This window comes from Magallana gigas, chromosome 6 (genome assembly GCF_963853765.1).
Source record: "Magallana gigas chromosome 6, xbMagGiga1.1, whole genome shotgun sequence".
Classification (NCBI taxonomy): Eukaryota; Metazoa; Mollusca; class Bivalvia; order Ostreida; family Ostreidae; genus Magallana; species Magallana gigas.
This window is the reverse complement of record NC_088858.1, coordinates 51,643,221-51,787,399: the sequence shown is the minus strand read 5'-3', so window position 1 is coordinate 51,787,399 and position 144,179 is coordinate 51,643,221. Positions and strand designations below refer to the sequence as shown.

The 144,179-nt window shown below is 33.0% G+C and overlaps 6 protein-coding genes and 4 long non-coding RNA genes across 11 annotated transcripts; 3 read left to right on the top strand and 7 right to left on the bottom strand.

Annotated features, from left to right (window-relative positions):
• Positions 1-9,065: 9,065 nt before the first annotated feature.
• LOC109618681 (protein toll) lies at positions 9,066-11,945 on the bottom strand. Its single transcript, XM_020066983.3, has one exon. It carries the CDS (start codon positions 11,917-11,919, stop codon positions 9,778-9,780), a length of 2,142 nt encoding a protein of 713 aa, XP_019922542.3. The 5' UTR covers positions 11,920-11,945; the 3' UTR covers positions 9,066-9,777.
• A 2,878-nt stretch (positions 11,946-14,823) lies between these two features.
• LOC136276323 (uncharacterized) lies at positions 14,824-15,985 on the top strand. The gene is made up of 3 exons (XR_010714819.1): positions 14,824-15,170; positions 15,357-15,472; positions 15,892-15,985. It is a non-coding gene; the product is annotated as an uncharacterized lncRNA (long non-coding RNA).
• A 24,290-nt stretch (positions 15,986-40,275) lies between these two features.
• LOC105327652 (allene oxide synthase-lipoxygenase protein) lies at positions 40,276-53,272 on the bottom strand. Its single transcript, XM_034467242.2, has 15 exons — positions 52,718-53,272; positions 52,035-52,079; positions 50,867-50,995; positions 50,650-50,747; positions 50,142-50,274; positions 49,917-50,012; positions 49,731-49,827; positions 43,937-44,054; positions 43,273-43,365; positions 43,024-43,084; positions 42,804-42,915; positions 42,261-42,352; positions 41,977-42,153; positions 41,580-41,743; positions 40,276-41,037 (listed from the first exon to the last, which is right to left on the bottom strand). Exons 1-15 carry the CDS (start codon positions 53,177-53,179, stop codon positions 40,923-40,925), a joined length of 1,992 nt encoding a protein of 663 aa, XP_034323133.2. The 5' UTR covers positions 53,180-53,272; the 3' UTR covers positions 40,276-40,922.
• Positions 53,273-81,055: 27,783 nt separating this feature from the next.
• On the bottom strand, positions 81,056-88,121 carry LOC136276180 (uncharacterized). Its single transcript, XR_010714607.1, has 2 exons — positions 82,516-88,121; positions 81,056-82,112 (listed from the first exon to the last, which is right to left on the bottom strand). It is a non-coding gene; the product is annotated as an uncharacterized lncRNA (long non-coding RNA).
• Positions 88,122-92,353: 4,232 nt separating this feature from the next.
• LOC117689111 (sex peptide receptor-related protein 2-like) lies at positions 92,354-93,547 on the bottom strand. Its single transcript, XM_034468942.2, has one exon. It carries the CDS (start codon positions 93,545-93,547, stop codon positions 92,354-92,356), a length of 1,194 nt encoding a protein of 397 aa, XP_034324833.2.
• A 6,835-nt stretch (positions 93,548-100,382) lies between these two features.
• On the top strand, positions 100,383-131,442 carry LOC105334905 (aldehyde dehydrogenase 1A1). Of its 2 annotated transcripts, none has more exons than XM_066088776.1 (13): positions 100,383-100,563; positions 115,749-115,853; positions 116,006-116,146; positions 116,319-116,445; positions 116,550-116,611; positions 117,131-117,373; positions 117,497-117,599; positions 117,846-118,036; positions 118,286-118,450; positions 118,644-118,801; positions 119,741-119,815; positions 119,917-119,956; positions 131,009-131,442. In XM_066088776.1, the coding sequence occupies exons 1-13, from the start codon at positions 100,513-100,515 to the stop codon at positions 131,063-131,065; spliced, it is 1,518 nt and encodes a 505-aa protein (XP_065944848.1). In that variant the 5' UTR covers positions 100,383-100,512; the 3' UTR covers positions 131,066-131,442. The 2 variants fall into 2 exon arrangements, with proteins under 2 accessions (XP_065944848.1, XP_011436814.3); XM_011438512.4 differs by lacking the exon at positions 131,009-131,442 and adding an exon at positions 120,045-120,856 and having other exon boundaries at positions 100,384-100,563.
• On the bottom strand, positions 106,601-107,706 carry LOC136276332 (uncharacterized). The gene is made up of 2 exons (XM_066088170.1): positions 107,276-107,706; positions 106,601-107,131 (listed from the first exon to the last, which is right to left on the bottom strand). The coding sequence occupies exons 1-2, from the start codon at positions 107,619-107,621 to the stop codon at positions 106,983-106,985; spliced, it is 495 nt and encodes a 164-aa protein (XP_065944242.1). The 5' UTR covers positions 107,622-107,706; the 3' UTR covers positions 106,601-106,982.
• On the bottom strand, positions 117,923-118,396 carry LOC136276536 (uncharacterized). Its single transcript, XR_010715029.1, has 2 exons — positions 118,257-118,396; positions 117,923-118,145 (listed from the first exon to the last, which is right to left on the bottom strand). It is a non-coding gene; the product is annotated as an uncharacterized lncRNA (long non-coding RNA).
• On the top strand, positions 121,358-129,374 carry LOC105334906 (aldehyde dehydrogenase 1A1). The gene is made up of 13 exons (XM_011438515.4): positions 121,358-121,519; positions 124,201-124,305; positions 124,425-124,565; positions 124,767-124,893; positions 124,979-125,040; positions 125,663-125,905; positions 125,991-126,093; positions 126,216-126,406; positions 126,704-126,868; positions 127,050-127,207; positions 128,364-128,438; positions 128,540-128,579; positions 128,972-129,374. Exons 1-13 carry the CDS (start codon positions 121,469-121,471, stop codon positions 129,002-129,004), a joined length of 1,494 nt encoding a protein of 497 aa, XP_011436817.3. The 5' UTR covers positions 121,358-121,468; the 3' UTR covers positions 129,005-129,374.
• LOC117688801 (uncharacterized) lies at positions 123,100-128,297 on the bottom strand. The gene is made up of 3 exons (XR_004601176.2): positions 128,283-128,297; positions 124,356-127,230; positions 123,100-123,114 (listed from the first exon to the last, which is right to left on the bottom strand). It is a non-coding gene; the product is annotated as an uncharacterized lncRNA (long non-coding RNA).
• Positions 131,443-144,179: the final 12,737 nt, after the last annotated feature.

The following is a 144,179-nucleotide window of genomic DNA, read 5'->3' as shown; positions in this document are numbered from 1 at the left end:
TGAGAACACAGCTAAGCAAATTTTATATAGACATCTAGTATTTGTAATTTTTTAAATGGTAAAATGTGATTGTTTGAATAAATGTAATTTTGAATCATTATATGAATCATTATATGAATCATTATATGAATCATTATATGAACATACGATGTGTGTTTGTGTTTGTGTTAAAGTTAAAAAAAAATTCTTTACGCGATATGTGGTATATTATAGATTCCTTTAGCAATGTTGAAATTAAGAAAGTTTTATTTTACAAACTTAGAATCTTATATATATTTTGATTTTAGAGAGAGAGAGAGAGAGAGAGAGAGAGAGAGAGAGAGAGAGAGAGAGACAGACAGAGAGAGAGAGAGACAGACAGACAGAGAGAGACAGAGAGAGACAGAGACAGAGAGGTCTCAACATTCGATAAGATCTCTCACGGCACGTGGTCAGACCACGGGTGCTGTCACAGACAGGAAGTGTTATGTAATAGTTATACACACCCGTAAACACATGGATAGCTTTTCTATTAATTGTGCTGTAGTTACCTGTCTGATTCATGCATTATTTTCTCTTCATGCAGTAAAGATAGAAAGTGCGTATGATCATGGACCTTTATATATACTTCCCTGGTATGATATATATTTCTGAAAACGCCCGTTACAGAAACATTTGCTCTTATGTGCATTTCAATTAGAATGCCGTAATGGCTACATGTACTTTAGCAGTTAACATAAAATATAAGTAATTTGAAATGAGAGAGAGAGAGAGAGAGAGAGAGAGAGAGAGAGAGAGAGAGAGAGAGAGGGGGGTCTCAACACTCGATAATATTTCTCACGGCACGTGGTCAAAGCACGGTTGCTGTCACAGACAGGAAGTATTATGTAATAGGTACACACCCGTAAACACAGGGATGACTGATTTTCAATGTACCTGTTTGAATTACATGTATGCATTATTTTGTTTTCGAATATAGGCGTTCTACCTAAAGCGCGTACGATATTTATTGTTGCCTTCAAATATAAAATAACGCGTTATTGCATGCCATATACCAAACTCCTTTCATATTTAACTTTTTCTGAAAACGGCTACATGCATAAATACGTTACATGTAACTCTTGATGGCTCGAACTTCGATCGCTCGAAATGAGTCTCCGGTCCAAATTTCCCCCCCAGTATTACAATGCAAATCTACTCTCTTGATCTCTCAAAACCCTTGATCCCTCGAAGTCAAACTGCAGTCCCGTTATCCATTATCTATTGTTTTTTTACTCTCGATATCCCGAAGTGGCCGGTATATGCAAGCGTTACCTAATTTTAACACCTACTTAATCATTTAAATGGCCCAAGGTGTTCGACGCGGGACCCGTGTAACGGTATGTTTCTTCAGGTGACACTTGTCCTGCAAGGTGATAATTGTTCCATGATTGACCATACCGTTGTCTTAACTATTATTAACACCGACCGTCTTAAGATAATTTATATAAATGTTAAAAAAAATCTTATTTATTTAAAACGAGAGAGAGACAGAGGGAGAGAGGGGAGTATTTATTAGAGTAAGATTGAGGGGAAAACATACAAGTTGAGTTGATGCCTACGGTAGCGACTTTTTAATAGTACATCGCGGAATATGTGTCTTCTATAAATCTGTTGCATATTTTGAACTAAATATTACTAATTTTAAAGTACACGTACATACATAATTTTCGTAATACATTGCTATGTTTGGTACTCTTATACAATATTAAAGCTGCTTGGTCCGATTTTATATCAAATTTTATGCACGCTTTTAAACGATGACTATGCTTAGTATATGTATAATAATAGACATTGCAGTAGTTTTACCCGTCAATTATGCCAAATTTCAATGAAGAAAAATACGTACAAAATTTGCTAACAAAACAAACAAATTTTGTTAGCAAATTTTGTTAATCAATGTAATAGATAACACACCTGTTACGGTGTCTAACACAATCGCGGTAAAATCGTGGCCCCGCGATGACCTAGATGACATGCCGCGACGGTGTATCGCGGAAAGGTTTAAAACACCATCATGGTGTCGCCGGAAAATACGGGATCCGAGTTGGCTGTAGTGTACATGATGTTCCCAATCTGTCTGTTTACTGTATGATAAGTGCTTATCGAAAATTCCCCCTGTATTTCCCAAAAATGGATTTAAATGATTGGCTTTTCTTTTGTTGGTGTCTGTATATTTAGACAAAAATGCCATATTAAGGGCTTTTAGATTACTTTGGTGAAAGCTCATTTAAGCCATTAAGCAGTAGTATTTTATAATTACTATTCATAGTTTATTATATTTTTCCATTTACTTTTATTTTAAAAACACTTATGGTAGGTGTTAATTATTACGCGGTTAATAGGGCCTTGCTCTGCGGGCGCCCTATAGTGATCAGTCTGTCCGTTCGTCCGTTTAACCGTCCGTCTGAGATCATTTGTCCGGGGCATAGTTTCTTTTCCCTTTGCAGTCTAGCTCATACTTCACCTACAGATTACTTTTGTGGAAAGGTGTGCAGTGATATTAAAGCAGTTTTTTTTGGTCTCAGGCTAAGGTCATAGCAGATTTATGTGAACAGTTCTTGTTCGGATGATATATTTTTACTTTTGGACCAAGCAGGCTCATACTTTATACACATAGGGCCTTTTTACTCTCCCGTATGATATGAGCCCTATCTGGTTCATACTCCTAACGTTAACAGACTAAACTTTTGGGAAAAGGATAAGTAGTGACCTTAAACCACGTTTGAAGGTCAAATGTGAAAGTCACAGCAGATCTCTTTAAAATCCAGTTTTTGGTCACCAATTTTTTCCCATATACTTAGTCTTGCTCATATTAAATTTAAAAAACACTGGTTGGTTATGGATAATGAGCTTGACTTTACGGTATATGTCTACCCGAAATGTATAAGTTATAGATAAGTTTCAAAGCAAAATTCTTTAAAATGCTTTTAGTCTTCTTTTTTTTGAGTGGGATCTTTTGACATCTCACTGATGTCTAGATTCAGGTGTGTTCTAAAAAATCACTGCTCCAGAAAAGCTCGTCCTAAAACAGATATTTGTGATAATTATTGCTACTGTTTATAAATTGACATCGGAAGCCTCAATGCCTACAAAAGATATCATAATCTGATTTATAAAATGAAAGCTCTCTAAACTGGTACTCTGGTGAGCTATGACTGCCCAGGGTCCTTTTTGATTTTAATATTTTTGTATAAAATAATGACTAGGATATGATTATATCTTTTAAGTACAAAGAAAACTAAAAGGGATATGACTTACATTTTTGTACTTGAGAAGATGAAGTCTTACAATCTTGTCTTGCTTGTTTAAGCTCACCTGAGCTGAAAGCTATAGTGAACTTTGCTGATCACTTATGTCCGGCGTCCATATGTCTGTCTCTCCGTCTATCCGTAAACTTTAACATTTTTTTTTTACTTTTTCTCCAAAATCACTTGGCATATTGTTACCGAACTTTTCAGAAAGTATGTTTTGCTTAAGGGAATTTAAGTTTCTTAAATGAAGAGACACGCCTCTTTTCAAGGTGAGATAACTGAACATGTTTCAAAATTTGTTAAAATTTTCAAAAGATATTCTTCGAAAAATTCAATGGCCAGAGAAGTTTTAATTTGTATGGAAGCATCCTCACAATAAGTGCCGAATAATTACATATGGATAGATACATTAATATATTTATGAATCCTCTCAAAATGGAATAGGCGCAAAAATCTGTTACTTGCATTTAAGCATCCTCGCAGTAGAGTAGATTAAAATTTGTTCAAATCATGATTCCAATGAGTATGAGCGGGCCTTATTGGGATGTCGAATGTTTTGCAACAGAGAATCTCGAGGAAACTCTTTTACAATATATGGTTTAAAAAGCTGACTTATAAGTAAGCATGTTAGGTAGTGTTCATTAAAGTTTGTTGAATGGTGACTCCCGTGGATACGGTTGGATCATGATGGGTGGTTGATAATTTACTAATCTGATTAAGGCAGATATTCAAAAACAAATCTTTAAAAATCTTTTTTGCAAATATCATTTGCTTAGAAAAGCTATAGATATAAAGAAGGCATCATCATTTAGTGTTAATTCAATTTTGCAATGACCATGATTTTCGGGGATATAGTGGGGGAGGTACTTTTATTTCAAATAGAAATTATAATATCTCTTTATATTTATTCTCAAAAATCAAATGTTATATTATATTTTATTACTTATATGAAAGTATCTTAACAAATGGCTTAGTCTCAATAGTTTAGAATGAGACCCATTGACAACTCTTAGGCCCCGCGAGGAATTGAATGTTTTGTAGGTATATTCATACATATACTTTAGCGAACAAGGACTTTTTAAGAACTACAATGCTTTATATGTCCAATCACTATGAAATCATTTTGTTACAAAAAAATAGAAAAATATGAAACCTTCATACAGGATTTATCATACTACATTGTCTTTATATTTTGTATGACATGTGGTGATAACGAACAGTGTTCAAAATCAAAAGTCCAAAGGAAGAAAACAAAACAGGAGTAAACAAACATGGACCTCCATAAAAATTAAGGTAGAATCAGGTGCCGTGTAGGAGTAAGCATCCTCAGTTGACCGGTCACACTCGCCGTGTGCTCTATGTCGTAATCGGGAAAAACGGAAAAATCCGTAGACAATTAGGTGATTGATAATGGTCTAACAGTAAGTATGAATAAAGTCAGTCGGCATGCGAACCAGTGTAAGATTGAATTTGCTGACAATGTCGTTGTATCGACCATAGAAATTCCGAAAAATATAACCTCAATCGACAAAGTTAATAGTTTTGTTTTGGCATCTTGTTTGTCAGAAACTTGTCTCGCCTTAGAAGCTGTTCATACGTAGAGCATGCCCTTGCATATTTAATTATTTGAGAGACAAAATCTCCATATGCAGGTGATGGAGGTATATTGCTACATAAGTCGGGAAAGATGACTACAGAAAAATTGAAGTCATCATAGCTGTTCATTATACAGTTTTGTTGTTAGGTTACCATCAATGTCCCTTTCCAGTTTGATTTCCTAATATGAAACGAATGAAGCAGACTCTATGATATCTTTATTTCAAGTTCACTGGGATACTTGTTTATTGATAATATGTCGTCGAAATACCTAAATGTTGAGTTGAAGGCCTCAGCGATTTATTTATTTTTTCACGTACAAGTTTTTTGAATATATTTTGCTTCATGAATACGAAAATCGGTCTGTAACATTGGGGCGCAATTGGTACCAATGGGAATTCTAACATATTGGAAGACCTGATTTTCAAAAACTACATAGGTGTTGTCTATCAAAAACTCAAGCATCTTTATGATATCCACTTCAGAGTACTTGTGTGCACAATCCGAATGGTTCTTAACAAATTAGATTCGTAAATGACCGATGACAAGGTAGGTAAATTTACGCGATCCATTTTTATTGAAAAAGCAGTTACTGTAGATTCCTTATTTTACAGTACTTAATTCCGCGATGCATTGATTTACCATCAAATCGTGAGATCATAAAATCGCGAATGCCGAAATCATAGTTTATCATAATTTCATGTAGTTTACATGTGTCCCAAAATTAAAAGCGAGATTTTAGAATTTGCGAGACGGGCTTCTCGCGATTTTACGCGGATATTAATTCCTCGCGTTTAATTGGGATTTTACGGTATCAATGATGTCAAAAAGCCTGCACTGTAATTTATCGTGGGGGATGGTTGTATAAAGTATAGAAAAGTTGTAAGTTTTGATGCTATTGATTGTGGTAAAATTTTGTGATTTCAAAGTATCTACATCTGATTTACACCGCTTCTTGAATATACTGTTGCATATTACTCTTAAAGTGTTTCCTTTAGTGCTGTTAATATTTTGATAAGGAATAAAAAAGAGGCTTAGTAGAACATTTACTGGAACCCGCTATATATCTTTGTTTGCAAAACATTTTATGAAGTTTAGGTATCGAATATAGGTAAGGTGAATCAAATTTATTTTGGTTGTTGGAAATGTTAAAAATATTCAAAACTGACAAATGATTTTGAAGACTTTCCTCTGGAAAGAGGGGTATGAATATAAGTTGGATTGCCACTTGTGGAATAAAATCCGAAGTTCCTCTAATATACAATTTATATTATAAACCTTACAAAGACAATGTTATTTCCTGCTTTGTCAGCAGGGACTCGGTCAAATTGATCGTGTGAGCTCTCTAGTTCTCATTTTACTTCTAAATTACCAAATATAGAAGGATAGATGGTGTTCATACTGCAATTTAAGCGCTAATTTTAGTCTTTTTTGACGTGTTAAGGTCTTCCTTTCATTTTTGGGCCAATCGTCTGGCGTATTCCTCCACAGAATTTATGATAAAATTATATGTATATAACTCCTTCAAGCTGGTTTAATTATAGCTAGTGTTGCTCAGGTGAGCAATTTGGCCCATGATCCATTCTGTAATAAAATCATTTTTAGTTCTTATAGATTTTTTTGGTGTTTGATAATCGTTAAATTTTGATGGTGTAAACAGTACATGTACTAGGTACAATTATCAATTATATGAGCCACACTGTCCGTGCTTTGTGGTATAAAAGTATCCATGATTAGGTTGCCGTATAAAGTACTCAAAGATACAACTTGTCTTTATCTTCCTTAGTTGCAAAAAAATTATCGTTAGCATTTTTATCACAAAACCATAAACCTCACTTCTTAAAGATAAGTTTAAAAGAAAAACAACTTATGCAAACACCAAACAAAGCAAAATAGATAACTCCATTTTGTATGTCAATTCGTTGTTGCAAAGTACTTCAGGTAAAGTATAAAATAGCTACAGAGGAATTATATAGCTACCTAGTTTGATTTGTAATTATCTATAAATCACCTTTGGTTTATTTTTGGTAAACTGTCTCAAGCACTTACCAAATAGTTTCAAGCTAATTTGTCTATCTTCTTATTCATTATTAGCATAAATAAACAGTTCCTAACGTTTAACACATTCATTTTAAGCCTAAATCTAGAATTTTCACATCAACTTTCAAAAAGTAAACAAAAGCTTTGTTGACATAGTTAAGAATTGAAAGCACTGTAACTCGCTTAAAACTCAGCGAATGACACTCAAATTTTGTTTGCCTATTAAAAATGCCTTAATAAAGCATTGTAAACACTAAAATCGTGACCATGCCCCTTTAAAAAAGGCAGTGTAAATTATCGTATGATTTGGTTTCCTGGCCTCTCATTGTTGATTCGCGTTTTTGTTATGGTTGAGACGGTTTGAAAGGAAATGGTATGCTTCATTTAGGAATATGTCAGTTTTTGTAACACTTGACTTACTTAAACCTGAAACAATGGAAGGAATGTTTCCAAATGTTCCTAATGCAACCATTCTATATCAGCAACTCATTGTATCACTGTCAATGCAATCATAACTTTTTTTAAATTTAGTCATGTTTTGATTAAATAAAAACAACATAAAATTTCATGTGTTGCTATTCATTTTAAAAAGTGTGACAAATCAATTATAAACATTATATGTGTGTGATTGTAGTAATTGTCAAAATTTCATTTCTATGTTGTGATGTTCAGGTTAGCCCCCTCCCCAACTCTGTAAAAAGAAACAATCCAAATCATAACAAAACAAAAACGCTATAAAATCACAATATTCCTGAAAATGACCTTTGAATGGTAATATCTCTATATGAATACTGTTCTTAAAACCGTCGTTTACATAATAATGTCTTCATAGTAATTGAATAGTATCGTTTGATATGTAAAATGCATCATTCTTATTAATTTGTAATTATGAGTATGAAATGAGCTTAATTAATACGCAATACATGAAAATACATGAGATGAGCCCAAAAAATATATAGCCGTCATGAGAACAAAAAATAGCTCTCAAAATATTACTGCGCAAACATAAATAAGCAAATAGAAATCAGAAATATACAATTTTTGACAACTGTTACCACAGTTCAAGTGCAAGGTTTGACGGGAGGTAAATTGACACAGACAATAGGTGGATGGAATATAACAGACCAGAGATCGACAAATGTTAGTTATTTAATGGTGCAGATACACATGAAAGTATTTTCCAATTTATACAGAGGAAAAGCTTGAGTGGTCTAAAAAGCTAATAAGGCGAAAAAGGCAAAATATATATAATAAATAAATATATATAAGAGAAATATATATAAAAGAAAATCCTTTGATTTAGTTTCCCATTTAACTATGTTAGGCTTAATAAGGAATTATAGACATTCTTGCTTAATGAGATCAGATAGAACTCTACTGACAGGGCTCTGAAGACACAAATCCCTGTGTTCAGTGACTTTTATGAATCAAACTGTAGTGAGCGACCAGCGCGCTAGTATCCCTTCGTGATCGAAAGCGAGATTTTTGTCTTGCCTAGATGGCCCAGTGGTTAGCGGGGTGGCCGCTCACTGCTGGGAGAATGGGTTCCAGAAGTCTTGAGTTCAAGCCCGGGCCGGGGCGGAGGTGGAGCTCCAATAAGGTGAATTTCTCTGTGCTTTATGTATATCTTTATCATTCACTATGGGCAGGTATATGTCAAATTGAGGTTATTGCAATGTTTGTGCTTATTATATGAATATATTTATGCAATGTGTATCGTTCTGATCCTCTCAAATTGTCGATTAACTGCATTCCACCTGTATATCAAAGGACCGTGAAGTGAGCGACCAGTGCGCTAGTTTCCCTTCGTCATCGAAGGCAAGGTTTTTGTCTTGCATAGATGGCCCAGTATATATATAAAACACCGCTATATATATATATATATATATATATATATATATATATATATATATATATATATATATATATGAGGAAATATCCGTGATCTTTATGTAACGTTTTCGCTATTCTATGAGGAAGCAAATATAAATATTGGTAATTATACGCAACAATTTACAATCACAAGACTAATTTGTGTTATAATATTAAGTGTTGACATCCATTAACGAATGTTTCCCCAAATTCAATTTTGAATTTCGCAGTACGTTTAAATGTTCTTTAATGGATTGTGCTGATTTGTTTTGCAGTACTGTGAAATGGAAAGTGTGTTACAGGATAAATATTTATAGTTAAATGCGTTTGGATTAAATCTTTATTTTTATTCACTAGTAATATATATTCCAATCAAAAAACAAAGAAAAACACAGACACACCCCCTCCTCCAAAATAAAAAAATAAAATAAAAAAACCCACACAAATACCAAAAAAAAAAAAAGAAAAGAAAAAACAACAATATATGATATTAAAACTTGAACATTGTTTTATCATATTGATTGTTGTTTAAAATATGATTTTTATTATCCACAAATAGAATTAACAATTTTAGTGCCTTTGCTATATTTAACATTTTCTAAAGATTTCTACCATATATATGTGTAAAAACTAAAAATGCTTCTGGTTTTATTAAAACTGAAAATGGTATAAAAATTGTTCATGCATTTTTAACATGAACTGTTATAATACTATTCTTGAAGAGTTTTGTAATGGACAAACGCGATATTATATTTAAAGAAATGCTAGTTAATTATGACTCTCGGATTTACAATTCCGGATACTAGTATATCATAAAACATACATCTCCATTGCCAAGTCAATCAATTGACGGTCAATGATAATAAAGACATACTGAAGATAAATAAACATAAGAATTAAATCTAAAAAGAAAGAATATGATGTGACTTAGTTCGCCAAGAACCATAATTTCCATTCTAACGTTAGTACAACGAACATTACCGGTATTTCAAAAGAGCTATTCTACAAACGTATTCAATATTTGTGAAAATGTTTCCTTTTCGCCCTCTGCAAAATTAATTACATTGCCAAAACGTAAGTAAGCTCCAAGTTTTCGACAAGACACATCGCCTGGTTGCATCAAATCAAAATTTATGACTAGAAGATTCTTTCGTGAATCGGACATAAAACGGTTCCATATGTTTTTCCATTCATTGCGCGTCACTAATGACTCTTCGTCGGAATAACCCTCAGACAGAATCACCAGGTAATACCTGGACACAGATATTTGGTATGCTGCTTCCTCTGCTCTTACACTGCCCAAAGGCAGGTCACGAGATGGCACAAAAGCACTCAAATCATTCCTTTCCAGAAATTTTTCAAGTGTTTGGAACACCCATGGACCAACTTTTACATTATTGACATCGTACGAGATGTACACAACACAATCCTGATCCACATTCTTTTTACTTTTGGTACATATTTTTCTTAATCTTAATACAATTTTTAGTTCAGTCTTCCAAACATGAACAATTAGTATGATAAAACAAACAAATACAAAAATAGATGAGCCAATAATCATCCATTTATATTTATGAAAATAGTCCATATCTGAGCAATTCAGACTAGGGATATAAATAGTTAGATTTTCCTTAACAGTGCCATTCAAGCATTTGAAAACGTAAGAAGCACATTTGCTGGTCAGAAAACTACCTATCCAGTCCAACATCCACAGATGGGAGCAAGTGCAGACCATAACAAAATCTGTTTTTTGGAGAAAGACACAGGGACTCAGACGAGACAGGGATCGAGGTATTCCTTTTCGCTGTTCCGACTCCGGTATTGAAAATATTTGGAGACGGGTTAGATTATCTAGGGCATCCTTATCGAACACAGGCATCATTTCTAATTCTAACACACTTACGTGGTTCAAGTAATGATTGTTAGTTATTTCGTATATGCGGTTCCCCCTCATGTGAAACTCGATACGATCACTGTAGGGAAGAACACGAGGAAGGCGCTTTACACCAGCCCCGGAACAGTTAATGATGAGAGTCAGTGTCAAGGACTTGCTTCTATAGTCAATGTTTTTAGGGCTTTCTTCACAAGTACAACCATTTGGACACGAAGGAGTCGAAGTATAGTTACAGAGCAAGTCTTTTATTTGGTTTTCCCTGATGATACTCGGTAACGACTTACCCTGAAACTTTTCTGGTGAACCACATGTTATGTTGAAGTAATCTCTTTTCATCATATCAATATATTCTTTAAAGTGTAACAAGGGCTCGGCGATCTTACAATCGCAAATTATCGGATTATGCCGAAAATCAAATCCAAAATCAAATAGCTTACCGAAATCAAAAAGATTGAAAAAGCCAATTGTTGTTGCCTTTGGCATTCTTTTCATGTAATTATATGAAAAAACTCCATACCCAGGTCCATACTTTGCTTTTAGATTTACTCTCCAGTTGTTTTCATTTGTAGGTATCCTCAAGGCATTATGAGACATATTAATCACACAAAATGGTCGTTCAAATACAACATCTGTGATATCAATTGACATAATCTGATTTGCTTGTAGGAGTATGTTGTGAGCTGACAGTGCAGCCACTACTCCGGTCTCCAAACGTGTAATGTAGTTACCTGACAGATCCACCGTTCTCAGATTCCTATTCTGTGTTAACGTTTTCGGCAATGAAGATAATTTGTTGTAAGATAAATTCAAATTAGTCAAATTTGGTACACAAGAAAGGTTTGGGATATCCGTGATGAGATTAAACGACAGATTGATTTTGGTTATTCCTGGAAATTGGCAAATATTTTTAGGGAAAAACTGTAAATTTTGTTTAATAGAATTAATATGAATATTTTTGGCAGACTTATTTCCTTCTAAGTATCCTTCCTTAGAAACATTTACATGTGAAATTGTCTTACTGAAATCCCAAAGACTTTTTGAATGGCATGCGCAACAGCCCTCTTTGGTGGTTCCGCCAATTGACACGTTTTTACAGGTATTTGGACAATACAAGACATACCCGTTCCAGCCTTGTGGATACCACGGAAATGTATTTCTGTCCTGGGAAATAACTGCACTACAAACTATCCCTATTAACATTAATAGAAAAGCAATTGATATCTTCCGTGTTTCGAATACAAACATCGTTATATCTCTTGTGTCCAAAGAGATTTGACGTCTGTACGCGTTAAATGTTCATTAATAAGCCGACCAAAACACGTGTAAGGAAGTATTTTTATCGCCGTATTTGGTTTTGTAATAGCAATTATGAAAGACCATATTTGTTTAAATTTTTTCCGTTTGTAAATTCGTGGTTTTGAATTTTGAAAAGCATTTATTACATCCCTTCTGTTTCGTTTTGAGTCAGTTTTTTGCCTCAATTTGGTATTAAGATTGAAATCTATATCCCCCGACGAACCTCAAATCAAGAAATTTGTTTTGTTAAGCACGTGCTACATGTATATATTAACAGAAACTTTTTGCGATTGACATTAGTATTTAGTATATCTATCGTCTCAAGTAAAAATAAAACTCAAAATAATGCAGAATGGCAAACAAGAAAACTGTGTCTGAATTCTTCTTCTGACAGGTTGTACTCATTATAAACACACTGTTCGTTTTGCCTCGATATTGTTTTGAATATTTGGCAATCCGTATAAAACATTTTTTTTTTTTACATATTTTATGTTATAAGTGTATCCTCAAATTCAACAATCTACAACAACCCAAATTAGGGAAACACAACTAAACCGGAAACGTTCAACACCCGTGGTCTGAATTATGTTGGAGAAGGCAAATCGTTAACATTATAAAGTTAATCGTGTTTCTATGTTTCTATCAAAGCAACCGTCAACCACATTGCGTCAATTTAAAGTTTACATATTAACGAACGTTTTCGTCATAGGTTCATATATGGAAACATTTTGCAAAAGTTAAAAGCATATCCTCCATTACCATGAGTTAACATTTTCACCATCGTCCATTTTTCTAGGACTGACCATCACATTCAGTTTACGCCTAACCCAAACCATACAATTATTTTACAATCCTGTTTGTCTTGCGGCCAATCCATCTACATTTTAATTTAAAACCAATTCACAAATAACCAGTGCAATGTTAATTAAATGCATAACAATTTATCTGAAGCCTATATCTGCATTTTGTGGGTTTTTTTTTTTTATCAAGATACATAAATTATTATGAAGTTTAAATTATACAGTTATTCAATACAAACGCATAGAAAGTATTTAAATAATTTCCAAATAAGTGCTGGCAGTAAATATTTTTAGTTTCAAGTGTTCATCGTCATGAGATCTCTAAAAATCTTTTTAATAATTAAACCAGAGTCGACCCAAAAACATATATTTAGTCGGCACGTTGGTAGGGGACTAACGCTTTCGGAAACAAAGGAAATAAAAATCAGATAGATTTGTTTAAGCCAAATGGTCAACAAAATATGAAAGACAAATAGGGCCACATAAAAGATAATTTATCTCATAATTATGCGTAAAGTCTCGTAAGAACGAATAATTGTCTCGTAATAAAAGAAAAGATTACGTCACAACGAGAAAAGAATTTTGAATATCAAATTCTAGATTTTACAAGTTACACTATTACTAAATTAACACATATATTAGAACAATGTATAAGCGTCTTATATACGATGTAACTTTCTTTTAGCATTTTAACTTTATTTCAGTATATTGATAAACATCTAAAGAACTCAAAATACATTTCCGGGGAAAAGTGCTGTTGCTTTGCTTTTTTTTTTTTTACAAAATAAAACGGAAAAGAACAGAAACCTAAGGCTTCATTATAAAAAAAAAATCGTATTTTTTTTTAAAAACGGAGGTAATTTCTTTCAATAATTTTACGACTTCATTATTTCTAAATTAATAACGAAACATTTTCTCGTTATAATGACATCTTTTTTTAACAACGAAATAATCAACGTGTAATAACAAGAGTATTTACTCGTAATAGCGAGATAACTAATCGGTAATAACGAGATCTTTTCATGTAATTATAAGACCTTTTCTCGCGATAAAAATAATTTTTTAGGTGGCTCTATTTGTCTTTCGCAAGAAAATTATAATTCTTACGTTTTATTTTTGATTATTTTCGGATCACTTTCTTTAATATATATATATATATATATATATATATATATATATATATATATATATATATATATATATATATATATATATATATATATATATATATAAAAATTCCATTTTGCAAATAATGTGTTTATCAACTTATACAATGTTTTGAAATAATACAATATCATTTAAGAAATCGGTATTGTAAATGCTACTGTGTATCATTAAGTGTGGTTTCATTTTATTTTTCTGATGGGGGGGGGGGGGGGGGGTATTTGCAATCGGAATTGCATTGTTTATTTGCTAAATTTCATTTAAATTATAAGCAGCTGTAACACATGAACATAATTATAAACATATTCATACACTGTATCTAAGCAAAAGCACACGTCACAACTAGAATTAACGTTTTATAATATTTTGAGAAAAAAAATATTAATCATACATGTACATTCATACGAGATGAGACACTAGAAATCAATATATCAAGTAGTAATGTAAATAATAATAGTGATAAAACATTGGTTGGATGTACGAGTAGTCTGACATTCCCGTTCATTACCTGCCTCACACAAATACATTGCGAGATGGCACAATAGACTAGTTCTCACTTTACAAAAGTTATGTCCCTTTTTTGAAAAAGCCATAGATTTCTCACAATAGCCTTTGTAGTTCAGAGATTTATGACTTTGTCATATGACATTAAAAATCTGTATCCGATGTGTATTTTGATTGCTACAAAATTGGGCAACACACATATCGAATGAATGAATTAAATTCCAAAAGATTTCATCATAGGACGCCGAAATACTTCGTTGCATAAAGAAGTAAAAAGTTGGTTTTTCTCCTTTGACCTTTGGGTTGACCCCGCAAGGGAAACAACTTTTGCAAGTAAAGATTGGACTACTGTTTACGATAATGGATGGCAAGGAACTGAACTAACTTAAGGTGGAAGGCTACATCGTCAAAACATGTCTGACTTCCGTTCGAAACGCCATTGTGTTCCGGATTGATAACATTATGTCGTGGTACAAAATAGCTATACACCGTTTAATTGAACTCTTCTAACTAAGGAGGTGAGATAGGAATGAAATCACCAAAACGCTTAGAAAATATGTCAATTTTCTTCCTGTTTAAAGCTTTTAACTAACATTGATTATCAGCTGTTTGTACGGAAAACGTGGAATCTAAAAAATATACCATTTCCCTGCTCTGCTGCTATTGGCAACACATTTTTGTCATGTCATCTGCAACAGACGATCATACATATGTGGCGGATTATCGATATAGGTAAGCAGATGTCAAATTTTCATTTAAACTATATATGTATGATGAATATAAAACGAAAGTACCGTAGTACGATCTCTTGAATTGATCCTAACTTCCCAAATTAAAAAAAAAACATTTGCAGTAAAAGACTTTCACTGAAACTTTGACATTAAACTAATGTATTTTGATTCAAATTGATACAACTAGGTAGCAATAGCAGTGGAAGCCCGGATTTGCAAGCCAAATGAGGGAAAGACATAATTCTGAAAAGGAGCATGTTTTTCATTTCCACACATGCATGTGTATCACTATGGACATCTAATGTATGTATTGATATGCGTATGGTTGTTGTTTATAATTGCTATTGTATATAAAAAAGTAAAAGGCAATTTATAATATAATTAACTACTAATATTTTGTTCTGAAGAGTTAAATATATATATAAATGCATTCATCAATAATATGATTTTTCAGCTTCAAACATTATCATAAGCACTACTTATCTTATATCTACATATTTAGCATAAACTTGTTCCTTTTTTAATTTTTCTACGTAATTTTTATTAATTAAAAAATTGATCCCAAGACATTTGAGACCATGTAAAATAAAGAAAGACAACTCTTAAACAGGATCTTTCATACCAAGATTTTTGCAATAATTAAGTATTTCCTTTAATTTTTCAATTTCATTCAATTTCTTTTCTTCATCCCATTCACCAACGAATATTGTTTATATTTTCAGGTTTTTGTGGGATTTTGTCCAGCAGTTTGCCTTAAAAGAATTTTTTTATATTTTAGTTTCATATTTATGTGGATTCCAATAAAAATCATACAAACTAGATTCATGATTTTTTTGTTTTTCATTTCTAAACTTAATAACATTTCACTTTCATAAGAATTTTAAAACAGGAATGTTTAAAAATGTGATTAATAAGGGGTTATCTGGAACCAGACTGATATTTTAAAAATTCTCTAGAAAATAGTGTATTGTATTTTGAGGTATATTATTGTTGAATACTGTGCCTAGTATTGGTAACAAATGCATGCAACAAAAATCTCCTACACTTATTTGGTGTAGAGATCCACCTTAAAGATTGAAGGGCGAGTCAACTAATATATTTTAAAATACAATACACGTAGACATTTTAGAAAGGACAGACAAGTATAAAATGAAATCTTTCCTCGACTTCACCTATATTACAATATTTGCAGATAGTATCGATCTGACATGTACAGTTCTATTATAACGGCCTTGCTCTACTTAAAGCATATGCATTGACAGTCAATATTTTGTTTTTAAATGGATAACAAAATTTCCGGAATATTTTTACGCAATAAAATGTAAGGAAAAAGTGTCAGGCAGATGCTTGTACAAAATTTTTTTAGAGGATGACTCGAAAATTGCGTCTTTTTCCTGTATAAAAAATCAGACAACTTCTGCTTTAGTTTTAGGAAAACATTAGTGTAAGCCACATTCTGTGAAAGCCAGCCTTCATGCATACCCAGATATACTTATAATTCTCTGACAGTAAAACACCATGTATTTGTTAACAACTGTGAAACCATTTCTTCATAAATATTGCGTAATATACAATTTTCTTTTTAATCAATTTCGACTAATATTAATGATGCGCAATTTACTCATAGGTAAACGACCTACACATGTAACTTTAAGCAAACCATGAAATTTGATGTGCATTTTTTAACTTTCAAAATTCTTTTACAAAGATTGTGTGAACTTGTTCTATTTTATCACCTGAATAAAAACCCTGTATCTCGGAGCCATCGATAAGATCGCTAGATACATTGTAGATATGTATCAAAAATGCTTTTTTTTGTTCTCAATATTTAAATAAGTTTCATTACACACTTTCAGAATACCAAACATACATTTCCTACATTGCATTTTTTTTTCTTCTGTATAACATTAAAATTCCCATTAAAATTAACTAAAGCTTGATTCCTAAATAATTGAAACAATTACCAACCTCAACATGCTTTTGGTCATGGAAGAAATCTTATTGTTGACTTTACCACTAACCCCAAGTTATGTTGATAATTTTTTTTTATATGCAAAGAAGCAGTTTGAATATCTTTTGTTGGTACTGTTCTATTCTGTGTACTTTCTGCTGTTCTCTGCGTGACCTTTGTAACATTTATAAACAGGCAACTCACTGCTTATTTTTGATTATTTATTTTGTACTATTCTTTCATCCTCCACTTGAGTGAATTGAATTTATGTAAATGTACATGTTCTATTTGTATGTTAAATGGGCATGGTCACAATTTTTTTTTCAATTTTTTTTTCTGATTTTAATGTTTACAATGCTTCAGTAAGGCATTTTTAATAGTCAACCAAAAATGTCATTCGTAAAGCTATATGCGAATTGCAGAGCTTACAATTCCTAGCAATGTAAACAAAACTTTTGTTTACAAATTTCTAGACCTAAAATGAATGTGTTAAAAACTGGGGTTTTTTTGCTTATGAATAAGAAGATAGACAAATCAGCTTGAAGAAGAATTTTACTGATGACCATGCCAATTTATTATGTTTTTACATGTTTATATGAACAAAATAAGACTGTTAGAAATGATAGTACGATATCTATGTTTTCCAACATCCACTTTCCACACTGTCGCGCTCTGCTTGACTACATTTTGTGTATCATTAGTACAATACGTAAACTCGTGAAACTTAAAAACTATAGTACAAATATATCGAAAATTTCGAACATTTGGAAACAAATAACATGTACCAGCAAATTTCTAAAATTTCCTTTATAGGCGCGTGTGTAATGATAACAGGAAGAAACTCAATCAAAAGTGCTCGTTTTTATCGGATTTATTTTCTAAAACAGCTCATCTACATTTAGTACTTTTCATGCGAGGGTAGATAATACAGATTTATTTATATATACATGAAAAAGACTGTACGTAATTGGACATTTGCTTACAGTATGATTTAAAGGAATAGAACGTTATAAAAGATAAGGAGAACTTTATTTTTGCGGAATTTTTGTTTTAGAAGACAACTATAAGCATACAATTAAAATATTCCTTTTAAATATAACAAACACTTTTGAGGGTTTGTTTTGAAGAGATAATAATTGCAACGATACAAAGCGGCAATAAAATACAAGTAAGACTTTTTACAAACATCGCATATTAAATTTAAGATCATGAAAAGGGTTTGAAAATTCAAATTATATGTGTATACATGCATGATAAGACAGATATCTACGTAATCCAGAGAACAACATAGCTGCCGGCGTAAGAATACATGCATTTCTAACTGCTTTTAGATATATCGTTTAAGTCATTTCAAGTTCATTCAAGTATTTTATATATTTACCATTTCAAGGATGTCTTCTTGATATTTTAATATGCTGATGATTTTGCCTGGATCATATCTTGAACTTAACGAGGCCGAGTACAGATCGAGTACGCACGCTTTCGTGCAGCGTTTCAATTGTATTGTGACGTCATCTTTTTGCTTGGTTGACGCCATGGCGTGATAGTTTCAACTGCAGATATTCAGCGAAATTTGTTGAAAATGGCTTGTTTGATGCGTAATGATATTAAATCGTGAAATAAACATTAATGTCTCCAAGTATAAGATATATTTGGGCTCGAAACGAAAACGTGAAGAGGGTTCAGCAAGCCTAGCCCTCTGTCACGTTTTCTTAACCCGCTTAAATAGAGCTTAATTCATATATTTCAAGACAGTAACCATTTATATTAATGACCCTTAATATGTGATGTTATACACTTATTTATTACTGAAATATGTCTGAATGTTTTAATCATACTATAAAGATCACCATTTCCGCCTTTGTCAAATAGAAAATAGCCATTATTTGACAAATCTGGGAAATTTGGCATACATCAAACAACTTTGATAAGACCCCTGGAACAAACCAGGAAGTAAAAGAATTTTTTTTTATTTGACCATTTGATGCCTTTAAGCAATATCTTTAATATGTAGAAAAGAAAAAGAAATCCCTAGGGCAGAAGTTTTTAAAAAATGTAAAAAATGCAAAAAAGAAAAAAAAATGCAAAAAAAAGACAAAATCCCACAGGGTCCTATGTTAAAATTTAACAAACTTTGAGATGACCACTTTGAGATGACCCCTTAAACAAACGGTGTGGTAAATATCTTATTTTTTTAATCTTAAAATAATAATTATTTCAGTAGAAATTCATGTAAAAAATTTCATTCAAAAATCTAGGGCATAACAAATTAGGCCCGGCCTCGTTAAGCTGCATTGAGAGAACTAACTCCACGAACTTGCATAGACCGACCTCAGACTTTCAAGTAGCTTTTTTTACCAGTGTTACCTTCACACATACTTTATGTTTTTCGTTTGTGTAACGTTCTAAGTTCTAACAATATCGAAATATATACTAGTCAAAATTTCTTATGCCCCAGGCAAGTATTTGTAGTATACTGTTTGTAACTTCAATCATATTTTGAACAAGACAATGATCAAATATAAAAAATAAAAAAACTACAAAGCATTTTCTTTTAAAACTCAATCAAAATTTATTAAATGGATTTAAGAAAAATTAAAGACGGTACAGGTACCCTAAGATATAAAAATCACAACAATAATACCCAATACGTTCCCCATTTGCACAAATAACAGCATCTCATAGAGATCCCATGATTCAATAAAAAAAAGTGTGGAAGGTTATTTCGTTTGTTTATGTGGATGCTGTGGAATTTTTCTCACTATTGGTTATATATCGTCCCGCTCATAAAAGCCATTGATGTGGTATAAATTGTGCCGTGCAATTGCGCGTACTGTACGGTGTCTATCAGAAAGGTGAGTTACCCTAATGTAGCGGTCATGCTGACGTGTCGTTACATAACGTGTTGGCTTTCAGGATGAGTCTTCAACACTTCCGGTTGCATTAAATTTCCGGTCAAGCCTTAAAATGATTTAGAGGTGTCTGTAAAAATTTTAGCAACCTGTGATAACAATCATGAATTGGGAAAAGCTGATTTACTGTTTGGGACTTTATTTTTAAAGCAGCAAATATTGTGAAAGGAAACAAACTAATCGTGAACCGAGCTCTGATTAGAACCATCAGAGTTTCAATTATAATATCCTTTATAGTATCCAGATAAACGCGGTCGCGATAAAAGGTTAAACAAACATCCGAACAGTTATATTTTCATCACCGATTTATACTTTTTCTTAATGATTTCTTTTTTTACTTTTATCAACATATACATTTGCCCGGTTATTTCATGTAAAAGGAAAAAAAATCTCTATATTTATGCGTGAATTGTTTTGAAATCCCTTGTTCAGAAGAAAATGTTAATAAATCGCGTAGATTTATTTCTAGTCAAGAATGCTTCAATTACATTTGATTGCCATAAAATAAATTTAAAAAATACTTAGTTGGAGTAAATCTAACATCACATCTGAATAATATATAAAATATATAAAAAATCATCATGCATGATTTGAAATTTTAATCTCCTTCCATAAATATTGGTTTTAATATAACATTGCTAAAAAATCAATTTATATTTTGTTGTCGCTGTGTATAGGTGCCATTTATATCTTCTCTAAACTGAGCATTCAATTTTTAATGTTGTGTTGATTTTTGTTGTAATTATATGTTTTATGGGTTTTTTTCAAAAAGAGTTTTACGGAAAATTCTCAAATTTGTGCCCTTTTTGTTCTAATTAAAAAATATCCCTGCAAAGAATTTGGAGGAAAACCCCGTGCAATGCTGTTTCCTTCCTTTGATTATTTTATATTGAAGCATAATGTAAGCGAATATCATTTACATGTATATATGATAGCTCTTCAACACTGATGCATATTGATTTGAGAAATGTTGATGCATAGAAATCGGGCCACCATGATAGGATGTGTCATATACTGTATGGTTATAAAATTGTTAGAGCGCCAAGGACACTTAGCTTAAAAACCTCATCCTCACAACATATGGAGAAATCATGTATTGTGGAAATAAAGCAAGACAAATATAAACAACTTTAGTCTTTAAAATTCCCCCTTCTCAAAAAACAACGCCATAATAATTTTTGTTAAACAGACCGAATTGACTTAACCCTTCTCATATTAATAAAAAAAAATTAATCCGGAGAAAAAAGTTTATGTGATTATTTTTTGTATTCTCTATATCTTCCAAAATATAAAGAAGCCCTTTAACGTATATCTGTTTAATCACATATTTGTGTAAAAGTTGATATTGATTCTCTATTATTGATACGTTTTGTGGGGTTTTTTTACGGGCCGCCGGAAGGCGGTCCGTTATTTGATACAGATTTAAATATTGTTACTGCGTTTCTGCGGGATAGTTCTTTTTTAGTAAAATTAATACTATGCTTATTTTTATGAATTAAAAGTAAATTTGCATGTAGAAATATGTTTTATGCCTTTTAGAAAAAATCACATATTTTTTGTTTTACTCGTAAATGAAAAGTAGGTCATACTTAGTAGATTGTCGTATTCGGCGCGTTTTTATCGAGACTATAATCTATTCGGAAAATTTCGGAGTTCTTCATTCTTTTCAAATCGGTATGCGGGACATACTAAAGACCTGAAATACTAAAGACCTGAATGTCATTAAATGTTATATAAATGATATATTTGAATTTCTATGTGCCGTGTCAAATAAAATAACTTTGCGTGTGTATTTATTATATTTCCATGTAAAATGTGGTAGAAAGTATCATGAAATTACATTATATCAATCATTTACGCAAGAATATGACAGAAATGAAAATTTGAATTGACTGGAAAAGTTGAACTAATCCATTTTTATTTTATTATGACGTCCCTTGAAATCATATATTAAACTAATGCATTAAGTTTTCATTCAATACAATGCAACAAAAAAAAAACCAAAATGGTTTGAAGTACATAATCTCCAAGAGAAATTTCAAATGATGAGTTGAACTTTGTATTAGAGTAATGTACAAATCAATATGTTCTTCATTTACCATAAAAATTAGTACAACCAACTCTCATTTTCTTCTTTGTGGTGTGTTTTTCTGTAAACAACCAATGATTCATACAACAATTATATTTTTTGCGGCCCATTTGACGCTTGCGTCAATATGATTTCTTGTCTATTTTTGAAAGATATTTTCATTTGCTTTTTTTTTACTACATGTAGTGTATCAAATGAAAACGTAAACCCGTGAAACTTAGGTACTACTATCAAAACGTTCCAGCAAATACATTGTTAGGTTTCTTAAATGTCCTTCAGTTATGCTTAGGTATTAATGATCGGAAACATATGAGTCAAAGGTTTTCATATTTATCAGATTGATGTTTTACTTCACATTGTGTGTATAAATTCCATAATTATCGAAATTGGTAACTTATCAAGCCAATGGAGAAAATAGATTTTAAATTTTGTCGATAACCTGTCCCTTGTAACATCATCCGGGAAACTGCAGCTGTTAAACAACAAGCTCTTTAAACCTTTCCGGGCATGTTTTTTAGTATTATCAATCCGACTTTACTCCAAACCAGATTTAGCTTAAGTCAATGGTCTCTTTTAACCAGTTCTGTTATGCATTTAAGAATAGAGCATACCTCTCCAATACTATTTGTAGCTTATCTTTTCCTCTTTGTACCAATATCAACTAACTTCAGTGTTCAATATCTCGGAAAGTTTTAAACAACATATGCATTTATAGATTGTAACTGGTTTTTTTATTACAATAAAGTGGGAGTTGCAAAAAACCGGGATTATTGCCTAATGTGAAAACTCGTATCACTCGAACAGTCATATCTAAATATAGATTCATTACGTAGACGACTATATTTGCATAGTGGGTATGTTCCGCGTGTAGGCAAAATACAGCCATTTTACGCGCATCTCTATCGAACAAGACATCCACTGTTTGATTTTCATATACACAGTTTAGAAGATGACCATACATTTTTAGACGGTGGCTATAAATAGCCACGGTCTATTGCTATCGTCCTGACCGGAAGAGTATTTCTCACGGGGACCCTAGCGGATAAGGAACGATAACTCTGTTAGGTATGCAGTGTTACTGGCAATGCTTTACCTATCTGTCGATATCAGTTTGAGAACTAATTTACACCTTATCAGATATTTTAAGCACTATAGCTGCTAATTATTTGGTAAATACATCTAAATAACGATATAAATTGTGTTTTATTTTGAATGAGCCGTTACGTACTCTGTCTGCTGATGCGGTATTGATACATTTGTTATGACTGCCACCTGTGAAGTTTAACTGTATCAGACTATCAGGACTGCAAAAACTTTTTTTCTGCGATAAATGCCCAAGAGTTTTTATAATAATTGTTTCTTGTTTGTTTTTTTTATGTTGTAAACAATTGTCAGAAACGCAATATTTAAAAAGGTTTGTCATTTTATTTTTCAGCAATTATATACTTCATCGATAAATTCAATCATTTTCAACACATCAATTTAGTTGAGGCAGTCTTAATTTTGTTGTAGCTTTTTCCAAAGAATTCACAAGAGATACTGACTATGAATATTACATAAATTACATTTTATTGAACTTCAACCGATCGTTAGCATACTTTCTTACAAGTGTGCATGTGTTTTCAAACATACAAAGAACCTGAAATTTACGAAACAAACATGTTCAATTTTGGACTGGTCTGTGATTAACCTCAGTTTGTAACCCACTCAGTCTATAGAATTATTAATTTTATTACATACACCACAATATTAACAGACAATAATTACTACTGATGTTGACGCTTTACACTGACTGTCTCTCAAACACGCTAATCGACCTCGGATTGTAAAATTCACGTGCAAATCGAGTTGCCATGTTACACAGTTTTACATGTATGTAAACAAACCACATTTCGTCATATTACGGACCTAGTGACGATGTTTCAAAAACTTTCAGTACAGATTTGTTGTAAGCAAATCTGGGATTGAATACAAATGCTTTAAAACGTCTTGTGGATTCACGGCGTATCAACCCATGTATCTCCATTTTGCAGCAAAGCTAACTTTTTGTGAGGAAAAACAATCGGTTAAACTCATGCGATATTCCATATACATGTAAGGTACATTGTAACGTAGAATATATTTGTTTAATAAATAGTGTCTGACGAATTTCTTCACAATAAGCTGAATAACGTAATTATATAATTTGTGAAGTTTATCCGTATGCGCCCGTTCTTGTTTTTTTTTAAATTTGTTTTATGTGGGGTTTTTTTTTAAAGTTACATGTACGTAAACATCGCCCCGTTTGTTCTCAAGTAAACTCTGTAATATTTATCTGCATGTCCAGTACAACTTTATTATGAGCTTCCTCCATGTGTCAGCATCATGTTCTCAACATGCATTTATAAACGAGCGGGTCTATGTAAATGCACCGATCAGACTCTTTGTTGAAAATTGCAATTGACATACACACCATGGCTGGATAGTGTCATCACTCAACGCAATGCTAGAATGTGCATCATGACTGTATTATTATGCTGAGCTACAGAACTGTAGCTGTCAGGAGATATTGCCGGGATTTGCGAACCCTGGATCAAATAAAATTTATATACATAGCTGTAGCGCTCAAAAAACGTGCGTTCAACTTGGATTATGTTTGAATTTTGTTTTTTAAAGACTAATTGTCCTAACTTATCCTGTTAAAACAATAGATTTCTGGGTTTTTTTCGTGACATAGAAAAATTGAAAAGATCCATGAAAACATTATTTATTTCTTTGCTCATTTTGCTTAAATCTGGTGAGGAATAGTTTATTCATATTGCCATTAGTTTTTTTTTGGGATGGGGAAAATGTCAAGGATCGAACGGCTTTGGAAATCAACATGATTATAAACAGTTTTGTTCGGGGTCCATCTCTTTTTAGTCCTAAATTGATAAAGTAGACATACCTTTGTACACAAATGATCTCGAGGTTATGGGTCAAACTTTATTACGAAGACCCCATTGCTTGTACGCTCTTATTACATTATGGACATGTCCCATAAACAGTATTATTTAACAGCAAAAAATTAAAGATATATGTGGCGTATTTGAAGTAACAGTTTTGATATGAGTTTGAGTAAAAATATACATCATGCTTCTTATAATTAGACGTTTCACAAACTCTCGACCCGTAAAACACGTTCTTTCTTTAGTTTTTTGTCTCTAAACTTTGCTACACGTCTGATGACTATTAATGTGATCCGCCATTTGTAACGCCACTGCGCATGAGTGCGGAAAAGCCCAAGAATTTAAAAAACGATGGATGAACAGTTTTATTCCAAATTAGAATCATTTTTTCATTTCTTAAATTAGATAATTTACAGCATTATTATTCCGTTATTCATTTATGTAGAACGATATAAATTGCTAATTATGTGTAATAAAGATGAAACACGATTTTAGCATCAACGACACAGTAAAATGAGTGAATACCCCCACTTCCTGAGGGATGCATGTAATGAGAGTGGTTATTCATTCTTTATTCAAAAATTCCTCTAACAATGATGTGATTTAAAAAAAAACATGATACAAAAACTGTCAAAATATTTTTTTTTACCCTTTTACAGATAGAGAACTCCTGATCTTCTGGAACTCTTTTAACCTGCATTTAACAAATGAACAGAATATGAAAAACCATAAATCACTTGTATTTTTTTTTTTATTAAAGATAAACAAGATAATTAATGGATAATTTTCTTAGGTTACCTGTACAGACAGACCTAAAATCTTCTCTTCATATTCACAGAGTTGTCTTTTTTCTTGAAGTTCTGCATTTCTCTGATCGGGTCTTGAATCAGTCTGAGTTAAAAATGTACCATGTTTTCCTACGTAGAAAGCGACACCACGTTGAATCCATCGTATGATCGAAAAAAAACAGACGCAACTCCGCTCTTTAGGTTAAGCACTTCTATTTTATCAACAAAACAATCGCGGAACAACCCTGCCTGGTCTCTTCGTAACTTGATCTCGGTTACTTCGGGCATATATCTACATCATCTTTGAACTTAAACACATCCACCTGCGCACGCTCTAAATCATTACTCGACCAGTTGTCCAATTTTGCAGATTTCGTGTGCTCTCTTTCTTTTTTACCTAGAAGTACTATATCACAGTTACAGTCTGTGCCGGCACCTGTCTTGTCTTCAGTCGTTACTCTCACCTCGTAATCAGGCATTTTTAAAAATGTTTTCTAAATGTAAATTTATATAACAACTAACACCGTGTAAGCTGTTCAATGCAAAAAAAAAAATTATTTTGATCAACACAATTCCTAGCTATTGTAAATAAAATGTCGTTATTTAATAGAGTGTGTTAAATTCAACAATTTTTCAAAAACTACGTCAATATCAATTAATATTAAAAAATACATGTTCAAAAAAGAGTAATTGTATCTTACCCTATTTAAAAGCCAAATAATCAATTGTTTTGTTGGTATAATTCTGTTCGTAGGTAAATGTACATGTTCTCAAACACTATTTTGTTCGACCGAAAATGAATATGTACTTAATACCCTGAAGTTTCATCCGCGTTGCCGTGTTGGTTTTGCTTAGTTAACAGTCGTCTGTAATTTTAACTATTATTACTGCTGTTAAGGCAATATCCAAAATGAACTTCTTACATTTGGGTATAAGATTTAACATTTACTAGATTTTAATTGTTTGTTTTGTGTTTTGTTTTTGTTTTGCTTTAGATCACTTTTGAATTTTGAAGTTATTGCAATATAATGTGCATGAGCTGCATAATGTTTTTTTTAACGATCTATTCATTTTTAGGGCAAATGAGTGTATATATCACTTTAGCACTTTAACAATTTTTACTTTATGAAAGAAAAAATGAGTTATTTTGAACCAAGTACCCGAAATAATAAAAGTTGTGTTTTTGTAAGTTATAAGTTTTTTATGTTTTGTGTTAAGTATAATTAACGATCATGCATATTGCACTATCTCGTTTATTTACTTTTATACTTAACCTCAACAAACTAAAAGACCTAATTATTACATAAAAAGTATTTTTTTTTAATTACAATTGATGTTTATTATTTGATTGATGATTGATTTTTTGTTTTGACTTGATAAGGATTACAATTTTTAATGATTTATAAGTAAGAGCAGAGAGACATATACCTTAACAATAATGAAAGATTCTTCGAACACCATCTTGCAATATCTTCACCCTGTAAGTAAAACGAATCATTTAAATGAGTAAACCTATATTTAATAATTAAGTACTCGTGATGTTTTATATCCATGCATACCAAAATTATAATATAACAGGGTCATCGCTGCATTATATAGACACTTCCTTAATGTTATCAATTCCGACACAAAAATACTATAAATGCAGAAAGTGTGCAATAATGTATGACGTCCAATTTACTGCAAAATTGAATGTATTTGCTAATTATATATAAATGAAGTAATACCGCTTGAATAATTTATATCAATTGACAATACAAACAACTATATCATCAATTAATTATAAGTCACACGCACGAAAAAGCCTATCGCGCTTTACTTACTAATATGACGCCATCTGCCTATAAAGTAATTCAAAATGTTTTGCAATCCTGCAATAACAAATAAATGATTCATTTATGAAATTAGGCTTGTGACCATTAAACTATATAAAATTGGACATGCATCATATTGTTTCATTATGAAAAAGTAATAAAATCTGAAATAGATCGCAACACTTTTGATTTAATACAATATACATGTAATTTCTTAATTTTACTATAACTTGTGAGTAATAACACAAATACCAACTTGTAATATCGAAGTGTTTTGATACCATCTATAAGCTATATACATATCTGCCTGTGCCAAATCAATTGTTCATTTTCAATATTTAACATAGAATTATTACATCCGCAAGTATATATATGTTTTTCTTAATTAGATATTCAACAATATCTCTAATTTATGTCCTAAATGTACTTTGAGTATCAATCTTTTATCTTATATTGAATTAGGCTGCATAAAGTTATAATCAACAATTCACAGATACATGTGGTTGGAAAATAAAGAAACAGGAACTTAGTAGCCGGTTATTGTATGACAGGATCCACAAGAGGATATATATATATATATATATATATATATATATATATATATATATATATATATATATATATATATAGTAATTAAGTGTGAATTTAATATAATATATTGATTAGATAGAGGAGGTATTATATCAAAGGCGGATGTGTTATATACATGCATGAACGCAATTTCAATACTGTACGGTTTATAAATATCGGGATCTGGATATAAAACAAAATTCCTTTTTCATTATTTATGTAAAAAAAAAGCATAATAATAATAATAAGGATAATGATAAAAATAATAATTTTTTTTCGTAAATAGTATTTTTTTTTATCTTATTTACGATACATATATTGGTAAAGAAGATTAAAAAGGAATTCATTTTATTCACATTAACCCATAAAAACAAAATCATTATTGCACAGTTAAAATTTAATTCAAAAAAAATAATTAAGGATCGAAAACTTAAGGTATTTAAATCATTAAAGAATCTTACTTCTCAATGTTGTGATATCAAGAATTTCATGAGAAGATATCATTGAAATCTATACACAAAACATATTTAAAAGATACAAAGAAAAAATTGGTTTTAAATTTATTTAGTATTCATTTCTTTTCGTTATGGCATACTTAATTTGATTTTTTTGCACCTAAAATGCAAATAAGTGCAAGCGAAATACTCGTTATTGTTGGCAGTCATACAATTCATATTGCAGAGATGATAGATATACTACCGATTTAGAGGGAATTTCAGAAACAGGGGAGGTTTTTTAATAGTCACTAATAAAATGTGGAAAACAGAAGAGAATTTCATATATATTATTTAGAGCAACAGTAATAGGCAATCAAACTGACTTTTTTCCAGTTTTGTGAAGATTTCAGGAATTAAAACAGGCAGGACTACTGCTTTGTATGCAAACAATATGGGAGGAATAGTTTCAATAGAAATTGATAGTTTATGTAAGGGTGTTTTTAAAAAAATTTATGGATTACATGCCAATGTTTACTAGGTTTATTAATTGAGGTAGCAGATTTTACATCAAGAAATGTTACAAACTGTAGATAATGGAATTGAAAACACATTGAATGAAAATAATTTCAAAGTTAATAAGTTTGTTCCTAAATTTCTTTTGGTAAAAATCTTTGAAAACTAATGCTCTTACATTTTTATGGTATACTTTGAGAGTATTTCCCACCAATTTGTGTCATCAGTAGAATTATTAATAAGATAATAGAGGATAGATTTGAGCAATCAATAATTTTTTTTTAATTTTGGCAGACTCAATCTTGGTTTTCATTGCTGTTATCAAGGAATTTTTTTATTTCCTATTAGACGTCTTAAGCACAAGGGTCCAATAAAAATGGAAGAAAATCTAAGACTAAATCAGAGCAAAGGGACTGAAGTCGCCGCGGCTATATCTGGAGACGAGCAACGGGTGCCGGATTTCCCAAAAAAAGCTGACTTTCAGGCTGGAAACAATCCCCTTCCAAACAGTATGACATTGCGTGGAAGCAGTTTTATTCTTGATGTAACAAATGGAAGAGAGATTCCGAAAGCCTCGCTCAAAAAAGATTCGATTTCGTACCTTTTTTCCATTTCTAAAGCTGTAAAATCATATTCTGTAATAATGCACACAAACTTACACTTAAACAGACTTTGGAACTTTTTAGCATATCATTGATAGAACACTGATATTTAGTTTCAAACTTTATGAATGGGGTACATAATCTAAAGCCTCCGCTACCAAGACATACATTTATTGGGAATGTTGTTTTGAATTACTTGTGTAGTTTGTTTCCGCCAAGATCATTTAGCATTTAAGGTGACCGTCTTACTGATACTAGTAGGTTGTGTGCATTGATAGCTTTTAACACAGATGCACGTGTACAAATTTTCTTTGCACTGAGTTTTAACAGACTTTTTTTTTGTGACAGAATTAATTTTGTTTTTACTACTCTGCTTAAGGTAATGGTCCATACCCCACTAGATAAATAAAATGCGTACAGAATTTTTTTCATATTTTTCAAACATGTATCTGAGGGCATGTTCTTATGAAATTTTCCCTTTTGGCTAGTCCATCAGTAATATAAAAGCTAGAGCTGTTGCTAAAAATAGAACCGATTGAGGAAAATGGCGCTTTTCTCATACATACAAAGAATATAAGCCTAAGCCTGAAATTTGACTTTCACAAAATCATTTTTTGACTTATATCTTATGTAAAGTGATGGAATTATTATTTCAGAACAAAAATTTTAATGTTACACATGTTTATTTATCCAAAAAATAGATCAATCTGCATACAAATTAGATAAAATGAATAATTTTCAAAGAGATTTTAAGCTCTTATAATTTTATTTACGTACAGAATTCTCTAAAATTTTGATATTGTCTACCCTTTAACGCCCTTAATTTATCGGAAATAAAATTACCCAAGGGACAGGCCTCTTCAGGATCACAATTGGCATATTTTTGGTAAAATCATTAAAATATATATTTTGAAAAAAGATCCGTCAAAATGAAACTGTGCATATTTTATAACTCTAAAAAATATGTTTTGATTATTGTTAAATACATGATTTAAACAAACTTTGATTAACCTGTATTATTTAAATCGCAAAAGATGGTTTCTTTGGATATCGGTAAGTATTATGGATCGCGATCGATATTAAGAAATTGCAGTCACATGCGTGGATAATGATAACTACGTGATATATTCCTTCAAGACAAAACCTCTATTCAAACTTTTTACTGGTTTTAAAGACTGTTCTTATAATGAAATAACTTCTCTTCAGCGCATGATTTTAATTCTAAAAACCCTTTTTTGTGGAAAATAAATCTATGCTCGTTGCTAAGCGAATAGGATAAAGATGATATAGGTCAAAATTTGTCCCCTTGTGTTTTTATCTCCCTTATGCACTGGAATATAGATCTCGGTCAGAATTTCATTTTGGATGTTTATGGACTTTCAGGGATTAATGTTCAAATAATTGGATTAAATTCAACCTTATAATTGATTGATGTTTATGCAGGACAAAAGCGAGCGGTCTATATTTTCAAAACGAGGCGCAATCGACATATTTCGCTGATTATTACCCTGGTAGGCCTAATTGATTGCAGTTGTCAGGATTTTAGATATATATTTGTTTTGAATCAATTTCTATGTCAGCTAGATTTCTTTGGTTTGAAATGCACCTTTTAAAGTTAGGTCTCAATTAGATCGGGCACGGATAAGACGTAATAACGCGTGAATTACGTCAGACGCTGATTTGTGACGCATGGATAATTACCTTAAGACATCAAAACAAGAACGATCAGTTTGTGTATCTTTTAAAAAATTTAGTCAGAAAAAACTATGTGTATTTGAAACTTCACTGAAGTATATAAAAAGGACTGAAGACTACCGTAAAACTGATTCATTGGTTATATTTTTCCAACTCATAAATCAGTGTCTACTTCAACTTTTCAAGCTACATAAAACAGGTATTGATACAAATTTATCACATGTTTATCTCAATATGCGGTGGATATCACTAATGGGATAAATTTTTGATATTCCACTCTGTGTTCTTACGCCACGTGACGTCATAATTAAACAGTACGTGGCTTTAGGCAGACTATTGACGTAGAATGAAAAAGCAACAAAATAATTCAGACGAAAAGCGTACTGGCGTGCGACCAGTTCTCGCCGATTAGCATTTCTCGCCAGTACATTGTGACGTCATTTTTCGTCTATAATTTTATGTGTTGATAAAATGACGTCACAATGTACTGGCGAGAAATGGTACTCGGCGAGAAATGGTCGCACGCCAGTGGAGTTATGAATGTGCAGAATTTAATGCTGTTTCATTTTTTTTTCTTTGTAAATTGATAAAAATGTTCCAAAAATGAAATGTTTGTTTGTTAATCTTCAAAGAACTTTTTTCTTATATCTTTATATATATATATATATATATATATATATATATATATATATATATATATATATATATATATATATATATACTTAATATAGTAATTAAGTGTGAATTTAATATAATATCTTGATTCGATAGAGGAGGTATTATATCAAAGGCGGATGTGTTATATACATGCATGAACGCAATTTCAATACTGTACGGTTTATAAATATCGGGATCTGGATATAAAACAAAATTCCCTTTTCATAATTTATGTAAAAAAAAAAGCATAATAATAATAATAATAAGGATAATGATAAAAATAATAATTTTTTTTCGTAAATAGTATTTTTTTTTATCTTTTTTACGATACATATATTGGTAAAGAAGATTAAAAAGGAATTCATTTTATTCACATTAACCCATAAAAACAAAATCATTATTGCACAGTTAAAATTTAATTCAAAAAATAATTAAGGATCGAAAACTTAAGGTATTTAAATCATTAAAGAATCTTACTTCTCAATGTTGTGATATCAAGAATTTCATGAGAAGATATCATTGAAATCTATACACAAAACATATTTAAAAGATACAAAGAAAAAATTGGTTTTAAATTTATTTAGTATTCATTTCTTTTCGTTATGGCATACTTAATTTGATTTTTTTGCACCTAAAATGCAAATAAGTGCAAGCGAAATACTCGTTATTGTTGGCAGTCATACAATTCATATTGCAGAGATGATAGATATACTACCGATTTAGAGGGAATTTCAGAAACAGGGGAGGAAATTATGGTCAAAGTGGCGATAAAATTTTTAGGCCAGAAAAGGCAGTACAGAAAAAAAGACACTAGAAATAGTAAGTGGAAGACATAAGATTTTTTGCATGAATGGAAAATTATTACAAATAATTAAATGGTGTTGAATACTATTCAAGGTTGTGGGATATATTTTGTTCATATACCAGAACAAGTTACTGTACCTCGTCAGATTCAATTTGATGTAGATGAAGTTAATCTTATTAAAAACCTTGGTTTTATTATCGATTGAATGGAAAACAGTTTACAAATACGTGTCTGTCAAGTCATTTAATAATTTTGACTGATAATAGATTCAGTTAAATTTAAAGTTTTCTTTCTAGAAGATAAGATTCAAAAGATTTCAGAATTTGCAATAAATATTGAGGGTAGTGAAAAAAATTAGAAACAGAGAATCAGTAAAATTATCAAAATTGTTGTACATGATTTCTGGAACTACCGCAGCCACAGGCAATGCTTATGTAAATCTTCTCCAATGGAATTTATGACAAGTTGATGACATTATTTAAAACAGTTCAAAGAAAGAGCTCCATTCGTGGATAGATAATATTATACATGTAGTGGAAAATCGAAAACCAATACGATTTAATCGTGTAGATTATTGGAAAGAAACATGTGCATCCGAAGAGGATATGGGAGCTGGGTTTTTTAATAGTCACTAATAAAATGTGGAAAACAGAAGAGAATTTCATATATATTATTTAGAGCAACAGTAATAGGCAATCAAACTGACTTTTTTCCAGTTTTGTGAAGATTTCAGGAATTAAAACAGGCAGCACTACTGCTTTGTATGCAAACAATATGGGCGGAATAGTTTCAATAGAAATTGATATTTTATGTAAAGGTGTTTTAAAAGAAATTTATGGATTACATGCCAATGTTTACTAGGTTTATTAATTGAGGTAGCAGATTTTACATCAAGAAATGTTACAAACTGTAGATAATGGAATTGAAAATCACATTGAATGATAATAATTTCAAAGTTAATAAGTTTGTTCCTAAATTTCTTTTGGTAAAAATCTTTGAAAACTAATGCTCTTATATTTTATGGTATACTTTGAGAGTATTTCCCACCAATTTGTGTCATCAGTAGAATTATTAATAAGATAATAGAGGATAGATTTGAGCAATCATTAATTTTTTTTTTCATTTTGGCAGACTCAATCTTGGTTTTCATTGCTGTTATCAAGGAATTTTTTTATTTCCTATTAGACGTCTTAAGCACAAGGGTCCAATAAAAATGGAAGAAAATCTAAGACTAAATCAGAGCAAAGGGACTGAAGTCGCCGCGGCTATATCTGGAGACGAGCAACGGGTGCCGGATTTCCCAAAAAAAGCTGACTTTCAGGCTGGAAACAATCCCCTTCCAAACAGTATGACATTGCGTGGAAGCAGTTTTATTCTTGATGTAACAAATGGAAGAGAGATTCCGAAAGCCTCGCTCAAAAAAGATTCGATTTCGTACCTTTTTTCCATTTCTAAAGCTGTAAAATCATATTCTGTAATAATACACACAAACTTACAGTTAAACAGACTTTGGAACTTTTTAGCATATCATTGATAGAACACGGATATTTAGTTTCAAACTTTATGAAGGGGGTACATAATCTAAAGCCTCCGCTACCAAGACATACATTTATTGGGAATGTTGTTTTGAATTACTTGTGTAGTTTGTTTCCGCCAAGATCATTTAGCATTTAAGGTGACCCTCTTACTGATACTAGTAGGTTGTGTGCATTGATAGCTTTTAACACAGATGCACGTGTACAAATTTTCTTTGCACTGAGTTTTAACAGACTTTTTTTGTGACAGAATTAATTTTGTTTTTACTACTCTGCTTAAGGTAATGGTCCATACCCCACTAGATAAATAAAATGCGTACAGAATTTTTTTCATATTTTTCAAACATATATCTGAGGGCATGTTCTTATCAAATTTTACCCTGTTGGCTAGTCCATCGGTAATATAAAAGCTAGAGCTGTTGCTAAAAATAGAACCGATTGAGGAAAATGGCGCTTTTCTCATACATACAAAGAATATAAGCCTAAACCTGAAATTTGACTTTCACAAAATCATTTTTTGACTTATATCTTATGTAAAGTGAAGGAATTATTATTTCAGAACAAAAATTTTAATGTTACACATGTTTATTTATCCAAAAAATAGATCAATCTGCATACAAATTAGATAAAATGAATTATTTTCAAAGAGATTTTAAGCTCTTATAATTTTATTTACGTACAGAATTCTCTAAAATTTTGATATTGTCTACCATTTAACGCCCTTAATTTATCGGAAATAAAATTACCCAAGGGACAGGCCTCTTCAGGATCACAATTGGCATATTTTTGGTAAAATCATTAAAATATATATTTTGAAAAAAGATCCGTCAAAATAAAACTGTGCATATTTTATAACTCTAAAAAATATGTTTTGATTATTGTTAAATACATGATTTAAACAAACTTTGATTAACCTGTATTATTTAAATCGCAAAAGATGGTTTCTTTGGATATCGGTAAGTATTATGGATCGCGATCGATATTAAGAAATTGCAGTCACATGCGTGGATAATGATAACTACGTGATATATTCCTTCAAGACAAAACCTCTATTCAAACTTTTTACTGGTTTTTAAGACTGTTCTTATAATGAAATAACTTCTCTTCAGCGCATGATTTTAATTCTAAAAACCCTTTTTTGTGGAAAATAAATCTATGCTCGTTGCTAAGCGAATAGGATAAAGATGATATAGGTCAAATTTTGTCCCCTTGTGTTTTTATCTCCCTTATGCACTGGAATATAGATCTCGGTCAGAATTTCATTTTGGATTTTTATGGACTTTCAGGGATTAATGTTCAAATAATTGGATTAAATTCAACCTTATAATTGATTGATGTTTATGCAGGACAAAAGCGAGCGGTCTATATTTTCAAAACGAGGCGCAATCGACATATTTCGCTGATTATTACCCCGGTAGGCCTAATTGATTGCAGTTGTCAGGATTTTAGATATATATTTGTTTTGAATCAATTTCTATGTCAGCTAGAATTCTTTGGTTTGAAATGCACCTTTTAAAGTTAGGTCTCAATTAGATCGGGCACGGATAAGACGTAATAACGCGTGAATTACGTCAGACGCTGTTTTGTGACGCATGGATAATTACCTTAAGACATCAAAACAAGAAAGATCAGTTTGTGTATCTTTTAAAAAATTTAGTCAGAAAGAACTATGTGTATTTGAAACTTCACTGAAGTATATAAAAAGGACTGAAGACTACCGTAAAACTGATTCATTGGTTATATTTTTCCAACTCATAAATCAGTGTCTACTTCAACTTTTCAAGCTACATAAAACAGGTATTGATACAAATTTATCACATGTTTATCTCAATATGCGGTGGATATCACTTATGGGATAAATTTTTGATATTCCACTCTGTGTTCTTACGCCACGTGACGTCATAATTAAACATTACGTGGCTTTAGGCAGACTATTGACGTAGAATGAAAAAGCACAAAATAATTCAGACGAAAAGCGTAGAGTTATGAATGTGCAGAATTTAATGCTCTTTCATTTTTTTTTCTTTGTAAATTGATAAAAATGTTCCAAAAATGAAATGTTTGTTTGTTAATCTTCAAAGAACTTTTTTTCTACGATAAAGTTATTGACGTCTTGTAATGAATGTGTTGTGCGGCTCACAATTATAGCGAGCGCAGCTGCGCGCTGGGGCGTAGCGAGCTCTACCGGCAAGGCGTGTTAGAATAGAAAATTCGGACTAGTTGCACATTCATTCAGCGGATTTTTTTGGCGTCAGTAAATCGGACCGGTAATGCATTGTTTTAATCGTCCCAGTAGTTCCCTGTAATCATGGTAATTCTTATCACTTCACACTTTCACGAGAATCAGAAAGACAATCAAAATAATGCTGTAACAATGCATACGACATACAGTCAACGTTACCTCTAAAGTTCACCTCAGTACACTCTCAATCAAAAATAATCGAGTGACGTCACAAAGGTTTACACATTAATCCGATAGGTTTTTTTCGGCATCAATAAATTTTGACCCACAATTCATAGTACCAATGGTTTCCAACCTCACGTTTTTGCGAGAATCAAAGTAAAACATTTTAGAAGCATATAAGATGTGTAATTTTAAGAACATCATTCTTGTTAAGTAAATAAAACAGGATACTTCGCGTACTTTTATTTCTCAGGGGAGTTTTAAAGAGTTAGACGACACTTTATCAACGTGAACTTTGACGTCACATTAAGGGGGGAAATCACTCTAATTAGAGTATTGTATATCTGCTGAAATTACCAAAATCCTTTCAAAATCTTGCAAAGCTAAAAAATGAGGACATTTCTTCAGATACAGGAAACAGTTGTAACTTGCACTCATTTGGATGAATGCTCACATTTATTTTATTCACTAATATGTAAACGGTGTTACCGTTGGACCGAACGCAGATTTAACACCATGCAGTTTGATTTTTGTAGAACAAAATTTATTTTAAACGCACACAGTAGGATCCGCCTGGTTTTCTGCTCAAATCAATAGCCAAAGTTTACAAAACGTCGCGTGCTCAGTCTACATTATGACATCATGTTTCAGATGTAAAACAGGGGTACATATTTTGTCTTCGGAAATAGCCGAAAAATGTTACGTTATTCCGAACTTTTTTTTAATTTCTTCTTTTCGTGTTTATCAATTTAATTCATATAAATGCCGCGGGAATAATATTAATTACTATATTCAGTATCTAAAAGATCAGTTTCTTTATGTTAATGTATTTATTTTCCATCTGATAATTTGATAAGAAATACATAGAACTATAGTCGTGTTTCTTGATTGAAGTACTATAGAAACTTATCTGGTGTCCTCTTTTATTTCTTTTAATTCAAATTAGATTCCATTGGAACATTTTAATCGAGATTAGGGGCAATAAACATCGATAAGTACAAGTCAGTCAATGATCAAACTAACTTTTTAAACACAAAATGGCTGCCAATATGGCGGTGCCCAGGCCTGGAAGAAATATTTTTGGCCTTTGTACCCTGATTAATAATTTTCATTTTTCACTGATTTTCTTATATATACTTGATACCATTAATCCTCGCTTGGCGAGGCGGGCTTCGCCCGCCTCTCGCTGCGCACCGTATAACTACGGTAATTTCCTGGAACGTACATGAAGCATCGCCTTCTATTTAAGTGGATGCGTGAGTGGGTGGATGGCAGCCTCAGCCAAAAAATCTTTACCAGCAAAAAAAAAAAAAAAAAAAAAATCAAGAAAATTCCAATCCTTCAGCTCTTTAGCAGTTCAATGGTTTCTTTCTTTTCACTTCCACTTATTACAAGCTCCAAATACCGGGGGGGGGGGGGGGGCCTTGATGTTCTTTTAATATGATAAGCAAATATTTTTAAGCGTACATTAATTTTTTTTTTTGAAGTGGAGGGGGCAAATCCATAATAAGTCGATTTTCTATGTGTAAATTGAAAAAAAAAATTAAATATTTTTTTTTAACGTGGGGGGGGGGGGGTGGGGGTGAGCTCTATGATGAGTCAGTTTACGAAAAAAATGTCTACTGCAAAAAAAGGGGATGAACTGACGTTACAATAACTTTCAAGAGAGGAGATACAGTGCAATGAACATTTACATTAAAATCTTAATTATTCAACAACATTGTATTTAAGATTAAACTATTGTTCTACTTATAAATAAATAAATCCTAACAAATCCTATAAACTATGAATAATGAAAACTACTGAAAAATAGGTATGTTTTATTTTATTTTGCAATCAAATTCATTTACGTTGTTAATTTTATTTTTATTGATTTATCATAACTCATTGTTTGATCAATGCTGTGCTCGCCCCAACGTTTGCACCGCAAAACATATTAATGTTTACAGAAAGATTGAGGTTTAACTTGTGGTAAAACATGTGATAAAAAGAATCTCGCAGGATTTGCGATGGTATATGATTTAATCGAACTTGTGTGTTTTTTATAGAAAACACACAACTCGTTGCATAGATATCATATACCATCGCAAATAAAGCCCTCTCAGTTAGCGGATGAGCTACATCTTCAGCTGTAAGAAGATTGGATTTAAAAAATGTCACCCCCATCCAAGCATATCCCCGGATGTAATGGATGATGGGCATTCTTGGAAGACAGCCTTAGGCTAAAAGAGTATCAAGGTTCCCTCTTCTTAAAAAAAAATTCCTGCATATTATATTCCAACCCAGTTTATTAATATCTCTGACAATGAATATCTTTCGATTTATGAGCGATATTGAGAGTATTTATATACTATATGTGACGTCTTTTCAATGCAGGCTTGGGGTAATGCTAAATGTAATGGTAATGCATTGCAATGCATTACATGTTTTCAAAGTAATGCTAGTAATGTGTAATGCCACAAAATTAGCATTACAAGTAATGGTAATGTAATTCATTACTTTCCAAAATCTAGTGTAATGCTGGCATTACATGGCATTACTTTGCATTATTATGCTTATTTATGCATGTTCACTTTAAAAAATGTGATGAATAAATAAATAGTTGAAATAGAATTTGATTAAATTTATTTTTAAAGAATAAAGAAATAATTATTGAGATAAAAATGTTTTAATTGTATTATTAAAAAGATTTTTAAAGATTCATTTTTGAATTGTTAAAATTACTAAATATAACAGCACAATTTCATAACATTTTCAAGAGTGTTGTTATTAAGAGTTTTAATCATTTAAACAATTTACTCTAATTAGTCTGAACTTCAGTAAGAAATGTGTCAACAACACACTATGCCCCCCAGGATAATCTAAGTATCAAAACAATCTATTGTTATAAGAAACACCCCAATCCCCTTCCCTTCACTATGTCCCAATAGAATATGAGACAGACATGCACCTTTAAAAGCAAAATGAATGCATGCACTGTCCATCCATGATGAAAATCAATATCACTTCCAGTCCAGTATTATAACCCATTTGAAAATATTTTTACTTACTTATTCTCTCTCTCTCTCTCTCTCTCTCTCTCTCTCTCTCTCTCTCTCTCTCTCTCTCTCTCTCTCTCTCTTATATTAAGTACATTGTACATTAGTTTGGACTGATAGAAAATTCAAGATTCATGTATTTTTTCTATTATTGCACTTAGAAAAAACTTTGCAAAAACTCTTTATTAGCTTAATTTTTTAAACAAAGTAATGGTAGTGGTAATGCATTACTTTACTCATGTAATGGTAATGTAATGCATTACTTCAAGAAAATCAAGTAATGGTAATGGTAATTTAATGCCCAAATTCATGAAGTAATGGTAATGTAATGCATTACTTTACAATGTAATTCGCCCCAAGCCTGTTTCAATGTCTTTTAACTTTTTTAAAAGGCGATCCCGGTCTTATTAGCCCGTTCAATCGGATTTATTTAAAACAAATAGCACAGTAACAAAACTTATCTTTACAGTTTATTAAAATGCACATAATGTTAAAACCACTTACTTGTAGCATATTGATACATGTATCTCGTGGTTATATATGTAATCAATAAAAACAGATTGTTGTAGTTTGAAAAAAAAAATCAATACAAAAATCATTAGAATAAATGAATTTGAGTTATTATCAGATTAAGAACTACATTTGTTGTTCAGTTAACATAATTTTAATTTTGACATTAGTCTACCAAAAATGTCATAAAATCATTTTTTTAAATAAAAAAAATATAAAAGAGAAGATAAATATTATGCATAATGGAATATTTAAGTCATTTACAAAACATGGGTTGATATTAATATGAACATTGACATATCTTTATATTGTACGGCATGTTTAATTTAACAATGATATGATATTTTTAAATAACCCGAAACATAAGAAACACCTTCAATCGATATTGTTCTTGATAAATTATGAAAAGTCAATTAAAGTAGAGAAATAGCAACTTCCAGCTGACCTGACATTGACTAATCTGATCTTTTCTTCCGGTGCATGCAAGGATTACAAAAACTTTAAACTCATAAGCTTATGGAGTTTGGAATTTCTTCTGGGTAGAGGTATTCAAATTTTCGTTCCAGTTTCTCATTTCTTTGATTGATATTTTGACCGATATCTTTCAATTCATTCCTAAACCTGGGAAAGATTAAAAAATATATTGTGCAGTTTACAACTTTACAACATAAATTTTTTTTTAAAACTATGTTTTATTCTCAAGATTCAATAAATGAAAACTTAAAGATTATTGGTTATAATGCATTATTTTTGTTTTCATAAATAACTAAAATAGAAATTAAATTAAAAACTTTCTATTATTGTTCGTTCTGTTATTGGCATTTTTAATTTGTGTCAGGTTTCTGTTCCAGAAAACTTAATGCACAACCCAAAACAAAGTCAGTACTCTTACATCTGTGTTCTTGTAGAGATAATGATTTTGTGGGTTTTTACATAGTATTATCTGAAGGTTTTTTAATGACTCAATTGGTATTGAAATTGTCATTTTGTATTAAAAAATTAATAATATTATTTGAATATCATTTTATTCAAAAGATACCGATTTGACAACATTTCATTAAAAGAAAAAACACATTAACAATTTTAACGCTTTTATAGTTGCCGTTAATTAAAAAAAAGATTTTTTTTTTACTTCAAAATATAAAGAATAACTGATTACTTACTCCTCTACAATCTTCACTGCAGCTGGGTCATATGTGTAGTTGACTTCAAAGTCTCCTAGAGCATTTGTAATCCTTTCGCTGAGAATTATAGCGAGGGACATGACTTCTATTGTTGTTTCCCTATCTACCACACACTTTACAATATCTTCCTCTGTTAATGGGTTCTAAAAGAAAAAAGGGACTTTGAGAGGGAATTAGACTTAAATTACTAGTATACCATATTACAGTCGAAAACAATTTTTTAAAAACTTATTAATATTTCAAACTAATCTTTTGACCATAGCGCTAAAACTCCTGAGGCTAACTATTCAAGTAGATACAATATTTGTAATTCATAAATAGATTGTTTAATTAATTGTGTATAAAAAAAGTTATTGAGTTTAGTGTGTATACCCACTTTATTCTTTGGCGGTGCTCCGTCAAGTCTTGTTGGATAGTTTGGTGGAAATCCATAAGTATCGTACTGAGCAGTGTTAACTGCCGAATGTACAACAGTACTCGTAAATATGATACTAGTGAAGACGATTGTAAGCTGTTCAGCTGAAGTAAACCTCCCATTTTTTAAGGGAACGCCCTTAAAAAATAAAAATGTTTAATGATTTTAAAAAAATATGAGCTAAAAACTTTACGTTAACTAAAAAATTGCATGTTTTAACAATTATTTAAAACATTATTACTTACTAAAATACCACATCCTCCATCCGACTTGGATTTGGTCAGCTCTTGTCCAAAGGTTTGGATTTCGTTATCACCAATGATTTTATCACTAGTGTCTAAAAAGAGTTGTGTCAACGCAATGTAAGAAAATATTTTGTGCCTTATCGACCAACTGAGAGTTCCAATATTGTAATTATTTGGGACTTTTTTGTCATTTTACTCAAGTTATCATATCATGAGCAGCAGAAACAATTTATTTGTTAAGAGGTAAGCATCTCAACAACTTTTAAAATATAAACGATACTTTTATTTTGATTTTTAAAAATATAACTTTACATGTATGTACTCGTAAAATTTCATATTCGTTAAAATTGCATTCATTTTACACCTGCAAGGTTAATTATTTCTGTATACAGTTCTTATACCAATGCTTGAAGATTAAAAACATCTTTGCTATCAAAAAGGGTTTCCGGTACACTATGATTCTCAGAGAAGCGTAATTTATCGGAAACCATTGGCTAGCAAAGATAGATTTAATAATATCTAATATAAATTTACTTTACTCACCATAGTAAAGATTGACATATTTGGTTACGTAGCCATGAATAGCTTCATATAGCGCGAGCGTATCGTCACGTTGGTAAAAGGTTGGAAGAATTGATCCGTCTTTGCAATATACCTATCAGTGTATTAGTTTAGCTAGTTCACAGTTGTGATATTTGATATTAAAGTAAAATGAAAAAAAAACACACAAAAAACAAAAACAAAATCACAAAAGAAAACCAACCCCTCTGCTCTTCAATAGTTCTGGATAAATTCCATCAACATTCATCCTCCATTTACGAACTCTGAACATTAAACAAAAAATCTTTCAAATACAATAAAATTTAGTTTCACATGATTATTAAATTTAAATAATTTGAAATTTTTTTGCTGATCACACTTGTCCGATATAATTTGTTAGTGATTCAACAAATTAAGTAAATGTTCAGGTCAATATCATAAAAGGTAATGAAATATGTGGACTTATGCTCACCCCTTTTTTAGAAGCTCTAGCGCACCAACATACCCAATAGCCATGGCAGTGTCAATATAGCCCCCTGGCACTATTAACGAGTTTAGACCACGACTAGAAATTAAAAAAATACTACATTTATTTAGCTTTAGAAAATGAATAGTTTTGTGTGTGTATATATATATATATATATATATATATATATATATATATATATATATATATATATATATATAAAGCACTGAATAGAATCAACAACACTAGGCATCTTTAAAGTGTCGGATCTAATATATAGATACTAAGCTAGTAAAATGAATATATAAAGCACTAAAAATGGCTAACGGCACGAACAATAGAAATTGTCAAATTTTCGGGACAATCAGTCCCTTCTTCAGGACCAAAAAATAAATTACATGAGTACAAAACAAAGAAAACACAATCTAAAGCTACTACTAAACTACTTAAGAAACTATAAAAAAAATAACAGCTACACCATAAACATTTGTTCACATTCTCAAAGAAGGTGTTGCTACTGTCGCCGATCAAACGAAAAAAACAAATATTCAATTACACACATGGAGTATTTTTTAAAAATTGTCTTATTCTTAACTACTTACTTGTAACACAGAGATAGAATACAAGTCTTACATGAATGTATATTTCAATAAACAATTTAAACACTTACTCGTTTATGGCAATGAGGTAGAGAAAATGAGGCCCCAACAATTTAAACATTGGGTGTGATGGAGAGAGACATCTATTTGTCGCTATACAAATCCCTTCCATCAATAAATGGGTGCATCCTTTTATTTGAAAAAAAAATGACAAATAGTTTTATATAAAATATATGTGATGATACGAAAATTTTTAATAAACGATAGAAAAAAACCCACTTTAACATTCATTTTTTGTATATCTACACTCATGCATAAACTGTCGCAATATGTCATATAAAAACTACAAAACCAAAAATAAAAGATGACATCCAAAAACAAAAGTCAGTTGTTTCCTTTTATACAAGGAGTTAATAAATGCTATATATCAAAATTTGCGAGAGGGCCTTTTGCGATTTTACACTGATATTAATTCCTGGTGTTTGATTAGGAATTTACAGTATTGATACAATTGACACGTTATATATAACTTTTAGACCCGAAAGGCAAATATTGAACAGGTTTTAACTATGTGTTTTTAAGCTGAACATCACTTGTAAAGAGGCACAAGCACACGAATATATAACCCTTCGATTTCGTTACACCTGACTGCATACCTGAAACTCAAGACAAAAATGCAATATCCCTGGGTTGTCCTAGAATCTACGCCTTTCCTCCTTGTCTTGTCTGAGTTTCATTTCGTAAATAATGCGGTGACCTATATATTCATATTTTTACTACGACCGGGTATGACGGCAAAATAAACGTCCACACTTTTGAGGAATTTACAGCGAAAAAAATTGAAATGTTACGATGTAGATCTTTGGCTTATATATTTTTAAGTGTTGGATGGTTAGCGGCTAAGTCAAGAAACGTGCCGGACAATGCCTTATACGAGATATAAAGTCACCCCTGCGAATGTTATTGTCATTTAAATTTTAGAGCACGTGATTTTATTTGACTCTTTCAGTTTCGCAGTAAAAATCATGCCTCGTGTTTATAGTCTATTTCATGGAATATAGGTACTTGTTTTGAAATATGAAATCTAGAGGTTTATTGATTTGAAACTTTATCTTCATTAATTGGTGGATAAAATGTGTTCTAGAAATAAATGCAACAATACAAAAAAATAGGTTTTGTCTGCTGTTGCAACAATTAACATGCTTGTAGAGATCTCCCCTAAGGATTAATTTTCGATCCGCGCCTGACCTAGTGATAGAATCAATAGTAAAACAGACTATACTATTTTATGCAGAATTTTCCTTGAAAATGGTTCGATATACTAAGTTATTATGCAAAACAGACACCCATTATTTTTCTAAGAACATGGTATTGCACACCACGAGCATTAAACATGGCTATGTTTTTTTTTAGCAACCCAATGTTTATATTTTCAACCACTCTACACGTGGTTGAACACGAACGATAACTCTGTTCTGAATATTATCGTTTAATGTAAATAACCGCTAGATGATGAAATAAGACATACATCTTAAAAGGTTTTCATAAATCTAAGTAGGATATGATATAAAAACGATCAGTACTTACGTATTTTGAGAATATTATCCGAACACTTATACTTCCGCGAGGGTATGATAAGGCAACTCACAGCGATCAAATTCCTCTGATCGATATGACGTCACAATAAGCAGCATGATGTCATATTTTACTCAGAAACATGTCGATTATAACTTTATCTCTGGTTTATATTATAAAAATTACAGACATAAAATATCACTAGAAACTCTTCTAACTGAATATATCTTCGATTTCTCTCTATTACGTATAATTATCATTGATGACGTCACAAGCATGTTAAAAAGAGAAGATCATGTCGGGAGACAAATTATCGGAATGCAGTGTAAACAATGCCGAAATAAGACTTATTTAATACAGATACCTAAGATTTAGATGAGTGTCAGTTCGAATATAATCAGGATAATACAGGCACGGATATTTTGTTTAATCAGCGAGTGTTATAAGGTAAGCGGATCGACATTTATATGGCTTGACCAGCCTTTCCCCTGTCAGTGTGTACAAAAAATGGCAAAAGTGTAACACTACCCTGGATATTAGGAAAGATGATTTTGGTAAATATCAACGGTATATGACCTAAACTACATGAAAAGTGCTGCTAGAATCCTGTGCTTTGTTATTTTAAACGAAAAATACGTAGTATTTTCAATGAGATTTTAGAAGTTGAGAGGGTTTCCGATAAATATTTATAATATTCATTTTATGCGATGTACAATAGGATTCTAGCAGTAATACTAATAAACATGAACTAATTTCCAATCGAATTATTGTAGAAAACATACAAATGAACTTCGGGGTAGTGTTACACTTTTTGATTTTTTGTTAAGGTAAAAAAGTGATCTATTTTTAACTGTCACGTGATACCATGGCACGGCAGCTTCAAAGATTGAGTCGATTCCGAAGTAGAAAAATAATATCTTGGTGAACTCTTTCACTTGGTATTAATATCCAGCGCTGTTTTCATAAAAATAAACATTATTTAAATTGATCATAATTTTGACGGTCATTAAACTATGAGTTGCCTTAACCTACCCGCGCGCTCGAAATTTCACAGGAACTGAACAAATCTCGGTGAAGTCTCGTGAACTTTCATTCGAGCACCTCTGGATTAGCAACGATAAAGAAAACATTCCGAACACATTCGCAGGGGTGATAGTGAAGCATAGTTAAGTGATCGATGTATACGTGAAAAACTAAATGGATTGGACAAAACTCCTTAACCTATCAAATTGCATAATTTATTACTTAAACTGGCCAGTAATTTTAACACTAAAATACCAAACAAATAATGTATTTGCAGACAGAAGCACAGTGACATTATCTGTCGCGTCGAACGCGAGATTTGCTAACGGGGATTAGATGCAGTAATGTACCCCTTTACGATTGTTTATATCTGATGTTTACTGGAGAGGGCTACAATTCCACAGGATTTCCATAATGGTGCAGAATTATTTTTTTTAATGCGGCTGACTTCGATATAAAAATATCGTTTTTTTATCTGACTTCCTCTAGATAAAATGATGTTTTAATTCAGGTTGAACGAACTAACCGTATATAAATCAGAAACGGATAAAACACATCAGCATGTTTACCAGTCGACTTTTTCAGCAGCCATGACATTTCTTGCGTGATTTTACGGGATTTACGCTTGAAGTTTTAATAGGCGCTCTTATTAAGTTCTATCACTAAAACATCATTTATGGAAACGGTAAATAATGGAAAATTCATGTTAACCGCGTTATTTATGTTTAAAATAGGATAATTCCTGTATTCAGTTCAAGATCCGCTACTGAATAATCATTGACTGTCCCAAAATAAAACCGATCAAGTAAACATGCATGGCAGACAAATTCAACTTGTGTTGTTGACTTACACGGAAAATAAGCGATATATGGATTATACTTAATATAATTGGATTAATTTATGCCATACACAACTACAATGTTTGAGTTCAGGTAAGAAATGCAAATGTTATTTTCATTATACACAATTTGAGTCAAAATTGCTGCGGGAGTGAATCACTCTTGCACTTGCCCCATAACGGAGATCCTATGGAGTTGAAGCCCTTACTACCCCCCCCCCCCCCCCCGAAAAAAACCTACCAGGAGAGGGCGACATTATGGCAGCTAACGGGAATTTACAGAGGTGACATGCGTATAAAAGACAGGTGAACAACATTAATTTTCATACAAAAGGTCAGCTGGATTTATGCATCAGTCTGCATCTTTCAAAGACTTACATATGAGCGCAGTAATTTATTTTTTTCTACCTTCACGTAAATATGTTTGATGAAATACATCAAGCAGCTAAGGACAGACATTAACCAATTGTACTCTTGTATCACAGGAGCTTTAAATGCAGGGTGATTCTTATATGACATACCCTGAAAGATACCCTGGCCTGGCATTATTATTACATGTATTATCATTATTATTATACACAATTTATAAAGCGCTAAATATAGTTTAAAATTATTCTAAAGCGCTGTACATAAAAGCAATTACAGACAGAGAAATATAAAAATTACAAAAAGTTGGACGCATTCAAAGACTTACAATACATTAGATAATTAAAAATAGAAATATGAACAACCTTAAAAATATGCAGTTAAGAATAATCCGAGTATGAAATAGAAGAAAGCAAAGTTTTTATTATTTTTTTTTCAAAAAGATAAAATTTCTTCTCTAAGAATGTTTCTTTTACAAAAAAGCACTAGCCACGTTGAACCGCATACGTTTATGATTTAGTCCGCGCACGCAACTGAGCAAGGAACAGACCTATTGGCCTGGATTAGCCTCACTTTTGGCCGCAAATTCATCATTATACTTTCTTTACATATTTCTAGTTTTATTGATTTTTCATTGATTTCACCCAATACACAATAAAAAACACATAAAAATCCCAATAGATGGCTTTTGGTGTTTTATAGTCATATTTCTATTGGAAAATTTTTATGCCTATAGGTATGAGGGATTACGTTTGGTTCAGTCTGTTATTTAATTCTGAAGTACTATAGTATGTGATCATGCCATTGTAATACCATGGCATTTTTTTTGTTCTGAGAATCAAAAAAATACCAAAGTAATTATTCGTATATCAAATACTTGTTTGGGACATAAACAAGGTAGAACCCAATTTATTTATTCTTACCAATGTCAAAGGTCACAAAATGGTTTGCTTTGTTCAAACTCTGATAATGAAATTTCTCCAATAAGAGAAAATTGTTTCCTAAATGTACAAACAACACATGTGTGGATCTCACCAAGAGGTGATTGTTAACGACCACTGCTAAACCAAACTATAATGAATGCTATTGCAGTGATTTACGTATGACATCGATTAAATTAGACCGTGTGAAATGTTAAACGGCGATGCAGATGTTGAATCTAACCCCAAAGTAACATATTAGGGGCAGAAAAGGTTGATATCGTATTTCTGCTTGGAAGGGCTTGTGTTGGAAGATACTGTAAGCAATCCGGCATGTTTAAAGCGCATTACAGAAGGATAGAAAGATGCTATAAACCAGTTTACAAATGTTTAAGATATTTATTGATCATTCAATCAGGTCAGTCTTTTAAAATGATGTTTTACATTGTTATCATAATAACAGTTTGTTTACTTCTTGAAAAGGGGGGGGGGGGTAGGGTTGCTCTTAATTTAACGCAGATTGCTTTAGCATTGGGCATAATCCATTCCTTGGCAATAATTGTAATGCTGTACATGTATTTTATATGGATTTGTTTCGTGTATTTAAAATTAATTGAAATTCAATCAGTCATGTCAATTTTTACATATATTTATACTCTTTTCTCATAGAATTTTCAATTTCTTAGAAAAAGTAATAAAATTCAATGAAAATCATTTTCAATTTAGGGCGATGACAAATGTGAAGCCAAAGGTGGGACCAGGTCGGCCCAGGCCTGGTGTTAGATTTTACTAGACCGTTTTTACATATGGTTGCATTAAACAAATATTTAACGTGCGTTATGTTGAAGTTCTTATTAAATCTCACAATAATAAAAACACAAAATATTACTTAAAATTTTCTAAAGTAAGAAAAAAAAATACAATTAAGTTGTAGTAGGAAAGGAGGAATGAGTTATAAATAAAATGAAAATTATATGGCTGGACAAAGAATCGAACCAGTAACCCCCACAACTCTTGTCAGGGGCTCTAAGCTACCCAGGCCAATACCCACGTTCTATATAGCCCCAACTACTACGAAGTAAATAATAATGGCATTTAATTTGCATATATAGTTTTAATTTTTTTAAGAAGTCGGTTTAGTACCTAAATGGGATACAGATTGATGATAGCTAGTATCAGCGACGTTGTACCACATTTTTGCAAATAACCAGGTATTGGGGGGATCACTGGGGAGAAAAACCTAAAAAGAAAAAAAAAACAAGTTCTTAAGTTAGAAGATAATTCATCTTAATCCTTCTTTTAAAACCAAAATCTGCTGATAAGACTTACCGGGTTGTCAGGACCTTTCTGCTGGAACAGTTGGATAGCTACCGGCATAAGTTGTCCCTTGTCGTTAACAAAGAATAGAGCGATGGGAGCCGGGCACTGTATCAAGGGATTCAAATAAGAAATAAATACACGATTATGTAGTTTTGTACATTTTTCCCCTCTAACATTTACAAAGTAAATATAAAACATGAATATTTTATTTACTTTAAATCAAAAAATACTTACGACATATTCCTTAAAGCACGTCACTCCGTCAAGTATTTCGAGATCAATAAGAAAAAGACGTTTCTTTGAGATGGCTTCAGAGATAGTCAATCCCTCGAGAAAAGAGGCTAAATCATCTTCTGTCACTCCAAATCTGATGAATATTTAAGTATCATGGAACAACATCTATATGTATGTGATCGTAATTTTCGTATCACCGAGAGAAGAGTAATGCAGAAAGCGAAGACCAATATTACCTTTTATCAATCAATAAAACACAATTTTTTATTAGGTCTCATGTTGGACATTAACCATTTTTTTAAAAATTGTATCGATTTACGATCATTTTATGATTGTTAGATTATTTTTTAACTGTAGGAAGTATTTCATTTCATGAACTTATTATCGGGTGATTTACAAGTACAGGGATATGTTAATTAATTTTTGGAAACAAAATAGTTTGACAAATGATGTAAAGGGGGAGAATCCGAGATATTCGTGAAAAAAAACAGATTAAAAAACATATTACTTGGTGGGGATTTCTTTGCAGAGATAAATCAGGTTTGGGTTGACGCTGTTTAATCGTTGCCAACCAAAACTTTCATCACTTTTCCAATCATCCACTGCCTATTTCACCGGGAAAAGTGTATAGAATTATCAACTTAGTCATTTCAAAAAACCTTTCAATTCAAAATGATACTCTAAATCTTTAAGAGAAACTCAATATAAGAATATAAATATATTACCTTTGGGCGTTTGAAATAACTTGAATAGACACTTGTCAAATCGTCAAATGTTTTCCAGGGACCACAGCCAAAGATTTTGTCCAATCCTTTCTCCGTACGCAGTCTTAGTTTTTTAGCTGCAATATCCCACTTGATACAAAAACAAAAAAAAACTTAATTCAAGTTAACTTTATTTTTCCCTATTCTAAGATCAAAACTATAGTCTCAAATATTCATCCGGGGTAAAAAGTACTAAAAGAGCTGCATTTATACTTATTTTTTGGCTGATTATGGCTGGTAACGTTAATGGAAAACTATAATTTTGCGCGACAGGTTTCATCGAAAAACAAAATTTTGAAAACAATGCAACTATTTTAAAAGATTAATACAGCGTATATTTCGTAAATTTTTTTAATGCAAACAACATTTTCATTGTATAATCAATGGAACATATATTTTAAAGGTTCTGTTTACCATGCAGAAATAAAAATAAGAAAGCTTGATAAACTTTCAGAGTTCAGAGTAAACTAATGCAAATATATGTATATTGAAAAATTCTGAAAGTTTTTTTAAGGAATTTTTCAAAATTTTTTAACTGTAAGGCTATATCTAAATTGTCATTGACACCCATATTTATTTTTGTTTATTCAATTGTGCATTCTAATTAAGAAACTAATACAGATGGTATATAAAAATTAACTGCATATAATCTATGAAAATCTTGATACTGACTGTATTTTAAACAGTTTTATAATGAAATGAATAGCAAATTTTTGAAAAGCTGTTTGGTTAACAAATAACTTATGAGAAGTTTGTTATATATTTTAATATATACGAGTATGAATATCTAAGCTTTTACCTATTATTTGGTAAAGAAAAATTCCATGATATTTTTGCTTAAAAATTTGAATAATTTCTTAATCTTTAAACAGAGCTCGTCCTCTCAGTGACTTCAATCTCAGATTGAATTTTACTGAACTCAGTTGGATGAACACCGACGCCTCCCACTCGTTCTAATTTTTTAAGTTCATTTTTTGAAAGTTTCAACCATATATTCCATCAATATTTCAATCAATATTTTGTTCATACATCCACAGTAAGAAGTGCAATACATTAATGAAATTATGCAATTTTGTCTATAAATCTCTTCATTCATAATATATTATGCATTATTGCGGCCCTGTCTTACCTTTTTGGATATCGAGTACACCTCGTCTTCAGGAACATTTTTTACCTAAAAACAAAAATTGCATAATAATCTGATAAACTTTTAAAAAAAAATTAGCACAAAAGTTTTTAAAACCATAAGCTTTGATAAAATCATTTTTTAAATAAATGTCAATTTTTCTCTCACACTGCTTATCTGTCGATATATATTCGAGAAATTCGTCCAAGCCATACAATGAAAAACGGCGGCTGCCTTTAACATTACATGTACCACATTGACATCATGTGTTACTTATTTTTTTTTTTTTTAGATATGTGTATTGTTATCAATGTCATTGTTATAGCATAAGTTGTCATTTGCTTGTTCATCTTGTTCTGTATTTTTAAATTCCCGATGCAAAAACAGCTTTTATCGTGTCTGATTATTACCACGTACGGTTTCTATTCATCAACTCTCTTTTGTTGTTGTATATCCACGGACATTTAGTTTTCTCACCTAATATGGGTGTATTATTAAAAGCAATATTGTCTAACTAATTTTTAATAAAATATGGATTGAATGAAATTTGAACAAACGAATTTTGATAAATTTTCTTCTGAAAGAACATTGAAACATGTTATTGCTGTACTGTTTATTTCCAATGTAACGGCTTTTCAAAAATTTGTTTAAACTATAAACGGCTTTAAAAGAAAATGTGAAAAAACCTGTACAGGTAGACCGGGAATCTTTTCCTCATATTCATAAAGCGATCTCTTCTCTTGAAGTTCAGCATTTCTCTGTTGGGGTCTAGGATCAAATTGCGGTAGAAAAGTATCATGTCTTGCAATGAACAGGTCAACATTAGGACGAATCCACCGAAGAACTGGAAAAACAGATGTGATTTTAGTGTTCTTGTTCATGACTTCTACTTGATCAACGTACCAATCGCTAAATAGTCCTGCCGTGTCTCTTCGCAACTTAATCTCGGTCACTTCTGGTACATTTGTATCATCTTTGATGGTGAATACATCCACATGGCCGCGCTCAAAATCGTCCCGGAACCAGTTGTCTAATTTTGCAGGTTTTGTGTGCTTTCCAGAGCCATCAAAGAGAACAATTTCTACATTAGCATTTGTACCGGCGCCTAGCCTGTCCCCTGTCTTTATCTTGATTTTGTAGGTTGTCATTATGAACTAGAAGTGAATATGTATGGTGTGTACGTACATATCCAAGCTTTTACTCACGGATGAAGCTTTACTGACGGTCGTCCGGGATAAGATATCTACTGGATGTAGTAAATGCCGTAATATAGGATTCTATACCTCTCAAATGGATCATAGGATCTTTGTATCCGTGAAGTATACAAATCAAAACAGGAAACAAATTGATTTAGGAATCAAAAGGACGGCTGCAAGCATAATCAAAATATATTAACACAACACTATATGAAGCACATCAGTTGTAGTTTATAATGGCAACTAAAAGCAAGATAAAAACAGGGTACAAAACATTGTTGCAAGCCTGATTTCTATACATATAGCCATGCTTATGCCCTATATACTCTTAAACTGTTAAATGATTCTGGATTTTTTATTATGCGTGTCATTGTACAGTATAAGCATACATAGTATTATATGATTAGGATATAACAATAGCCAAAATATCCCTACATACCGATTCGTAATCATTCGGGATTGTTACAGGAAACAAACATTTATGTATATACATGTATTTAACCATAGTTAACTGGGGTGCCTCCTATTAACGGCTTTTACAACTGTTAATGGTTTAATTATTTCGTATGCTTTAAAGGTAACTTGAAAACAGTAGGACGGATAGTTTTTTGACGAGGAAATGACAACCATATATTAGAACATGTTCCACACTGGAACAGTGGTTTATTGCTGATACCAAATGATTTGGTACGCGCCAAACTCCAGCTTACAGCTCAGCGGCCATGGTAGTATAATCATAATCATTTCGATTATAATTGACATTAATTGGTAATTGACCAATCATTGTCGCATCTTGGGTTAAACAAAAAGACTCCACTGGTTCCTATTTGAAGGAACAAAAGATGCTTGAAGGAATGTCTTATAGTAAGCAAATAAATATCAGTAGATAAGCATGAAAAGAATTCTTTAAAAAAATGAATAAATTATAAGAATGCAATGTATTCCGGTATATAGATTAATAGGGGAAAACAATAACCGGACCTTGAAAGATAACCCCCCCCCCCCCCGAAAGCGCTCCTTAGAACGACAATACAAAACTGATTACACTTACAGAAAATAATATCCATTTCAACCAAATAATCACAACCTTTGATCTTCATTAAAGACACATGTACAATTAAGATTTTAAGAACAAACATAAAGTGATCTTCTGAATTCTCAGTAAGGAATAGATGCATAAGCTTGCTCCAATATCATTGAAAACTATTACCAATTCTTAAATTTTCTTTCCCTCTGTCCCAAAAGACACGTCAACTTTAAATGATCAAACTTTATAAGGGTACACTACTTTTGATTTGAATACTACTCACTTTAGTCAACTGTTTTGAATACTGGTAAATTTGCCAGGTGAAACAATTTTACAATCATCATTACCAGAATAAACTACCATCTATGCCTTTGATCCAATAAGGTGTTATCTAAAATTACTAAATTGGTTTGCATGCAGACATGGTTCTGACACTCATACGTTTTAGATTAACTACCACATCGAACATAGAAAACTTTAAACAAATTTAAATGTACAATTAAAAAGATGGGCATGTGTATCTTGCTGTTACTGTATAGTAGTAACAATTTGATTTCTACTTATCAGCGTGCTTTTGATAAAATACTTCTGAGCTAAGTGGATAAATCTTATCTTCTAGCCTTTCAAAAAAGAATGGGTTTATTGTTTTTAAATCACTAGATGACATCGGGAATTAACACTTAAAACATTAACAGATACAATGCTAATTATGTAAAACCATATTTTTGTTAGTTTTTGTATATACTGTGTCCGATATATTTCCTAATTGTTTTCTCAACCTTTTCTGTAAAAATTGAAAAAAAACCTAAAAACTGCTTGGCTGGACATTTAAAGAGGGGACAGAGTTGAAAAATCTAAACTACAATGGAAGATATATATATATATATATATATATATATATATATATATATATATATATATATATATATATATATATAAAGCACTAAAAATGGCTAACGACACGAACAATAGACAATTTCTATTGTTCGTGTCGTTAGCCATTTTTAGTGCTTTATATATTCAGTTTACTGGCTTAGTATCTATATATTAGATCCGACACCTTAAAGATGCTTAGTGTTGTTGATTCTATTCAGTGCTTTATATATATATATATATGTATATATATATATATTTATATATATATATATATATATATATATATATATATATATATATATATATATTTATATATATATATATTTATATTTCAATTCCATTTTGCAAATAATGTGTCTATCAACTTATACAATATTTCAAAATAATAAAATATCATTTAAGAAATCTGAAATACAAAACATAATTATAACTAGATCTCGTTACGAGTTACGAGCAAGTCTTCCTTTCTAAAAAGTTTTTAAAAAATGTTGTAAAAAGTAAAGCCACCTAAAATATTTGAGATAACTTACCGAAAGTAGAATAATGTTACTTATTTAACACTGTAGTTAACATAGATAAGAATTTATACTGATATTCATTCCATGTAAAATAAGTAAAAAAGAAAGAAATAATAATTTTAATAAAACGTTTTACAAAGTCTTTAAAAAATAGCAAATCGGTAACTGAGTACCGGAAGTGACGATTTCAATATTTCAAAAATAAGTCTAGAATTATGACCTTTGGCAATCATCTGTGATAAAATGGTTGAAATCGGCCGAGTAGTCACTGAGAAATCGAGTGCACAAAATTTGTGAAAAAAATTAAAACAAGAAATAGTACGAAAACAATAAGGTCTTCCGTTGGAAACGGAAGATCTTAATAAGAAACTGTACAACTATAAGGTCTTTTGTTTTGCCTCGGACTAGAATGTCTCGACGTCATTGGATGAATCGCGTCACGTGGTTGCCTCATAAATTTCTTTAAAGGGCAAGCGTCAAAATTTAAACGGCAACATGGCGGACGTAACGTTATTTGAGCTGATTTTTTACACAAACGTTCAACCATACCTTTAATTTTTAAGCCCCAAAATATTTAGAGTGACCCCCCTTTGCCCGTGACGTAATATTATGATCCTACAATAGCATCGAGGTTTGCACAAACAACTGACGAGGAAGGTAAAAAAATAGAGAATTAAGGTATGAATTTAATCGTTATATATTATCTTTTGTTTGTTTACATATCAAACTGTAGGTCCTTGACAAAACAAAACACTTATTAGGTTTGTTACTGACTGTTTACAGAAATTTGTGGGGTCGGTAAAGTCCATAGAAGGCTTGGCTCCGCCTCGCCTTCTATGGACTTTACCGACCCCACAAATTTCTGTAAACAGTCAGTAACGAACCTAATAAGTAATAATAAGGAAGTATCATGGTGTCATTGTTATTCTCCAAAAACAAAAATAATTTTGGCAACTTTTTGTTTAATATATTCTATATTACTCATAGTTGATCGGTTGGTATATTTTTTGGATAGTAAAAACCTTTGTGAAGCTGTACAATTAAGATGAATTTTTGGAGAAATATTCAAAAACGAAGTTATTGACACCTTATTTCAAGTTGATTAATCGCAACACTATTCTACTATGTATCATTATGTGTGGGGTTTTTCTGAGGGGAGGGGGGGTATTTGCAATCGGAATTGTTTATTTGCTTAATTTCATTTGAATTATAAGCAGTTGTAACATATGTACATAATTATAAACATATTCATACACTCTATCTAAGCAAAAGCACACGTCACAACTAGTATTAACGTTTTATAATATTTTGAGAAAAAAATATTATTCATACATGTACATTCATACAAGGTGAGACACTATAAATCAATAAATCAAGTAGTTATGTAAATAATAATAGTGATAATACATTTGTTGGATGTACGCGTAGTCTGACTTTCCCGTTTATTACCTGCTTCACACAAATACATTGCGAGATGGCACAATAGACTAATTCTCACTTCACAAAAGTTATGTCCCTTTTTTGAAAAAGGCATAGATTTCTCACAATGGACTTTGTAGTTCAAAGGTTTATGACTTTGTCATATGACATTAAAAATCTGTTTCCGTTGTGTATTTTGATTGCTCCAAAATTGGGCAACACACATATCGAATGAATGAATTAAATTCCAAAAGATTTCATAACAGGACGCCCAAATACTTCGTTTTATAAAGAAGGAAATAGTTGGTTTTTCTCTTTTGACCTTTGGATTGACCCCGCAAGGGAAAACAACTTTTGTAAGTGAAGATTGGACTACTGTTTGCGATAATGGATGGCAAGGAACTGAACTAACTTCAACATTGAAGGGCGAGTCAACTAATATTTTTTTAAAATGCAATACACGTAGACATTTTAGAAAGGACAGATAAGTATAAAATGAAATCTATCCTCGACTTCACCTAAATAACAATATGTGCCGATACACATCGATCTGATATGTACACTTCTATTATAGCGGCCTTTCTCTACTAAAAGCATATGCGATGGCAGTTTATATTTTGTTTTTAAATGGACAACTTAGTTTTCTGGAATATTTTTACGCAAATAAAATTGTAAGGAAAAAGTGACAGGCAGATGCTTGTACAATAAATATTTAGAGGATGACTAAAAAAATGCGTCTGTTTCATGAATAAAAATAATCAGACAACCTCTGCTTTAGTTTTAGGAAAACATTAGTGTTAGCCACACTCTGTGAAAGTCAGCCTTCACGCATACCCAGATATACTGATTTAAATTCTCTGACAGTAAAACACCATGTATTGGAATCAACTGTGAAACCATTTCTTCATAATTATTGCGTAATATACAATTTTCTGTTTTAAACAATTTTGACTAATATTAATGATGCGCAATTTACTCAACGACCTAACTTTAAACAAACCATGAAATTTGATGTGCATTTTTTAACTTTCAAAATTCTTTTACAAAAGATTGTGTAAACTTGTTCTATTTTATCACCAGAATGAAAAACCCTGTATCTCGGAACCATCGATAAGATCGCTAGATACATTGTACATTTGTATCAGAAATGCTTTATTTAGTCTCAATATTTAAATAAGTTTCATTACACACTTTCAGAATACCAAAAATACATTTCCTACATTGCAATTTTTTTCTTCTATTCCCGTTAAAATTAACTAAAGATTGATTCCTAAATAATTGAAACAATTACCAACCTCAACATGCTTTTGGTCATGGAAGAAATCTTATTGTTGACTTTACCACTAACCCCAAGTTATGTTGATAATTTTTTTATGTGTAAAGAATCAGTTTGAATATCTTTTGTTGGTGGTGTTCTATTCTGTGTACTTTCTGCTTTCCTGTTCTCTGCGTGACCTTTGTAGCATTCATAAACAGGCAACTCTCTGCTTATTTTTGATTATTTATTTTGTGCTATTCTTTCCTCCTCCATTTGAGTGAATTGAATTTATGTAAATGTACATGTTCTATTTGTATGTTAAATGGGCATGGTCAGAATATTATTTTCATAATGATCTTTCTGATTTTAATGTTTACAATGCTTGAGTTAGGCACTTTTAATCGTTAACCAAAATTTAAATGTCATTCGTAAAGCTATATGCGAGTTGCAGAGTTTACAATTCCTAGCAAAGTAAACAAAACTTTTGTATACAAAATTTCTAGACCTAAAATGAATGTGTTATAAGTTAAAAACTGCGGGTTTTTTGCTTATCAATAAGAAGATAGACAAATTAGTTTGAAAAAGATTTTAACTGATGACTTTGCCAATTAAATATGTTTGTACATGTTTATACCGTTAAAAATGTTATTACGATATCTATGTTTTCCAACATCCATTTTCCACACTGTTGCGCTCTGCTTGACTACATTTTGTGTATCATTAGTACATTACGTAAACACGTGAAACTTAAAAACTGTAGTACAAATATAACGAAAATTTCGAACATTTGGAAACAAATTACATGACTGTACCATGCAGCAAACATCTGGGTTTTTTTCTAAAATTTCCTTTATAGGCGCTTGTGTAATGATATGAGGGAGAACCTCAATTAAAAGTTCTCGTTTTTATCGCATTTATTTTCTAAAACAGCTCATCTACATTTAGTACTTCTCATGCGAGGGTAGATAATACAGATTTATTTATATATACAGGAAAAAGACTGTACGTGATTTGACATTTGCTTACAGTATGATTTAAAGGAATAGAACGTTATAAAAGATAAGCAGGACTTTATTTTTGCGGACTTTGTTTTTGGAAGATAATTATAAGCATACAATTAAAATATTCTTTTTAAATATAACAGTAACAATTTTGAGGGTTCGTTTTGAAGAGACAATAATTGCAACTATACAAAACGGCAACAAAATACAAGTATGACTTTTTACTAACAATGTCATATTAAATTAAAGATCATGAAAAGGGTTTAAATATTCAAATTATATGTATATACATGTATGATAATTAAGACAGATATTTACGTAATCCAGAGAACAACATAGCTGTCGGCGGAAAAATGCATGCAAATTTAACTGCTTTTAGATACATTGTTTAAGTCATTTCAAGTTCGATTCAAGTATTTAATATAATATTTACCATTTCAATGATGTCTTCTTGATATTTTAATATGCTGATGATTTTGCCTGGATCATATCTTGAACATAACGAGGCCGAGTACAGAACGAGTACGCACGCTTTCGCGCAGCGTTTCATTTGTATTGTGACGTCATCTTTTTGCTTGGTTGACGCCATGGCGTGATAATTTCAACTCCAGATATTCTGTGAAATTTGTTGAAAATAGCTCGTTTGATGTGTAAAATTGATATTATATTGTGGAATAAACATAAATGTCTCGAAGTATAAGCTATACTTGGACTCGAAACGAAAACGTGAAGAGGGTTCAGCAAACCTAGCCCTCTGTTACGTTTTCTTAACCCTCCTAAATATACCTTAATTCATATATATCAGTATAATACATATAAGACAGTAATGTTGTACTCTATAATAATGACCCTTAATATGTGATGTTATACATTTAATTATTACTTTAATATGTCTGAATGTATTAATTATACTATAAAGATCACCATATCCGCCTTTGTCAAATAGAAAATAGCCATTTTTTCAACAAAAAATTCAAACGTTCCAATAAAAAATAATAAAACATATATAACATAAAGACATCTATATTTTCAACCCTTTTTTGTGTCCCAGGTTAACGCATACGCAAGCTTTATGGGAAAATGTTTCATCATACGAACGTACTTTTCTCGCTTTTGCTTGTTAAACTCGTGGTAGGAGTGTTCGAAACGTTTTCCTCGTCAAATTCTTCCAAATTAAAGTAGATACGGGCTTTTCGAAACCCAGACTTGAAAATGTCCAGGAGTGCCGAACGAAATTGCTGACTCATTAAGAAGAAAATCCAAAAGTTGCATGCGTAGCTAATCAGAGAGAGCATTGATGAAATCGTATCCCACATAATATCGTCTTCTTTGGACAGAATCTGTCTCTTTTTGTTCTGTGAAAGCTCAGCTGCATAAATGAAATATGCGATTCCATCTTGTGTTTCGGCAATTAGAAAGACTACAAGAATAAGAAAGATGAGGATTGTCATTCTTTGAATCTGCTTTTTTTCGCTGAGTATCCGAGGTTCTCATTTTTTGTCTTTTGTACAAAAAGGAGACGAGCATGACTGTGGTAAAGATAAGGATGAAAACTGGAAGCACCCGGTACAAAAGGCCAGAAAATATGAAAAATAAAATATTTGATTTCGTTGGATCTCCGAAGGCACTAACTAAACCTTGTGAAAAGTCTCTTGTACAACTCGAGGGGAGTGTTTCGTTGTAGTACCAAGTTTTATATATCGGAAGTTCTGAAATGTAGATTCCTAGAGCTTAATAAAGATTGAGCAGCACGGAAACAGCAACAATGACAGCGATTTCAACACAGCTTGCCCGAGAATTGAACAGTTTACGGTGTTTAAAGGGGAGAGCTATGGCTACAAGTCGTTGTACGCCAAGTAAAGCAGTCAGCCAGTTAGACGTCATCCTAAAAACTTGGTATATCACATACAAGACATGCGTTGCAATGCACCATGGGTACGTGATGTAAAGATTCTTGTGGTTTCCCGCCATATTGAAATACACTGCTTCAGGCAGACGTGTGAAGCAAATGATGGAATCGGAGATGGCCAGTGACGTCAACACAATAGTGGAGAACGTACGCGAGCTTCTGAAGACGAACACAGACATGTTAGAGAGAATGGTGGCAAGCGCTATGAAAAATGTGACGTACCCCCGGATGGCGATTTCCCATTCACCAACATATTCGTATTTCTTCGCGTAAAAATCCGAATAATATTCGTAAGTCTCGTAATTATATGCACCTCCTCCATCTTCGTATGTGTAGTTGTCACCGATTCCAGAACCAGTGTAGTTGAAATCCGTAATGTTAACCAATGCTTGCGTCGTATTCATCATTGTTTGATTTACCATTTAGTTTAAGGTAATTTTCATAAAAATGAATTTGAAAAGAGACAAGATAAAACTGACTGTTGTCACTAGTTAAAGGCAACATCAAATAAGAGATTGCTTTTTTATAGGGCATGGCAATGACTATCTCATTATATAAAGCATCTTTTTTTCCTTTTTTGGAATTTATCGGCAAGCCTCGCGAATATATACACCATTTCAACTGGATGGATAAAGCAAATATAAAATCACACAATATAGATATCCTCTATATATCAGGCTTGGGGCGAATTACATTGTAAAGTAATGCATTACATTACCATTACTTCATGAATTTGGGCATTAAATTACCATTACCATTACTTGATTTTCTTGAAGTAATGCATTACATTACCATTACATGAGTAAAGTAATGCATTACCATTACCATTACTTTTTTTTTTTAAAGTAAAGCTAATAAAGAGTTTTTGCAAATGTTTCAAATATACAACACTCTTTAACATATCTACAGCTTCATGCTTAGTATCAGGTTCAAATTCAATGAATAAACAAGAGTCATTCTTTATTTGCTCAATATATAATCATATTGTGGCAATATGAACAAACATATTACATATAAAGTAAAATGATATTTATAGACATTTAGCATGATGCAATATCAGATATGAAATAGAGACACAGGATAACATGCGTAACAAAAAACAATTTATGAAATAATGTTGCGGTTTTTAAAAGCTTAATATAGATATATCCCCAGATTACACAAATCTTTATAATTTTGGACACTTAATTTTATTAATTTATAAACAGATGATTTTTCCCAGTTATATTTCTTAATATATTTCAATCGTATTTCTTTCTACTGAGAACACTTTAAGACAAAAGATTGCTGTTGCACTTGATGATCGAAGTTTCAAAGGGTTCATCTTTTAAATGCATCCATCTTCCGGGCTATACTAAATAAATGTTTTGCAGGAGCAGTCAAAGCTTGGACTGGAAAATACTGTTTGGCGATCTTTATCTTAGAATATATTAAGTGCAATTATAATAGATTAAATACATAAATCTTGTATTTTCTATCAGTCCAAACTAATGTACAGTGTAAAATTTTAATATACAAGAGACAGACAGACAGACAGACAGAGAGAAAGAGAGAGAAAATAAGTAAGATTTTTTTCAAATGGGTTATAATATTGGAAGTGATATTGATTTTCATCATGGATGGACAGTGCATTCATTTTGCTTTTAAAGGTGCATGTCTGTCTCCTATTCTATTGTGACATAGCGAAGGGAAGGGGATTGGGGTGTTTAGCACTTCTTATAACAATAGATTGTTTTGATACTTAGATTATCCTGGGGGCATAGTGTGTTGTTGACACATTTCTTATTGAAGTGCAAACTAATTGGAGTAAATTGTTTAAATGATTAAAAACTCTTAATAACAACACTCTGTAAAATGTTATGAAATTGTGCTGTTATCTTTAGTAATATAAACAATTCAAAAATGAATTTTAAAAAACCCTTTTTAATAAACCATGTACAATTAAAACATTTTTTTCTTTATTAGAATTATTTCTTTCTTCTTTAAAAATAAATTTAATCAAATTCAATTTCAACTATTCATTTATTCATCACATTTTTAAAAGTGAAAATGCATAAATATGCATAGTAATGCAAAGTAATGCCATGTAATGCCAGCATTACACTAGATTTTGGAAAGTAATGCATTACATTAGCAATACTTGTAATGCTAAATTTGTGGCATTACACATTACTAGCATTACTTTGAAAACATGTAATGCATTGCAATGCATTACCATTACATTTAGCATTACCCCAAGCCTGATATATATATATATATATATATATATATATATATATATATATATATATATATATATATATATATATATATATATATATATATAATCAAAAAAGAAAAAGAAAATGAACAGTTCCAAAGTTTCTATTCACTAGCGCTTTCTGGATTTACATCCTTCTTCAGGTGAATGTACATAAGTTATGAACTTGTTTTCCTTAGATACTCATCAGTATCTAAATTTTAAATCCTGTCACCCTACGCACACCAAAAGAAATATCCCGTACAATTTATCAAGAAGAAGTTGCACTATTGTTAGTGAAGAAAAAACCAAAGATCGAAGATTGATGGAATTGAAAATGTATCTAATTGCTCAAAATTATCCCGAAAAACTAATAGATTCGGCCATAGAAGAAGCAAAGAAAATACCACAGAATATACTCAGAACAACCAGAAAAAAGGAAAAAGATTTAAGAAATGAACTCAATGTCTACCCAAGTTATACTCGTATAACCTGGGTTGGGGCAATTTACGCTTTATAATCCGCGAAGCGGATTATAAAAAGGCGTAAATTGCTCCAACCCAGGTTATACTCGTATAACTTGGGTAGATATTGAGTTCATTCCTTATAATTTAATTTTCTGGAATTTGCTGTACAAATTGAGTCCGTTTTACTTCTAAAAATGATATAAATCTGTTCAAAATTCAAACGTAACGTCAAGTGAATTAGTACGTTGGTGCATTGTGACGTGTCTTGTGACGTGCAAACCAGGTTATACAAATTTAACTAAATTTTTCTATCCAATCAAATGCTGCGTAACAACCAGAATTAAATTATTCATTTTTAATTCCTTTTGTTACAACCTACAATCCCAAACATTTTAATATATTTCAAGAAGCAAAAAAGAATTTTTCTATCATTGAGCGGGATCAAGAACTTCAACAACTAATTAAAAAATCTGACCTACTCCATAGCCAAAGACAACCACCAAATCTGAAGAAAATATTAACAAGAGCAAAATTTCATTCAACACCAGAAAAATATGTTGTTTCCAAATGCGGAGATTCCAGGTGCGGCACGTGTCCTTTCCTAAAGACAGGAGATTCTATTTCTTTTAAATGTGGCAAGACTTTTTATGTTAATGAAAATATGTCGTGTAAATCCAAAAATCTGCTTTACTGTATTACATGTAACCACTGTGGCGAAAATTACATCGGCCAAACCGGAACACAACTTACTGCCCGCATGCGCGTCCATCGCCAACAGATCAATGATCCCAGTACCAGAAACACCCCATGCAGTGAACATTTTGACAGATGTGCTAAGGGAGATTATAAAGTATTCCTATTTTATAAACTTAAAACCGATTCAACCGCCATGAGACTTGTGAAAGAGAACTATTTTATTAAATTATTTCCCCCAAAACTCAACCAACATTAAATATCTGTATAATCATCTTTGTTCTAGCCAGTCTTTGTATTTGTAAATTTATTGATGTCGTTATGATCATATTGTGTCTAATTCAGTTTTCCCGAACTTTAACGTTTTATATTGTATTATGACGTCATGGATTTATTCCTTCCCTGAAAAGACTCTCGTTACATCATGACGTCATAGTAAACGTTTCTAAGGAAAACAAGTTCATAACTTATGTACATTCACCTGAAGAAGGATGTAAATCCAGGCCCCGCCGCCACCAAAAAATTATCGTACTCAGCCTCAATTCTCAACTCAAGTGTTGAGGACGTCCTCAACTGAGAAAATTCTCAAATCACCGCCACCAACGTCGTTGAGTATGTACTCAGTTGAGTACAAACTTTACGTTCTCAACTCTACTGAGTACGTACTCAGCTGATTTGTTTTCATTGATTTAAGCGGTTTTGTGAAATGCAAATGTAAACAAAATATACAGCTTATTGTGATTGTTATGTATTAAAGTAGTCAGAGTATCGCACTACGTCATAATACGGATTTTACAATATTGGTTCGACTTTTACAAAACGTTTTAGATACCCTGTATTGATTTTGCTCTACATCGCTGTTGTAAACAATGGCATAATAAGCAATTAGAACGGTAATATGTGTATTCTATGAGAGATAGAAATGATTAATGTTGAGGAACTCGATTCTGTTAAAGTAAAATGAAAAACGAAGTTTCTGATTAACCAGAATCTCAGGTATGCTTATATCTTTTTTGTTTTGACCCCCCCCCCCCGAATTTTTCTTTTTCTTTTACAAAAACCGGTTTAAATTTAGAGACAGAAGCTATTTCGAATTTAATCAATCGTCAATTAATTAATGTTTAAATGATATCTAACATTGTCGACAGATCTAGGCAGAAAACTGTAGCAAAATGTGATTTTTACGGATTGTTTCGTCAGGGTCTACTTGGTTCAGAGCTTATAGCTTAAAATAATTACCAATTTTGGGTAAATTAGAACATACAAAATAGAGTATACATATTTATTTAAGCCATATCTCATCAATAATTTTGCGCAAATTTTTGTAAGTAAGTACGCTTTATGGACCTGATGTATCAAAATAGAATACAAAAAATGCAATGCTAGTATCGCGTTTGATAATTTTTTTTACTATTTTATGGACTCAAACTTAAATTCATGGTGTTTATTCTATGGATTGACATCTTAGAAAAAAGATTTGGTAAAAAAAATTATATGTTGACGGATTACTTTTCACGCTAATTTACCCAAAATTGGTAATTATTTTAAGGAAAAACGGACGTCTGGCAAATTTCATAATTGTTAATAATTTTCGCAAGGGGGTACACCCGTCTGAGAGGTGATAACAAACAAACTAGCATGTAAACATACATATTTTCTTTTGTATATGTATTGCTAGAATGTATATTTATCATTTAAAGCTAAGCTTTTAATGATTGAGCCCATTTAGTGCCGAGTATAGGACTACCTTAAATGAATATTATCGTCTGATTTGATTATTACTAAAATAATGGAGCTTGTGGAAATTCAAACGTCAAAAGAAACGAGTTTTGATAAGAAAAGGTGCAGCAATTGGACCCCAGAGGAGGAGATACTTCTAATTGAAGAAGTTTTAAAGAACGAAGAAACACTTTTCGGCAAAATGAAGGGTTCGGGGAGTAAAGGGAAGCATGGCCAGGTGAAAGAGTCGACCTGGAGATCCATCGCCGAAACTCTGAATTTGTAAGAGCTTCTATGTATGATATACCAGTAACAGTATTTAGTTTTCTCAATTATAAAGGAAAACAATATCTTACGTCACCCTTCCGCGACTTGTTGTTTCGGTTAGTAATCTAAGTAATCTCCCCCGATTTAAGCAAAGGTGACGTGTCATTTCGACTCCTGACCTTCTGAAATCGGACTTTTCAAAACTATTTACTTAGTCTATTTTGTTTACCTTTAATTAGTAAGGAAAATATGCATGCTTTGGAAAACGTTTTAATGATATACTGCCTTGTCAATCTGTGCCCGTAACTTGGGCACTGGAAGTTAATGTAAATATATTGTATGTGCATGTATATAAAAAAATATATATACATGCACATACAATATATTTACAACAACGTCCAGTGCCCGTGGCCCATATACGGAACTCAGTGAATGGTATAACTAATCTGGGCGTTAAAAATGTTTAAACAAAATTGGCTTTTTAAATTAGAAAGACAAGAACGACAGGGACAATGAAACTGCTAAAAAAGAAGTTCAACAACATCAAACAGCGAGGTATATAATTTATTGATTAAAAGTTGTTCTTGTGTTGTTTTTGCATGTTTCAGTTTATTCTGCTTCTGCTTCTTGTAATTTTGTCGCCGTTGATACTAATTCTTTTTTACTATATTTGAATTCTATTTTTTATTTGTAATAAAACAAATCCACAACCGATTAAAAAAATCACCGTTTGCTGTTTCTGTTATTATTAGAATTATCTTCCGTAAGAACTATTTAATTCTATTTTATTATGCATTCATAAAAATATATTTGGAGTGAAAAATTGAGTGCTTTGGGATAATAAAAAATGTGAAAAAAATATAAGCGGTAAAGTGATCTTGTGTTAGTAAAACTGACGGAATTACAACACTAAGGAAAAAAAAAACAACAAAAAAAACAAAACAAACAAACAAACAAAACAACAATGTTTAATTTCTTCATACATGCAAATAAAAAGTTAAATGCTAAAGTTTATTTAAAGAAGATGTTATTGTGTAGAGTTCAAAACAAAAATAAATAACGAAATAAATATTATTAATATTGTTAAAATGCATTGATACAGGCAAAGAGAAAATTGACATGATACGAAGGCCTAAGACAGGTGGGGGTCCTGCTCCCCCTTCATTAACAGCGTCGGAAGATGCTTTGATGCAGGCACTAGACGGGCGGCCACAAGTTTGCGGCTTGTCGGAAGGCATCGACACGGACGCAGTCGACGGTAGTTAATTCTTAAACAATAAATACACTCAGAAATTGTCTCATCAGTTGATGTTTACTTGCATTGTAAAATTTTCAAAATCCAATTAAAATCATTCAAAATTTATAATTTACACAAATAATAATACTTTTACAAGAATCGTACGAGTACAGTAAAACTAATAAAAATAAATTTATCAATAATAGAAACTGAAATTGAGCCAAGCGCATCAGAAATGTCTTTGCCGGCATCCACGTCATTGGATCTCCCCTGTGGATCCACGAATGATCGCCATTCGAGAAGGAAGCCATTTTTATTGCTTGAGTATTTACTTGAGATAGGTATCTAGCTATCTCAAATATTTTGAGTACGTACTCAAAATTTTTATTTGAGTACGTACTCAAATATTTGGTGGCGGTGATTTGAGGCTGAGAATAGGGAGATGAGTATTTTCTCAGAGTTGAGGCTGAGTTTTGTACTCAACTATGTTTGGTGGCGGCGGGGCCAGAAAGCGCTAGTGAATAGAAACTTTGGAACTGTTCATTTTCTTTTTCTTTTTTGATTATTTATACTGTGTGATATCACCTTTCACTCATTTTGGATTATATATATATATATATATATATATATATATATATATATATATATATATATATATATATGTTTGAAATCTTTTTTTTAAAATTTTTTTCGGAAATAAAAATATATTGAGTTGACATAGGAGATAAACAATTTCCGTGCAACGTGCAAGGACATCAAAAAAGGTTACGTTTCGTGTGAAGTTGTACATGTGGGATGTTAAAGCTGAACACCGCTCGTAAATAGGCACCGTCACACAGGTACCTGGTATATAAACCCTTCGATTTCGTTACACCCGATTGCACATCTGAAACTCGTGGCCGACGTGTAGTGTTCCTTTCGTTGTCTTTGGATTTTTATGCATTTAATTGTTATTTATGTGCATATTATGTCTGTAAATAATGCAATGACGTGTTCATTTGATGTTAGTACTCTCCTGGTTTGAAAAAAAGTGCGTAAAACTTGACAATTTCATCGCGACCGAGTAACATGGCGAGGCAAGATGTACGTCCACACAGGTGAGACCTCTACAGCGATATACTTTGCACTGTTAAGAGGTCTATGGCTTATATAGGGGTGTAGGAAGAGCGGTGCTGAAAGAGAAATATTTTTTTTTTTTTTTTTTTTTTTTTTTTTTTTTTTTTGATGAAGTGTTTATTAGTAAGCCAACTGCTTCTACATACATCACGTACATACATCAGAAAATTTCAAGGACACAAAGTATGTTTAAGAAAGCAACGAAAACAATTACATCAATAATGCATATATAATGAATGTTTACTAAGAGAGAAAAAAAAAATACATATTGAGCACCTTTTTTATTGAGAGAGAGAGAGAGAGAGAGAGAGAGAGAGAGAGAGAGAGAGAGAGAGAGAGAGAGAGAGAGAGAGAGAGAGCACTTAGAGTGAGTTAATCACAGGGGTCCAAATTTCCCAGTCTGTATTGAACTTATCCATTTCACTTCTTTCTTTTGCACAGAATTGGAATACTTTATATAACTGCTTTAAATCATTCATAAGGGCATTTACTGTTAATTGGTTTTTCTGGCATCTACTTCTGTATATGTATTTTTTTATCAATATGAGTACAATATTGAACGCTTTTGACTTCACATCATCTAAGACACCAAAAATAAAAGTTTTATTATCAAGGACTATTCTAATTCCTTTAGAGTTGCAAACTCTAACAAATTCTGCTAATAAATGTTGTACCCTTGGACATTCCCATAATAAGTGATATATTGTTTCCTCAGCATCTTCACAAAAGGTACATAGATTAGTATCCACTTTACCAATTTTATACATAAAACTGTTTGTAGTTAATATATAATGGTTTATTCTGTACTGCAACCATTGAAATTTAGAGTCTGAGGTAATAATAAAAGGTAAATGAAATATTGAAATCCATTGTTTTTCTGTAAAAACAAAATGTCTACTCCATTTTTCTTTTCCCACTGGTGTTACATTTGTCTGATTTAATATATCATACATTGGCTTTGAACCTTTTTTTGTTAATACAAAGGTTTTAATATTAAATGGTATAAAAGGTTTGAAAACTTCATTTCTAATGAAGTTGTATTTCCTTAGATCTGAAAGTACAGCTTGTCTTACTCCCATATATGTTAAATAATTCATTTGAATATTAAATTTTCTTTTCAACATTTCAAAATCTAAAAAGTTTTCATGTTCATCAAACAAGTCAATTACACATCTAACTCCTTTAGCATACCATGATTTATAAAAAAAAAGACTGATTTCCTATCTTAAATTTATTATTGTTCCACAATGGCTGGCAACAATAATCCTGCCATGATTTTACATTTAAGTTATCTTGGATTTCTTTAAAAGCTATGGTAACTTCCTTCCAAAAATCATTTTTTAACGATTCTTGCATTTGCATAATATAATCTGAACCTGTATTTAATAGCTTTTCTAAATTAATAGAATTCTCCAGCAGTGTTTTCCATTTTGAATTATTATCCTTAATTAATCTCCTAATCCAAGTAGACTTTAATCCTTTAATATAGGAATTTATATCAACCATCCTTAACCCACCATGTTCATACTTCTGAGTACATACTTGTCTTTTAATTTTATCACATTTTGAATTCCAAATAAAATTGAATAGAATATTGTTTAATTCTTTTAATGTTTTACTCTGAGGGTTTGGTAAGGCTATAAATAAGTGGTTTAATTGTGAAATTAAAAGAGACTTAACCAGTGTTATCCTTCCAATTGGAGTCAAGTGTCGTTTGCTCCATTGTTCGATTACAGATTTTATCCTAACAAGTTTCTTGTCATAATTAAGTTTTACAATTTTATCTAAATCTACATCATAATATATGCCCAAAAGTTTGAATTGAGTTGTCCATTGAAAATTCATTTCTGAACAGATTTTTTCTTCAGAATATTTTTTACTTCCTATCCACACAATCTGAGTTTTTTCTTGGTTTATTTTAAGACCAGATAATTTATAATAGTCATCTATTTCTTTCATGGTTGCCCTTAATGATTTCTCAGTTCCATCAAGGATTATTGATGTATCATCTGCATATTGTGATATTAAATATTGGGTGTTATTAATTTTGATTCCTGTAATATCTTCATTATTTTTAATTTTAATTGACAATATTTCCGCACATAATAAAAAAATGTAAGGCGATATTGGATCACCTTGTCTGCAGCCTCGTCCAAGTTTAAAAAAGTTTGATAAAATGCCTGCCTGGGACACACAGGACATAACATTACATTGAAAAGTTTTAATCCAGTTACATATAAATGGGCCAAAATTAAAATAATTGAGTGTATTTTGTATAAATTCCCAAGCAACAGAATCAAATGCTTTCTCAAAATCAATCATAACTAATACCCCTGGAATATAATTATTTTCTGTATAGTTCATCAGATCATAAATCAATCTAATATTTTCCCCTATATATCTTCCAGAGATGAAGCCAGTTTGGTCATTACTGATAATTTTATTTAGAACAGTTTTTATCCTGCTTGCTATACAACCTGACCCAATTTTGTATATAACATTGAGCAATGAGATAGGTCTCCAGTTACCAAGGGAGAATTTACTCTTTCCCTCCTTGGGTATACAAGTTATAATTCCTTGTTTCTGAGTAGATGATAATTCTCCTACTTTATATCCATAATTTAAAGATCTAACAACAAAGGAGCCTAATTTATTCCAAAACATTTTTAAAAATTCAACTGTGAACCCATCACTGCCTGGACTTTTATTGTTTGACATACTATTTAAAACCGAAGAAGCTTCCTTATATGTTATATATCCTTCAATTGATTTTCTTTCATTGTCAGATAATTTAGGGACAGAATAATCTTTTAGAATGTCACTTAGTGAAATATCTGTACTTTCTGTTATCATCAAATTATTTGCATACAAGTTTTTATAAAAATTTTCCAGTTCATTTAAAATCTCCTCTTGTTTAACTATTTCTATCTGTTCATTATTTTCTGTTAGTATTATCTTTGGAATAATTTTACTAGTATAGTGACGATTTTCTAAATTTAGAAAATAATTAGTTGGTTTTTCTCCCTCATTTATCCATTTAGAGCGTGAACGCACCAAACTACCCATGACCTTATAGTTTCTTATATTTTCTAATTCTTTTTTCTTTTCATTTATTTTATCTATATGTTTTTCATATTCCTTTTCCAATTCTAAAAGCTCTTCTAGTAACCCCTTTTCCTTTTCTGTCCTTTGCTTTTTTAAATAGCTTGCATATGAGATAGTTTTTGATCTAATTTCCATCAACAGTGTCTCCAAAAAAAGCTGGTCGTTAATTGTAAATTGGATTTCAGAATCTGGAATATCTAGAATAGACTCTTTTTTGTACACTGGAACTGCATATTGGATTTTAATTTGATTAATATGACAGTTAATACTTTGCACATACTCTAAATCTTTTAAAAGGGAGTTGTTAAATTTCCAAAGGCCACTACCATGTTTAAAATCATTAAACTTTAAAGAGATAAAAACAGGAGAATGATCTGATCTATAGCTTATCATGATATCACTATTTCTAACTTCTTTTATAAGTGAAGCTGAAATAAGAAAAAAGTCTAGACGTGCTTGTTTCAGAGGTGTAGGTTTTCTCCAAGTATACCTCTTGTCATATGGATGAAATTCTCTATATATATCTACTAAACTGTAAGACATCATATGCTCTAAGACCATTTCCCTCGCTTTCGGATTATTAACATGTAAGTAATTATAATAATCTTGACTTGTATCTAATACCAAATTAAAATCTCCAACAATAATCATCTGAAAGAGAAATATGGCGGACAGTGCCTATTTACGAGCGGTGTTCAGCTTTAATCTAGCATTATCAAGAAATCTGACGGATATGAGGTCTTGTAAAATAAACTCAGATAGTTAACATCTAACTTATAGGTCTATATCTGTTGTGCCGGGAGTAATGTTTTGGAAAATTTCTATTCGTATAACTCCAAAATTGGTGGTCTTTTATTTCGTTTTGTCATTATATTTTTTTGAATGTTTATTTATCAACCTGAGTGCAAAAACTAAATGAATATTTGTTTTGATATACAATTGAAACAGACTGACATGCTGTTTAGCTAGTATATGTATCGGGCATTAGCGGGGTTTCCCTCCCAATATCAAACAAAATCTTTTCAAACAAAAAAAATACAAAAAACGCGTAAATTCAAACGAATAATATATTAAACTTGTCTGTGGCCGTCTTAAAATAGGAAACGCACTGGCCACACTGCGTAATATTCTATCAATTGGGCGTAAAACAAAAAAATTTAAACCTCAGATTAAGTTTTGCCATGATATTGTATGTACATAATAATGATGATAATACTACTAATAATAATAATAGGGTATATAGTTTTCTTAAATAGAAATTGTTTTTAAAGAAAGATAGTCCAGTTAAAAATTAATTAAAACGACCACGTCGTCGGTCGCCACGACGCAACGAGAATTAGCAACATTATGGATTGAACTCGGGAAAAAGTGGGTGTTCTGGTAACTGTATTTTGGACATCAAACAGCCCAAAGAAAAACAAAGTATCTGTAAATATTTGTTTAAAGAATAAGTAAAGTCATCAGACGTTCAGTGATATCCTTATTGTAAACAAGTATATATACGCAAAAAAGGTTTGAAAAATTCGAAAAACTTACTGATGATTTTTTTAACGAATGTAACCTATCAATATTTCAAGTGGTTTTGTTTTGTTTTGAATTGTAAGGTAAAACTAGATTCTGAGCGTGCTACAAGATTAGGTATTTTTATTAACTGTGCGTGCGTCATCTTGACGTCATCTTTAGAACGTTACTGTGCTCCGTTGGACAAAAGACGTAAATTTTAATAAAGATAAAACTGTTGTCACTCGTATGCGGCAGCAAATCAGAAACAGCTCTTTTATAAGAGAAAGCAATGAGATTTCATTTATTTAAGGCTTCTTTTTTATTGTTTGATTTAATTTAAATTTCTAATAACGTCATTCCGTCCTTATGTATATTTGAAATCTTAATTTATAAATATAACGTTTGGAAATTTAAATGTGTTTTGTTTCGTATCGTTTAAATTGGGGCATTGTCACGATTTTTGTCAAATATAATTTTTTCTAAAATTCAACAATACTTCAGTAAGGCATTTATATATATGCGTCCAAAATTTTAGTGTCATTCGTTGAGTTATAAGCGAGTTACAGGTCTTACCATTCTTTTCTCTATGTAAACAAAGCTTTTGTTTACATTCAAATTTGAATGTTGAATTGAAAAGTTTAAGATCTAAAATGATTGTGTTTAATGTTGGGAAATGTTTATGTATGTTTAAAATAAAGAAGAAGATAGACAAACTAGAGACGAGCTCGTTGCAAGCAACGATTAGGTCTTCCGTCGTAGCTGCGTCATACTTGTGACGTAATACAAAAATTGTGACCATGGTGCAATATTAGATGTATAAACACTGTGTAAAAGAAACAAAGTACATGTATATAAGCAAATACAGATCTTTAAAAGTTGTCTGAAGTTTGATTCGCCGCATGTTGTTTTTTTTGCATGTGCATTTTATTTTGAGAAACTTATCTAATCATCATAATTGACTCAATATACACAGAATATGGACGACGATTATAATCACACAGTGGGTATGCCCGGTATGAACGTAAAAAGACCAAACATTTTACTTGCATTTTTTATCAAAAGCAAGGGCCAATGAATCTTTAAGAATGTATGCGGAGATCCTGGAAATTTTACAGGGGTTCTGAAGAATAATTTTGTTTTTTGAGGGGGGGGGGGGGGAGGGGGCATGCGCGGATAAGAAAAATTTTCCTGGGGTGGGGGTTGAGTGTCTGACGGTTATTTGAGTTTGCCTGGGGATGTCCGAGGCATATTTTTGTAATTTTATATTGTACATGTAATGGAAAGAAATTTTGCGGGGGTTGGGGTGGGGTCTGGAACCCTCACCCTACTCTTCTAGATTCGCGCATGGGGAAGACCGATGCCGGTAATTTAACGGTAATTTTAACCATTTTTATTTAATTAATCATTTTCAAAATTATCGGAATTCCAATATTACCTTTAAACGCAGTTAAAACTTAAAATACGAACCATTTAGTCTCGGTGAGTATTCGGCCAACATGCGTCCGCGTACGAAAGAAATGGCAATATTCAAGAAATTTGGATGGACGATCTGGGTCCTAGGTCGTCCATCCGATTCTCTTTCAGACTAAGAGCTACAGACCTGCACTTAGAGAATGTCAAACTGATTATGTCAATTTATTTTGTCTCAAAGAATCAGTTTTTTTTAATCAATAAAGTTTTACCTTAAAAAAAAAAAGAAATCGGGCACAATTTTCAATGTTAGCATTTTACAATTTAAAGGTCTAATAAAATTTTGAATGAAGTTTCAAGATACTACTCTTCGTTGTTTTATACGAAATATTGCATGGAAAAAAGATTTACATCGCATATTTTTAAATTACAAAAGGATATACAAAATGAACTTAGATTAACCGCTAACAAACAAGCATAAAGTGAGACTGAGAACTAATTTCTTCACTTTTTTATTTACATCAAAATAAATCCAAGAAAAAATCTAAATATTTTTTTCCTTTATATGCGTTCATGAAAACGTTGATCAGCAAGGGCCGGTTCTATGTCGTGCAAGCACCTACTTAATAGATTGTTACACGGATCTACCACGATGACAAATATCGAAAAGGCAATATTGTGGGTGAAGGATGAAAGTGTAGTTTGTTTTTTAGGTTTATTTTTGATAATTATATTTATCTGGATCAATTTGGTCCGTTGGTTTGTTTTGTTAATTGAAAAGGGGAATAAAGAAAATGAGTAATTTCCGATATGAAGTCAAGCATATATTTTCATATTATCATTGACTTAAAACATGTTGGAAAAAAGAAATATTGTATCAAGCAGTTAGTTATTATGCGCAGATCATGCATTCCTCTATGGTTCTCACAATTGCATGTATCAGTTACTATACGTATTTGCTTACGGAGAAATAAATTTCCAAAGAGATGATATAGTTATCAGTTAAGTTCCAGATTGTCTTCTGCACATGCAAGCACGTGTGTAATCCTGATTTAAAAATAGGTATAATGGCCGGGGGGGGGGGGGGGGGGGGTCATCGCAACAAAATTGTGTATTAGCGTACTAGAGTGTACATTGTTAATTAATAATTGATGTTGAATTGTTATTAACAAACAAAATCATAAATTCATAATAACATACACTAAAATGCCAGGGAGTTCTGCTGGACGCGATTTCATTTGTCTTCAATTAATAGGGTGTAAGGATGCCCGCCTACTTAATACATATGCTCACGCGTCAACCGATTAAAAATGACTGTATTTTGGATTTATAAATCGTTCTAAAACATTCGATCTTATATATCGTTGTTAACAATTCAAAACTTTGAACGATTAAATTTGTTTTTATACCTACCCCGACCCTCACGGAAAAATCCATTCAGATCAATGGAAATTTCATTTACAAGACTCCGCGCCAAAATCAGAATGTCTCATTCATTAAATTTTTCGTAGTTATAGTGGACGAGTCCAAAATAGGAATTTTGAGACACATCATACAATGTGAACATATGCCGTGAATGCAGTTTACTTTGCGTCTATTTTCTTATTTTGAGAGTCCTTTTTATCATGTTTATCATGGCTTGAAAATGACGGAAGGCCCTTGAATATTGTAATCTTTATGCAGGCACGTAGCATCCTTTTTGAAAGTGGGGGGGGGGGGGGGTGGCCAGACTCATCCAAAAAATCTTGACAAGCCAAAAAAAAAAAAAAAAAAAAAAAAAGACTTTCCCAAAATCTTCAAAATCCTAATCGGGGGGGCGGGGGGGGGGGGGTGGCGGGGGGGGGGGGGGGGGCGTAGTATGTATATAACTTCAATTTCAATCCTAATTTCCTTATTTTTATATAAATTTTTTACATCCTTGATAATTCAATTTTTTTAAAGTAAATTTTTAAAAAAATAGTTGCTGTGAGAAAAAGTGGTGGGGGGGGGGGGGCACCCACAAGCTTGAATTAATAATTGCCTGACGATGCATCTTTAATGTGTCAACATTTATATTCATAATTGATGAAAACGTTATATGGGATGTAATAAGCATCAATGAGCAAGAGTGTTCAATTAAAAGGGCTTTTCACATTGCACGTGTGTAATCCTGATTTAAAAATAGATTGCCATATTTGAAAGGTCAAAAAAAAGGGGGAGGTGTCATTGCAACAAGATGATACACATTGTCTAAGTAGTACAATGTAAGTAATAGTTTGTGTTGGATTATCATCATTAACAAAGAATCATCAGTTTGGATTAGTTAAAACAAATATAAATTCATATAATTGGAATATTTACTTTTATTTAAAATGCCCACCTTTCCAAAACTTTTCTAAATATGATCGCATTTGTACTAGTGCCAGATGATGTAGCGCACCCATTACAGAGGTCACATCAAGTTCCCTGGGACGACAATAGCTTTTACCATTGTATTACACACGCATCATTTATTCAGCAGATAAATTATTCCCATTCTTTTGTCATATCCTATCATTTAGACCTTTATTTAAAACATCAAAATCGATAAACAGTTCAGAATTTATAAATATCAAAGACATAAAAAAAATTACTAAAATATCAATTTTTATAATAGTTTGTCGTAAATATTCTTTTTTGTTATTTTTTGTTTCTTAGTGTTTCTTTTCTATCAAACATAGACGCACTTTCTCATTGCTGGAGACTTGAGTTTTTTTAGGTTAGATATTATGCAAATCTTCCTTACCTAAACCTAAACGGCAAAACGCTTAATAATGCAGTGCACTCTGCTGTTGAAATAGATGTGAATTAAATAGTGATGAGATAAATGTTTATTAAATACAGTTGTATACGCACGGAAAACGTTCAAAAAGTCCTTGTTTATTGACAAATGATGAATTTTGCACATATTGGTTTTTATCAAATGGAACCCCCTCCCCCCCCCCCTTTTTTTCAAATTGCTGGATCCGCCTCTGGATACATGTACATTCCTAAAATGATTTAAAATAATGAAATGATTTAATTTCCAGTGATGTACAGGTACATGCACTCGATCGAAGAAAAAGATTGAAATTGCTTCTAAACTCTGCACGTTCAGTTTAATAATTTATGATCCGCAGCGAAAATTAAATTTCATTTCTTTTAAGATAGCCTAATTGATACATGCATGCTTCCATTGAATTTGGGTAGTCAGGCAAGCTTTTTGGAAAGCTATTGATTGTATAATATTAAGGTCAGACGCGACCTTCATGTATCTTCCATTTTTTCTTATCTCCACAATGTGAAGATTTCCACTTTGTTATTTCATAATTAAATCTTTATGTAATATGATTTTTTTGGTTTGAATATAAAGTGTTCAAATTAAAATATATAGTATGACTTTACTTATTAGCATTCAAATGCATTTTGCGTGCTATTTTAAGGAAAGTTCGAAATATTCTAGCTCCAAAACGAGCCTGGTAATGTACTCTAAATTTTTTTTAATTAACAGGTTTAAATGTTAATAAATAAGGAATGAAATATCAAGGAAAATTATATAAAATTGAGGAACGTCTCGTCTGTCCTTAATTAAAATAATATAAATAGACATCATAAATCCCATATCAAACGACATATAACCACTTGAATCTGCGCGTCTTTTAATGAATTTATGAACAGCGGCAAATTCTAAGTTAATGTCTGTATAGCCCTTGTATGAAAAATTTCGGATGGTACTCAATTTTTCCAGACGGAGAGCTACATATATGCAGCTAAGGTAACTAATAATGCTTCCGATGAAATACTTTGTTTAGTAATGCAAGGTTTTAAGAGAGCAATACTTCTTTGTTTAAAAAATGACACCCTAATACTTCGCATTTCATTCGCTGTTTGTAGAACAAGCAGAACCAGTATCAGTTCGATCCCTACCGTATGTACATTGTTCGAATTTAATAGCCCTTGCATTGCATTGCTTTGCAAATACAAAATATCTTTTATAAATTCAACACTGAAAGTGTTTATCTATATGGCTATTAATCTATATGTACATGTACACATAGCGTACACATGTGATTCAAAATACCCCAAACGGAAAAATTCACTTATTGAGTCTACATTTTATAGAATTTGCAAAAAATACATTGCGGGTCTGAATGTTTGTTAATGTGTCAATCTATCAATATACAGTTTGTTAATTATTTTCGATTGCTAAGGCTACATCGTTTTTGATGAACATTGAACAACATTTTTTCCATGCCATTATTTCCACGGAAGATAGCGAGTACAATTATAAAGCACAATTTAGTTAATTATCTCTTTAATATTGTATACTAGTATGTAATAAATAATTTATAAATTGCTGCCGAAGGTTGTTTGGTATTTTCGTTTGTAGATGCATTGCAAGTAAAAAACGTGAAACGCGGGGCAAGTCATAATTAATATCCCTAATAACCGTTACTTAAAAATAGCGGGTTTGGATTCAAATATTATCGTATACGAATATAAAGTTCACTTTTTAAAATCATCTCCACGATGATAATATTATATCCATCGGAAATCAGTATTTTGTTTTGCTTTAAAAGAAATGTTCTATCGGGAGCAATCCCGCGTTCGTTTAAATTGCCAGCGTACATTTGTCATGTCAGTAATACACATTGTGCTTTATATGACGGCCGTGTATACGTACTGTAGAAAAGTTGAGTTTAATTACCATGCATTCGAACCATTTTATTAACACATCTCCCAGTACTGAAACAATTCAAAATGTCTCTGTTACAGTAACACAGTGGGGCGTTAAACATGTGTACGTCCAGCTCTACAAGCATATGCACTGTCGTCAAGGCGACGGCCTGAATACAGCTAGCGACTCTTCTATCGATCGGTTACCTGAGTCTCGTAATGCATCTAAATATAGAAAGGGGCACAGTTATGAAACAAACAACAAAAATAAGGTCAAAGAGGTTCATCTTTTTGAAATGAATATGTACATATGAATAAAAACATTTGGGAACTTTATGTAGAATTATTTTTGCGCGCTGCATGTATCAGTTAGAGCATTACAAAAAGCCCTTTCATAACCTCCTAAACGTGCACACCCCCACAAAAATGGACCGAACTGACAACAATTGTTTCTGCAAATACTGGCTATAAATTACGAAAACATTAAATTGAATACCACGGAAGGATTCAAAATTAATTTCTTTACAACTTTGCTTCAATAATGCTTTAGAAATTCTTATTCCTTTACAAGTTATTGACAAGAAACTTTTGACGCATCTAACTCCCTAATTATAGGGGCCAGCCCCTTTTTCTGTATACCGAATGAAAGGTCTTGGTAAGACCAAGATCTTTTAAAATACATGTTATAACAAATTTTTATCAGGTAAAAAACTAACACGGAAAATACGCGAATTTTTTTGAATTTTTTTCTTACCTTTGTTTCAACATCTATACCACCCCTTTCATTTGCATTTAAATAATAAATAAAATATATCTCGCACAAATTCAATGTATTAGCTTCCAAACCAGCCCATCTTTGAGACTCTGCCAGTCATCGTTATAGCTAAACCCCCCTGGACAAAAGAAGTCGTTAAATTTTACTAAAAGGGGAATAACTCAAAACCGGATGGGGATTTTCCTCAACTAAAATATGCAACGACAACATCACGCGGCATGTTATCAGTCCTGAAAATTTCAAAACAATCGGTGAACAAACGAGCGAGATATTAAGGATCAAAGTTGGCGTCTAGAAGAAAAAAAAAATAATAAGAAATTTGAAAAATTTTCAGAATAATAGTAAGGTCTTCCGTTGGAAACGGAAGACCTTAATTAGACTTAAACGTCTATATTATATGATCACGGTAGTAGTGTTGAAACAAATATATTTGTATAACTGCAAAGATGGTATGTTTAATGCCTTTATGTCATCATATTTCTCTGTGTGTCTGTCTATCTGTCGGTCTTAGCATTTTTTCCTGAATGCAAAAACTAAATGAATATTTGTTTTGAGATACAGTTAAAAACAAATTGACATGCTGTTCAGCTACTAAATATATCGGACTCTTTTCAAAATAATAAACAAGGACACTTTAAACAAACAAAATTACAAATGAAAGATAGATAAAATCAAATGAATATACAAATATATCAAATATCAAATAATCTATCATACAAAACCAAACACAATTAAAGCCCCTTTTAAAATACATTTGAACCTAAGACCATGCAAATGTTGATTGGTCCTATCATGGTGGCCCGATTTCCATGATTAGACATTTCTCTAATGAATATGCATCAGTTTTTTTTAAGTTGCAGTGTAAATAACATTTGGTAACATTCTGCTTCAAAGTAATATAAAACAATCAAAGGAAGATAATAGCATTGCAAAGAGGTTTCTTCCAAAATATTTGCAGAAATATCTTTTTATTTAGAACAGAAAAATGACACAATTCTGGGAATTTAACCGAAAAAAAGTTTTTGAAAGAAAACCCTTAAGCATACAATTAAAACAAAATTCAACATAACATGAAAAAATTGAATGCTCAGTTATAGAAAATATGAATAGCAATCATGCAAAGCGTTAACAAAATAAAGTTGATTTTTAGCAATGTCATATTAGAATCAATATTTATGGAAGGAGGTTAAAATTTCAAATCATGCGTAATGATTTTTATATACTTATCAGATGTGCTGTTATAATTACACCCACTACGTATTTTTTTTTATCTATTTTTATGGTAAACAAATGTAATTTAAGCATTCTGGACTAGAAATAAATCGACACAATCCAGTGGAACATAGCTGTCCAAATAAGATATTCCCAGTGCATACACTGTCCGAAAGATTACTCTGACGGAGAAAAAATGGTAATGATTGGATGGAACAGTGTCTAGCATTGGATTTTGTAAACTGCTTTAAGAAGCTTCGTTTTGCAGTTCAAAGTGAAATTAGATTCGAGGATTTATTAAAAAAAATTATCTTTTCTCTGATGTCTTCTTTGTATTTGTGTGTTGATTTTGAGGGATGATTTCTTGCTCGATCGAAACTTTAGCAACATTGAAAGAACAAATTCCACAGACTTGCATTGACGACATCAGACTTCACCTTAGCTGTTGTAAAATGGTAACCTTCAAATATATACACATTTATAAAATTTCAGTCTTTGATTATTGATTAAAAGATAGATGTAAAAATATAAATACATATGTACATGTAGTTAAACACAGAATTTTATAAAACTTATCATATATTGTGTAAGAATAGTCCGTTTGAATACTTAAACATTGAATACAAGGTTTATGAAATAAAAATGGACTATTACGATTATGATTTTTAATTAGAACGTCCAAAGCACAATAACACAACACTCGAGTTAGTAAAAGTAAAGAACAGGTAATGTTAATTCATTGGTTCTGGTTGAATACAGATCACAATTAGTTGTGCTATATTTTCTTTTAAAAAATTGATGAAGACTTCCTTTGATCCAAATAGATTATTTGTTTAACGTATGAGCGTATAAATAGCACTCACCCAACAAATAATGATACGCAACATTTCTTTGCCCTCCAATAGCCAATAAAGTTAATATTGCTTTAATATATGCAAATACCGATCCAATTATAACCAACAAACGTCATCACTGCAAAATTAACCCATTTCTTCCAAAAGCATCTGGCGTTATTTCTTCCGTAGTGAAAAGTACACGTCCCCCAAAAATAAGTAAACATCGTCACCGCCTTAGATTGCCGTAGAGCCGTCACGTATGATAGCTGGCCTTTCCGTCTAAACCCAATCAAAAAATCATTTATTGATCCAATCCATATTGCTCAACATTTTAGTTGAAAACCATTTTACAAATATCATATGAATTGTTGAAATTTATAACCGTTTATCTGAAAGCTAAATATATATTAGTGAATGTTGTTAATGTGTGTAGGGAGGGGAATTTTCATAAAGCTACATAAGTTACAAATAAGTTACTTCCAAGTTTCAGGATATAAACGCTTTTAACTATATTGAATATTACATTTAGTTAATTTTTACTGTGTGATGCGGACGGTAAACGGCCTCAGTTTGTTTTGTAATGTGGCAAGATTATCTGTATTTCAAGAAGATGTTGACCCCAAAGCATGGTCGGCATGTTCGTAGTGGGCTCACGCATTCGTTGACAACAAAAAGATCAGACAGAAAAGATTTTTAGAGCCAAGGAGGCAAAACCTGAACAGCATTTCTCAATTATTTAAAAATTGACATAATATCAATACTAACAGAGAATGAACTAAAAAAGAATTCTTATAAAATTAATAATGAATAGCTCACTTTATTCAAAAGTAGAATTCAAAATAAACATGGGAAAACCGGATCAAAAGAATCCATAGAAGATAAATAGTGAATAGCTCACTTTATTTAGTAGAATTTGATATAAACATGAAAAAACGGACCAAAAGAATTTCGATAAATATTTTTAAATATCTTATTCATTACTCACATTTATTAGCATTATATTAAATATTCCAAATATTAGATTATTTGTATCTTGTAACATCATCCGGGAAATTGCAGCTGTTAAACAACAAGCTCTTTAAACCTTTCCGGTCATGTATTCTATTATTATCATCCCACTTTACTCCAAACCATATTTAGCTTAAGTCAATGGTCTCTTTTAACCAGTTCTGTTATGCATTTAAGAATAAAGCACACCTCTCCAATACTATAAATATTTGTAGCTTATCTTTTCCTCTTTGTACCAATATCAACTAACTTCAGTGTTCAATATCAAGGGAAGTTTTGAAGAACATATGTATTTATAGATTGTAACAGGGTTTTTTTATTACAATAAAGAGGGAGTTGCAAAAAACCGGGATTATTGCCTAATGTGAAAAAAGACCTTTAAAAATTTGTTTGAACGTTGCATTCTCCGAAACAATGCAGGCACTGGGAGCAAGCAATATCAAGATTTTTCATAAAAAGATAAACCAATGCATGCTTAATATGTAAACATTTACATTTTACAAATTAATGAAAATGGTATTTAAGATGCAATAAACAACAATAAGCGCGAGTTTTCAAGTAAAAGGGCTGTTCACCATGCACATGTGTATGTGCATGGTGTTTCCTGATTTCAAACAAATATGTATTCATGTAGCTGGAATATTTACTGTAGGAACAAATTCGCCGAAGCAGGACGTGGCCTAAATTTCGACCAATTGGGCAAGTTCATTCATCTTGAAAAGGGTGTAACTCAAGTGTCGTCCGGAAAGTACTTTAAACAATTGCAACTCAAGTCCTCCAAATGGATCTATGCCGGTGGATGAGTTCATTCAAACCATCAGAGATCTCAACTACTGCGTGAATGGTCATGCAGGGCATCGCGCAATAGTTTGTCTCATCCACAATTTTTGCTCGCCGAATAGTTGACTAGTTCAAATGGGGATCATATGTGTACATATCACAGGCACGCAGCATCGGCCGGGGGGGGGGGGGGGGGGGGGGGGGTCCTCTCTCACTTTTTTCGCAGCAGACACTTTTCTGAACTTGACTTAATAAAAAAATGGACATGCCATGGGTGCCCCCTACCCTCCACTTCTGTCAGCGCATGTAATATATGACACTGAAAAATGTGGATCTTAATTGATTTGAACTGAAATTACAATGAAAACTACCCGCCCCCTTCAGCCCCCGCCCCCGGATTAGGATTAGGATTTCCTTCATGATTTTGAGACCCCCCCCCCCCGGTTTTTTAATTGCTTGTGAAGATTTTTTGAATGAAGATAATACGTGCTTGAATATCCGTTCCTAATTTCTTAATGTTTCTTAGTATAACAATATTAAATTTGATTGTTTTATCTTCGCCTTTAAGCTTACATGAAAGTATTTGAATGATTCACGCATGTACATTTCAAATTGAAATGAAATTATTTAATTTCAAATGTTGTCATGCACTAGATCAAAGAAAAAGACTGACATTTCTTCTTAAGTAATAAACTTTCCGTTTATGAATTTATGATCAGCAGCGAAAATCAAAATTCATTTTTTAAAAGATAGCCTCATCGATCCATGCATACTTCCATTGAATAATTCTGTTTAGTCAGGCAAGCTTTTTATTGAAGGCTCTTACTTGTGTATTTTTATGTTCACATATAATTTTCAATTTCTTCTGTCCAGTGTGTTGTTTTAAACTACTGGTATAATTCTTTTGAGCTACATGAATAAATCTGATTCATGTCCCTCAAAACCGTCAGAGTTTTAATCATCTAATTCTTAGGTGTATCCAGATAAACCACTTGTGATAAAAGGTGAAACAGATTTATCCGTACATATTTTCTTTTCATACCTATCGTTTCATCATCGATTCAGTTTTTCAAGTAATTTTTTGAACCTGTACATGTGCCCAGTCATTTCTTTAAAAAGGAAACAACGGTCTACATTGATGGGTACATTGTTTTGAAATTCCTTGTTCAGAATAAAATGTTAATATTTCAAGTTAAAACGTGGACTTCACACAGTAATGTTGAATAAAAATAAACAGGCATTCAAAATCAATTAATCATTGAAAACACATAATTAAGGTGCGGTCAGACAATACGATTTTCTACCAAATTTCCCATCAGATTTTCTCATCCGATAAGCTTCCGACTAAAAATCGTACCGTGTGACCACTCAAGTCGAAAGTCGAAAGCAAAGTCTGAAGTCGATTGGAAATGTGTAATGCGTCCGATTGTCAATCGAATCTCTGGTGAGAATCGTGACGTCACAATGACTTTTTACCTTACAGCAAAATTATTGAATATGTTTTATAAATCGAAAATCCATCGTTAAATCGTATCGTGTGACCACCTCAACAATCTACTCCAATCGACTTACCTGAGCAAGTCGATTTAATATCTGATGGAAAGTCGCATCATGTGACCGCACCTTTACAAACCAATTTTCTGACATTTTTCAATTATCTACATGTATATGCATTACCTTTTCATGCGAATAAATGGAATTTGTCAAAAAGAAAAACCAACTTTATCGGGATTCAGACCGTGATAAAAATAATTTTAAAAAAATATTTATCAACATATCTCTATAATTTCAAACCGTTTTTATGTCCCATGTAAAAGCATACGCAAGCTTCTGGTAAAATGTTTCATCATACGAACGTACTTTTCTCGTTCTTGCTTGTTAAACTCGTGTTTGGAGTGTTCGAAACGCTTTCCTCGTCAGATTCATCCAAATTAAAGTAGATATGGGCTTTTCGAAACCCTGACTTAAAAATGTCCAGAAGTGCCGATCGAAATTGCTGACTCATTAGGAAGAAAATCCAAAAGTTGCATGCGTAGCTTATCAAAGAAAGCATTGATGAAATCGTATCCCACCTAATATCGTCTTCTTTGGACAGAATCTGTCTCTTTTTGTCCTGTGAAAGCTCAGCTGCATAGATGAAATATGCGATTCCATCTTGTATTTCGGCAATTAGAAAGACGACAAGAATAAGGAAGATGAGGATTGTCATTCTTTGAATCTGCTTCTTCTTCTCCTCAGTATTCGAGGTTCTCATTTTTTGTCTTTTGTACAAAAAGTAAGCAAGCATCACTGTGGTAAAGATAAGGATAAAAACTGGAAGTACCCGGTACAAAAGGCCAGAAAATATGAAAAATAAAGTATTTGATTTCGTTGGATCTCCGAAGGCACTAACTAACCCTAGTGAAACTTCTCTTGTACAACTCGAGGGGAGTGTTTCGTTGTAGTACCAAGTTTTATATATCGGAAGCTCTGAAATGTAGATTCCTAGAGCTTCATAAAGATTGAGCAGCACGGACACAGCAACAATGACAGCGATTTCAACACAGCTTGCCCGAGAATTGAACAGTTTACCGTGTTTAAAAGGGAGAGCTATGGCTACAAGTCGTTGTACGCCAAGTAAGGCAGTTAGCCAGTTAGACGTCATCCTAAAAACTTGGTATATCACATACAAGACATGCGTTGCAATGCACCATGGGTACGTTATGTAAAGATTCTTGTAGTTTCCTGCCATATTGAAATAAACTGCTTCAGGCAGACGTGTGAGGCATATTATGGAATCGGAGATGGCTAGTGACGTCAACACAATGGTTGTGGAAGTACGCGAGCTTCTGAAGACGAACACAGAAACTAAGACTATGTTAGAGAGAATGGTGGCAAGCGCTATAAAAAACGTGACGTACCCCCGGATGGCGATTTCCCATTCACCAATATACTCGTATTTCTTCGCGTAAAAATCTGCATAATATTCGTAAGTCTCGTAACTATATGCACCTTCTCCATCTTCGTTTGTGTAGTTGTCGTCACCGATTCCAGAACCAGTAAAGTTGAAATCCGTAATGTTAACCAAGGTTTGCGTCGTATTCATCATTGTTTGATTTTCCATGCTCAGTTTCAGCAAACTTATTTTTTTCGAAAGTGAAGTTTGACTTCATCAAATCATAAGATAACACTGTTGTCATCGGTCAGAGAATAAACATTATACTGAACTGATTCACTGAGGAAGTTTTATTTATTAAGGTCATTTACAATGTACGTCTTACGTGTGACAGCTGATGCGTCTAAATAAGGAAGGGTTCGTACTCTCCACTTATAAAAGTCGTCGTTTATTGGCTTTTTTACGTTTAAGCTAGGTTTTTAGTTTGAAAACATTTTATTTTTTGTCTAAAGTTGTGGGTTGTGTGTCTAATATGATCAAATAAATAAAACCTAGATGGTTTACACTTTTAAATATACGTCTATGTAATTTCAGGAGTATTACAAGTGTATGTATTTTATACTCGATGACATTCCGCACAACAGCAGGAATTAACACTTAATACACTTAATATGATACAAACATGTACTTGATATGTTAAAGATTGGAATCATACTTCATTTTTCATTTTTGTATAAACTGTCTCGGAAATTTTCAGTCTTAATTGCTTTCAAAACTAATTCTTTAAGATTGAAATAAAAATCAACTGCATGGCTGGATCTAGATCTTAAAGGAGCTGGCAAGGATGAAAATGTATAATATAAAATGAATGATACATACATTTACGTAGCCTAAACATTTTTGTTGCAGTTGATCTTGATTTGAAAATATAAGAATTTTTTTTAAACGGTGATAAAGTAATTTTACTATATTTTTCATCAGTGTCCTAAATGAGATCTTCAGAAAAACAATTGGGGAAGGGTCCCCACTTATTCAACTTCCCTGTTTTACTGCACTTAGAGACTTAGGGCACAATCTGTTCATTGTTTACAAATTAATGTACATAAATAAGGTTTACTAGCAATCTACCGAGGTATAAAAATGTATTAAATCGGTAAAACGCTAGTGTATGCATTTCATTTGCATATTTAAAACCAAAGTTATCAGATACACAGTATCTGTCCTATGGCTAAATTGCCCTACACTTTCCACCATATTACATGTAAATATATATGTTATTGATATCTTTACCCGCTTTCTCGGGCACCACGTTGTATAGCTGCAGGTCTGAAAAAAATTGGGATGTTCATCCTGGGAGCTAAAGTGCGATCCATTGTTAAATATATTATATATTTTTGCGCACAAAATTGTGCGCTAGTTTTGGACTGATTAACCTTATTCATACGCAAATTTCGTGAAAATAATAAGTACCTTTAAATTCATCATGCAATTTACTACTTGTATTGTCTCTTTACTTGCCTCTGATAGTCTTTAAACACCATCACCAGCCCCGTAAAGCGGAGTGGTGCAGTTTGTTGACATTGCATGAAGATTTAAAGGTACTAATTGTTTTCACAAAATTTGCGTTGAAATAAAGCTAATCAGTCCATCACTACCGCACGTTTTTGTGCGCAGTAAATGTACATTTTTTTAATGGATGGCACTGTAGCTCTTCGGTCGTCCATCCAATTTTTTCAGATCTGCAGATCCACGTTGTAGAGAGTTCCCTTCGTGATTTTCTTTTAAAGTTTTGACTTAATGTTTTTAAGCCACTTATAACAATTAGATAAAGTTCCTTCCATGATCTTGTTTTAAAGTTTTTTACTTAATCTTAATCAGACACTTATAACATTAGGATGAAGTTCCCTCCATGATATTATCTTAAATTAAAGTTTTTGACTCCATCTTTATCAGACACTCTAAACATTTAGATAGAGTTTCCTCTCTGATTTTGTCTTAAACTTTTTACTTCAACTTTATCGGACACTTTAAACATTTTGTTTAGACATCATGTGTTAGAAGAAACTAAGAGAGAGAGAGAGAGAGAGAGAGAGAGAGAGAGAGAGAGAGAGAGAGAGAGATTCAAATTTTATTTGAAACTCACTAATAGGAGACATTGTTTTTAATTCAGTTTCGATAAATAAATAACCCTTTTATCGTTTAAAGTAATGCACATTGTGATTGAATCCAACAAAGCAATTTCAGTCAGAGTCCATGCACATGCGACACCTGTCAATCAATACATCCCGCGAGTTGCACCACGTGCTTCTCCATCATGTTTTTTAAGTCCGAAGAAAATTGAAATGTGTTAGACAATAAATTATTTTATAGTGTTTTTAATGCATAATATGATTCTTACACACTCTGTATGTGAAAGTTAATTTGTATATACACTACGAAAATAGAAAATTACACGTGTAACACACCCTCTCTGTCTGTCTCTCTGTCTCTCTGTCTCTCTCTCTCTCTCTCTCTCTGAGTGTATCTGTGTGTGCAAACAATATTGTGAAACACGAACAGATCCAATTTGTTTTTACATCTTTCAAGTGCAGTCCAATCTTTTCTATTTCCACTTCTTTTTCATTCATGCAATGATATTTTTAATTGAAGTTACTTATCAAACTTGCCGAGAGTCGAGGACCACCCTTTCCCTTTTTACTTACCTCTTTCGAGTTCATTTTTCGTGCACTTAACATTAAAAATTGTGCTCAGAAAGGTTATGAAAGCTTTAGAAAGTTACTAACATTTAAAACATTCGTTCTACATTTAAAAATGATTTTTTTTACTTCAACGTTCAAAATGTAAACAACGCTTTGTTTACACAGCGAAGAATTTCAAGCCCTGTAACTCGCTTATAACTCAACAAATAACACTCAATTTCTGTTGCCTATTAAAAATGCCTTTCTGCAGCATTGTAAATATTAAAATCGGTGAAATAATTTTTAATCAAAATCGTGACCATACCCCTTTAACTTCTCGCGTTAATATGCAAGGCGTCGCGTTTAAAATTTCGACGTCTTGCTGAAAAACGGAACAGTTTTCAGCATAAATTCCATGGTGTATATGTTTAAATTGATGCAATTTAATGATTATTGAGGACAGAATAAAGAAAACATTTTGTGGATAACCCTGCCGTATTTTTTTTCCTGGAAGATAATGATAAACCATAGTATAAAAAACAACCTACTGTATTGAAAACTCAACTTTTTATATCTTTATTACTTTTACTGTACATGTGATCCTTGACTTTTGTGCATATTTGTATATACTTATTTTGAACCTAAAATACCAGTGAACTTGTCGTAAGTGCATAAAGAATTAAATCATTCGGTTTGTACATATAAAATTTATAAAAGCTTACGCTAGGCTTTTAAATATAAATATACACCCGTATGAGTGATAATATAGCGTATGAGCTCCTGTTAAGGATACTGACAATAAGTACAGAATATTTTATCAGATTCGACGCGTCACCACAGAGAATCGCATCCTTTCGCGTGACCATTAGTAATGCACTGTTATTCGTACAAAGTACAGTCGTTTACAGAGAACTGAGGAAGAGGAGAAAGGAAAGGGCTACTTAGGGAGTCAAGTCAAAGCTCTTAGGTACGCTAGACGCCTGGGTGTCATCTCATTAGATTACGATCGGCAACTACACGAAAATATCAGGGACTGCCAAGTAGGTATAAGTAATCATTTTAACAAACATTGTATGGGAACCCTCGCAAATCCCCACTCATTACAAGACAACCAATTAACTGACTTGTTTTCACCCCCCCCCCCCCCTTTTTATTTTTGGCTTGAGGACTGCATCATGATTTTGCTATAACTTAAATTGTGGACCAAGTATGAATATGTTACTTATTTGAGCTAGAACAAAATACAACAAATAAATCTTTAGGGCTGAAATTTAAGTGCACAATACAAACAATCATATCACATTATAATACTTAATTGTAATGTGCCATCTGATTGGTTTAAACAGTCACATGATAGGGCGAACAAAACGTCTTATTTCCCGAAAAAATTAATATACCATCCCTTTAGAAGCCAACTATATATGATTTAACAGAGAGATAGGAAATATACATAGAAAGAAGGACATTCACGACGATTCCGCTAAACAGAATTCTAGTTATCCAATGGAGTTTGTTACAATAAACAAGTTATTCAAAAATGCTTGGGATATATAAATATTTATTCACCCAGAAAAATTTCTGTTGGTCGGTAAAATATGATTTTTCTTGGGAAAATGAAAAATGAATCATGTCTCTTTCACCATTAAGCAATAAATGTAAGGTATGCACAACTGTAAACACATGAATAGATAACAATTTTGAATAATTTATCGTACAGGGTAGTTAATTTGTGCGTAAAATCTGTATATTTCCTTAAATGAACTTACTACTATAGGATGATTTAGGGGTTGTTATTGATTGAATGAATGACATTTATCTAAGCTGATGGATGAACTCAAAATCACACGAGCTAAGAGGATGGTTATATATTTCAACGTAATAACAAACTTAAAAAAAGAAAACTATAGTATTCTTATTTAGGCACATCACGAATTTCCTATTTGTTCATTATACTTTGGAAACCGTATTTGTGTACTTTTTTAATTTCCCGATGCCTTTTTAACATTCTATCCGTATGATATACATGTTGTTGCATACATTAAAAAAAATAACTTAAAGGTTTGTTACATTATCGTTACACAATAATTTGTTATAAGGACCGAACGATATAAAAACTATCTACAAATGGATAAAACGTTTCTATGAAAACAATGCAATGAAAATGAAAAAGTTTAATGTCAGAAGAATACTTGCATAACAACGCGTTTACCAGTTATATCCTCAATTAGGAAAAGGTTCAACTTCTTCTTTTTCAAAGCCGTTCAATCATTCGCAAACATTAAAGCAATGTTGATACACACATACACGAACATTAACATTTTTAAAAATATAATAAGGTATCCGGCACCTAAAAACCACACGTTCAATGATGATAAAAATTAAAATTGAAAAACATTATAAGGCATCCGGCACCTTCATATCAAATGTCTGATAATGATAAATTTGCATGTTTTTAGTGGGATGTGTTAATTTGATCCCTATCTTTAAACTCTTCCCTTTCCGGTTTCTTCTGGATCGTCGTCCATCATATGGTGGTCGTGCTTCGGTCGTCCCTGATGGTAACGTTGGTAAACGAGCTGTTCGTCTTCCCGTCAGTACTCTCCAGGTTCAACATGCCTCTCATCCTCTTGCTTCGGCACTGCAGCATGTCTAACAGAGACGCCCGGAACTGTGTGCTCATCAGAAAGAAGATCCAGAAATTACACGCGTAACTAAGTAACGAGAGAGTCGATGAAATGGTGTCCCACAGAATGTCGGCTTCCTCGGACAATACGCCTCGTTTCTGATCCGTCGCCAACTCGTGGGCGTAAATCAGAAATGCGATGCCGTCCTGGATTTCTGCGACAAGGAAAACAACGAGAATGACGATGACCAGCATGTTTATCCTTCGGAGTTGCTCCTTTTTATAAGAATCCGAGGTTTTGAAAATGATGATTCGCTGGTGTAGCAGCAGCGCAAGTGCTACAGTGGTTATGAAGAGTATGATAACAGGAAGAAGGCGAGTCAGAAACCCAGAGAAAATGTAATACACCATCATTGATCTCTTAATGTCTCCTACTACATTCATCAGCGATTGGGAAATTACTCTGTTACATCCAGAGGGCAATGATTCATTCTGAAACGAGTAGATAGGGAGTATCTTTATTTCGATGCCGAATGCTTCATATTGATACACAATCACCGCGATTATCACAATGACTGCTACTTTTATTATTGTTGTCTTGGCGTTGCATATCCTCGAATAATAAAATGGAGTGCAGACGGCAAGTAGACGCTGCAATCCCAACAAGGCCGTGAACCAGTTGGAGGTCATGCGAAATATGCTGTATATGACATAGAGTACATGGTTTGTAACACACCAACCGTAGGTCATGTACAGATTTTTGTAGTTTCCCGCCATGTTAAAATAAATTGACTCCGGCAGTCGTGTTAGGCAGATGATGGTGTCAGAAATGGCCAATGAAGTGAGAACAATGGTGGTGGGGGAGCGGTGGCTCCTGAAGATAAAAACCGAGATAAGCAGCGCGTTGGTGATGATGGTCATGATTGCGATGATAAATGTGAGAGGTCCACGGATTGGAATCTCCCAGTCGGCTTTCAACTTGTACTTGTGAGGATAGTATTCCGAATAGTACTCTGACTGCCCATAATAGTCATTGTACCCGGAATGGTTTCCATAATTGTACTGGTAATCATTGCCTTCATAGTCTCCCTCCATTGTGCAGTTTTAGTCGTTGCTCAGTAGAGGACTCTCTGTAAATATTCACATGTTATCTATTCAGTTTCTAGTTCTCAGAATGCGCAATGCGCTGGAGTTATGCGGTATAATCTCTGTCAAGTGTGTATATCTGTAGATGGGAATAATTACCGCTCTGGATCTCCCCTCTCTTCAATTTTGAGTGCCCGCCACTAAAGTAAGCATCAATTATAATGTCGCTAAGCTTCTAATCCCGATTTTTAGCCCTTAATTAAATGCGCTAGGTGTCCATGATCCTCTGGTATATAACTATACTTTATACATTTCTGTTTCCTCTCTTTAAGTATGTTTACAAACACGATTTATGTCTAACTTCGTCTCCAGTGAAATTTCTTATCAGAAGGGCAGGTTTTTGCTGCAGAGTACTTAACCTTTACATATTTATGTCTCCAGATGCTTATTTTAAGACTTGACTGCACCAGAGCGACTTCTAAGGCCATCAGTTACAGGATGTTTTATGCAGCCTTGGTCAGGACACCGCAGTTGCCTGCCCAAAAGGTTGCAAAGTCCACGTGCTTGTAGCGTTGGTGCCCTTAACGACATCGGCGATTGTCATTGTCACGGATGAGGACTTAAATAAGCAAACTAGATACAGCCTTTAACTACACTTTCGCGTGATTTATATAATTGTTTTGTTAATTGAAAAACGAGTTTTATTAGTTTTTAGATGGTCTGAAGATCTTTCCAAACATGCAAAACAAGACTAAACATCAATAAAAATAAGACAAACATAATGCAGTTTGTTCAATCACTTGCTGTGATAACTGTAGACCATGAACCATTTGAAGAAGTGGAAGATTTCACGTATCTCAGAAGTGTCATCAGTAAAGGCAATGCAATATCAAAAGGTACTGGAAGCAAACTACGGAAGGCAACCATATAATTTCAACAACCAAATAAGATATGGAAAAACAGTATACAACTGAGAGACAGTCTCCCTCGGGGGGGGGGGGGGGGGGGGGGGTATTTAAATATTTAAGCATTGAATCATTATTTGTTGAAAGATGTGGTCTCATAACTGCAACAGTGTGTGCATACAAATTGAATAACGCCCGCTAGCGCGTTATGAAAATTTGTTTGCACACACCGTTGCCGTTATGAGACCACATCTTTCAACAAATAATGATTCAATGCTTATATTTACGTATTTTAACATTTGTTCTCTAAATTCCGAAAATATGATTTATTTTTAAAAATCTCGGCCTTATTAAACGAGTAATGCGCAATTAACGGAAGAGCCATTGGAACAGCCAAATTATGCCGACAAAAATAGTGCACAGCGTTTTAAATTCTAATAACACAATTTTATTTTTCATTCTGTAATTTGGTGAATTTATTTTTGGTATACTAAGAAATTAATCAATTGAATTCATCTAAATCTTTTTAAGAAAATTACATCCATGAAATATTAATCAGCCCAAGTATAAGATCAGGTCGTGATCCGGTTTGAAGTCGGGAGGAGAGTCAGTCATGTTCTGAAGGAAGACTGAATGTATTCATACGCACCAAATTTGGTGATTGGGTCTTCTGTGTTATGCGTAAATATCACTCAAATCTATCAATGCAGTTGAAATGTGAAATGTGAAAATCATGACCCCTGGAGGTCGGGTTGGGCCACAATGGGGGAAGGGGTCGAATTTATACATAGGAATATAAAGAGTAAATCTTTAAAAATCTTCTCAGAAACTAATCAGTCACGACAGCTTTAACTTGTGTGGAAGCATCATCAGGTAGGATAGATTCACGTTTGTTTAAATCATGACCCCCGGGGTAGAATGAGGTCACAATGGGGGATGAATTTTTACATGAATGCATCCTTAGGTGGTGTAGATTCTAATTCGTTAAAATCAAAATCTTCAGGAGTAAGGTGGATCCACATTTGGGATCCAATTTTACAAAGAAAAACATTTAATTCACGAAAACTGAAATGTTATAATATATGGTTTTACTTATATTCAAGCATTTTGATAAATTGCTAATTCTTTAAAATTGTTTAGACTCTGACCCCTTGACGATTCTTGGGCCTCACAAGCGGTTCAGAGTTCGATGCAGGTTTATATCCCATACACATGTATATAAACAATTATTCAGAACCTTGTTAAGAACTGCAATGCTCAATATGTGATCGGACTATAAAATCACCCTGTTAGATCAAAGTACTGAAGAATTGACGGGAGTTGATTTTGTCGATGTTTATTTATTTTAAAATCAATGATATGTTGATTTGCATGACAAGTACATTTAGTTTCTAATTTGACGCACATTTTTATAATATGAATTTTTGGACTTTTTCGACAAGAATGTCTAGAAACCCCCATATGAATAATGTTAAATAATATTTAAAGATAAAATTAATTCAATCGAACTATGTATCAGTGATGGAAATATTACTTGAAAATTGTATGGATCCAAGCAATATTGAACTCTAGTCTCGTTCAACCAAACGCTCGGCTGACACAGTAAATCTCTGACAAGGATTCACGGAGACAGCCGAGCGTCGAGTTGAACGAGACTATATTGAACTCTTGTGTAGGAATACATACGACTACAAAAAATGTTTAAAGTGTTCGTACCATTTAAAATCTGACTATTTTCAAGGTATTTATCATGTTTATAAAAAAGTTTCCTTGAAAAAAAAACAATGCTTTAGCATACATTACATCGAATTCATCAATTATTTTCAAGAACTAAGTCTTGTTGGCAGCAATGATTTGTGCTGAGGTCCAAAAACTGTTTCACTTTCGATTTGTCTGAGTAACTGCATAGGAGAGTTGATTAAAATCAACTCCCAAAAAGGGAATTGATTTTAAACATAGAAATATCTAAGATGAAAATGATTTTTTTAATATTTATACAGGATCTGCATGTATTATACTACATTGTTTAGATATTTTGTAATATGACTCCATTAAGCTGATTTATTATGCCGAGTGTTGCTCGGTGAGCAATGTGGCCCATAGGCCTTTTGATTTAATTGATGTTATCGATATAACGGACCTCAGGGAAGGATTGACAGCAGCCACGGTCTTCCCCTTGAAATATTATGTATGTTTATTGATTATGAAGAGCAGCGGATGGTTTGAAATACTAGTGTTAGTTACAGAGAGTACATGTATCATTGTAGAAATTTGCCGGGTTTTTTTCATAGGAAGTTCTCAATTTGATATTTTTTTTAAATAAACCCTCCTGCCAACAATGATCTTCCTACATTAACATCCTTGTCTTTTCTATGTAAATTGATCTTTTTTTATGATAAAAGTTATTTTTCGAGAGAAACACATTGTATAAAAGGAAACGCACATGTTTAGATATTATAACTAATAAGATATATTTATTTTACACTGAATGTATTAAATGTACTTTTCAACGATTGATAAAAGTTCCCCTCAAAAACTAATGATAATATCTCTTAAATATATATTATGTGCCCGGATGTTGACACGAGGGGATCGTATACATGTATCATACAGCAATGATGATAACCTCAAACAACTCAGACGGAAGTCACTGCTCGTGTTTCATGTGTTTCCCCCGACTCAAGCATCAGTTATTTTTTTTCATATATGGACAATTTACTGTTACTGACTCATGATATTATAGTTGAGCGTGCGTACTCCGAGTTTTTTGATTGAAATGTCATTTTTCCATTAACCTTACAAAGTACCTTTGTAACAATTCGTTTTATTTTTAGATCTACTAGTATTGCTCTTTCAGAAAAGAAAACAAAGCGTTATAACATCAGCAATTGGTTTTGCAATGGGTCAGTTGTATCATGGTTTATGTGTTTTGCAATAATATACCTCATAAGGTTATAAAGAAACCATCGAACTGCTAAAGAAAGCTCTGCCGGAAAGGCCCGAGAAGTTGCGATTTAAGATTTCAGCCGGAATCATTCTCCGAAGTTTCTGACGTCATCGTGTCCGGGATGTCATTTGGAACATCACTTTGTGTATTAACGGGTCCGGCTGATGCATACGAATTGCATTCCTTCTCTCTTTTTAAAAGTCAGTCAAAAAAAGCTCTTTTAAAAAGATATGCTTATAATACATATAAAAATATAAGAATTAAGTGTGATTTGGCCTTGATTTTTTTATTGTATCCATGCGGTTGTGAGAGTACATGTCACTCAACGTCAGGCGCAGATCTAGACTACATTTGATATGAAATCATGCTCAATACACGAATGCCTCTACTTAACAGTAAAGATGGACTCTGAAAACGGAGTCTAAACAGAAGTGATTTCAAAAAATCTCTTGAAAAAAAAGTTCGGCGCATGCGCAGTTATATCAAAACACCACATTTTTACGTGAAAACAGGGCTCTTAGGAAAATCTATTATGCAAAGCGGACTATTCATATGCAGATCTGAAAATATTTTTAACTGCTTTATAAGATATGTTTCAACAAAATGTTATATCCAAAAACACGTTCATTTAAATTCTATTTGTTGTCAAAGTTGGTCAATTCTGAGTCGTCCCATGTTTTTGTTTACATTGGTTCAACTAGATTTTGACCCGTGCGTGCACAGGTTGACATTCATTTGCATAATTATGAAACGGGACATTTACGATATAGATACATCGACACACCGTATTGTTGACATTTACATAACCAAGATTTAAGACTACAAAAATGCTATTAATTTCACTACACTCTGCTTAGTTAGAATAATTTAACTGCGTCTCGGAACAGGCCTTCGTGTAGGGGGGGGGGGGGGGATGCAGAATCGCTCCGACACGATTTTGGAGAAAATTAATGAGGCTGCATCGAAAAGAACAGTCAAATTTTCATCTAAAAATTTAATTCATTTTAATGAAGAATTCAACACTTTTTCCCCAACGTTTTTTACTCGCTTCGAATTTACACACCGTGTTGACATTCGGAACTCTCCGGATATTTCTTATTAAATGCACTTTGTGAGTTTTCTTTGATGAACAGAATATAAGACAAATTCTCAATGAAAATTTACACGTATTTGTAATACCGTTTCTGAGTTTATCCATGCAAATGTGATATTGTGGAGAGCCACCCGCGTGGTTTAGCGTGAATGTAATGCGCATGTGCAAGAATGTAAAATCTTTTTAGATTTTAGATTTCCAGATAATTTCTGGATTTCTTAATTGGCGAAGCTTGAATGAGAAAAAATAAAAACAAATTGGTAATCTTCAAGTACCAATGATGTTTAAAATATATAAAACAAAAGACAGTATTCTTCCGATTTCTCGGTATTAAAGCACAAAAATTCGAGTCAATTATATTAATGTTGTAGTATAGATATACCGGTAAAAGTTATTTATCAAGCTGAATTTCTTTTATCTGCTAGTAACATTGTATTTTGAATATAAATAAACAGGTCCTAGCGTTTGTCACATTCATTTTAGATCTATACCTGGAATTTTCTTGCCAACATTAAAAATGTATGTACAAAAAAATGACATGAGCTTTGTTTCCATAATAAAATTGTGAGCTCGGTATTTCGCTTATAACTTGAGCATTATCGCTCAAATTTTGGTTGACAATTAGAAATGCCTTACTGAAGCATTGTGACCATGCCCCTGTAAAGGTTTTGATACTTACATAACTTTAACATTTAAGTCAGATTTTTTTTAAAATCCTAAACAGCTGTGAATTTTGAGTTCTTTGATTTATCTTTTCTTGTTTTCCAAAACCTTTCCACATACTTGTACAGAATTTTTAAAGAAACTATTTTTGTAACGTTTCTTAAGTTTTCCACGCTTTTGGTTCTTTTTTCTATATATTTAATCTCATTTTCACAGAGAAGGGAGTAACTCTCCAACTTTTGTTACTCTCTAACATTTACAGTTACAACACGGAAGTTAGGAAAATTGCAATGCATGACGGTGCCAATTACTCCGTTAAAAACCGTTTTCAAAGCTTACACCGTTTTCGGAGTCCTCCTGGACTGACTAATGGGGGCAGATTTTATTTACGCTTTAATGATGGCAGATTACATGTCTTCAAGAAAACTTGATCTCTTTGACGGTGGTTCACGTAATTGTTTTCATTTGGGACTATTACTAAAGACTATTGATTTCCCTAGGACTGAAATGTCACACTTTCATTGGTTTAACCATGGCACGTGTCTGCCAGATATCGCCGAGCCGTATATATATATGAGATTGAACAACCCGATATATCAATTTTTGTAATCAGTCAGCAACAAACCTAATAAGTAATAATGTCAATCTCAAAAAGTTGCCATTAATATGAACACGTGCTGAAAACACGTTTTGAGGTTTCGACACGGGCAATTGATTTATCAAAGCGAACAATAATAAGATTTGTTAATGGGGTTTGGTCATGGTTTTGGCTACAAAATATTCTTTCCGATATTAATGTTTACATTCCTTCTGTAAGGTAATTGAAATATGCAACCAAATTTTCAGTGTCATTCGTTGAGTTATAAGCGAGTTGCAGAGCTTACATTCCTTTGCTATGTACAGTAAAAATGCCAGTTTTAGACCTAAAATGAATGTGTTAATCATTAGAAGCTGTTAATTTTTGCTGGAAATGAATAAAAAGACAAATCAGCTTGAAAAGGATTTTTTCTCAGTATATTGACCTATCTAAACAAAAACCAGGCACGAGCCTTGCAATTGTTTACGTGACAAAGAATTGTGAGCTCTGTATCTTGTTTATAACTCTACGACTGACTCTCAAATTTCATATGATCAATAGAATTGCATTCCTAAAGCGTTGTAAATAATAGAAACAGAAAATAGAATTTGACCGAGATCGTGACCTTGCCCCTTTAAATGTATAATGTTATTCCCTCAAATTTCTCAGTACTTTGATTTCCGTACAAGGAGATATTAGAATAATTCATTCAGGTAGGCCAACGTGCGTCATCCGTACTGGTGAGATTATTTGCAGTGTGCCTAGCTATATATTTAGGGAATTAAGATAATGGAGAAAACCCCGAAACCAGTACGAGACCAAAAGATTGTTTACACAAAGGTAAGAAACAGACGATCATCCTTGAAGGGCAAATGGGCGCCATTGAGGCCTATAAACAGCCTGAGCCATGCATGTACATTTACGCTTGGACATCTGTGTTACTTTGTCTTTAAGATGTCTATTTCTGAAATCAGTAGAAAACTATATGATTATGAAACGAATATGTTTTATCATTGTTCCAAATCAATACCTATATACCCTCAGGGCATTAAAACACTGCACTGGTATTGTGGTTGTAAATATATCCCAGTCTGCATTCGATTCATAGTAAAGTTGAAATAATTGGCAGTGTATGAAATCCTTGATGTCTTAATTAAGGACCACATATTGTATCATTATCTAATGCAAAACAACTAGATATATTTATATATACCGTCACACACACACACACACGTGTAATATCTACATATGTAAGGGCGCGTCTTTTAACCACAATGAACCGCAATGAACCACAATGAACCTAAATTAACTTAACTAGGGTGAGAATTAGTCTTTAAAAGGTAAATAATTCCTTTCAGTTTTGATTCTACCTATTTGACGACAGATTGCATGTCAAAGAATTTTAAAATGCTGTAAAAATTGTATTCTTTATTTGGCACATGCACAAACCTTATGCCTCAATATTTTATTATCTCATTCAATTGTACAAAACAACTTTTATACACATGTAGATAGATGTTTAAAAGAAAAAATTAATAAATACAAGGTAAATTTTGATATTAATATAATCATGACCTTATTGTTATTTCGAGCTTATATATGATTAGATCGGCTCTCGTAATGGATTGTCTGTTTAATTTCAAAGTAATCAGTCGTTTCCAATAAACTCTAGATAATTTAATCTCCTGATGAAAAAATTTAAATATATACAAGGTAACTTTTACAGCATATATAAAATGTGGACAATATGGCTGCATTTTGTAACTCCCCTCCCTCCCTTCAGAATGGGGAATTTCGAATCATGTGAATACTATGACCGCTTCTGAATAAAAATGCGTTTAATATTTTTTTTTGGTTAAATTGTTACAATCTTTAGTTATCAAACAAATCTAGATGACAATTTTTTGGGAATTTCGTACATACTTTTATTCCCTTTTCTGATCTAGATTCTATGGACATTGGTAATATTGAGAGTTGATCCCTTCTGTTCGTTTGGGGTTTTTTTCTCTCGATAAATTAGAATGCGTGTATTAGTATCATTGCACTGCACATCTTAAGCATGCAAATTAAATCCAAAGATGACAATATGGGAAATTTTTTAAAAGTTATCTTATTTAAACAGTTAATCAGACGTTTTCAAATGTCATGTAAAGTGACTGATTTAAAAAAAAACCAACTTAGCTAATTATATTAAGCTATAGCTAATTAAATAATAACATTATATATTTGTAATTATATCAAAATTTACCTTATACATGTACATGCATATAGATATTTCTTTTATTCATGCTTTATACATTTATGATAAACCACCATCTAAGCGTTACATGCATTAAAATAATTGAATTCTGAATGAATGAAATAAGACGTGTGTACCTGAACATACATATAAATCATTGACTGAATGCATTAATTCTGTAACATAACATGCCGTCAGAAATTCTTGAGGTATATTATGGATACACGCGACGTTACTCATTTTAAGATAATTTTTCTTGATATAACATTTCTTCCTTATTCGCATTTAAACCAACTGTTAATATGGAGGGTAATCGCGTTCAAAAATCCAGACATGTAAACTTGTAAATCCGAATATGTAATCGTGTTGGTGTGTGAGTCCGAGTATGAATATGTTTAATTCTGATCGTGTAACCTATAAAACTCAGGGATAAACACTTTAGAGTTGACCCCGCAGGCCTTCAATCTACTTTTTCCTAAAGATGCTAATTGCTGATGTAAAATGCTGTTTGTTATTTACATGTAACCTGCCACTATTTTACAAACTTCCCATCTGTAGTCTCTGCATTTATATTTCCGTTTTCTGAAATATCGCGGCTGACATGTTGCAAATCAACAAATGTAAAGTCTACAAGTTTGTCGAATTTTGACATGACCATATATGGAAACAGTGACATCACCGATAGAAAAAGGCTAGCTGCAGGTAAAGGCATGCCGTAGTCGCCGGAATAGGAACGGAATAAATATTACAAAAAATATAAGGAAGTTCTATAATCATATTATCTCTGGATAACAACTTTTCTTAGAAAGTATTATTTTTCGGAAAGTTATCGATAAGAAAAACAACGAATTTAAAGACATTGGTTTTGAGATTTTGATTAATATGAAACATAGGAAGCGACACCCACTTTAAAAATAAATAAATAAAAATTCCAAAGATAAGGTTAACTGTCGTGAAATTAAAATGTGTTTAAATTATTTTTAAAAATGTTTCATTTTGCATTGTCGGCAATATGTAGGGAACAAGCCTAACATGCAGGTGGAAATTGGCATTTTTTAAAATTTCAAGCAATTTTTACGGGATATGAGCATGACGTCCTGAATGTCGGTTCAATACAGACTCATTTTGTGAAATTGGTTAATAAAAAATTTCCGGAGAGTATTATAATACAGCTTTACAGCCACTTGTGAACGTGTACTGTTTGCCATAAGCAACTACTAATTTTGTAAAATTATCGTCAATACAGTATATACATGTACATGTATTTTAAAATATTTTATGATTTAAACTTTACCAGTTCATATACGATCAAATTCATCTGACACACCCCGTTCCTTACTTTGGGAAATCCAAAGAAAAATCATAATTGCAAAAACATAAACATACTAGGATACCATTACTATTTCTTCAAAACCTTTCAAGTTTTAACAAAACTTAGTGCTTTAATTTAAAAATTATAAAACTTCTTTTTATTTATAACAGTTTTATATTGTTTCATTATTTATCTTTTACTTGCACAACAAAATCATTTTGATATTTTAAAAAAGTATGTATAGTTACATACATTTTTCCGCCAAAAAATTACCCAATCTTTGCAGGTCGTTTATTCTAACTAATTCAAAAAAATAACAAAAAATAACAAGAGAAAAGCTGACAGCAATCTGGGTTTTCTTTTGTGTGAACAGTATCAATAATCCATTTGTCAATCCTGAATTGATAAATACTACCTACATGTATCCAGAGAAAGGGGTACTCTATATGCAATGTATTTGCCAAAAAATGACTACGTTCAACAGCTGATATTTTTGATAAATTATCAGAAATGAAAATCCTAGCAATTTGCATGTCTCTAATATATGTATAATTGATATGCAAAAGAACAATTTCCGAAATCTCGAAAACTGTACAAGGAGTTATCGGTACAATATGAGTATCTTTTTGGCAGCCACTCGCCCGCCCACCATTTTCACTATTTCAATATCTAAAAACCCGGTTAAAAATTCTCTCTAAAATTCTTAGAATTCAGAAGCAATGGAGCAACAACATCGGACCTCCTGGCGGTCTTCGAACCTCATGCTGTTCAAAATATGTTTACCCCCTTAAGACATTTCTTGATCCGTCTCATTTCTAGAAAAGAGTACGTATTAACTTATATTCCACTTTAAATTACATGTCAAATTATTTTAGAAAAATAAGATATTCGGCATTTCTTTTTAACCCTTATCGTATAATATCATGAGAAATATATTACAGAAATTAGCGCATTCGTCACATCGGCGACGATTTTTATATGCATGACCCTCTTCCTGTTTGGTCCAGTTTCAATCATACCTCAAAAAATTTTCTAAAAATAATACCGGTATTTTCGATAGAAAAATGTCCTTCATTAAAAGTATATTGCAACAGTTAAGCCGAATATTATGTTTATTTTTCATCCATTCCGGCGATTACGGCATGCCGTTTCCCCGCAGCAAGGCAGTTGCCATATAAGGTCATGTCAAAATTCGACAAACTTGTAGACTTTACATTTGTTGATTTGTATTATGTCAGATGTGCTTTTGCCGAGCCTGAAGATACAAATACAGAAACTACGGATTGAAAGTGTGCAAAGTTGAATGTCTAATTAACTGATGAAAGCAATAAAACTGCAAATTGTGCATCATGCGAAGGAACTGAGTCAAATCTTACACGTGTTTATGCCCGAGTTCTATAGGTTACACGATCAGAATTACACATATTCATACTCAGACTCACACACCAACTCGATTACATATTCGGATTTAGAAGTTTACATGTCTGGATTTTTGAACACAATTACCCTCCATATTTTAATACAAAAAACAAGTGTCTGTCGTTGACAACCATGAACTGATGAATTGTGTTGCATTTTTGATATTGTCACATTCTGATTTTTACGCCGTCGTACGAACCACAGCAGAGACATAAATAACATGGATCTCTGTTGATCGACGACGTTATATATTTTTCTAATAATAATTAATGTAAGGTAAAGGGTATATACATGTGTATATATATATATATATATATATATATATATATATATATATATATATATATATATATATATATATATATATATTTTTTACCATGAGAAAAATATATAGCGTCAGTTGCCTGTCATACGCTGTGGCGTCGGACGCAAATTGAAACTGGTAGGGGGGGGGGGGTAGACTAATCATCAGAAACCTTGACCAGCAAAAAAAAACTATTATCCAAATCATGAAAATCCTAATCCGTGCGGGGGGGGGGGTGTTACCTATATCTCCAATAGTAATAAAATTCCTAATCTGTGGGGGGAGGGGCTAGTATAATTTTTCATTTCAAATATTACTATTAATATTTCATGTTTTTTTAAGGTAAATCTAGGAACAATTACATGTATGTTTGCTGCGAGAAAATTGGGGGGCTAGCTCCTCCCGGATGCTATGTGTCTAATGGTTAGGTCTAACTTTGCCAAAAAAAAAAATACTTCCGACGCCTATGATACGAATATTTCTAAATCGCATATTGAAACAATTTTATATTTGTCACTTATAAGCGCATGAATATACGCCTTTCTAAATTCTTGAACCTTTTTAAAACTGCCTTCTTGTTGAATTATTTAACAATTATATGATTTATAATTATTCAAATATATATTCAATCTATGGCCTTTATCATGTGCTTTAAGAATTTTACAATGTGAGGATTTTTGTGATAAATTGGAATTTTATAAGTTGCAACATATTTATAAAAAAAAGAAAATAATGATGAGTTACGTACTTCTTCTCATGTTAATATTGTTTACTATAAATTCAGAGAAATTATGCAAATATGAGCAAAACTTAAAACATAAACGTTCTCATTTGTGGCTCATGCGAGCTGTGATGGTTGTCTCATTGCAGAAAACAATTCACAGCCCTCCCAAATGGGTAATTATTTTTTATCTTTCTGCAATTACGAATATTTTCCCTCTATTTCTTAATAAAACCGATTGTAATATACAGCGCTATAGATACTGACAAGACTGACGATCCAGTTCTAACCACTTTTTCGATCGATCGAAACCTTCAAAATCACAAACTGCACGAATGATGACGTCAGACTCAAATTTCCATATTAGACGACTCTTGCAGTTTCTTTTATCTTACATACTGATGAACATAAACAATAATTATCTTACTTTAAATTACTCACAGTCTGTAAGATCAATTCATTAATTTGTTAAGGGAAAGATGTAAATATTAAATAAAATGCTTTCTTTGATGATTCATGAGGGATATAAAAGTAGCGACATTGCAGAAAAAATACATTCTTCGATAGCCAAAGTTTTCTGATCAGCATCGCTTCTCACAAACGTGAAAAGCGGTGCAGACCAGTGTCATGTTGTAAATTTTGAATTTACTGGGTGTGTGTAAATACAAAGTTTCCAACATGACAACAAGATGGCGTTAGTGGGTTATGTATTTTTTTCTGCAATGTCGCTACTTTTATTTCCCTCATGAATCACGAAAGAAAGTACTTTATTTTCATACTAAACCACCAGAGAACTGCAAGCTTATGAGTTTATCATAACGAACTGGTTGTTTTCCCTGTTTGAGAGTAACATTCCATATTAAAGGAGTCTAAACACTGAAATGATTGAACTTGTTGATACCAACAACACTTTTTATTAAATATCAAAAAATCATAATTTTTCAATAAATACATTTGAAACGTGACAACAACAGATATTGTTTACACCTTATACAATTAATATGATTTTTAATATTTTCTTTTCAGCCATAAAGTAATTTCAGCAATTGGGGAAAAAAGGGCGCCCACAAAAATGGTTGAATCTTAATTCGAGATAATTTTGATACAATTTTGGAGCCATCCTACCGTACACTTGTATCTTAAAGTTTTTTTAAATTCAGACATTTTTTGTTAAATTACGCTATCCTATACTATCTATTCTATCTTAAAATAAGAAATATACATGTAGTTGTTAAATTTTAAAATAGTGTTAACATTGGCGTTTTCATTCTTCATTAGGAGTGCTTTCGATGGCATCCCTGGACTGGGCTGTCCTTGGTCTCTGGGCAGACAGCTTCTTCTGCTGGATGATACTGTGTTCTCTTCGAATCTTGGCTTTCTCGTGCTTATCAACCAGAAGCTTGTCTCTTTCAACTGAAAGTTTACACATTTGTATGTCAATCATGTTACGTTCAATTTGACTGACAGATTATGTATGTTGAACATTAGAATTCTCTTAAACCTAAAATTAGATCAGTAGTATTGTACCTACTCTATATATACATATATGTTACATACCCTTCCATTTTTTATAGTCCTCGCCCCCAACTGGAACCTGAACTCGCTTAACGTTGATTGGAGGAAGCTTGGGTACAGTTGACTTGTACCCGATATCGAAGGCCACGCCCCCTTTCTTCTGTACGACTTCTAAGACCGGGCTATCAGGGACCTCATCGGCGTAAGGCTTTTTGGCATTAGGTTCTGTACAAAACATCATCCATGGCAGGGGCTTGGTCTGGATGGTATCTCCTACCAGCTCCTTCTTGATCTCCTCTTCCATCTTACTGTAGGCCTTCGCCTCTTCTTCTGACATGACATCCACTCTGTTGTTTCTCTCGCCCATACAACTCTGGATAAGACCCATTTTGTTGCTGATCGCTTGTCTGACAACTTGAAAATAATGCGATATGTTGTGGAACAATGGCGTTTTGGCATAGTGACGTCATTCCTTTGTGATGGTTTAACGTCACAAGTAAATGACGTCACTATATATTGGTCTTACCTAGCTATCCTAGAACCATTTTCAATGTGACGTAGGCCTGTCTATATCATTGCTTGCCACTCAGCCATGGCCTTTTGAAATCAACAAGATTTGTGTGGCTTTTGAGCCAAGACTACGCAATCGGTGCATATTTCGCTTGAAACCGCGTCATTTTCAACCTCTTTAATTGACGCAAGAAATAGATAGCTACGTCCAACCGAAAGTCCAAGGTCTTGTTAAAATGGTTCTAACATTAACTGTCTGGCAAGTAAGAAGAAAATGGAGATTATCTAGAGTTGTATAGGAAAAAGAGACAAAGTCGATGTCATGTTGGAAGAAGAGGCGAGGGCCTACATTACGCTGGAAGATGAGATCAAGGAGCTGGTACAAGTAGAAGACAACATCCAGACCAAGCCCCTGCCATGGATGATGTTTTGTACAGAACCTAATGTCAAAAAAACCTCGCGCCGATGATAGGCCTATCCCTGATAGTCCAATTTTAAAGGTCGTACAAAAGAAAGGGGGCGTGGCCTTCGATATTGGGTACAAGTCAACTGTACCCAAGCTTCCTCCAATCAACGTTAGGTGAGTTCTGGTTCCAGTTGGGGGCGAGGACTATGAAAAATGGCAGGGTATGTATCAAATATAGCAGGTACAATACTACTGGCCTTATATCACAAGTTTCAATATTGTATATACATGTACATGAATCACCTACAAGTGCATATATTTTTAGCTGAAAGAGACAAGCTTCTTCTGGTTGATAAGCACGAGAAAGCCAAGATTAAAAGAGAACGTATCATCCAGCAAAAGAAGCTGTCTGCCCAGAGACCAAGGACAGCCCGGCCCAGTGATGTCATTGAAAGCACTAATCTCATAGACTGAACAGAAAACGCTTTAGTACGATTTAAACAAGCGGTTCAAAAATACTTCCATGAATTTACTAAAACAATAAAATGTTTTCTTCAGTGATTCATTTGGGATATGAAGGTAGCGACATTGCAGAAAAATACATAAACAGCGTTAGCGGGTTGTGTAAATTTTGTTTTGCAATGATCGCTACCTTCATAACCAGCATGAATCATCAAAGCATTTTATCGTTTATATTAACATCTTTCTTTTAATTTATAAATTGATTATGAAAAATAAGTAAAATTCACTTTATTACTGTTAACGTACATAATACGTAAGCTAAAAGAAACAGCCAAGTTGTCTCTTGTGAGACTTCGAGTCTGACATCATGGTATTTCGTATGGAGGGTAATCGTGTTCAAAAATCCAGACATGTAAACTTGTAAATCCGAATATGCAATCGTGTTGATGTGTGAGCCTGAGCATGAATATGTGTAATTCTGATCGTGTAACCTATAAAACTCGGGCATAAACACGTGTAAGCCTTCGCATGATGCACATTTTGCAACTTTATTGTTTACATTAGTTAATTAAACCTTCGACTTTGCACACTTTCAATCCGTAGTTTCTGCGTTTGTAACTTCAGGCTCGGCAATAGCACATCTGACATGATACAAATTGACAAATGTAAAGTCTACAAGCTTGTCGAATTTTGACATGACCTTATATGGAAACAATGACGTCACTGATAGAAAAAGGCTAGCTGCAGTTAAGGGCATGCCGTGATCGCCGGAATAGGGACGGAATAAATAAAAAAATATATCAGGTAAGCCTATAATCATATTATCTCTGGATAACAACATTTCATAGAGTATTATTTTTCGGAAAATTAAATTATGAGATTGGTGTACATTTTATCAAGAGAATGTATAAAAGATGCGAGTAAAGAATTCGATCGGCTTCAGATATCCTCATAGAACTGAAAAAATTACATTTAATGACTTTGTTTGAATACACGTGTATAAAGACATATACGCATTTTTATTAATAGGCGTCTGAACCGGGAGGGGGGGGGGGGGGCTAGGGGGGACTTAGCCCCCCCCCCCCCCCACTTTTTTGCCAAGTTAGACCTAACCATTAGGAACATAGCAACAGAGAGGATTCAACCCCCCCCCCCCTACTCTTCCTCGCAACAAACAAAATTGTTCCTTAAAAGACCTTAAAGAGAATGAAATATTAATAGTGATATTGAAAATTAGAGTCATAGTAGGTATACTAGCACCCCCCCCCCCCCCACCACCACCACCACGGATTAGGAATTTCATGATTTGGGGGGGGGGGGGGGTTGGGCAGGTAAGATTGGAGTTATTGGTATACCCTCCCCCACGGATTAGAATTTTCATGATTATGGGAATTCTTGTCAATATTTTTCATGATTAGTTTAGCCCCCCCCCCCCTTTCAATTTGCTTCCGACGCCACTGTTATTAGAGTACATGCAACAAATTGTTAAAGTATAGGCCTCGGCTGAATTAAGAAAATATCTCCAAATGCATCCTTATCGCTACCACAAAGTTGTGACAAGACCCCCCCCCCCACGCGAAAAATTACACGGGGTCCGTCAGCTGAGTTGCAAAGTTATCGATAAGAAAAACAAACTATTTAAATACATTGGTTTTGAGATTGTGATAACCGGGTAATATGAGACATAAGAAGCGACGCCCTCTTTAAAAAAAATGAATAAAAATTCCAAAGATAAGGTTAACTGTCGTGAAATTAAAATGTGTATAAATTATTTTAAGAAATGTTTCTTTGCATTGTCGGCAATATATAGGAAAAAAGGCCTATCATGCAGGTAAAAATGGACATTTCGTAAAAATTATTTTAAGCAATTATTACGGGATTGAGTATGACGTCCTGAATGCATATGTCGGTTCAATACAGACTCACTTTGTGAAGTTGGCTGATAAAAATTTTCTGGAGAGCTAGTATAATACAGCTTTACAGCCACTTGTGGACTAGCTGCAGGTCTGTAGCTCCCTGTCTAAAAATACAGATGGAAGATCTTTGAGCTACAGTGCCTCCCATAGTAAAACTTCAATTTACGGCGCACAAAAAATATGCGCTAGTTTTTGTTTAATTATTATTGAAGATTGTGTTATTATTTATCTTTCACTTACACAACAACAAAAAGTATAAATACATGTAAAGTAACATAAATTTTTCCGCGAAAAATTACCAAATCCTTGCAGGTCGTTTATTCTAACTAATTCAGAAAAATAACAAGAGTAAAAATGGGGTACACTATATGCAATGCTTTTGCCCAAAAATGACTAAGTTCAACAGCTGATATTTTTATAAATTATCAGAAATCAAAATCCTAGCAATTAGCATACTTCTGATATATGTATAAATGATCTGCAAAAGAACAACTTCCTATCTTGAAAACTGTTCGAGGAGTTATCGGTACAATAAGAGTACCTTTTTGACAGCCACTCGCCCGTCTGCAATTTTTACTATTTCAATAATCGGAAACCCGGTTAAAAATTCACTCTCAAAATTCTTAGAATTCAGAAGCAATGGAGTTACATGGGACCTCACGGCGGTCTTCGAACCCCATGCCGCTCAGAATATATTTACCCCCTTAGGAAATTTCTTGATCCGTCTCATTTCTAGAAAAGAGTACGCATTTACTTATATTCCAGTTTAAAGTACATGTCATTTTTTTTTTAGAGATATAAGATATTAGGCATTTCCTTTTATAATACCATGGGAATTATATTACGGAAATTAGCGCATTCGTCACATCGGCAACGAATTTTTTTCTTCCTGTTTGGTCCAGTTTCAATCATACCTCAATTTTTTTCCTAAAAATAATACCGGTGTTTTCGATAGAAAAGGTGTCGTTCATTAAAAGCTTATTGCAACAGTTTAGCTGAATATTATGTTTATTTTTCGTTCATTCCGGTCCGGCGGTTACGGCATGCCTTTTCCCGCAGCAAGGCAGTTGCCATATAAGGTCATGTCAAAATTCGACAAACTTGTAGACTTTACATTTGTCAATTTGTATCATGTCAGATGTGCTATTGCCGAGCCTGAAGTTAGAAACGCAGAAACTACGGATTGAAAGTGTACAAAGTTGAAGGTTTAATTAACTAATGTAAACAATAAAGTTGCAAAATGTGCATCATGCGAAGGAACTGAGTCAAATCTTACACGTGTTTATGCCCGAGTTTTATAGGTTACACGATCAGAATTACACATATTCATGCTCAGGCTCACACATCAACACGATTGCATATTCGGATTTACAAGCTTACATGTCTAGATTTTTGAACACGATTACCCTCCATATGTTAATGCTAAAAATTCAGAGTGCATTATACCAGGCCATTTTTGGAGTAAGATTTTTTGATTTTGTCTTTTAATAGCATGCAAAATGCAATTGAATGCTTATTGATAATGTAGTAGTATACATTTTCAACCGAAACTATATGTTCATATAGAAAAATATCAAATAACATCCAATGTAAATTTGGAATAACAGAAATGGGAATCTTCACATTGCGGATAGGAAAAAGTTGAAAATAATTGATAATAGGTCGCATCTATACCTTTTAAAAAACATTTATCACCTTAATAAAGTTCATTGTAGTATCATTGTGGTTCATTGTGGTTTCATTGTGGTTCATTGCGGTTCATTGTGGTTCATTGTGGTTAAAAGACGCGCCGATATGTAAAGACATATTCATGCAATATACAAATGTACACACATGCATTACATATAATATACTGAATATAATAGTCCACTAAGTTGCAAAAGATACCACGGGACAGTGCATTGGTACTTCATCACGTTTGCCAATAATTGACCAAACTATACATGTTACATTATGCAGTACAAAAATGTATAAATCATGTGTATATAAGACAGTTTAAAAACTTCAAAAAGTAGATACAGTATTAATTTACAGAGGGATCTAAGGGTATCGGTATTTTCACAATTCAGTATCCATATTTTAAATTTGTTCATGTCATTCAAAAACAAAAACAAAATCCCATTACAATGTTGTATTAATTATTAATACATGTTTTGCCTTGGTAAATCTTAATTTGAACGTTGGAAGAGTAGGGAAATTCATCTGCAACTTATGATACATTATTTTTATTTTAATACATGTATCAAATGATACATTATGCATCAAAACAGAAGTATACAAGACAAACAGACAAAAATAAGAAATTCGGGATAAAAATATGGATTTTTAAAAAAATAAGCAATTTAATACAAAAAAAAGAAAATATGATTTTCTAAAATTTAAGACAGTAAATAAAAACGAAGCCTTAAGCGGATTTTTGATTCAGTATATGTGGTTCACAAAGCCAGATAAGGTTACAACCGAGCTCTGATGATAATCAATCAAATCTATCTATACAATTCATTTCACAAAACATGTCAATCACCATTTTGTGACGTCAAACGTGAAGTATATGACATAAAAAAATTAATATATAAGCACTTTACTCAGGCGTTTATGTGTTTTGTTATATTCATATTGTGTAGATTCGAAATATTTGATATAACCATAGAAACCATAGGAAAATGAAGAAAAGAGTTAACATGATCCCTTACTATTATTTTTAGACGGGGTCTTTATAATGGTATTATTTTTCAGGCCTAAATTAAGGTTATTAGGTCAACAAATAAAGTTCAATCAAAATATGATAAATATAGACAAACCACGATATATATATATAGCTCTATTAAAGCCATAAATTAAGGGGGATATATAACAGTTAATCACAAACAAATCATAATTTTAAAATTTTAAAATTTAGTCTGAATTACTATGGTAAAAAGATCCTCAAGTACTTTGACAGAAGCTCAAATCATTTATTTCATTGTAACAAATATTTAATTTCTCCCATTTTCATCTGAAAACAGACTATAGCTGACTGCTGACCTGTAATTAAATTCTTTTGTTCTCCACCTGCACCATATTCCCACTTAGCCAACACAGATCTACCTATATTTTACCTGTATTTTTTCAAAGTTGTTGGCTAAGTAAGTTGGAAGACACCTTCATATCTAATGATAAATAATTGAATGAAAACGTCGATTCGCTTCAAAACACTCCGTTGATCAACAGACTAAATGTAATTGCGGGCAATAGCCCCCCCCCCCCCCTTTCAATTTGCTTCCGACGCCAGTGTTATTTGAGCTGATTTTTCCCTCTATTTAGAAATACGCCTTTTGGTTTATTACGTAATTGATTGCAGTACACGTCTGCACAGACGCATGCAATTTTTTGGAAAGTTTGTCTCACTAGACGGCATACTCTAAAACCTGGCCTGGCCTGGCCCCATTGGCCTGGCCTGGCCTCAAAGTTGGCCTGGCCTCACTTTTGGCCTCAAAATTGGCCTGGCCCCAAATTTTGGCCTGACCTTAAATTTTGGCCTGGCCCCTAATTTGTACATGTCCTCTTCAAAAATGGTTGGCCAAATTTGAAAATTTCTCTTTTTCTCATTTTCTTAGAATTAGATTGAATTTTTAATGATTTCTTTTAAAAATTGAAAATTTAGTGCTTTTTTGATGTTTTAAGAAAAGAAAAATCATATGAAAAAATACATATGACAAGTGGCCGATTTTTCAAGTTTGATTAATTCAATCCATGTCTAAATACACAGAAACTTTCTCAGACATGCATGTACAGCACTGCTATTACTATTGTTGAGGAATAGATTATGCCAATACCAAAGCGATTAACTAAGAGAGTCGCCCCCCCCCCCCTTTAAAAGTTAAACATCATTTTAAGAGACAGACCTGATTGATATCCAAAACATTTGTAAACTGGTTCATAGCATGATATTGTTATCACTGTGTAATGCACTTTAAAATTTGCAGTTTGTTTACATTACCTGTCAACACCGATCAAGCCCAAATTTCCCTCCCCAGCAGAAATTCAATATCAATCTTTTCTGTCGCTAATCTGCTACATTGGGGTCAGATTCATCGCCTATCCTGTCATTTAACATTTCACACGGTCTTATTTAATTAATGGCATTTGTGAACAACTGCAACATTGCATCCTCCGATACCTTGACTCAGCAATGGTCAATAATCATCACCTCCTGGTTAGAGTAGAGTTTCATGCATGTGTTGCTTGACAATGGGGAATTGTCATTATCAGAATTTGAACAAAGCAAAACATTTTGTTACCTTTGGTGTTGGTTAGAACAAATATTGGCCTCTTCCAAAAAAAATTTCTCGAACAAGTCGTTGATTCAAGATGAGTTACATAGATTTTTGTCCAATCCTGAGAGCAGTTTGATCTAAATACATTGCAAAAACATGCCATGGTTATACAATGGCAGCGCAAAAATCACATTCTTAAGTTGTTAAGAATTTCAAACAGGCTGATTGCCGCTGAATAAAAATCAATTAGAAAGAATTACTCGACATACCTTTGTTCATAAATATACATTGTTAGTACTATATTTTCAATTGTACCTATTATTTTTAAAAGAATATCACAATAAGACACTAAAGCCACCAAGTAAGATGTTTAATATGTATTGAAAGTAAATCAATAAAAAATCAATAAAAATCATCAAATATGTAAAGAAAATATAAAAAAATTTGAGGCCAAAAATTCTTGTAGAGGCCAAATTTTAGGCCAGGCCAATTTTTGAGGCCATGCCAAAATTTGAGGCCATGCCAATTTTGAGGCCAAAAGTGAGGCCAGGCCAACTTTATGGCCAGGCCAGGCCAATGGGGCCAAGCCGGGCCAGGCCAGGTTTTAGAGTATGCCCTCAATAGACAGACCTTGAGGCTATCTATTGTAGAAAACAAACACTTACATTGACTGACATGTCACATATCTGATTTTAGTCGGCATGTGGTTTATTTATAATGCACATCATGCATTTATAAAACAGGTTTTACTTAATTTGCTATATCCGATCATAATGTGCTAATGTCTGAAGTCCCGGGACTTAATTCGGTAACAACTGGGTGCGTTGTTTTTTTTTTCTATATGTGACAGCAAAGTGTACCCTCTTCATGTTTCACGAAAGTCACCATGCAAAACATGCAAAAAACCTTTAATATTATAAAATGAAAAATTAATTTCAGCATTTGAATTCTTTTTGATATTTTAGATCCTCATCAACAATGAGTTTGTGGATTCTGTCAGCGGCAAAACCTTCCCCGTGATTAACCCGACCACGGGGAAAAAGATCTGTGACGTGTCTGAAGGCGACAAGGTTAGCTCCCCATGGTGATCACACCCTCAAAATCTTGTTTCACCAAATCACGAATTCTCGGGTCTAACTTTTCCGACAGAGCTTGTCTGAAATGCCCGGGAATCCGCCTTTGCGTTTCTTTATCTTTCATTTTGACGTCCTACACCTTGCAGGAAGATATTGACAAGGCCGTGGCTGCTGCCAAGGAGGCGTTCAAGTTAGGGTCACCATGGCGTCGGATGGACGCCAGCCAGAGAGGACGGCTCCTGTACAAACTCGGCGATCTTATGGAGAGGGACGCTGAGATCATCGCGGTAATCACATGTGAACTAAAACAAATAAATGTCATTTTAGAATATTATTATTGGAATTGGACATCGACTTATAATAAATAGAAGCACTTTACTATCGAGAGAGGTGAATGGAGAGAAAGAGAGAAACAGATTGGGAGAATGATTTTTATATAAAATATTTTGCTCGTTGTAGAGCCTTATCACCTTGGAGATGGGTAAACCCTTTCTTCAGGCCTATGGCGAGACCATGTGGGCGACGGGGGTACTGCGTTTTTATGCGGGACTAGCCGACAAGATCGGTGGTAAAACGATCCCAATAGGTAAGACTGGTCGTAAGATAACGAGGTGTCGTAGGGATTTCTCCACAGTCCACACATGCTTCATATCACTATGAATGATTATTTGATTTTTACTTGTTTAATAGATGGAGACCTTTTCGCTTTTACTCGTCATGAGCCGGTAGGAGTATGTGGACAGATTACTCCGGCAAGTCATTTATTAAAGTTTAGTTGCTTGTACTTTTGACGCAACAGAAACAGCACAAATTCAGCAGTCCCACTTATTTGAATCTATATACTAGTACAGTTAGCGTAAAGAGTTAATATATAATAGTATATTGTTGTCATTGTTATGTAGTTTGTGAAGTAATAGTACATTAGTATAGACAAATCATCATCCTAGTGTACATTTCTGAAAATGACCAAACAAGTTTTTCACATGGATAGATCAATCTAACTCAATATTTGAATGTATTATTTGATCAATCCTATCAATATACAGTGTACTTTAACTTTGTTTGCAACAAAGATATAACCCCACCCTAATCATCACCCATCGTCCAGCACAAACAGCAAAAAAAAAATCATAAAATTATGTTTACTAACCAAAAATATTTACTAATTAATTTGTCCCTGAACGTAATTAAAATAGATAGTGAGCAATCAGCTCTCCTCCACTAACAACTGTAGAATCTTCATTTTCACGGGATTCGCCTCTATTTTCCAGTGGAATTACCCCGCCTCCATGTTTACATGGAAGATCGGGCCCGCCCTGGCCTGTGGCTGTACCGTGGTCATGAAGCCTGCGGAACAGAGCCCCCTGTCGGGCCTCCACCTGGTGGCGCTGTGTCAGGAGGTCGGGATCCCACCGGGCGTCGTTAACATGGTCCCAGGCTACGGACCCACCGCAGGTGCCGCCCTCACAAATCACCCGGATGTTGACAAAGTCGCCTTTACTGGATCCACCGAGGTCTGATTTCCCCATTTATTTGTTGTACTTTCACTGCTTAAGTTTGAATGGTCCTTATGTTTGAATACTGTGTGTAATGATACATTGTATGAATACTATAATATAGCCACATACTACATTCAGGTCGGCAAGATTATTCTACAAGCTTCTGGTGGGACTAACATCAAACGCACTTCACTGGAACTTGGCGGGAAGAGTCCTTGTGTAATTATGGACGATGCTGATCGTAAGTGGAGTAAAAAAAAATAGACGTTGTTTTGCAAATAATTGAAAATTCTCAAAGTGAAGGAAAATATCAATCAATCAATCGGCAATTATATTTGCTTAGATTACCCGTCTCTGAGTGCTTAGATTACCCGTCTCTGAGTGCTTAGATTACCCGTCTCTGAGTGTTTAGATTACCCGTCTCTGAGTGCTTAGATTACCCGTCTCTGAGTATAAGCAACTAACCGGAGAGGCTAATTTCTTTCAGTGGACGAGGCTGTGCAGTTTGCGCATGACGGCGTTATGGTGAACGCCGGACAGTGCTGTATCGCCGGAAGTAGAACGTTTGTCCACGAGAAGATTTATGACCAGTTCGTGGCCAAGAGTCGCGAGCTGGCCGAGAAACGGACGCTGGTGACAGGGGACCCCTTTGATCCCAACACCCAGCATGGACCACAGGTAAGAGGTGTCCTAAACACGGAAATGATCAACTCCAAAACCTCATCAGGGTCATCAGATAAGGCAAATCGTACATATGTGAGAGGAAATCCTAATCATGAAATAGTGTCTATGGACAAAAGAAAATACAGTCTTATATAAAACCCCTGAACATGATTTAGGTTTAGAAACATCACAATAAAAACTTTTTATTTTTTTGTAAAATGAGTTTATTGGTTACCGGGCCTGTACGATCATTTTCGAACCCAGGTGGATGAGGATCAGTACAAGAAAGTGCTGGAGCTGATTGAGTCAGGGAAGACAGATGGCGCTAAAGTCGAGTGTGGGGGCGCTGCGGTCGGGGGGCAGGGTTTCTTCATCAAGCCCACGGTCTTCTCGGGAGTTACCGACAACATGAGGATCGCCAAAGAGGAGGTTAGTGAATTGTTTGAAATGTGAAAGCAAAAAGTCAAACAATATTTCATTATTTTAATGAAAATTGCAAAATGATTTGTCTTTATCGAGGTACATCAACTTCCAACTCTTACTCGTAAATGTAGCCTGTAATTGTTTTTATTTAAAAAAAAAAATAATTCCATTGTTCTCCCTTCTCTGCATTGTCCTGTAGATTTTTGGGCCCGTCCAGCAGCTCTTCAAGTTTAAGACTCTGGATGAGGTGATCGAGCGAGCCAATGCCACCACGTACGGCCTGGGCGCCGCCATCTTTACCAAGAACATCGACAACGCCATGACGTTCACGCAGGGTGTTCGCGCAGGAACAGTGTGGTAAGTCTAGTAGCCCATTGCCCCGAAAAAAGTTAATTAAAATGAATCTTAACCATTACCCTAGGAAGTAATTGAATTTGACTGAATTAAAGTAATATAGCAAATATTATATGATGTCATTACCTGTTAATGCATGTATGTTGAAGATTAAAACATGATCTTCTGCCTTCGTAATAAACAATAATAAAATTTACATCCATTAAGTACTTTCTTCTATATTTTTTAAGAAAACTGATCGTGATTCGTATATGCGTAGAAACTGAATGTGCTGAAAGCTTCAGGATCCAGTTCTAACCAGTTATTTATCGATCGAACCTTTCAGCAGCCAAAAAGTTTGACGGACTGCACGAAATTTCCCATACGAAGAAGAATTCGCTTTTTCATATTTTACGTACTGATACACATAATTGAATCAGTTACATGTACTCACTAATACTCAATAGTTTATGAAAAGAAACTCGGGTTATGTATTTTTCACCAATGATTGCTGCCTTCATAACCGCATGAATCACCAAAAATATCATTTAATTGTTAAAATAGAGTCGTTTTAAAAAGAGCTTGAACTTTGTGCTGTATGTGACACACTTCAATTTCATGAAGGCGGGGTTTTCAGCTGTCCAGTCATTGGCTAATAAATATGAATACATTGATCGAACGCCAGAACGCAACGATTCTTGCTCAATTTCATCCAGACATGTTTATTTCAGTTGAAACACAGTTCAAACAATAGAGCATACTTTGGGGGGAAAACGTTCCAATTTTGAATATTAATGAGCTTCTCTTAGCGAATTAGAAGAAAAAAGTCAATAATTGACTGCTTGTTTTGATGAGCAAACCAGATAGTAACATCCTACCGAGAGTCTAAATTCTTGCTAAAACGGCTCTAATCCCACCGTGACTTACATGTATCCTTAAGTTGACACTTGGTGGTACTTTCAGGGTGAACCTGTATGATGTGATACATCCACAGGCGCCGTTTGGAGGGTTCAAGATGTCCGGCCTAGGGCGTGAGCTGTAAGTATATAGATAAACAGAATACACAAATTCTGTCTCATCATTTAATAGATGTTTTTTAAACTTCCGTAATCAATAATTTCCTGTTTTCTCTGTTTTAGTGGAGAGTATGGGATTGCTGCCTATCAAGAGGTCAAGTCGGTAAGCCATTCACCCAATCTACACTGGTTTGTTTGTATCTCATTTAACAATAAATACTTGTACTCCGCTGATTCATTTTGTGTCGCAGGTGATCATGAAAATTCCTCAGAAGAATTCCTAAATCCGAGAGAAACCTGGTACCCGGCAATTTGACCTATCAACCACTAGTGGTGCAGAGGGGTAGAACCTTGAGGCACAGACCAAATACCTACATGTACTGCATACTCCTTGAACCGTTATTATATTATTATTACGAAATTAAGTCATGGAAATCTTCGTCTTGTCGAGACAGAGCTTTATTAAAAATGTGGAAGAAAAAATTAAATGACATCATGTCAGCAAAACAACTCGAGATTCTTCGACAAGGTCAATCGCGTCTCAGTTCATGGACAGAAGAGTAACGTTTGTTGATTTTTTATATGAGATTGTACATACAGAATTTTGTTGAAAAATTATGAAATAAAATTAATTATTATATAAAACGAGCAAATGCTTGTTGTTCTGAGAATCAAGGAACAATGAAACACTCGTGTACGCCATAGCTACGTGCAAGGCACATCAGTATACAACAGTCAGCATAATAATGACAATTTAAGTGTTGTGTTGTGCATGTACTCGTAATATGCATTGATAGTATTCGGACTATACTATTTAGGCACAATACGTTTTATATGTAGCAACCAGTTTTCAAGATGTTATATGCTTCATTGTCTATAGAAAAATGATTTATTAAAAGCGAGGTTGTGTTTTACGTATATTATGTTACTCTGTCAGTAATCAGTATTCGTGAACTGTTGTATGAATAATGTTAGAGTTGTGTAATTTTAGATTGTTAGAACTTAAAGTTAATGCGTGTTTACTTTAAAAACGCAACAACATTAAAGTGATACAATAATATAACTTCTTTTTTTTCTATTTTTAAGACTGTATTCTTGTGAAAATTAAATTTACTACCGCTTCGCTGTTTATACAGCGTAAACTGTCCCGAGTTATGTTATATCGCATAAACGTTAATATAGATCGAAATTATATTGATTCAGTGACTTTAATAACAAAATCATGTGCTTAAAATTCTAGACGGGAAAAATTCATAGGAGTTCTGAAAGGGATGTGATACGGATCCGTATCAGTCTCTGTCCTTCAGGATCTGTGTCAGGGCTGATACCTTAAATGTAAACGGTACGACGAAGAACGTAGAAGCAAATGCAAAAACCCTTTGTACATTGTATAAATAGATTGTATTAATTACAAGTTTGTAATTGATTCCATTATCCCATTATCTAGGAAATGCCATCGAAATTCTCTGTGAAATTTCAGAACATACACTTAATCTGATAATTATATTCTATATGTTATCTATATATATCCCCGCAGTATTCTCATTACTTTGATTTCTACATTCGACTCGTGCACGTCGCACGGACTTGTTTCGGTAAAACGTAGATGCGTTATCTTGACATTGAATTTGTTTCCCGAAGTGTGCACTGTTATTTAGACGAAGAATAAAAGACAATGGAGAAATCACCGAAACCAGTGCGAGACCCAAAGATTGTGTACACAAAGGTAAGAACATTTTAACTGTTCGATAACTTCGGTTCTTGCCCCGAGTTTTTGAGTGTCAGAGTCAGTGGGGCCTATATATCCATGGACGTGCATTGACCCTCGGACATAACTCGTTGACCAAACTCATGCAACAATGTCACTGTTTATATATACATATATGTATCGAATTGACCGTTTTTTTATCATTGAAAGTTTGACCTAATTTAAAGTATGGAATACAATGCGTGTATTCACACTATCAAGGTCGCTAACTTGCCCCACGTCAGAAAGTGGATACATAATCATATAATACGCGATAAAATCATTGAATTCTTTGATTTGGTTCAAAACCCTAAGTTGTCATCAACAGACTGTCGAATTGAGTTTTAAAGGATGGTGTGAAAACGGCCTCCAGTAAATTGGTAGAACAAAAATGATTTCTTTTTTATTTTCTAATCTTCATTTGTGTTGTTTCAGTAATTTCTTAACAACCCTCGTGTATTCTGTATATAAACGTTTATAGAATCCCTTTCCAACCCAAGATGAAACAATCGTACGGGAGATATATCATCATTATTTATGTCAAGGGTAAATTGTTTCAATCCCCGTAGACTTTTAGATCCGCCCAACATTTGAAATCCTTTAAAATACATATAACTAGCGCATATTGGTATTTTTTTTGGAGGTAGTCAATGTATTTGTTTAAATCTATCTACACGTGAAAGAAGAAAACTGTACGTCACTGTGCTCATATTTAACTTCTTAAAACATGCTTAGGTCCAGTGGGCCTTCCCCATTGTATACAGATGATGTTTGACTTGTGTAACCTTGCTTAACCTTTCATAATGTTCCTCGTCTGTACTTTATGACTTTAAATAAAATATAAATATGGTCAAAGGTTATCAAGTCCAGTAAAGCACGAAGGGCTTTATTATAGTTTTGAACACGCCTGACCGCGTATTTTTTTTACAACTGTTTTTATTACCCCAGAAAATGTAAAAGTATTCTTATAGCCGAGGTTGGGGAGCCTTAAAATCTATTATTAGTTGACATGATTATATATACAGAATATATTTTGATACAAGGTATTTTTGCGAATAACATCATTGCATGTATTTAAATAAATTTTTCATCGCGTAATTGATCACCTCTTAATATTCAAAGAATGATTCCTTATTACTTATATTTATATACTTTTTACACCAATAGTTCGATTGAATATTAAATCATTGACATTTTTATGTACTTTTCGTTTTGTTTAATTATGCAAACCCCGCTTGCGCCTCACAATACAGTACATCATTTGCGGTATTGGTGAATTGAATTGGACTATATGATACAAATATGATTCGTAGTGTTACAATAGACAAAGTCACTGGAAAATTAAAATATATACCATTTACCTTCATATATACGTGAATACACTATGTGTGGGTTGTATCATTTCTGATCGCTAAGTATTCTCAATTGGTTAGAATTTAGCAATAAATAAAGTCACATGATATGTTAACGAGTCTCATCCGATCTACCTATTTCCTTCATATGCATGGCATCAATCCTACCAAGGTCCATCCATTCTATTCTGTATTCAGGGAGAGGATCACAAGGGTCACAAACTAAAACGACACAGATGCACAAAGTCCTCTATAATGCGTCAATCTTTACATAAAAAATTCTCCAGTTATTGGCACTAATCAGAATTATTCTTGTTTTTAAGTTTAAATATCAAAATAATGGTAGATTTTTTATAATATATCTTATAAAAAGGGACCGCTTACATATGTTAAGGGATAAACATGTATTACCCCTTTACATTTAGAATGAACGAAGTTAGTTCTGATAACGTGAATGCAATAAAATTGATACAATTTAAAACGATTTTAAAAACGCTTCGAAACAAAACACCATTTTAGAAAAAAAGGGTTAAATCATGTGTGTACAAATTTGAATTTGAATCTTTGTTAATTTATATATTGGCATATATACGTCTTTCCTTGAATTCTAATAATCTTATATATTTGACCCGTTTCCCCCCTCTAATTATAAATACACATTCTGAATGGAGTGTTATTATATCATTAATGCATATATAGCGTCTGCACAGAGGCATATATTTTTGGGAGAAGTCAGTCTCACTATTTATAGACAGACCTTGAGACTATATACATTGTAAACAAACACGTACATTGACTGACATTTCTGATTTCAATTGTCGCTTGGTTTATTTATTACGCACAGCTTGCATATATTTTATCACTGGATATTGATCCGAAGCCCGTGATTATATGGGCTTGAACAGTCCACGGCCAGTGTGAATATAAGAGGACTGAATAAGATTAGATGCACAGTATACTTCTGTAATCTACAAAAATGTACGTCGTTCTGATTGCCTGTCTATAGATGGGATACTTATGTCGGTCATAACAGCATGTGTCATATGTAGAGTCTGACTCACGAAAAGAAAAAAGTGAGTGCGTTGTATGTTATGTGAATACAAATTGTTCACTCTTCAGTTATCAATATATGGCAAAACCTCGGTATTTCATAATGAAAAACTTACGACAACATTCTTTTTTTTTAATTTTGCCTTCTCTTTGATAAAAACTTGAACCAAAAAATGTGTAATTTAGTGGGAAACAGTTAGCTTAGTGTTGATATTAATTTTTTATGACAAAAGTTATTTCTCTTTTTGGTTCTTTTAGATCTTTATCAACAATGAGTTTGTGGATTCTGTCAGCGGCAAAACCTTCCCCGTGATTAACCCGGCCACGGGGAAAAAAATCTGTGACGTGTCTGAAGGCGACAAGGTTAGAGCCTCCCCCTTCCCCCGTCACCACCTCCTCAAAAGATCGCTTACCCTATGTTCTTGTTTGATTTTGATGAAAATAAGTTGTTTTGTTTCATTTTGACGTCCTTGACCTTGCAGCAAGATATTGACAAGGCCGTGGCTGCTGCCAAGGAGGCGTTCAAGTTAGGGTCACCATGGCGTCGGATGGACGCCAGCCAGAGAGGACGGCTCCTGTACAAACTCGGCGATCTTATGGAGAGGGACGCCGAGATAATCGCGGTAATCACTTGTGACCTAAAACAAATAAATCCATTCTGATTGAACGATTATATATTCCTTCTGAGAAATGGACACCGATAAGCAAAAAATGAGGATTTTACTGTATATGAGAGAGAGAGAGAGAGAGAGAGAGAGAGAGAGAGAGAGAGAGAGAGAGAGAGTGTGTGTGTGTTGTAAATAAATGAGTTTTCTTCATTTTAGAGCCTGATCACCTTGGAGATGGGTAAACCCTTTCTTCATGCCTATGGCGAGACACTGTGGGCAGCGGGGGTATTGCGTTATTACGCGGGGTTGGCAGACAAGATCGGTGGTAAAACGATCCCAATAGGTAAGACTGGTCGTAAGAAAAGGAAGGTTCGTTGAGATTCTTTTACATATACATGTATGTTCAAGATTTCTTCTTATATTTTTAGATGGAGACCTTTTCGCTTTTACTCGTCACGAACCCGTTGGAGTATGTGGTCAGATTATCCCGGTAATTCATTCATCTTTTTAAAATTTACGATTATACTTTTAATGATACAGAAACAGTGCATATTGACAAACATCTCATTCAGGGGTCCTGTTAGAATGAAGCTTTATATATCTACTACATGTACAATTAGGTAAACAGTGTTATATTAGTAGATTTTTGCATCTTTGTTTGGCAAAACTCTACTAATATAACACTGTTTATTGGTATTGTTTTGCAATTTTTTAAGTAATTGTATAGTTCATCATTTATGTCTACATTCAGGCCATCATGATCAACAGGGTAGATAAATTCAAAGGAATATTTGATATATTACACATGTAATTATTTAATTAATTGATCAATCCTAACAATACACTGTTAAACTGATAAAAACTCAGAATCCCTCACTTCCTCCCACCTGAGGATCAGTCGTAATGATTCACTATAACACTAATTGAGACAGTCAGTCTCACAGCTACAACCCACAGTCCAATACAGACACAAACAATTCAACAGAACGCAAAGAGTTCAATTATTTTGATTTCAAGCATAATTCGTGATAAATGATATACATTAAACTGAGCAGCCCAAAGAACTCTAGAATCTCCATTAATTTTACACGGGATTTGCCTCCATTTTCCAGTGGAATTACCCATCCGGAATGTTTACCTGGAAGATCGGACCCGCCCTGGCCTGTGGCTGTACCGTGGTCATGAAGCCCGCGGAACAGAGCCCCCTGTCGGGCCTCCACCTGATAGCGCTGTGTCAGGAGGTCGGGATCCCGCCGGGCGTCGTTAACATGGTCCCAGGCTACGGACCCACCGCCGGTGCCGCCCTCTCCAATCACCCGGATGTTGACAAAGTCGCCTTTACTGGATCCACCGAGGTCTGATTTGCCCATTTATTGTGCCATCGTATTCGAATACAACTCATGATATAAATACAATGTGATAACTTATTCCTTCATTCAGGTCGGCAAAATTATTCTTCAAGCTTCCGGTGGGACAAACATTAAGCGCACTACCCTGGAACTTGGCGGGAAGAGTCCTTGTGTAATTATGGACGATGCTGATCGTAAGTCGAATACGTAAAAATAGACAATGGTTTGCACAATAACAATCAATCGGTAATTTGTAAATGTGTGTGCTTTAACCACCTGTCTCTGAATATAAAGCAGGTAGTCTGATTTCTTTCAGTGGACGAGGCTGTGCAGTTTGCGCATGACGGCGTGATGGTGAACGCCGGACAGTGCTGTATCGCCGGAAGTAGAACGTTTGTCCACGAGAAGATTTACGACCAGTTCGTGGCCAAGAGTCGCGAGCTGGCCGAGAAACGGACACAGGTGACGGGGGACCCCTTTGATCCTAACACCCAGCAAGGACCACAGGTTAGGGGTATCCTTAACACGGAAAACTAAAGTAACCATAAAACGCATGCAACAAGTCCCTTAGTTAAAGTTAAAAAGAAATTATAAATAGACGATGGAACCCCTGGTAGAGTAAACGAAAACATTACCCAGTGTTTATAGGCAAAAGGAAAGCCGGAACACAAAAGCAGCCCTAGAGACAATCCCATACTTTTAATGGGAATCTTCGGAGCATCGCAGACTTGTTTAAAGTTCGATAATTTGTTGCATGTTTATGAAATAAGTTTATTCGCTTCAGCCAGACAATCTCTCCCGCAGGTAGATGAGGAACAGTACAAGAAAATTCTGGAGCTGGTTGAATCGGGGAAGACAGATGGCGCTAAAGTCGAGTGTGGGGGCGCTGCGGTCGGGGGCCAGGGCTTTTTCATCAAGCCCACGGTCTTCTCGGGAGTTACCGACAACATGAGGATCGCCAAAGAGGAGGTTGGTGAATTGTTTGAGAAGGGAATGCGAGGAAATTCAGAATTTTTGCAAACGACAAAATGAGTTGTCTTACTATATAAACATCTTCCCAGATATACTAAGGAATTGTAACCAGTAAAATTAATCTGTTATCCTATAAAGAGAAATTTTCATTATTTTTCGAATGTGCATTGTCCTTTAGATTTTTGGGCCCGTCCAGCAGCTCTTCAAGTTTAAGACTCTGGATGAGGTGATCGAGCGAGCCAATGCCACCACATACGGCCTGGGCGCCGCCATCTTTACCAAGAACATCGATAACGCCATGATGTTCACGCAGGGTGTTCGCGCAGGAACAGTGTGGTAAGTCTAATAACCAATTGTCCCTGAAAAATTATAATATGATTATTGAATATTGAAGGTTTAAAGTAGTACAAAACTTTCCTATTTTTCTAAAAATTTAATATTTTATTCTTTTGAATGAAATCCATAAATGTTTAAAATTTGCAAAAAATCAGACCTCCCAATTTTTGCCAAACTTACTGCTTGAATCCATTTTTAGTGGAGTGTAAAATGAAATAATCATTGTTAGAATTTGCTATGCCTATGTTACTTTTTAAGATATTTTGAATGTTTTTTGGTTTTTTTTTAATATTTATACAGGAGACCTTTTTGTAACGTAAAGACAATGAAATAAATTCTTACTGGTAACTTCAGGTAATTTCTGATGCAATATAAAGTAAAAATAGGGCTTTTGAATTATCTTCAAGACGGATATTTGCAACACTTAACAGTCTCTAAAACGAAATTTATTACTCAAATTTAAATAAAGAAGATGGGTGGATAAGACGTGTAAAATGCCCACACAAGGTCGGACAAGCTATTGAAAAATTAAAGTATCAATAAATCTTATATATTTTTTTAAAAATCATTCAAAACAATATCTATTTAACATATCATTGATTCTAAACCTATAAATATGTTTAATGCTTGGATTATGTTGACTCAAACAGGCGTATACGTATCAAAACCTGCAAACAATGTCATTTTTTAGAACTTTAAGGCATTTTCTTTTATAGAGTGGGTCTGGGCTCCATATTTTTCTCATAGTCTAATTAAGGTCTAATGGAAAACAAACCGATTTCAATCAACAAAAACGTGGAGAGATGACAAGTAACACATTTTATGTGATTTATGCTAATTAATGCTAATTTGCATAAAAATCAGATGAACACCATTCAAATTATCAAAGTCGGCTGTACATCAAATTTTTTTCTACCTTGAATAATTGATGCGTATGATTTATTTTTACTTCTTAAGATAATGCATATAAAAATAACTTTTACATAATAGTGAATCATTATTTTATGTATTTTGAGAAATTATTTCAAATAATTAAATTCACGGGTGTTTCTTAGTCCCTTAAAACACGACCTACTTCGTTGTAAACACATAATAAACCACTCCCTGACTCATCCCTTTTGTGATTTGATAAGTTGACACTTGGTGGTACTTTCAGGGTGAACCTGTATGACGTGGTACACCCACAGGCGCCGTTTGGAGGCTTTAAGATGTCCGGCCTAGGGCGTGAGCTGTAAGTATATAGATAAACAGAATACGCAAATTCTGTCTCATCATTTAATAGATGTTTTTTAAACTTCCGTAATCAATAACTTCCTGTTTTCTCTGTTTTAGTGGAGAGTACGGAATATCTGCTTATCAGGAGGTCAAGTCGGTAAGCCATTCACCCAAACAATATTTGTTTATTGCACACTCATTAAACAATGTTTACATTTGCCAGTGACTCTGTCTGTGATTACTCTACGAATTTGTAACGAATTTGCAAATGACGAAATGAATATAACGTATTCATGTCAATAATATCATATCTAATCACACAATTGCTGAATATTATATAAATGTAAGAAATAAGGATCATTCTTTGAATATCATAAGGTAATATCTATGGCCGGAGCGTGATCAAATTTATCATAAAGCCCTTTGAGCTTTATTGGATTTGATCACGCCCCGAGTTCTGAACACAGTAATCACGTCACAATACTCAAAGAATGATTCCATATTTTCAATATAGATATTAGTCCTTAGCTGATTTATTTTGTGTCGCAGGTGATCATGAAAATTCCGCAGAAGAATTCTTAAGTCCCGAGAGAGACCTGGTAACCTGGTAACCTGGCCTGTGAACTATCAAACAGTAATGGCGGACAGTCGTTAAATCTTGAGACAATGAAAAAATTGCTACATGCACTGCATAATCCTTGAACTGTTATCATATGATTCAGTAGTAACCAGTTGTCAATATATCACATGCTTTATAGTCTAGACTTAGTATTTGTTCGAAGCGAGGTTGTGTTTTTGTATATATTACACCGTATGTAACTCCATGTAATCAGATTTATTTTTTGTGGTATGAATGTATGAATAATGTTAGTGTTGCGTAAATATAGGTTGTTAAAACTTTAGGTTAGTGCTTGCTTTCTGTAGCATTAGATTAATAAAGTAATATAACTTGCTTATTTTCTGTTTGTAAGAGTGTATATAAGTAAAAATTATCTAACTAATGAACCAACCACCATTATGATGACAATGCAGTCCAGAAAATTTTTCCGGGGAGAGGGGAAGTCCAAGGTGAATTTTGATTTCGGGGGGGGGGGGGGGGGGGTTGTAGGCCTTATTTTGATAATTTTACAATGTAAGTTAAATTAGTTTGATAAGTCCAGACCCCTCCTCGACCCCCTTCTAGATCCGCGCATGATACGGTTTATCCTGAGCCGCCGTTTGGAGGGTTCTAGATGTCCGGCCTAGGGCGTGAGCTGTAAGTAGATAAACAAGATACTCAAGATACAAGATACTCAAATCTGTCTCATCATTGAACAGATATTTTTAAACTTCCGTAATCAATACCTTCCTGTTTTCTCTATTTTAGCAGGGAGTACGGGATTGGTGGTTATTAAGAAGTCAAGTCGGTAAGCCGTTCACCACAATCAATTATGTTTATTGCACCCTCATTTAAGAATATTTACATTATGAATACACTACGAATTTGTAATGTATGGTTTAATACATTTCACATTGATGAAATGTTTGTTTATCTATATGCCTATTTTCGATCATATTACTATGTGAATTGAATTACTTTAATTAACCCATCCCCCCCCCCCCCCCCCCCCCCTTAGATCTGCGCATGTTGTGCAACAAACGGTTTGTTTATAAATTGTGATTAACACAGTAATCTACCCAATTCAGTTCAAATGCTTCTAGAAATGCATATGGATTTCTTTCTTGAAGAACAATTTATATTGTATTTTTTCCTGTACTTAACTATGTAATCGTGTTGGGGTCAAACATATTATCTCTCAGCTTTTTTTGCTACTTGATGATTTAAAAACAAGACTATTCAGCTTTGTGATATCTGTGCGTACTTTAATGATTGTTTTTACTTTTGTGATGATTGTACATACCTTTCCGTTTTGGTCCATGACTATACATTATGAGCCAAACTCTAACACAAATCATGACCTCCCCCCTCCTGCATACAATCCAAATTACACAGTACACACTTTTTACCCATTCTGATATTTGACCCTCAATAAATTGTTCAATATTTTTAACCAAATACAGGGCTATGTGTCAGTTTGGAAATTTACCTGACTATCTGCACATCTTAGGGACTATATAAAATTGTGATACCCCATATGCACAGAAAATCAATTGGAATTTATTACTTTTGCCATATGTTGCAACTTTTGTATTTGCACATTTATAAAGTGGCTTTTTATCATTGGTAAATCAATTTTAATTCACACTAATAACACACCTTCTATAAAACATCGTATAAAAGTATATGCTTGAGATTATAATTTCTCTAGACTCTACCATAATAGGTAAGTAAATTTCTCGCTTTTCTATCGTTGTATCAGTTGGAAATTCTTAGGAATTTTTGATACACTTAAATCACACCAGAAACATATTTTGTTTGGATGTGGGATACGGTTAGTTTGTTAAATCAATTAAATTAATATAATTTTTTTAAAAATATTTTTTGAATAAGTATGTACTAGTATGTGATTACGACAAACATTTCTGGTACTCATTATTTGCTTGTAGGCCTCTTTTTCAGAATAAAAGATCTTAATTTAATTGCAGAAAGAACTCATTGTGTTCCTCTGTTATTATCCTTGCGGTTGCCGTAGATACGCTTAGTTTGCGCCCGTGCGGTTGCCTTGGAGACATCTTGTGGAGCAAGGAGATGGCCAACCCGCTGAGGCTTCTGGGAGAGGTGTTGATGGAGCTGGTGAAGATCATTGTCCTACTTCTATGGGTGCCGGTCCGCGCCGTACTGAAGAATATAGTGTACGTCCCGTCCTCACGGAGAGGCCCGCGGTGAATCACGCTAACACGGGCCTGTGCATAGTGGTTTTGTGTCAGCAATTCAGAACGATTCATTACGACAGGGTTCGTTGTCTGATTGGTTATAAAGTGAACCTATTCGTTATTTTTCACATAAATCAACAGTGTTTATGCCTTGAACATTTAGATAAATTTGTATACATATAAAGTCAGATAAAACAAACACTTCAGTCGTTTGGTTTTTTTTTTACGTTTTAATGGTTTTCAATAAATTAGAAGCAATTTACTCTGACAAGGATGTAAAATAGGTAAAAAGTAAATAAAGTATGTACGTGTCAGTATGTTTAAAATACGTCCGTCAAACACTAGATTGTTGTGCAATTAATATGCACGTGTACAGTGCAGAAGTACAGGCAGTAGAAGTGACTAGATTGGTTATGAAAATAGGATTCACCAGCAGGCAACCACTTTTAATTTGTTGTCTAGCATTTCAGTGTCCAGTTTTATTCTGTTCAATTCAGATGCTTTTTATGAAAACATGAGGAAAATAAATATCACTAGCAGCTCTGCTATCATACGAGTAGTACATGCTCAACATCATCAGAAATATCAATAGACGCCAAATGCGTATAATAAGCATTTTATCTAATGACAGCATTATTTAGCCTGAAGCTTAACACATACACGTATCATTATAAAAATTACCAGTACTAATAGGTACTGTGTTCATATTAAATATATCAGCTTTAAAAAACATGTACCATCCTGTGGAATCATTAAATTTCGTGGGGGCCAATTTTCGAGGATTGCTTTAATTTTACAGGTTCGTGGGGACGTAATTTCGTGTGTTTTATTGTATCTACAAGAGGAAATGTTACTTTATTATCCTTTTTTATTAATTCGTGGAGGAAGTTAAGTCGTGAATGAGAGGTACCCACGAATTCCACGAAAATTGAGCCACCACAAAATCTTATGATTTCACAGTATGTATCAGTACCTTATGAATAGCAAAGTTGGAGAAATTATCTTGTTTGTCATGAGCAGTCCATTCTGAAGGCAACAATAGTATACGTGCAAAATTTGAGAGATGAACTGACCCCACCCCACCCCAACAATACTACAGACGTGTCCATATCTTACAAACAAAAAAGATATGCCTCCTGATAATAAGGTTTTTGGGCACTAAATTCACTCTACCACCGTGCCGTCGTAATGCGGGGGTGGCAGAGAAGAATGGTTCATGATACTGTCATAGGACGGGGGTGGAGTCGTGGGGAGATGGAATCACTCGGTTGGTATCCCCAACCTCCATTATCTGGATGTATATAGCTGCAGGGGCAGATGTTGAGGTAGATTCCTCTACGGGAGGTGTTGTTGAAGTAGTAGATCCATCCATGGGAGGTGCTGTTGAGGTAGATTCATACGCGTGGGAAATGTTATTGGCGTAGATTCACCCGAGGGCCGAGGGAGGTGTTATTTGTGTGAATTCAGACACTTTGGGTGTTTAAGTGCTTGGTGGAGTTGCGTGCTATAAGGGGACGCTCTCGGATGATGATTCTTCCGGTGTTTCTGCCACCCCCGCGTCCACAAGACTCCGTGAGACAGAAAAAAGACCAAAATGCCTATTCCAAACAACCAGTACGAAGTTGTCTTCGTCATATGCAGTGTAGTTGGTTGTTGAATTGACAATGTGAGTTGTATTGACTAATGGTTCTGTCGTTATCTGCATTCTGTCAGAAAATCATAAAACTCTTGTACATAGCATGGTCTTTCAGATAATTGATTGTTGTCATTATGTTTTACTTGAATTAAAACGTTCTGTCTTTTTATCATAGTTATGTATTATTATCAAGATACGTTTTTATTGTAGACTGTATAAATATGAAAGATGTGTTCGATACGACTAAAGGGAGAAAACTCAAAAATAAATTGAAGCAACAGAGGGTGGAATTGATTAGTACTAACTGATTTACATGTAATGGCTTCATTATTTGTTACATAATTAAATGCCGGTCTCAGTGTGTTCTGAAGTCTAGTTTCTTTATGTTTCTGAAAGAGGAATGTACCGACATTTTGATATTGAATTATGAATAAATACGGTAGAATCATTCATATTTTTACGGTAGAATCATTCATATTTTTGAGGGCTCAATAATAAATATTAATTTCTTAATAAAAAAATGTCTTGTATACAACGGGGACGTGTACATGTTTATGTTACTATATACCATCTCTTTCCATGACTTTCTTTCCATTGACCGTCTACATAGGAGCTACATCTTGTAAATCGAAGATGGTAATTCTGATGTCACGGCGTTTTCTCCCCCTTCAATTATACAATTTTTATTCAGCGCCTTTCCATTTAAAATGCCTTCCTTTTCCCTGAAAATAAGCAAAAATTTGTAATTGTAATCAAATTGCGTTATTACGTTACTAAGTATTCAATTGCTATGCAGACACCGTTGCAGTTATGAGACCACATTTTTCAAAAAATAAGAATTCAATGCTTAAATACATGATTGGTTTTAATTGTGTGGAAAACATTATGAAAGATGAAGATTTTAGATAAAGATTTTGTTTAAACAAATAGAAGGATGTTTTAATTATTGGTGCGGAAGATACACACGGGTCTTCAAAATTTTAACAGTGACGATCGGGCTATAGGTCCTGGTATCAAGCCTAGCCAAAAATGTGTCGAAGTTACTCCCAACCTACTTGAATAGCATATCAATCTTTAATGCTAGAATTCTAAAGTTAAAAAAAAATAAAAATGGAAACATAAACCTGGGACATACTTTTTTTAGACACCAATTAATTTATTTTATTGTGCAAGTTTATAATCAAATAATACAAAGTACAATGTAGAAATTCTCTGATTGTTCTATATCGTATAAATCGTTCTTAATAGTACACAATACATTATTTTTGAAATAGAAATATTTTGATATTTTGATATTTCTTGATTCGCCTCATACGCAAGTTTGTTCATATTCTACCCGTAACATAGCCGATTTGTCGTAACAGGTGTATTATTCTGTGTATGACATGAAGAATTCAGATATACATGTATAATAAGAAAGGAGACAGACCGAATTTAGTTTTGTCTCTTAATCCATATTAGAACAAATATTATACAATAAACCTGTCATTCCTGCTCAAAATATTGGGAATTGGAACATCGATAGCAGCATTGTCCCGAAATAATAATTACAAATGTCCGACAAGATAAGCTATCCTGATGGAGACAAGTATTCTACAATTGTAATACTCACCTGAACATTTGCGTGTGGGTAACGTGTAAGCAATAGTCATTCACACCATTCTCAGTAAGCCCCTAAGGCAGCATGGAATGTAGGAATTATAAGGTATGTGTCTGTATATGCATGGTTAATTTAGATTAAAATTTTAATACGTGTGTGTGTGTGTGTGTGTGTGTGTGTGTGTGTGTGTGTGCGATCCAAACTAATTAGGCGACCGAATGTCAGCTTTAATGAACAAGTACTAACATGGTTAGTTGAATTCTGAATGTGTGACGTCTATGATGTTTATCTGTTGATGTCCTTATACATTCAAAATAGCAAAGTAATGTTCAGTCTTTGAACAATTAGTGGGAACAAAAGAATGACGTAAGGACATGTTTTATGTGGAGTATTTAGACCAGATATTCAAATATTTAAAAAGACTGGATAAGAATTTTTGGTTAATTAGGATTGTCTTTGTCCAGGTAAGGTAAGGTACGTCCTATAAGAGTTTAGCAATTTTAAAGGAATGATAATACATGTACTAGCTATAGATTTATTTTTTAAAAAATCACCGTGCTGCACTGCAAAATTAACTCTGTGTGTTGTTATACCTAAACATCCCTGGTTCAGTCTAGAAATATGAAGTGAAGAAACGGTTTTGGAATATTCTGTTTGTATAAAAGTGTTTTAGTTATTGCATGTTTTGAAAGGTCAGTATTGGTCAATGCTGATAGTGGCGGGAGTATTTCTTTTGTGATTAATTAAGGAATAAAGAATCGTTCTTTGAGTATTATGAGGTGATAATTACGGTCGGGGCGTGATCAAATCCAATAAAGCCCGAAAGGCTTTATGATAGATTTGATCATTTTGGCGACATTTAAAGTAATGGGTGATTTAGTATACAATTATTTAATGCTTGAGCATTCAATAGACCCGAATATTTTTCCCGAGGTGCAGGGAACAGCTCCGTATGATCTATTGCCCGAGGCCAACGGCCGAGGGCAATAGATCATACTGAGCTGTCCCTGCACCAAGGAAAACATTCTGGTCTATCGACTGTTCGGGCATTAAATAATTGTTTTATTACCTAATTCCGTTTTTAGCATTTTGTGTTTACATTTATAAATTAAGTTTCTCATACCATTATGCATTTAGGTCATTGTTAATCAATACTAAGATGACCTCAAAGATAAATTTAAAGAACAATAGTAAATTAAACATAATAAAGTTATATTTTAATCTTGTAACTTTTTCCCTAAAATACATTGCCGGTCCAATAGATCGCAGTCTATTGACCGGCGGTCCATTAGATCACTTTCAAACCTGTATATACATACAGAATAGACTACAACATTTAATCTGTAATAAAACAACAAAAACCCTTTGACTAGGTAATAATGCAAAATTGATACGTAGTATTATCACAGGCAGAGGCACTGGAAAATGTAAATATTTCTGCGTTAAGAGTGAAAACGGATGCGACTGACATGTAAATATTGTCAACTTCCTGACTTACGATAAATTCCACTTTTAGACCTGTAAGTAAATATCGTTTAAACTATAATAAATATTTGCCAAAGTATGGGTTATGTATATAAATAGATAATAAATAAATTTGTTTACCTACTATGAGTGTGGTGAATGAATGTTTTGAATAAAGCATGTAAATGTGTAATGAATTATAACGGAAAGCAACAATGTTTGATTCATTAAATTCCTCAGACTGTAGGTTCAGGAACGTAGTAGGGGTGGGGGGGGGGGGGGCTGCCCCCTCCCCCATTTTTGTCGCAGCAAAGATTATTCTTAAATTTACATATAAAAAAGTGAATTATGAAGTAGTCCTCCTTCTCCCAATTTTTTGGAGACCAATAGAAAAATTCAAAAGTAAAAATAAGAAAACGACCAGAAATTTGAAGTTATAGGTTTTAAGTTATAATTTTAATTAGATTAATGTGAATGTGTGTGCAATGTTTGTGTATGTATTGTCTTTCTTGAGTGCTTATAGGTTTTATGTATGTGTTGTTCTAGTGTGCTTTCTTAACAAATCTAATAAAAACGAATAGAACCCTAAAACTGACTTAGTGATCCTATGTCATCCCGCATCAAGACCTGGTTACAGTATATCGATTGTGTATGTGTATATATATATATATATATATATATATATATATATATATATATATATATATATATATATATATATATATATGTATATGCGTGTGTGTGGGGGGGGGGGTAGTTTCAGGTAATCAGCAGGTGCTAATTACAATTAAATGTATGTACAGCTATAGAACGGAAAATAAACATAATTCATAGCTAGCGCCCGAGAGATAGGGCAAAGATGAACGATTCAATAAAACGGCACCAGGAATATAAAGGGACGGATTTTTTTCAAACAGGAAAGCAAGTCCATTTAAATGAAGAATAGAGGCGGCAGTCTGTTATTTGAAATTCAATATTTTAATAGACTGCATGTCTTTTAATCCTACGCCAGATCACATAATAAGATATTCATATTGCATTCTGTAGGTACGACCACTCATCTAGAATAATAAGGGCCGGATCTATAAAGAGGTTTAAATAGACTGAAAACAATTCCAGCATGCATTATTTAAAAGACTAAACACAATTCCAGCATGCATTATTTAAATAGAGACAAAATATCATCATTATTTAAATGTTTATCCATACATCATGACCAGTCATTGTCATTTGGATAATGCTTTGAGTTGTTCGTCTATTCTTCGTATTTTCAATGATTCACAAGGACATGTGTAAAAGATGTAAAGCAATAGACCGTAATGATAAAACACTCAAAGTTATATATTTACATCTACCAATTATTATTCCCTCTAATTCTTACGGAAACTTATAGTTAATTCATAGCTCTATAGAAACAGCCAGATTGAAATCTACACGCCCCGTTTATTGATTGGTCAAAATCTACAGTGGCTGAAACTGACAAGAAATTGGCAGGACCAAACTTGACACGCCCAGTTTATCGATTGGTCAAGACCTACAACTACCTAGGAAAAATCACGGACTGCACAAAATAATCAGCGATCATTGCAGAAAAAATATACATAACCCGCTAACGCGGGTTATGTATTTTTTCTGCAATGTCGCTACCTTCATATCCCGAATGAATCACCAAAGAAAGCATTTTATTGTTTAATAATGCGCCTCTATCAGTAATAAAATAACTACAGGTATACTAATATGGTTTATACATGGTCAGTATATTCCATACGGGGGCTCGAGCTCTGCTCTCGCCCAATATTGAATTTACTGACCATCTACTGGATGGGGCACTTGTCTATAACCTGCTGGTTCTCGACAAGTTTGTGGCATGTTTTTCATATAGATATAGTAGTCCTATCTTTTTGCCATTCCTTAGTCATGTGTTTTTATTGTGTATGGATACTGTATCTTTTTGGTTGTTTTATTTTTCATTGTGACAGGTGTAACATACAGTTTGATAGCGGACAATACCGCTACATTTACATTGGCATTTGCAATAAAATGCTCTTTTCAATTCAACATGTTGTTAATATTGTCTTTCAAATTGGCAAAAAACAGAGCAGTGAAGACTCTGGTTGAAAAAATAATATAGGTTATATGATAGAAATATGGACGATGTTGTAATTGTATTTATGTGAAGCATAAAGTAATTTATACCATCTCCATAATAAATTTTTGTCACTTTCCGGATTAGGCATGTGTACCGTTTTAGATTCTAATATTACAGACTCCATTATTTTGATCACATGATCTTTTTTTACCACAATTTTAGAAGGGAGCGTATGGTCACCCTCCTCCTCCCCTTCTTCCACCAAAGCTTAATCTGTGTTACAAGTAATAGCTTTCCAAAAAGCTTGCCTGACTAGACAAAATAATTCAATGGAAGCATGCATGTATCAATTAGGCTAGATCTTATCAGAAATTAATTTTAATATTCGCTGCTGATCATAACTTTATAAACGGAACGGGCAAATTTAAGACGAAATGTCAGTCTTTTCTTCGATCTAGAACATGTACATATATATCACTTGAAATTCATTTATTTTATTAATTTTTTAAGGAATGTACACATATCATATAAGTGCATGTAAGCTTGAAAGCTGTAAAATAAATAGTAGTTTTTTAAAAATTGTATTTGTTATATTAAGATGCAAAATCAACTGAAAGGCATTTTTAAAAATTTCCAACCACATGAAAGGGTACATAAAAACACGTATTGTTTTTTAATGTGTGTGGTCAGCTTCATCAAAATCATCTTGACAAGCAATTGAAAAAGAGTGAATTCTCAAATTTATGAAAAAACCCTAACTGTAACTTCAATTCTCATGATCCCAACGGACTCGTCACCTAATCGGTGCGCAAAAACTATGAATGAGACATTATGGCGCGAAAAACTATGAATGAGACATTATGGTGCGAAATCCTCCTATTACCGTTCACGCAACGAATGAACTCATCCATTGGCAGAGATCCATGGGGAGGGGGTCATATGAATTTTTTGACATTTGTTTTGTAACAGCTACGTACATGTATATTATACTTTGGATCGGATGTTTTGGAAGAATTCTATCGAATTAAGAAACGCACTTGATTAGTTATTGTTAAATGTAGTAATGTACACAAGTAAGACACGCGAGTAATGACCGGGTCACACCCCGCTTTGGCGATTTAGTTCCTCCAGTAAACATTCCAGCTGTATAAATATATATTTGTTTTAATCCAAACTGATTACTCTCTTGTAATAATGATAATCCAACACCAATTATTACTTACACTGTACCGTAATAGACATGTTACAACTTGTTGCGATGACCCCCTCCCACTTTTTCACCGTTCAAATATGGTGGAATGCTGATCTATTTTTAAATCAGGATTACACACGTGCACTGCATGGTGAACGTCCCTTTTACTTGAAAACTCTTGCTCGCTGTTGTTATTACATGCCATATAATATTTTCATCAATTATGAATGAAAATGCTGACATCTTATACATGCATCGATTAATCTTTTTTGTGAAATATCATGATATAGCTTGTCCCATTGTCTGCACTGTTTCGGAGATTGCAACTTTTAAACCTTAGATATGCCTGACATGACGTCAGGCAACTAGTCAAAATATTTTTTTTATGAAACTAGTCTCATATGTTTCCAATGTTTTATGTGAGGTATTTGTCTTTTGATAGTATGTTTTTCATAATGTCTTTAATATTGATATGGTAGTCATGTTTTCAAATAGATATAGTAGTCCTATCTTTTTGCCATTCCTTAGTCATGTGTTTTTATTGTGTATGGATACTGTATCTTTTTGGTTGTTTTATTTTTCATTGTGACAGGTGTAACATACAGTTTGATAGCGGACAATACCGCTACATTTACATTGCCATTTGTAATAAAATGCTCTTTTCAATTCAACATGTTGTTAATATTATCTTTCAAATAGGCAAAAAAAAACAGAGCAGTGTAGACTCTGGTTGAAAAAAATAATATAGGTTATATGATAGAAACATGGACGATGGTATAATAGGTCAACTACAAACCATGTAACTAATGATAGTATCATAAACTAATATTAGGTTATTCTACTGCCATGGTAGGCGCTGGCACGATAAAGGGGCCTTAAAAATACAGCTCAAAATCAGGTGTGACCAGTATGTACATGTGTATAAAAGATGGTCTGAGTAAAGAGTAGATCTTTGGACCAGCAGGAAATTTATCCAAAGGATTACGTAAATATATATACTTTATTCTACATTTTGTACGATCCAAAAAAAAAAAAATTTTTTTTTTGAAATATCACATTGACAGTGATATATACATGTAGCTAGCAGGGAATCAATCTTTGTACACCCAGATCCTATTAATTTTAAGACAGAATTTCTCGGTAATCAATTCATGTGTGAATCTAGGGAAAAGAGAGTCTCTCTCTCTCTCTCTCTCTCTCTCTCTCTCTCTCTCTCTCTCTCTCTCTCTCTGTTAATTCTAAATTATCAAGTTCACATGGCATAGTTACCTAAAATAGGCCTCGGAACCTATTCGGTTCTGAATTTGTTAACGAGAAATGTTTTCGCTCATGACGTAATAGTGAGTGAGGACCTTTACCAATTTTTATCGAGGCAATAATTAATATTGATTTCATTCAAAAGTATACATAAATATATCACCTCCAAGTAGATAATAAAATGTATGTGTATGAAATGTTTTTTATAGGAGTGGGCAAGACTTATTCTCTGTTTATATCTTACGATTTGATAAGAATTGTTTATTTGATATTTTGGACTTGCAAATGTATTGATGCGCATATGTGCGAAATTTGAAATCAAATAAATCGTATTTTTTATTCTCGTTTGTATGATTTTACGTTGAACTTAAAAAAGTAGTAAATACTCGAGAACTACGGAAGCATATTAGTGCCTCATATGCACTTAATTTTTTTTTTTATTTTCAACACTTTAATCTGTAAAATTCACACTTTTAAGTGTAAAATTCACACCTTAATCTGTAAAATCTACACTTTTATCTGCAAAATTCACACTTTAATGTGTAAAATTAACACTTTAATCTGTAAATTTTACACTTTGAAGTGTAAAAATGCACACTTTAAGTACAAATCTGTAAGATTTTCACTTGAAAGTGTTAAATTTACACACAATTATGTAAAATTGGCTCATATATACACATGCATTGGAGAGTATTTATCATTTCCGATGGTTTGATCGAAGCATTATGGACTGAAATATTTTAATTAGTAAATATTTCAAACTTTGCCTTAAATACGGCGACATCATTACACAGAGATATTTAAAAGATATATTCGTGGGTTTTCAAATAGATATAAATGGTTTATGCCTCGGCTTTTTACCACACTTTCTTTGATGATTTTACAATAAAAATAACAAATAGTGTTGAATTTGTGATCATCCAAAAAATATACATTATGTATCATTCTGTCTAAACCTCGATTTAGTATAAATACGTTCAGTACTTTGAGTTGGGTACGTACTACAAAACTTGATAAAATAAAATCGTACAGTATACAAATGAATAAAATTAATGCTTTAAACTAGTAAAAGTTGTAGTCTTATATACATTTAGCAGGCTTAAAGACTGTATTTGCATAAAAGTGAATAAAGAGTCAAAACCCCAAAACATTGTTACAGATAAGTCCTCATTTTATGTTGCGGCCGCCATATAATTATGTTGTGGCCGACTGGCCGCCAGATAAATTAGCTAGTGGCGGTCGCTAGTTTTTAGTCCATTAAATTACCACTTTTTTCAGTTTTTGTGAAAATTTTAATTTGATTAAAAGAGACGAGGGAAACGGCTTGCGTTATAAAAAGCCCTTAGCGTTGAACATTTTTTTTGCCATGTGGCATTGATTTATTTTGTCTAAGATAATTTTATCAAAACTGTTTCAGTTATTGGAAAATTAAATACTGTTATTGAGAACTCATTTGTCATTTGCAATGTTTATTATTCAAGCAAGATCAAAAAATGCCAGACAATTAATTAAAACAGCCTTGTGATGTTTACATAGTATTTTACAGATTAGAGTGTGATTTTTACAGATATATTAGTAAAATTTACAGATGAAAGTATGAATTGTACAGATTAAAGTGTAAAATTTACAGATTAAAGTGTGATTTTTACATTTTAAAGTGTGCATTTTACATATTAAAGTGTAAAATTTACAGATTAAAGTGTAAAATTTACAGATTTAAGTGTGAATTTTACAAATCAAAGTGTGAATTTTACAGATTAAACCGAAATTTTACAGACTTAAGTGTAAAATTTACAGATTAACGTGTTGAAAATGAACAAAATTACTGAAATCTAGCAGAATCGTGAGCTTTGTATCTTGCTTATAATTCTACGGTTGACGCTGAAATTTTGGTTGATCCTTACAAATGCCTCCCTAAACGTTAAATACTTGTACAAAAAAATTAAAGGATGATATGCTGTAACTACTCTATTTGGGACCCTCTTTATACAATGAGTATTCTGAAATCTACATCAATTTCGATAGTTTTTCAGACACGAGTCAATTAAAAAGACACCTTTAAAACAGTTTCCATAGTTCTGACACATTTCTGTTACGGGGATAAAGACATTATCGCTATTACTTAGAATATGTTACAGCGGAAAAGTATCCTGGTTTGTAGCTATTTGTGTATAAGTGATATACCTGTGAATACATTTTTATAGCTCTTTAACATGTGACGTGACAACATTTGACATTCCAGTGAATTCATCAAATAAGTGTGAGTAAGATTATAAAAGTCACAAGAGCTTACACCAAGTAAACACCTGTCATTTAATTATAATAAGGAATACAAATTAAATATTTGAATGCTTTTAATTTGAGGAATAAAGTGAATTGAGGTACAATTTTCTTCTTAATAAAACACAATAACTATTATATTTAAAAAAAAATACAATAACTAGTAAGTAGTTGAGGAAGAATTAACGTAGATTGTAACAATTAATTCAAACTCATAAATTTTGGAAGCGTATTCGAGGAAATCCAGGACAATTTCAAATTTAAACTTTCAAGAAACCGTCTCTCACTACTCTCAGTACTTTGATTTTTTATAATTCTACCGAGGGCCATATGGCACAATATCTTTTGAACGCCTATTTAAAGTCATTGTAGCTCAGGTGAGCAATGTGGCCCCATGGGCATCTTGTCATTGAATAACCAATTATTGTGCATATCCTTTCTTGTGTCTCCATCTGACCTGTTTATACCTACCAGTTAAAAAGCAGTTTTCAAATAAATGCATTTTTAATGACCTGCAACTCTTAGTGACACACCAGTTTTTCAATTCACTTAAACTTCAATGTTACTGTTTACCAGTAAAGTGTCGTTTATTTTCAAGAATAGTTAAATGGAATTCCTAAACACATTTCTAGATTTACATTGTTTTTCAAGCTGAGTTGCAAATTTGGGTCACTGGCCTCTGCCAGATAAACGAACCATGAAGAATTAAGATCAATGCATAACAGGAAGTTTAGTTACAAGTTTTGAATGTTCATCTTGGAGCATAAATGTGATGTTCATTGTCAGAAAAAATGTGTTATTGTCGGGCATCCAGCTCTTTTGTGACATATTTATACAGTGAATTTATGAAACTTTTTCTGGTGATATATTCTTGGTCACTTGAGGTAATATTTCTTATATTGAATTCCTACACTTGTATGATTTGATACAGATATTAATATATTTGTGTAAAGACTAATTAACATTTACACACTATCAAGTGATTTAAGTGTTGCAAGCAGCTATAGTGCATGGATGTATCGGGAAAAAAAGTTATGTAATATAGCTTCATGTCTACCATTTTAGATTGTATTTGGAAATCAATAAACTAATAAATAATTGATTCATGTAAGTATGCATGTGCATGCATGAGAACATTTAGATAATATTTACCTATTATCAGACACAATTAAGTTTTCCTTATTCATTGTTCTTATGAACTGTGTACAGTTAACCAGCATTATGTATACATATCTTATGGGGAGATTTGAATTCTATATTGAGATTTCTCTGGGTCCGTATTCTGCAAAATGTTCAGGGTTATGTTATGATGAAACTTGATCTTGACCTACTAATCTTCTATCAAACAATCAAATAGTAATCAATAGAAAATCAATGGGTTTTAAATGCATTTTGTAAACCATCTTTTTCCATTCATTTAGCATT

Bases quoted from the DNA above. Each gene is read 5' to 3' on its own strand.
- LOC109618681 (XM_020066983.3), bottom strand. From the start codon at position 11,919: ATGTTTGTATTCGAAACACGGAAGATATCAATTGCTTTTCTATTAATG.
- LOC105327652 (XM_034467242.2), bottom strand. From the start codon at position 53,179: ATGACAACCTACAAAATCAAGATAAAGACAGGGGACAGGCTAGGCGCC. The intron at 50,996-52,034 runs GTAAGACAGGGC...TTTTGTATCAAG, and splicing joins TGTACTCGATATCCAAAAAG to TGGGATATTGCAGCTAAAAA. The intron at 43,366-43,936 runs GTAAGTGTTTAA...TTTAATTTCTAG, and splicing joins TACCTCATTGCCATAAACGA to TCGTGGTCTAAACTCGTTAA.
- LOC117689111 (XM_034468942.2), bottom strand. From the start codon at position 93,547: ATGGAGGGAGACTATGAAGGCAATGATTACCAGTACAATTATGGAAAC.
- LOC105334905 (XM_066088776.1), top strand. From the start codon at position 100,513: ATGGAGAAAACCCCGAAACCAGTACGAGACCAAAAGATTGTTTACACA. The intron at 117,374-117,496 runs GTCTGATTTCCC...TACTACATTCAG, and splicing joins CCTTTACTGGATCCACCGAG to GTCGGCAAGATTATTCTACA. The intron at 118,451-118,643 runs GTTAGTGAATTG...ATTGTCCTGTAG, and splicing joins TGAGGATCGCCAAAGAGGAG to ATTTTTGGGCCCGTCCAGCA.
- LOC136276332 (XM_066088170.1), bottom strand. From the start codon at position 107,621: ATGGGTCTTATCCAGAGTTGTATGGGCGAGAGAAACAACAGAGTGGAT. The intron at 107,132-107,275 runs GTATGTAACATA...GTAAACTTTCAG, and splicing joins GGACTATAAAAAATGGAAGG to TTGAAAGAGACAAGCTTCTG.
- LOC105334906 (XM_011438515.4), top strand. From the start codon at position 121,469: ATGGAGAAATCACCGAAACCAGTGCGAGACCCAAAGATTGTGTACACA. The intron at 124,306-124,424 runs GTTAGAGCCTCC...TTGACCTTGCAG, and splicing joins ACGTGTCTGAAGGCGACAAG to CAAGATATTGACAAGGCCGT. The intron at 126,094-126,215 runs GTAAGTCGAATA...GATTTCTTTCAG, and splicing joins AATTATGGACGATGCTGATC to TGGACGAGGCTGTGCAGTTT.